Source organism: Chiloscyllium punctatum, chromosome 22 (assembly GCF_047496795.1).
Source record: "Chiloscyllium punctatum isolate Juve2018m chromosome 22, sChiPun1.3, whole genome shotgun sequence".
NCBI lineage: Eukaryota > Metazoa > Chordata > Chondrichthyes > Orectolobiformes > Hemiscylliidae > Chiloscyllium > Chiloscyllium punctatum.
Window position 1 is genome coordinate 60,053,482 of NC_092760.1, and position 144,179 is coordinate 60,197,660.

General features: G+C 41.8%; 1 protein-coding gene across 4 annotated transcripts; it reads right to left on the minus strand.

Annotated features, from left to right (window-relative positions):
- Window positions 1-11,407: 11,407 nt before the first annotated feature.
- On the minus strand, window positions 11,408-104,969 carry phrf1 (PHD and ring finger domains 1). Of its 4 annotated transcripts, none has more exons than XM_072592440.1 (19): window positions 104,858-104,969; window positions 87,333-87,417; window positions 83,794-83,914; window positions 81,621-81,776; window positions 78,782-78,990; window positions 78,314-78,397; window positions 75,089-75,210; window positions 67,507-67,598; window positions 59,087-59,268; window positions 55,143-55,281; window positions 51,630-51,763; window positions 51,356-51,543; window positions 50,669-50,800; window positions 36,417-36,574; window positions 32,381-35,809; window positions 29,550-29,707; window positions 22,597-22,923; window positions 17,330-17,458; window positions 11,408-11,997 (listed from the first exon to the last, which is right to left on the minus strand). In XM_072592440.1, the coding sequence occupies exons 3-19, from the start codon at window positions 83,897-83,899 to the stop codon at window positions 11,845-11,847; spliced, it is 5,898 nt and encodes a 1,965-aa protein (XP_072448541.1). In that variant the 5' UTR covers window positions 83,900-83,914; window positions 87,333-87,417; window positions 104,858-104,969; the 3' UTR covers window positions 11,408-11,844. The 4 variants fall into 4 exon arrangements, 3 of the variants coding, with proteins under 3 accessions (XP_072448541.1, XP_072448540.1, XP_072448539.1); XM_072592439.1 differs by having other exon boundaries at window positions 87,333-87,507; XR_011963737.1 differs by lacking the exon at window positions 87,333-87,417 and adding an exon at window positions 13,308-13,443 and having other exon boundaries at window positions 11,865-11,997.
- Between the last annotated feature and the right edge of the window lie 39,210 nt (window positions 104,970-144,179).

The following is a 144,179-nucleotide window of genomic DNA, read 5'->3' on the forward strand; positions in this document are numbered from 1 at the left end:
AGTATCCAATCTAAGGCCTGTCTGTTTTGCCATGTCGTTTTGGTAGTAGCATCCAATTGTTCTCCCAAGGCTATAGTATAATTGATAAATCTGTGCTGGTTGTAATAAATGTAATTAATCCATTCAGTATTCTTGCTAACACCCTATCACTTGGCTGTCCTATGCTATCAATCCGAATCATCGGATCAGGGACATACCGTCGCTTAGTTTGGCGCAAAGCTGACTGTGACATCGCATCAAGCTGCTCGTGTGGCAATATAACTACCTTGTGTAGGCCATTACACGGGCACAGCTGCCAATCCAGTCAGCAGGCAGCGTCGGGCGCAACCCCCTTTTATTACCACACAGCCACCAAGTATCTGCCAGTGGGATGTGTTGAGAATTTAAAACAGCCCCAAATGTGGTGTCCACCTTGAGCTCAATCATATTCCCACAAAGACCCTTAAAATAGCCTACTGGTGTGGAGCCATTTCGCTTAAAGCATTCAAAACTCAACCCTTCCCGTTTCCTGAAAGCAATCACAGGGAATGTGTAATTAGTCTTACTGATGGACCATAGGGTACTAAAGCCACATCATCGTTGGAGTTGCTGCCTGCCCACATCATCCTGCTGATAGAACGTAGAGGTCTGAAGTAGGAGGGACTAAAAGGGGCAATGGGATTGCCTGTAAGTTGATGGATCATCTAGGTTAACAGGTCAGCTAGAATGTTGCAGGCGCCATTGAGTACAGGTGATCGAGTTAGGAGGCATGGGAAAACATAGTATGAGGGGGTTGCCTTAGTTCACAAGAAACAATCCTGTCTAGCCATCATTATGACCGTACAGTTTGCCCATTGATACCAGTGATTGTCACGGGCATGTACCCATGTTAGGGCAGCGAGATCTGCACTTCTAATAGGTCTTTGCCTCCCAGTCTGAATGACCCTGGCATTATCAGTCCAGGTTTGCCAAATTAATGGTCTCCAAGTCTGAGCATGCAGGCCTGGCATCAGAGAAGGGGGGTATCAGGGGCATCCTGCATGTCTTCCCCATCCCCACTGCCAGGAGAACTATGCTTCACATCTCCATCACTATCATTTCTGGAATGATGAATATCCCCAAAACTTCACCCGTACCTTGTTCGGAACCCTGCTGAGGGGTACAAGCATCCTGTGTGGCCTGCCCGTGTTCAAGTTCCTCAGCCTCAGCTCCTCTTACCTCAGTGTTAGAGTTAGTTTGTGCTAGTGGGAGAGCTTTAGTACAATGATTAAGGTGGTACCACATGTGTCGTCCTTCCACTTGGATGGTGGTAGGTGATGCCTTAGTCACTACGAAAGGTCCCTCCTTCCTCAGCTCATTCCAGCGTCTTCGAAAAACCCGCATGTACACCCATTCCCCGGGTTTAGTAGGTCCTTCCTCGTTGACAGGTGTCGGTTCCCTTTGTGTTTCCTACAGGTGAATAGTCTCATGTATCATAGTTAGCTGCTGCATATATTGTTTAAGTTCTAAGCTTAACCACTCCAAGTTAGACCCTTCATATGGGCCTCTCTACCTGAGCACTGGCATAGGTCTGCCTGTGAGCATCTCATGCGGTGTTAGGTTGGTCATGTGATTAGTCTGCATGTGATAACTCATTAGCGCCAGTGGCAACGCATCAACCCAATAAGGTTGGTGCTTGCACAGATCTTGTTTAGTTTGGCTTTCAATTTCCCATTAAACCTTTCCACCATACCCTGTGACTGAGGATGATACACGCACTCAAACCTCTGTTTAATTCTCAAAGACTGCAGCACCAACTTAACTACTTTCTGAATGAAGGCAGACCCATTGTCTGAACTGATCTTTGATGGTATACCAAACCTTAGGATAAATTCATTCATCAGAAATTTCGCTACTGTCCCAACTCCTGGTTTCAACCTTATTTCCACCGGGCTATCTGATTTCACTCTCCCCAGATCTGCATCATGCTGTGACCACTAATGCATCCTTTCGCTCATTACCATATTGATCACCTTCCTCCACTGTCACTGGCATACTCCGCTAGGGTGTTACCTTGACTTTCTCCGGATTCCCTGTCAAATTGCAGCATGCTAGGATTTTAATATAGCTGGATTAGTGGTGCTGGAAGAGCACAGCAGTTCAGGCAGCATCCAAGGAGCAGCGAAATTGACGTTTCAGGCAAAAGTCCTTCATCAGGAATAAAAATAGCTGCCATCCCTGGATTCCCAAACCCCTGTCATAAGCATATGCCATTCCCTGACTGTTTCTACATGCCTGGCCATTGGTCCTAAGTCTTTAGATTGATATCCCTTATTTACCAGTAAGGGTTACATGTGGTGCGGTGCCTAATACACTGTACCACTTTTCCAGGAACGCATGTCTATTTGCAGGATCACTTCCTGCTCCCCTAATACTATTGCTTCACTTCTCAAATGTTGTGGAGTAGTGACTTCCTGCTGCCACTGCCTCTCTAAAACGTCATCCTGAGACTCATCAAATATCACTGTACAGTGCAGCTCAGACTTAGGTGGTCTTGCTTTAGTCAACATCGTCAATACTTAGACTCAGAGTCATAGAGATGTACAGCATGGAAAAAGACCCTTCGATCCAACCCATCTATGCCGACCAGATACCCCAACCCAATCTAGTCCCACCTACCAGCACCTAGTCCATATCACTCCAAACCCTTCCTATTCATATACCCATCCAAATGCCTCTTAAATGTTGCAATTGTACCAGCCTCCACTACTTCCTCTGGCAGCTCATTCCATACACGTACCACACTCTGCATGAAAAAGTTGCCCCTTAGGTCTCTTTTATATCTTTCCCCTCTCACCCTCTAGTTCTGGACTCCCCGACCCCAGGGAAAATACTTTGCCTATTTACCCTATCCATGCCCCTCAAAATTTCGTAAACCTCTATATGGTCACCCCTCAGCCTCTGACGCTCCAGGGAAAACATCCCCAGCCTGTCCAGCCTCTCCCTGTAGCTCAAATCCTCCAACCCTGGCAACATCCTTGTCAATCTTTTCTGAACCCTTTCAAATTTCACAACATCTTTCCGATAGGAAGGAGACCGGAATTGCATGCAATATTCCAACAGTGTCCTGTACAGCCGCAACATGACCTCCCAACTCCTGTACTCAATACTCTAACCAATAAAAGAAAACATACCAAATGCCTACTTCACTATCCTATCTACCTGCAATTCCACTTTCAAGGAGCTATGAACCTGCACTCCAAGGTCTCTTTGTTCAGCAACACTCCCTAGGACCTTACCATTAAGTGTATAATTCCTGATAAGATTTGCTTTCCCAAAATGCAGCACCTCGCATTTATCCGAATTAAACTCCATCTGCCACTTCTCAGCCCATTGGCCCATCTGGTCAAGATCCTGTTGTAATCTGAGGTAACCCTCTTTGCTGTCCACTACACCTCCAATTTTGGTGTCTTCTGCAAACTTACTAACTGTGCTCGCATCCAAATCATTTATGTAAATGACAAAAAGTACATGACCCAGCACCGATCCTTGTGGCACTCCACTGGTCACAGGCTTCCAGTCGGAAAAACTACCCTTCACCAACACCCTCTGTTTTCTACCTTTGAGCCAGTTCTGTATCCAAATGGCTAGCTCTCCCTGTATTCCATAAGATCTAACCTTGCTAATCAGTCTCCCGTGGGGAACCCCGTCAAACGCCTTACTGAAGTCCATATCGATCACATCTACTGCTCTGCCCCCATCAATCCTCTTTGTTACTTCTTCAAAAAACTCAATCAAGTTTGTGAGACTTGATTTCCCATGCACAAAGCCATGTTGACTATCCCTAATCAGTCCTTGCCTTTCCAAATACATGTACATCCTGTCCCTCAGGATTCCCTCCAACAACTTGCCCACCACAGAGGTCAGGCTCTCCGGTCGATAGTTCCCTGGCTTGTCTTTACTGCCCTTCTTAAACAGTGGCACCACATTAGCCAACCTCCAGTCTTCCGGCACCTCACCTGTGACTACCAATGATACAAATATCTCAGCAAGAGGCCCAGCAATCACTTCTCAAGCGTCCCAAAGAGTTCTTGGGCACACCTGATCAGGTCCTGGGGATTTATCCACTTTTATGCATTTCAAGACATTCAGCACTTCCTCGTCTGTAATATGGACATTTTTCAAGATGTCACCATCTATTTCCCTACATTCTATATCTTCCATGTCCTTCTCCACATTAAACAACTGATGCAAAATACTCATTTAGCATCTCCCCCATTTTCTGCGGCTCCACACAAAGGCCGCCTTGCTTATTCCTGATGAAGGGCTTTTGCCCGAAACGCCAATTTCAAAGCTACTTGGATGCTGCCTGAACTGCTGTGCTCTTCCACCACCACTAATCCAGAATTTGGTTTCCAGCATCTGCATTGTTTTTACCTCGTTGAGCTCTGAGGGGCCCTATTCTCTCCCTAGTTACCCTTTAGTCCTTAATGTATTTGTAAAAACCCTTTGAATTCTCCTTAATTCTATTTGCCAAAGCTATCTCATGTCCCCTTTTTGCCCTCCTGATTTCCCTCTTAAGTATACTCCTACTTCCTTTATACTCTTCTATATACTCTTTCTACTTATCTATACCTTACATATGCTTCTTTCTTTTTCTTAACCAAACTCTCAATTTCTTTTGTCATCCAGCATTCCCTATACCTACCAGCCTTCCTTTTCACCCCAACAGGAATATACTTTTTCCAGATTCTCGTTATCTCATTTCTGAAGGCTTCCCATTTTCCAGCCGTCCCTTTACCTGTGAACAATCTTCTCTAATCAGCTTTCGAAAGTTCTTGCCTAATACCATCAAAATTTTCTTTCTCCAATTTAGAACTTCAACTTTTAGATCTGGTATATCCTTTTCCATCTCTATTTTAAAACTAATAGAATTAGCTGGCCCCAAAGTGCTCCCCCACTGACACCTCAGTCACCTGCCCTGCCTTATTTCCCAAGAGTAGGTCAAGTTTTGCACCTTCTCTAGTAGGTACATCCACATACTGAATCAGAAAATTGTCTTGTCTGCACTTAAGAAATTCCTCTCCATCTAAATCTTTAACATTACGGCAGTCCCAGTCTATGTTTGGAAAGTTAAAATCCCCTACCATAACCACCATGTTATTCTTACAGATAGCTGAGATCTCCTTACAAGTTTGTTTCTCAATTTCCCTCTATTAGGGGGTCTATAATACAATCCAAATAAGGTGATCATCCCTTTCTTATTTCTCAGTTCCACTTCCCAAATCCCCCAAATGTCTTGAATATCACTTGCTATATCCCCTATCCAATAAACATTAACATATTTAACTTCTTGCATCACTAATTGTGTATTGGCCTTTCTATGACCAATCCCTGCTGTGTGCACTTCAATCTTACCTCTAACTGTAATAAAGCATCCCTACCTAACAAGTTAATTGGCGTCTCTTTAGACACTAATATTGGCAGAACTATCTCTCTACCTTCCATTTCTAATCTTACTGGAGCTGTAACTCGGTTAACTGTGATTTCCCTGAGAACCCTAAGTTTTAACAAATTTACTTGACATAGGAAGGTGACAGACATACTGTGGCTGTACACAAGTGAACATCTGCACTTTTAACCAAATAGTCAAGGGAAAGTCATTGGTGAAGCAGCTACTGTCGGCAGCAATTTCCTGGTACTCATACGATTGGCCTCCTACCATCACTTGGATCTTCCTTCGGGACTTCAGTTAGTAGAGGTTTATACCCAGATCCCAGACTTTAATACAACAACCTTTTCATTCCACATTTGGTCAAATGCTACCTTGATTCTCATCTCATTTTTGCACTTTCCTCTATTTTTGGACCAAGGCTGTAATGAGATCTAGATTGGAATGGACAGACTTACCTGGAATATTTTCCACTTTGTTAGATAGATGCAGCAGCGGACTTGGCTGGAATACAGATTGCCAGCATGACATCCAGGTGTAGAAATGTTCTTCTTTCCCTCAACAGGATAATTTTTATGAAATACCAAAAATGAAACAACATTTATATCATACAAGTGCTGATTGGTACAGGAGTTACTTTGCAGAACGCACAAATAACAGATGACTAATAGTTAGCTGCCTTCATATCCTTCCTGAAACGACATGGCCAGAATTGAACACAATGGTCTACCACTTTTTCCCTTTTCAAGCATTTATTTCAATCTCTTTGAAAACTACTATTAAATCTGATTCCATCATCCTTTCAGGCAGCACATTTCAAGATCATCATAACTTGTTAGAAAACAAAATTTCATCAGCCCAGTTTCTTTTCGTGGATAATTACCTTAAATTTGTGCACTCTGGTTATTAGTATTTTTGACAAAAGAAAATATGAGAAGACACCACAAATTATTTAAGCCTGGAATCTGTCCCCAGTCAATCACGGTCACGGGACTCAAAGCAATTCTGTCTTCAAATAGGAGGGTTTTGATTTCTTTGTGATGTCTTGTTATAAAATGTAGAGGCTTGAAACAGACTTAACAGTGATGCATTCTGCAGTCAAACAGCCAACCAAAAGTATCCAAGCGCAAACACCATAAAACAATTTGGATATGTATTGTAGCAATTATCAAGTAGTTAAAGAAAATAGTTTTTTCATTAAAAGACTTTCTTGACTGAAAAGCGTGAAAACAGCATTTTTACATTTAAGTTGATAAACATAAATACTCCCCAATCTGGTCCCTTATTGAAACATACAAAATTCTTAGGCGCTTTGACCATTTCCTCTTGAGTCTAGAACCAAAGAACACAATCTCAGATTAGGCAGTCATCCATTTAAAACAGAGACAAAAAAAAATTCATCTCTGAGATTAATTATGCTGTGAAATTTCCTTTAACACAGAAAGCTGCAGTGGCTGCATCATTAATTACGTTCAAGGCTGAGATAGGTTTTTACTCAGCAAGAGAATTTATAGTTATGGGGAAAAAGCAGGAAAATGAAGTTGAGGATTATCAGACCAGCTGTGATCTTATAGAATGGAGTGGCAGAGTTGAGCCAAATGGCTTACTTCTGCTCCTTATTCAATGATTATTCTCTAAAAAGATGGCATGGTCTTCCCAGTGTTCCTACTGAAATTTGGCCCTCAACCAACATCAAAATAGATTACAGTATCTGGTAACATCTCATTGTTACTTGTGTAAATTGGATGAGTTTCCTATATTACAAACATGACTATACTTCAAAAGTATTTGATTGCCAGTAAAACAGTTTGCAACATCCAGGGGTTGTAAAATGCATTATAGAAATGTGTTTGTTTCTAAAAGATATCAATGAACCAGTTGTGTTTCCCAATTCAACAGTTTCAATGAGATCAGCTTTTTATCCTTTGGATTAAACACGTCAGTCAACAAGGGATACTAGCTCATGGTGCATTCCCCAGCCATTATTACTTTCAAAATGATCTCACAATCATCTATAATTCCTGGCTGTTCAAAAACAAGTTATGCTTTTTAGAAAAGAAGTTCAGCTCCACCAGCAGAATATTTCAAACCATTCCTCTAATGTGTCACTGAAAAGCTGATGCAGCTTGGATGTGATTAAATGCTTGGATGTATCAAGTTGCATCACAACAGAAAGGGTTCTCCAATGACCTTCACTTAGTGCTGAAAATAGTGTGGCAAAACCTGGGACAGTACCTAGTCAGCACTCAAACTCAAAGAGAGGCAGTCGCAGACAAAATCCAGGCATTAAAATGGGAATTTGCTGCAATGCACTGCATGCACTGAAAGTCTCTAATTAACAATTTGGGAAATTCAAATGTCTACTTTGGACAAATTTTATTATGAATTAGAGGGCAAAAATTTAGCACTAGCAAGCTCTGTAATTATGTTTACTCAATGAATAGTGGATAAATTGAGGCGGGGGGGGGGGGGGCATGAATGGCTAGTAAATGGCTACATTCCATTGTAGGTTTTGAAACTCTAAAATATTTGAGGATAAAACAGGGACATCAGACAAAATTTGCTAACACTCATCAAGCATCTGGCTACCTGCACTAATGTCTCATCGTGCGACTCATTCTCACGAATCGCTCTTGTGAAGTGCCTTGGGATATCTTGTCTTAATGGCATGACCATAAATGCAAGTTTCTCTTTTTGTAAACCAATCTACATTACTCCAGTTCCACATTACCACCACTGCCTACAAGAAACTCAACTGCACTAAACTGTTATAAAGCAACAGATCAAGGTAGCTCACCACCAACTTCTCAGGGAAACCAGAAATAAGCAGTACAGACTGCCAGCCTTCTCAGCAATCTCTTCATCCAAAGACTGAACAGAATTTTTTAAAAAAACGATGGATCAGAATAGACACAAAGAATTGTGAACTATTTCTGGGTAAATAACTGTTAGAAACTGAAATCAACACTTTTGACATTTAACTCAAATCACTCCTTAATAAAGAATAAACTTAGTTCATGTTGAAAATTCTACTTAAAGTTTGTTTTCACACACAGTGACTAAATCCTAAACAGTTAGCGATGAATCTGTCAGGAAAATTATTTGAAGTAAAAATATTAAATTCCTCAATTGCGAATTCGCTACAGCATCCAAGTGGAAATAGGAAACCAAATTCCAAGACTGTTAAAATTGTTTGAAAAGTATTGGTATCTTGTTAAGGATAATTCGCTCAGAGCTGTTTAATCACATTATTATTGAAGTCCCTTGTTCCTAGTTGACTGCAATGTATTCTGCTAATGTGACACACTCAGGGACTGAAAGCTTGCTAAGAAAGGCCTTTTTAAAAAAGAATGCACATAAATAAACTCAAATGACCCAAAACCTCATCACTCCGTGTTGGTAAATCTGCAAACAGATACAACAGAACTTTCAGCTTCTGAAGGCAAGTCAATTAATGCGGTTATTTCTCATAGTTCATTTAGTCAACACCCAGGTTTAGGCATTGTGTTGCACCATCTCTAAAGTTTTTTAAAAAAACATTCCACTTATCAAAAACTATACACAGTAGATTCCAGAAATGAAAATAAAGATATTGCACAGCCTAAGCAGGGATCTTCTGCAGGGATTTGAATGCGATCAATTAGGCATAGGTAATAACTAATTTATTACTGTTGGCTAAGGCAAGCAATCAACCCAATGGTCTAGGATTACTTAATAGATCTCCACTGATTGTGGGATTGTTCCCAAATACATATGTCAAGTGACATTCTTCACCTAGACAATGTGTTGCTGAACCATTCAGTCACAACTGATTCTGATCCTGTCCTTACCCAGTGGTCAGGAACAGAATCTTGGACCAGTTTCTTGTTTTCCTGCCTGATCAGTGAGCACTAATCTCAAACACAGAAAGCACTGAGTTCAACTGTCTCTGGACAAGTCAGGAACACCCCCTGCAGTGTTAGGCATCAGGTACACAGTATTTTTTAATAGAGTTAAAAAGAATCTATCTTCAATGAAATGAGATAAAAATATATATTAAATAAATAAACAAAAAGAGAGCCTGATTAGATGTTTCTCTCCTTGAACTCTCCATCAGAAGATGGAACATTCATTCTCATTTCATTTGAATTTGAATGTGAATGTGAAAAGTTCAAAAATATAATGCATACTCAAAACAAGTTAACTTCCACGTTGTGTGCAGAGAAAGTGTTGTCAATGGCTCTGAAGCTTCAGTAATCAAATGATCACAAGGATAATTCAAAGTTTAGTCCCTTGTCTAGTTCCAGATAAATTCTCAAAGTTGGATTTTCTAAAGCAAAATATTGCTTTGATTTTATATCTCTTTAAAATAGTCTTTTGTTTAAGCAATATGAAAAAGGTTTGCAAATGTACTAATACAGTTAAACAGACTGATCCTGTTTGCTTTAAAAAGATGGAAAATTGTGAAAACAAAACTTCCACGAGGCAAATGTAAACATTCTGTGATGTGGACAATACAATCAATTGCCATTAATAAGGCAATGTCAAAGACAAAAATGAATGCCAGACAGAGGAGTGGAAATGGGCACAGAGTAGAATATTGAGGTAGTTAGTACAGAATCCCAAACCGAACCAGTCAAATAGCCAAGGTAGCGAGGACGCACAGAATTTAGATCTAGAATAACAATGAGTTTGAGCCTTAAGGATAAAATTGTTGTGTTAGGCTTGGAGAACCAGTGCATGTTGGCAGGAGCTAAACCAATTGGCATATTGGGAATAGGCAGGGAGGTGAAAGGAGTAGAATTCAGGACCAGTTGAAAGTTTATGGTAAATACTGTTGGCAAAACAAACAATTTCATTTGTTTTGTCAATTTGAAATACAAAATTGGCAATTTATTGATCAGTATTTTGAGAATAACCATGAATTTGAGCAATTATCAATGTGTACTGTATTTTTTTCTCTCCACTAACACTGCCAGAACTGATTATTTACAGAATTTTCTGGTTTTATTTCAGATTTGCATCATCTGTAGTACTTCGCTTTAGTTAAGTAATGCCCTTCAGGAAAGGGGAACTTATCATCCTATTCTTAACCAGAACCTACAGGCAAGTCCAGTCCCATACAATATGCATGACAAGCCACTTTGTTGCCAGGGCAATTAGGGTGGGGTCTAAATAATGACGGCATGCCGAGACAATAAAATAAATTGCTATATTCAGGTAACATGGTAAGGGTGGCAGAAATCTGGAAATTCTCTCTCCCAATAGACTGTGGAAATTGTGCAATAATTGGAGACTTCAGGATTGAGATTAATTCAGTGTTGTTGAATAAGGGCCTCAAGTGATATGAAGCAATGAAGTGTAAATGGAGTTGAAATCCAGGCCTGACATGATGACAGTACAGGTTCAAGGGGCTAAATACTCCTGCGTAACAGGCTCAAGGGGATCGATGATCTCCTCATGTTTTGGTGGAACAGGACCCAGTGAGTGAACAGCCTGCTCCTGCTCCCTCGTGACAAGCCTTATGACAATAATGTCCTTCACCCTCTCCTGTGTTTCAGACTTGAGGAGCTGAATAGTCTCCTATTGTTCTTACTGTTACCAAAATCTGAAGTCCCAGGACAATGTTCTAGTTTGCGAGAACCACAGATAGCTAAAAGACTGACCAATTCAATTAATCAGGTTAAGTATTTCAGCAAGAGGTTTCTATGCATTATTGTTGTAATCTTAGTTGGGTTGTTTAAGCACAAGGAAAACAGAAATAATAAACCCAACATACCATTTACAATGCATTTTATCATCACAAACCTATAATTATTCATATTGGGGAGAGGAAAAAAACACTCCATTTCTCTAACAAATGAATTATTTGAATATTATTTACAGCAATAAAAGATGCAAATATGGCTTTTAAATTATAACTTATGACAAGCAGTTCAGAGCGCTGATGATCTTTTGCAGATTTTGATAAGCCAAAATGTTATGATTTAACCAGAAACAAGTAACCTAAAAATAGACTGTTTGAAAAAAGTGGATAATGTTTTATAAACCCGAATTATTTAGACTTTTACCTTGTATCAGGCACAATCAGACTGACTAAACAGAGCTTCAAGTATTCAATTGATCTTAAGTAAAGGAACATTATGCTAAAGGCAAACAATGTCTATAAATCGGATTCATGGCAGGAAAGACAGTCACAGTGTGAAATTGTGTTCTATTGTACAAAGGAAAAGATAATGGGCAGGAAGGTTCCAGTTGAAGATCTTCTGGCCTCTTTTTTCTTTCTTTCTCCAGGCGCATTTATACATTGACTGACGATACCATGAAATATAAAGTGTCTTGGTGCTGCAGTCAACATTGCCCTGTTAGAATTGGTCTCGGAGTGTTCTCCACATTCACAGGAGAAACTGTACAATGAACCAAAGAGGGTATTGTCTTTGCAGGTTTCACACAATTCAGCTTGCTTCTGGCTTCACTTCTGTTTCTTTGCTGCTTTCTCCTTCTGCTCCTTTCTTGTATTTCCTGATGTGTTTGTATTTCTCCACATAACCTTTCACAAGGTTAGCAACTTTAACTGGATTAATTTCGCCACTTTTGCTGTGGCAGATCTGTAGCATAATATTATCAAAAAGACATACTTTGTGTTAAAACAGTCTTTCCATTTGGAACATGTACAAACCATGCTTTTTTCTGTTGCACTAGTTTGTCTTTATTTTGGGTGCATCGCCTTAGCTTGGTTGACAGCACTCTCAATTAAGAAACAAATTTGTGATTCAGGCCTCACTTCAGGGATTCAACCCATAATCTAGAATCATGCATACATACTTGTTTCATTGTATGGAATTAAATACTGCTGAAAAAGAACACATTTTGTCACAAGGTTTCCACTTTGCACCGACCAAGGCATCCACAAAAATACAAGTGTAAAGAGGAACAACATTTTATACCATATAAGAAAGTGCTGATCAGTTAGCTGGTCAACTCTGGTAGAGGTGTTGCCATTCTGAACATACCAGTTAGATGATAACTGGTAGTTAGTTAACTACTAAGCTTTGTTTCAATTTAAACCAGCCAAATTGACTGATTAGTTGAAGCATTGCCATGAACACCAAACCTGAAAATGGCTGCTATCTAGTTTGTTAGGTTGAAACTGGTGCTGCACGTTTACATGTTATTCCTGCCTGCAAAGAACAGAACTCTGTGAATTAGGCTATGTAGCTTCCATTACGCTTCCAAACCCCATTGACAATCAAAGCCGAATGCTTACAACATTTAGCATTGTTTTGCATGAAAAGTTGCAGCCTTATGCATGAAGTTGTATGTCACACATCAGGAGTTTGAGTGACATACAACAACAGGTAATTTGAGAAGGGCAAGTTTTGTGTTGCAAAACACCTTTGATGCCCCCTATTCCAACATCAGGCTTCCATGGTGAGCAAATGGTTCAGGCTCTATTTACAAGGTTGCTAGTAAAACCAATCTTTTGTGTAGGCTGTTACTTATAGTCCTGAAAAATGCCCAGTCTTATCCATGTTACCTTGGAAGGATATGATATCACAAAAATCTGAGCAGCAGATGCAGCTAGCTTTTGTATGCTACTCCTATGCAGTAGGAACAAGAGTGATTTTTGTCATTTATAGTAATTTGGCCATTAAGCCAAAAAGTCACTGCCAATCACACAAATGAGTAATGTGGTATACTTCATTGTTACATTATATATTTGTAGATCCCAAAGACCAGAAAATCATCTCAAACAGCATGTTCTTTCAGCTTTTTATAACACACAATGTACTGAGTGTGATTCAACAATTGGGTAATACGTGCGAAGAATTATGCTGGCCACCAATTTTAAATTACACTATACTGACAGTCAGGCTCACAGCTTGGTACACATGCAAATATTGGAAGCCATACGTACTAATACACAGGGTCCTGTTCTTTGTAGATTGGATGAATACATATACATATTGCATCTGTTTCAACGTAAAACAAGTGGCAGCCATTCTCTGGTTCATTCCTCAGGGCAATGCCTTGACCAATCAGAGTCAACCTGTCTGGTTTAAGTTTAAACAAAAATTCACAGTTAACTACCATTCACCATCCAATTGGTGCATTCTCCATGGCAATATTTCTACCAATCAGAATACACTTTCCAATTTATCAGCACTCTCTTCCCATACAGCATAAAATATTGTTCTCCTTTACACTGGTATCCTTGATAACATCCTGAGTACAACTTCACCAAAATGAGTCATTTTCAGCAATAATCTAGACTGTTGGTGCATTACCAAGGAACTGTTGTCTTTTGGATAGATTGTTAAAGCAAGATTGTCTGCTCCTGCTTATATTGAGTAAATGATCCTGTAGCAGTCAGTATTCCCTTGCTGCTGTTGACAAGATTTTACCTCACCTGATATCACACATTAACTGGCCATTCCCTGAATTTGCGGTTGAATGGGGCCTTGCTGTGTGTAAATTGCCTGTCAGGTCATCCTGCACAGCAACCATCATACTGGCTCAGAAGTAACTCATTGGTTGAACTTGATTGCACAAGTGGAATGAAGGACAAGAGTAGCAAGACTGGGGCACATAATTCATTAACTCACCATCCTAGCTCCTTTGAGAAAGTATTTGTGGGCACGTTTGAACTGTTGCAGCTTTTATACAATTGAGTATTCCCAAAATTGTGCCTTACTAACTTGATTGAGTTTTTTGAAGAGTTGACAAAGACTATCGAAGATGACAGATCGGTAGACATTATCTATATGAATTTCAGCAAGGTGTTCGACAAGGTTCCATATGATAGATTGGTTAGCAAGGTTAGATCATATGGGATCCAGGGAGAGCTAGCCAACTGGATACAAAATTGGCTTGAAGGTAAGGGACAGAGGGTTGTTTTTCAGACTGGAGGCCTGTGACCAGCGATGTACCGCAAGGATCAGTGCTGGGTCCACTGCTTTTTGTCAATTATAAATGATTTGGAGGTATGTTTGGCAAGTTTGCAAATGACACCAAAATTGGTGGTATAGTGGACAGTGAAGGTTATCTCAAGAGTACAAAAGGACCTTAATCAGATGGGCCAATGGTCGGACGAATGGCAGATGGAATTTAATTTAAGATAAATGTGAGGTGCTAAATTTTGGTAAGGCAAACTGGGGAGGACTGTTCATGGTAGGACCCTGGAGAATTTTGATGAACAAGGGGTGCAGGTACATAGTTTGTGAAGAAGGCATGTGACATGCATGCCTTCATTGTCAGTGCATTGAATATAAGAATTGGGATGTCATGTTGCAGCTATACAGGACATCGGTGAGGCCACTTTTAGTAAACTGCTTTCAGTCCTAGTATCCCTGCTATGGGAAAGATGTTGTTAAACTTGAAAGAGTTCAGAAAAGATTTACATGGATGTTGCTGGGATTGCAGAGTTTAACAGTCAATCCCTCTACACCTCCATCCGCCATGACCAGGGCCTCCAAGCCCACTGTTTCTTCCTCTCCAGACATCCTCACCAGTACCCTTCCACTGACACACTCAATCGTTTGGCTGAACTGGTCCTCACCCTTAACAATTTCTCCTTTGAATCCTGCCACTTCCTCCATATGAAAGGGGTAGCCATGGGCACCTTCATGGGCCCCAGCTATGCCTGTCTCTTCATCGGCTACATAGAACAGTCTATCTTCTGCAGTTATCACTCCCTACCTCTTCCTCCGCTACACTGATGATTGCATCGGCACAGCCTCATGCTCCTGCGAGAAGGTTGAGCTGTTCATCAACTTCATCAATACATTCCATCCTGACCTTAAATTCACCTGGACCATTTCTGACACCTCCCTTCCCTTCCTGGACCTCCCCATCTCCATCAATGACGACCGACTTAACGCTGACACTTTTTTTAAGTAACCCACCGACTCCCACAGATACCTGGATTACACCTCTTCCCACCCTACCTCCTGCAAAAATGCTATCCCAATTCCTCCACCTCCACTGTATCTGCTCCCAGGAGGACCAGTTCCACCACAGAACACACCAGATGTCCTCCTCCTTTAAAGACCGTCATTTCCCTTCTGACGTGGTTGAAGATGTCCTTCATCGCATCTCATCTACGTCCCGCACATCCACCCTCAAACCCCATCCCTCCAACCGCAACAAGGATAGAACCCCCCTGGTCCTCACCTTCCACCCCACCAAACTCTGCATAAACCGCATCATCCGCTGACATTTCTGCCACCTACAAATGGACCCCACCACCGGAGACATATTTCCCTCATCACCCCTGTCCGCTTTCCACAAAGACTGTTCCCACCGCAACTACCTGGTCAGGTCCATGCCCCTCAACAACCCACCCTCCCCTCCTGGCATGTTCCCCTGACACCACAGGAACTGCAAAACCTGCACCCAACTCTCCCCTCTCACGTCCATCCAAGGCCCCAAAGGAGCCTTCTACATCCAAAGTTTCACCTGCACATCCACAAATGTCATTTATTGCATCCGTTGGTCCCAATGCGGTCTCCTTTACATTGGGGAGACCGGAAGCATTCTCGCAGAGCGCTTTAAGGAAGATCTCCAGGACACCCACACCAATCAATCCCACTGTTCTATAGCCCAACATTTCAACGCCCCCTCCCACTCTGCCGAGGACATGGAGGTCCTGGGCCCCCTCCACCACCATTCCCTCACCACCCGACGCCTGCAGGAAGAACACCTCATCTTCCGCCTCGGAACACTTCAATCCCAGGGCATCTATGTGGACTTCACCAGTTTCCTCATTTCCCCTCCCTCCACCTTACCCCAGTTCCAACCTTCCAGCTCAGCACCATCCAGCCTTCCTTCCCACCTATCCGCTCCACCCTCCTCTCCGACCTATCACCTTCATCCCCACCTCTACCCACCTACTGCACTCTTAGCTACCTTCTCCCCAGCCCCGCCCCAGCCCCCCTCCCATTTATCTCCCTACCCCAGAGGCTCCCTGCTTCATTCCTGATGAAGGGCTATGGCCCAAAACATTGATTTTCCTGCTCCTCGGATGCTGCCTGACCTGCTGTGCTTTTCCAGCACCACTTTAATCTTGCAAAGTTTGAGCCAAAGGGAGAGGCTGAATAGGCTGGGGCTATTTTCCCTGGAGCATTGGAGGCTAAGGGGTGACCTTATAGAGGTTTATAAAATGTTCTCAAGCATGGATAGAGTTAATAGATAAGACCAAGGGTGGGGGAGTTGAAAACTGGAGGGAATAGCTTTAAGGTGCGAGGGGTAAGACTTAGAAGGGTCCCTGAGGGGCAACCTTTTCACGCAGAGGATAGTGCATGTATGGAACGAGCTGCCAGAGGAAGTGGTGGAGGCGGACACCATTACAACATTTACAAGGGTCCTGGATGGGTACATGAATAAGATGGTTTTAGAGAAATATGGGCCAACTGTTGCAAATGGACTAGATCAGTTTGGGATATGTGGTCAGCACAGACAAGTTGGACCAAAGGGTTTGTTTCAGTGTTGTATAACTCTACGACTCTGAGTGAATATGAAGTCACTAAGGAGAACATTTCTGAGTGAACCATCACTTTGATGGTAGGACTGCAGTCACATTAGGCCAGGTATGGGGCATATTTCCTTTCTTAAAGGATTTTAATAAATCAAAAAGGTTTGTGCATCAATGTGACAAGGTCATGGTTACTTCTACTGCCTCCAGCTTTTTATCTTCAAAATCTCAGGCTGCTGGTGGGATTTAAACTCTATTCTTCTAGATTATTAGCACTGCTATCAGATTAGACTGCATACTGAACAACCTCCACAGTTCATTTTCTTAACATCAATTAGATTTTTTTTCTTAAAAGTGGCTAGATTCAAGACTTAAAAGGCTATTTCCATTTAAACTTAGCCTTTCGATAGCATCTTGCTGCCACTTGGTTGCAAGGTTCTTTTTTAAAATTCACTCTATGTTCATACCTTTTGCACTGCTTTCCGTAGAATCTCTTTGTACTCTTCTTTGGTGATCTCTTTACTCTGGTAATAGGGTTTTAGTGCTAATTTGGCTTCTTCAACCGCCCTCTCTTGCACATGAAGTTTCTTTATATACTGAAATATAAAGGAACAAGTTCCATAACCATTTCCTTTTTAACTGACTTTAAAATTTCAGTATAGTCACTATGTAATGGAGCCTTAAGCGTAACTATTTACGGTCAATACAAGTCTCCTCCACTGTATTTGCTTCACTTACATGCATTAAAAACATCTTGCTATTCCCTTTTCCCTCATGCATTTTATTCAACTTCTCATTAAATTAATCTATGCTACCTGAATCAAGCCTTGTGGTACAGTTCCACACTTGTACAACTCTTTGGGTAAAGAATACTTTAATGAGTTGGTGACTGAGTCAGTAACACATGTACCTCTCACTCACAAAATTTCAGGCTCAGGTGCCACTCTAGGGTAAGAGCACAAAAATCACACAAACACCTCTATGCATTACTAAAGAACACTGCATTTAGAGTAGATTTTTCACATGAGATGCTGTAACAAGATCTTGTCTGCCTTTGGGTGAGCACAAAACAAGTTGGAGGGGTTGAATGTTTATCCCTTAATTAACATCATTAAAACAGATTACTTATACTGTGTACTTCTTGCATAATAACTATCACATTTAGAATAGATTAATTCCCTAAAATGTGGAAACAGGGCCTTCAGCCCAAACAGTCCACACCGACCCTCCGAAGAGTAACCCACGCAGATCCATTTCCCTCTGACTAATGCACCTAACCCTACGGGCAATTTAGCATGGCCAATTCACCTGACCTGCACATCTTTGGATGTGGGCAGAAATCGGAGCACCCGGAGGAAACCCACGCAGACACAGGGAGAATATGCAAATTCCACACAGACCGTTGCCCAAACCTGGGACCCTGGTGCTGTGAGGCAGCAGTGCTAACCCTTGAGCCACTGTGCAGCCCGTTCCTACATTAAAGTGATTAATTTCACTTCAAAAAGTACTTTATCACCTATAAACCATTTAGCAATGTCCAGTTGTTATGAAATGTGATATACAAAATGCAAGGCCTCCTTTCTTCATTTTATCTTGAAAAGTTATCAAAATGTTTGACTTTGCATCTCAATGTACTCAGAAATCTGTGTGTCAAACAGCCATTAATTACTGTTCCAAACAGATATCCAATGGGCTCAAAATATTACACTGTTTCTCTCTTCACAGATGATATCAGAACTGAGTTTCTCCAGGACTTAGTTTTTATTCAGAACTCCAACATTCGGGGACTCTGCTTTCAATTAATTATTAGAATTTACTTAACTTCTTTAAAAAACCGTGAAGTTTCTTCGATGAGTGTAAAACTGGGATCAGTTACATCATAATTTGATCAGAGCACTTCTGTCCCTGGAGATACCTCATGTGAAAGAGGTCAACATCTTTGAGATGGTGCAAAATAGATTCACTACAATGATGTTAGTGTCGAGAGATTTCAGTTATGTAGGCAGACTGTCCAGAATGGCTAAGGAAAATTTATAGAGATGTTCAAAACCATGAATATTGAGAAGCTCTCCAACAGAAGGTTCACTTCCACTGACTATAGAGAATTATGGATTTCAAGTGATTGGCAAAAGAACCAAGCAGCAATGATAGTAACATTTTGTTAGATGTTGAAATTGCTATAATTTGGACTGCATTGCCCGAGAATAGTGGAAGCAGTTTCAAAAGAAATACTCAAAAAGGAACTGGTTAAACATAGAACATAGAACAATACAGCACAGAACAGGCCCTTCGGCCCACGATGTTGTGCCGAACTTCTAACCTAGATTAAGCACCCATCCATGTACCTATCCAAATGCCGCTTAAAGGTCGCAGATATTTAAAAATTACACGAATATGGGAAACAAACAGCAAATGGTTAACCATATAATAATTTGGATAGTTGTTTCAAAGGGCCAACAGATGCTCAAAGAGTTGAATGGCTTCCTCTGTGCTGTGTTACTCTATAATAGGAAGGCCTCTGTGATGCAGTGTGGCATTTATCCAAGGGACTACAAGATCAATCACCAGCATCTGAATAATTAACAATTGCAGCAAAATGTTATTCACAAATTAAAAAGGAGGCTGTAGCCATCACATCTGGTTTAAATAAAGTGCAGTGATAGATAAGGAGAGCAAGCTTATTTTGATGATCAATCATTAGATAATTTGTTGACACTAGAGCTAAAGAAACGGAGCAGCTACTAAACAGTCTAGCGACCTTATGGCTAATCACTGTAAAATGAAGCAAAGATCGGTAGGCAAAACACTGATGTCACAGATCTCGCAGGTTAGCCCTATACAAAATCTGACAGCTGGAACTCCACATGTGAAACCTTTTTTTTAAAACACTGAGTTACAAACAATTCTAGTAACACCAAGGATGATTTGTCAAACTTATAACATTCTACTTATCAGGAAAAACTGAACAGGCTGGAGCCTTTTTCTCCAAAAGCGAAGAAGCTGAGGGATGACCTGATTGAGGATCTTATGAAAGTTTTTCAGTGTTTGATAGAGAAGACACTCCACTTGTGGGGATAGAAGAACTAGGGGCCATAAGAATAAGACCACTCATAAACCTAATGGGGAATTCAGGAGAAATGTCTTTCCCGAAACTGATTAGAATGTGGAACTACTTACAACAGGAAGTGGCACAAATGTACATGGGGGAAGTTAGACAAACACGAGGGGGAAAATGGAAGGATTTGCTAATGGGGTGAGAAGAAGAGGTGGGAAGGAATTTGCGTGGAGCACTTACCAGTTGGTCCCAATGGCTCATTTCTATATTGCTCATTCAAAGTAACTCTATGCAAGTTAAACTCAAATCGGTGACATACATTTCCTCTTTCCATAATAAGTACGGCTAGGCATGAAACAAAATATTACAGGAAAAGAGAGATCAAATAAAGAATTGCAGAAATAAATAGAGTATTTAGTTTGGGAGTTACTTATAGTGCTTCAATGAAAATCACACGGTGTATAGCACGGCAGAGATGCACTAATATCCTTGGTCACTGCTGGTCAGATGTTATGAGGCTGTCTACTCCATTAAGAAAGATGAACTGAACTAAAGCTACAAATCCACCTAATCACTGAATTTGGCCTTCAAGGGAATGACAACAGATCCAGATCAATTTCTCCCAATGCAGCTATGAATGGGAATTTCCTATCAAAGTCATTATCTGTCTCAGGTCACTCATATACCATTTTGAACAACCAATCCACTAGAGCAGCACTGACAATTACCTTCTAGCTCATGGGTTACTAAAAACTAACTTCAGAGTATAAATTCAAGATGATTGTCTAACGGTGTGCAATATTTATAAAGTGTTATGGAACATAGAGTCTCACCATCTCAGTGATTGGTGATTTCAATGAAGAGTAAATCTATGTTACACATACAAGTTGGAAGATATCAACTTTCTGTTGCACTGACCATGTCACATAGCAGTTGAGCAAAGACAAATGAATCATTGATGGATATGAAAGCTGCAAACCTAGTTATCCATAATGAGGTCTAACCTTATCAGCACTATTCCAAAACATATTATTCCACCAGAATAATGCCTGGAAACCAGAGACGGAGCTTTGGTTGTTAATGACATAAACATCTGTTATACATAGACTACTTGTCCCTTAAGACAGTTTGATTAATACCTGAATTAGCCAGAGATGAAACACAGGGTTCAGTTGGGATTGTGGCCTCATAAAACTTCAAGGGATAATTGGGCATCTAATATACCAGTTATGTCTTGGATAAGTCACTAGGCAAGGAGATAACCAAACCAGTGACACAACCAATTAAGGTCAGTAGTGAGATCCAATAATCATCATCAAAAGGCTTGATAGGAGCATTGGAAGCAGGTGACACATGGTAGTGGGTCTAAATAAGGGTTAGAATTGATGCAGGGTTGGTGGACTGAAAGGCCTGTCCTTGCGCTGTATCAAATTGCATTGTACATGCAAATAAGTTTAAAAGATGCACGGAGACAAATGCACAAGGCTAATTTTCAGGATTTATGGGGAATATTTCAAAATTGTTTTGGAATAGTAACTGAATTATTGCTGTTAACTTAATCTTGAGATAATAGTTTTAGGTACTTTTTCTTAAATGGAGAGGGGTTAGGTGTCAAGCAATGTCTAATTAGATTAGGTACTGGTTCCACTGGGTTTAACTTGACTATGAGGATTCCCTTACAGACAGGTTGTTTGAAAGATCATAGAATCTTTTGGCACAGGAGGCTATTCTCTACCTCTGCCAGCACTTTGAAACAAATAGTTGTTTCCCATTCTAGTCCCAACTAATTCCCATTCTAGTCCCACTGTAACACTCTTTCCCTACAGCCTTGCTTTTTTAAATCCTTCAAATATTTATCCAATTCATTTTTGGTTATTAATTAATATCCTCCTAGCATCCTTTCAGACATCTTCCAGGATCATAACAAATCTGACTTAAAAACTATTTTCTCATATTGCCTCTGGCTTTTTAACCAATTACCTTAGCATGTGTCTTTGGATTACAGACTCCCTCCATGCTAAAACGTTGTCTACTTCATTTATGATTTTTAACACATCCCTCAAATCTCCGCTTAATCTTCTCTGCTTGGATTTGATCAATCCCAGCCTTGTCTCTCTAAACAAATGAAGGCCTCATCCTGAAATCACTCTAATAAATATCATCTGCACCCTTATCAAAGCCTCAGCATTCCAAAATGCAATGTCAGAATTGACTAGCATTCTTCAGTTGGAACCTAACCATAATTTACTAACGGTTCAGTAAAACATTTTCGCTTCTGCACTCTATTCCTATATTAATAAAACCAAGGATACCAAACGCTTTTGTACAGTTTCTTCAACTCGTTCTGCTGCTTTCAAAGAATTGTAGATTCAACCCTCAGGGTGTTTCGGTTTCTGCACTCCCCTACTTTCCAATGCTAGTTATGTAAATAAGCATTCAGAGAGTCATAGAGTCATAAAAAAACTGGTTTTGAGAACTTCTGTTATATTAACCTAATACAGCAATGTTGCACTGGAATACACATGCATTATTGGCACAAGAAAAAGGACTACTTCCAGGGTAATGCTGTCATACCACAATGTCCTACAAATTACAAACAAGCAACATGTTTCAGCCTCTCTCTAGGAGACTCAGATGGATGCATACACAAGTACGGTGACCTTGTTCATATTCTCTTACATTCTCATTTTGAGCTTTGTCTTCAGAAGATTTGTTATCGGTATCCACATTTCCTTCTATTTGCGCCACTTGCGTTTCAGCAGCCAAATTCGAAATAACCGGAGTAGGAACAGGAGCAGGGGGAGGAATAGGAACAGGGGGAGGAGCAGCAGTTTGGTAAGTGGGTTGTGGGAGTAATGGAGGCACAGCTGTGGAGCCAATCAGAGGGATATTCCCTGGCGGCACAAGATATGGAACTGTAGGCTGGCTGACTGGTGCGTAGGGAGGTGGATGCAACGGTGGGAAAGGTGGCATGAAAGGTGGCGGCATGTTGACTTGGTTAAATGCCTGCAAGGGTAAAAGAAAAAGACTTAGAAATTCACAACAGTAAAACATTTGTACCAATTAGTGCTTAATTCAAACATACATGTCATAAAGCAGTTCATACCCAAAAACTGTTAGCCATGAATCAATATGCAGCACATTTGTCAGTCATAAAGTTTTGCAACCGACTCCAAAACTAGATATTTAAGAACAAAATCAAGGCAGTAACTCCCAGAGAACTGAGCGATGTCTGCACTGTCAGAGGGGCTATGCTGAGATTGCACAAAGCTATTGGAAGGTCAATACTTAGGGACTGCCACACACTCTCAGAGGAAGTCTGAGGGAGTGCTGCGGCCCGGAGGGAAAGTACTGAAGGAGTACTCTTCAGTGCTGCACTTCACTGGTAGTCCAGGTTAGCTGCTGAAGTCCTGACGTGGGATTTGAGTCTTTACTGTTCTGGCTCACATGCAAGAGTACTATTAAATAAAGCAAATTAATGCTGGACAGTTGATGTTGGTGTAATACAAGTAAAGCAATAAAACCATAAATTCATTTGAACTCTTAAATCCACTCCAACATTCAATAAAATCATCGCTGACCTGATGCCTGATTGCAGCCTTAATTCCACTTTTGTGCCTGCCACCATAACCCTCAACTCTCACATCATCAAAAATCTGGTTAATTTAGCCTTGAATATATTCAATGACCTAGCCTCAAGCATTCAGTGCAGAAGACAATTCTAAAGCCTAACAATTTTCTGATAGAAAAAAACCCCCTCATCTCGGAGTTAAATGGGAGACCCCTTGTTTTTAAGCCCTGGAACAATAATTCTAAGCCATTTCGGTGGTGTGTTTTTTGCACCAGCTTTAACTAGTTGGAGGTTCTAGCAGGTTGAAGTTTTGTGCAATTTCTTTTGCGCTTTACTAATCATCAGAAATTGAAAAATAAATAAATTCCATTATGTGGTGAATTTTGGGTATTTGGTAGTGAAGAATAACACGATTGGTGGCTGAGGTGCAAGAGACAATTTAATTTAAGCATCTAAGTATCAGAATCCAAGCACACACCAATCACTGATGGCCATCCAACCACTTTCTAAATATGTCAAACCTAAAATCAACACAATTCCATGTTGGCTGGACACAATCCAATGCATGCTATGAACGTCACTGTTAATGGGATGTGAGCATCACTGACAAAACCAGCATTAATTGCCAAATCCTAATTGTTCATGGATGATTCGAGAATTGGTAGCATGTAAGATAGCTGGAAACTGAAGGAGGATATCACCAGGCTGGTCAGGCAAAGCTTTGACAAGTGAAATTTAGTCTAGAAAAATGTGAGATAATACATTGAGGGAGGGCTAAAAAGGAAAGGGGTCATCTTATGAATGGTAGAATCTTGGACGTACTGAAAAGCAGAGGGGCCTTAATGTGTCCACAGATACCTAAAGATAGCATGGCAGGCAGATAAGGTGGTTAAAGATGTTATATGGGATACTTGCCTTCATTGGTCGAGGCATAGAATACAACAGCAAGGAGATTATATTGGAATTGTATAACATGCTGGCTAGGACATAATTGTATGAATGCACTGTATGCAGTTTTGATCAGCATACCACCATATTGAGATGTATAAGATTGAGGAGTATGGACAGGGTGGATACGAAGCAGTTGAAGGGTCTATAATTGAGGCGGTATAATTTTAAGCTGCAAGGGCTACATCTGCATTCCACTAAGTAGATATGGAAATCTTTAAACCTAAGGAAAAAGCATATAACTGCACAAATACTGAGTGGCAGATGAGGTGGTTACTCAGTTTTTCTTGTTGCTACCAACTCGATAGGCTGAAGGGTCTCTTCCATGTCGTATGACTTTATATGAAGAACAGCAGAGAATGCCTTAATGATTAACCATAAGAAAGAAATGAGAGTATGAGAAGCTAGTTAGAAATGTGAAAATGGATAACAAGATTTTCAACAGGCATCTAAAAAGGAAATGAGTAAGTAAAGTCAAGGTTATCCTATAGTGAGAATGGGGAGTTAATAGCACATAACAAAAGAAATAGCAGACAAAATTTAGAAAAAAAATTGCTTTTGTCTTCACATTACAGGATGCAAAAATACATTCTGATAATAGTTGTTAAGTCAGGAGGTAGAGAGGAACTTCGCGAAATTACATTTATTAGGAAAGCAGTATTAAGCTTTAATGGAGTTATAGGCTGGGGAGTAGCAAATATAACTCTTATATTCAAGGAGGCAGGGAGGTAAGAAGTAGGAAACTATAGGTCACTTAGATTAGATTAGATTAGATTAGATTACTTACAGTGTGGAAACAGGCCCTTCGGCCCAACAAGTCCACACCGCCCCGCCGAAGCGTAACCCACCCATACCCCTACATCTACATTTACCCCTTACCTAACACTATGGGCAATTTAGCATGGCCAATTCACCTGGCCTGCACATCTTCGGACTGTGGGAGGAAACCGGAGCACCCGGAGGAAACCCACGCAGACACGGGGAGAACGTGCAAACTCCACACAGTCAGTCGCCTGAGGTGGGAATTGAACCCGGGTCTCAGGCGCTGTGAGGCAGCAGTGCTAACCACTGTGCCACCGTGCTTGAAATATGTTGTGGAAAGCATCTTAGGACTATTTATTAAAGAGGTTAAGGCTGAGCACTTTCAAAAAAATAAACTAAACAGGAAATAAGAAGAAAAGCAGAGTTCAGCTACCGAAGCAATAAGGGGAAAGATGATGAAATATGAGGGAGGATAAGCTAGCAAGCAATATAAAAGGAGGATGCAATAGTTTTTAGATATTTAAAAGATAAGAAAGAGACAAGAGTGGACACTGGACAACTGGAAATTGAGGCTGGAATAGTAGTAATGAGGAACAAAGAAACAGCAGAGGAACTGAATGGGTGCTTTGCATCATGGAAGAAGACACCAGAGTCTATATTAGATTGGTGCTGGAAAAGCACAGCAGTTCAGGCAGCATCCAAGGAGCAGTAAAATCGACGTTTTGGGCAAAAGCCCTTCATCAGGAATACAGGCAGAGTGCCTGAAGGGTGGAGAGATAAATGAGAGGAGGGTGGGGGTGGGGAGAAAGTAGCATAGAGTACAATAGGTGAGTGGGGAAGGGGATGAAGGTTATAGGTCGGCCGGGGGGGGGGGGTGGAATGGATAGGTGGAAAAGATGATAGGCAGGTAGGACAAGTCATGGGGTCAGTGCTGAGCTGGAAGTTTGGAACTGGGGTGAGGTGAGGAAGGGGAAATGAAGAAACTGTTGAAGTCCACATTGATGCCCTGGGGTTGAAGTGTTCCGAGGCGGAAGATGAGGCGTTCTTCCTCCAGGTGTCTGATGGTGAGGGAGCGGCGAAGGAGGCCCAGGACCTCCATGTCCTCGGCAGAGTGGGAGGGGGAAGTTGAAATGTTGGGCCATAGGGCGGTGTGGTTGATTGGTGCGGGTGTCCCAGAGATGGTCCCTAAAGTGCTGTGCTAGGAGGCGTCCAGTCTCCCCAGTGTAGAGGAGACCGCATCGGGAGCAACGGATACAATAAATGATATTGATGAATGTGCAGGTAAAACGTTGATGAATGTGGAAGGCTCCTTTAGGGCCTTGGATGGAGGTGAGAGAGGAGGTGTCAGCGCAGGTTTTACAATTCTTGCGGTGGCAGGGGAAGGTGCCAGGAAGAGAGGGTGGGTTGTAGGGGGGCGTGGACCTGACCAGGTAGTCACGGAGGGAACGGTCTTTGCGGAAGGCAGAAAGGGGTGGGGCGGGAAATATATCCCTGGTGGTGGGGTCTTTTTGGAGGTGGCAGGAATGTCAGCGGATGATTTGGTTTATGCGAAGGTTGGTAGGGTGAAAGGTGAGCACCAGGGGCATTCTGTCCTTGTTACGGTTGGAGGGGTGGGGTCTGGGGGCGGAGGTGTGGGATGTGGGCGAGATGCATTGGAGGGCATCTTTAACCACGTGGGAAGGGAAATTGCGGTCTCTAAAGGAGGCCATCTGGCGTGTTCTGTGGTGAAACTGGTCTTCCTGGGAGCAGATATGGTGGAGGCAGAGGAATTGGGAATATGGGATGGCATTTTTGCAGGAGGTAGGGTGGGAAGAGGTGTAATCCAGGTAGCTGTGGCCCAACATTTCAACTCCCCCTCCCACTCTGCCGAGGACGTGGAGGTCCTGGGCCTCCTTCACCGCCGCTCCCTCACCACCAGATGCCTGGAGGAAGAACACCTCATCTTCCGCCTCGGAACACTTCAACCCCAGGGCATCAATGTGGACTTCAACAGTTTCCTCATTTCCCCTTCCCCCACCTCACCCCAGTTCCAAACTTCCAGCTCAGCACTGACCCCATGACTTGTCCTACCTGCCTATCTTCTTTTCCACTCCACCCTCCCCCGACCTATCACCTTCATCCCCTCCCCCACTCACCTATTGTACTCTATGCTACTTTCTCCCCACCCCCATCCTCCTCTCATTTATCTCTCCATCCTTCAGACACTCTGCCTGTATTCTTGATGAAGGGCTTTTGCCCGAAACGTCGATTTTACTGGTCCGCAGATGCTGCTTGAACTGCTGTGCTTTTCCAGCACCACTCTAATCTTTTCTCTGGTTTCCAGCATCTGCAGTCATTGTTTTTTATCTAGAAGACACCAGTAGCATGCATAACTTCAAGACAATCAGAGGGTAGAGGTGAGTGTCATGGCTATCACTGAAAAGACGATGCTGGGGAAGATGAAAGGCTGAAGATGGGATAAATCACCTGGGTGGGCCACACCCCAGGGTTTTGAAGGAAATAACTGAGGAGATTGTGGAGGCATTGGTCATCTTTCTGAAATCACCAGGAGTCAGGGAGGGTCATAGAGGAATGGAAAATAGCTAAAGTAATACCCCTGTTTAAGAAGGGAAGGAGGCAGAAGGCAAGAAATGATAAGCCTGTTAGCCTGACCTTGGTCATTGATACCATTTTAAAGTCCATTATTAAAGATAAAACTGCAGAGAACTTGGAAATGCGTAACAAAACAGGGCCGAGACAGCACTGCATGATCAAGAGGAGGGCATACCTGACAAATTTGTTCGAATTCTTTGAGGAAGTAACAAGCAAGTTAGACAAAGGAGAGCTAGTGGATGTGATCTATTTGTGTTTCCAGAAGGCCTCTGACAAGATGCCACACAGCATCTGTTAAAGAAGAGCCCATGATGTTAGGGGCAAGGCAGTGGCATGGATAGAGGATTGGCTGACTGGCAGAAGGCAGATAATGAGGATAAAGGGGTGTTTTTCAGAATGGCAGCAAGTGACTAGTGGAGTTCTGCAGAGTTAAACGTTGGGACCACAGGGCATTATTGTTAAGTTTACAAATGACACAAAACATAGCTAGAGGGACAAGTAGTGTTGAGGAGGCTGGGAGGTTGCAGAAGGACTTGGACAGGCTATAGGAGTGGACAAAAAAAATTGATATATGGATTACAGTGTGTGAAAGTGTGAGGTTATACAACTTGGTCGGAAGAATAGGGAAAGGTTTTGGAATTCTGAAGCACAAAAGGACTTGGAAGTCCGGAGTTCAGGATTCTATTAAGATTAACATGCAGGTTCAGTTGGCAGTTAGGAAAGCAAACACAATGTTAGCATTCATATGGGTTGAGTGGAGGGCGAATATCTGACAGATTTGAAGTATACTGTGGGAAAATGTGAAGTTCTTCACTTTGGCAGGAAAGCTAAGCAAAATATTACCTGAATGGAGAATTCTGAAGTGAGATGGGAATCTACACATTCTAATGCACGAATTTACAAGATGTTAGTATGCAAGGTTAATGGGGATAATATTCTTTATTATAAGAGGAACTGAGTATAAGTAAGGATGCTACATTATGTTTATGCAGGACACTGGTGAGACCATATATAGCATATATAGCACCTTGTCTTTGAAGGTGATGGAAGTGAGGTAACTGAATATTTTTCAGAAGAGGAAGTTAGGTTTTTGTTTGATGATGGAATCAAATGTTATTTCGGTTTTCAAAACACCAAAAATCAGCCATGACCTCACCGAATCGCAGATTAGGTTTGAGGGGCAGAATGGCTTTCATCTGCTCCCATTTGGAATGAAAATTTAGTGTCATTTCAGGCAGTACATTCCAAATCAGAACAACTGCGTAAAAAATTCTCATTGGCCTTCGGATTGTTTGCCAATTATCTTAAATAGGTATCCTTTGGTTGATGCTATATATCCAAGGGGAACCCACATGTGTCTTCTATGATTAGACTTTCTATGACAACCTCAGACGTAACCAAATTATTCATTCGAACGGAATGAAAAAAAAATCACCTGACTGGTATTGTTTAAAGTGGACTGGCAAAATTTCAATTCAACAGTCCTTCATTCCAACTATTACAGAATCAATAATGTATTTTTTCAAGCCAAGGCCTAGAGCCAAGAAGGTTGGATGGAGTTACAGTACAGATCAGCTACGATCTCGCTGAGTGGCAGAATAAGTTTGAGGGGCCAAATGGTTTCACTGACTCCTACACCTGGAATTCCTCACAGATGAGGACAATTCACCCAGAAAGGAATTAAAATGTTCCATTATAACCACTGGAGAAGCAGAAATATGCCCGGATCCTATATGCAAAACCGAGGGATGGCACTAACCTGAGGCGGAAATAGACCAGGAAAAATTGGTGGAGGGATCATAAAATTTGCTGCTGGAGGCTGAAACATCGGCACCTGATTTGGTGGTTGACTTGTTTCTGGAGCTTTCCACATGCTTTCTTTATTAAATCTGTGCACCCTATAGGAGAACGGTGTCCCTGTATGCAAAGACAGAAGACATTTTAAATCTTGCTATATCTCAGGTGAATATAATTTTCACAATGCTTAATCTATTAATACAACATAGATTCAAATAGCCACAGTGTGATCTTAACCTTTTACAGTTGCCCAAGAATTCCAAAGTTAGCATATTTTAATATCTTCAATAGGTGTTCATGCGGAGTAATAATATCTCATCAAGTTTAGGTCCTGGACGTTAAATTTTAATTTTCTGTGCATCCAGCATTGGCAATGTCTATCCAGGAAATGTGGTGGATCTTTTTAAACCACTTAGTGCTTCCACAAGTATGCCCCTTCTCCTAATCTCACCAACTAACAGAAGTAACTTCTATGTCTAATATGTTTGTTCCTCTTAACATCCTACAAGCTTCTATCAAATTAGTCTCTAAACTTCTAAGTTCCAGGGAATAGAATCTTGGAGTTGTGGAAGCACTTGGGAGGTCTGGCAGCATTTGTACAGGGAGAAGTGGTTTCAGTGACTTCAAAATTGATGATGATGTCCATATACCCAAACTCACACTGTATAGTGAACTGGCCACTGGATCATCAACTGCTAGAGATCAATGCCTCCATTATAAGGACACCTGCAGGTAAGATATGAAGACAGTGGACACCAAACAAACTAAGAGACATCCATCAACAGCCAGGTCCTACATCAATTACCTGGAATCAGTACCTCAATACAAAGTTATTGAATATTCAGATGGCACCAGATTAAGACAGGCAGAGGAACCAAATGATGTGAACCAAAGCGAGTGTGAATTGAATAAAATATTCAACTGAGCAAAACAGTGGGTATTGAACCTTTATTGTTAAGGAGGGCAAAACACCTCATATGGGATCAGAAAAAGAATGAACTACTCAAGTTTGTGAATCAAGATGAAAGAGACTCATCTGTCTCAGTAAATGTATGCAACTAGTTTATAACTGCAATTAATTAGACACTGATCAACAATCCACAGTGCATTTTGGAAATGGTATGTACTGCTGTCACTGTGCATTGGTGGGGTAGAAACTGAATGCTTAAAGTGATGGATTGAGTGTCAATCAAACAAACCACTTCACCTTGGATGGTGTCAGGCCTCTTCACAGTGTTGCTGGAGGTGCACTTATCCAGGCAAGTGAAGGGTATTTAATCATATTCCTGAAATGTGGCTCACAGACAGACAGGCTTTGGGGAGTCAGAGGTGAGTGCTTTTTGTTGCAGAATTTCCAGCTTCGGACCTGCACTTCTAGCGATAATATTTATGTGTCTGTCCAGTTAAGATTTCAACATTGGCAATACTAATGAAAGTCATGAGGAGATGGTCATTGCCTGACAGATATATGGTGTAAATGTTATTTGCCATTTATCAGCCTAAGCCTGAATATAATCCAAGTCTTGGTGCACGAGAGCACATATGACTTCAAGTTCTGAGGAGTCATGAACAGTAATAGACAGTCAATCATGAGTGAACATCTCCACTTCTAACGTTACAGAACACAGAAAAGTACAACACAGAACAGGCCCTTCAGCCCACTACGTTGTGCCGAAGATTATTCCTAATCAAAGATAAAATAACCTAACCTACGCACTTCCTCAATTCACTGCTGTCCATGTACATGTCCAGCACTCACTTAAATGTCCCTAATGATTCTGCTTCCATGCATTCACAACTCTGTGTAACAAACCTACCTCTGACGTCTCCTCTATACCTTCCTCCCAAAGTCTTAAAACTATGATCCCTTGTGCCAGTCAACCCTGCCCTGGGGGAAAGTCTCTGGCTATTGACTCTATTCATGCCTCTCATTACTTTGAATACCTCAATCAGGTGTTATGATGCAGGATAAGTTATTACTGAAGCAGCTTAAGATAAATGGACCTGGGATACTTCCCTGAGCAACTCCTGAAAAATGCACTAGGCTGTGATGATTTAACTCCAACGAGAACGACCACCTTCCTCTTTACTAGAGATTCTCTTGATGCCACATTCAATCAAATGTGATTTTGCTGTCAAGAAAATTCAATCTCTCACCTCTTGAACCTTGCTCTTTGTCAGAGTCCTTGCTGGTTCTTTGGAAGAGTTATCCAATTCATTCTAATCTCAGATTGTTTCCTCATAGCTATGCAAGGATTTCTTCTTCAAGTATTCATCTGATTCTCTTCAGGCCACACATTCAAGGTTATCAAAGTTTTATTTATTCTCCCTCCCCATCCCACAAATACCTTACATCAGTATCCTCAGTACAGCCTTTGGCTGAGCACTGAGTGGCAGACTGATTTTCAAGACAATCTGCACTTGCTAATTGCAGACGTCCAAAGATGTGGCCAATGTTGAGAGGTAACGATGCTGAACACTTGACATTCCAAAACCCTTTCAAATTCTGGGGAATTGTTTCTAAATGGCAACAACTTTCAACAACAAATTGGCAAAAACTGTTGAAAACATTTTGTCTAACAATACTGTACTAGTGAAAAATACCTCAAAGTAAACACTGAAATCCTTCCAAATAATGCATTTTCAGTTATCAGGGTTGTATTAACAATACATGTTATAATGTTTGACTAAACCTGGTGTGTCAGTGCAATACAACGAAAAAGGAGACAATCTATAATTTGTCTGCAACCAGAATTCAAAGGAAATAGTACAACTAAAAATAATTACACTCACTTGCAGGCCTCCCAGAGGAAGCCTCATCCTTCTCCTCTGTCTCCAGGTTCCAAGTAACTCTCTTGACAATGGGTTTGGTTTTCACTCCAGTGCTTTGGGAACCTGTTTCACTTGTGGTCTTCGCTTTCACAGGCTCTGCAGATTCCAGCAGTGAAATTTCCTTGTAGTCCTTACTGCTTTCTGTTTTCATCGATTCTGGCTTTCCCTCCAATGAGTCATTTTCAATCACATCACTCCGTGCTTCCTCTTGCTTATTTAAAATGTTTGAACCAAAGCTAACTGGCATAGTCTCATGATTTGGTTCATTGTTCTGGGAGCAGGAACCTGCTGCACTGTCTAAGTGTTCGTTTTTAACAAAATTTACTGTTTCATTAAATAGAGTGCTGGAGTTTTGTTGTTCCTCAATTGTACTCACATCTGCTGATTCTTCTGGGTTTTCTACGGATACCAGAGAATCTGTAGAGGTGGAATTCTCTGTTACAGGTAAAAGCGTATCGGGTTTAGCTGGCGAATGATCATTAGATGGTTCAGCTTCAGGTCTCAAGGCTGCTTCTTCATTTACTGACAAGAGTGGAATCTCTTCCTGTTTGCCAAGACATATTAATGGAATAGAAACCTCATCTGGAACAGCAGACTCTTGATAACAAGGACTTTTGACTCGGGGAAACTCAGACACAGTACTGGGACTTTTCATTATTGTGTCAGCCTGGCTTGTGCAAGAGCTAATAGTTTCCCAAATGTGGTCAACTCCAACAGAAACATCAGTAATAGTTTCTCCTAAGCTCTCACTTTTACAGCTGGAGTCCTTGTTTTGATCAAGAAGTTCTTTATGTTTTTCTTCTTCCTGTGTACTGTCAATGTACGGCGCTGGTTCCTCTTTAATGGCTACTGTGCAGGACGAGGTCTGAACAGCTGGTGTAAAGTTACTTTCCTGCAACCTTTGAGCCTCACAAGAAATAAACAATTCATTTGCTGAGTCTTCCCTCTCCAAAGGCTCATTATCTCTGCAAGTTGAAACTTTCTTCTGCAATTGATCCTTTTCACCAAATTTGATTTTTTCTTGAAAGACAGTTTGTTTTCTATCTACTTCTGGGAATTGACATTTTGACTGGGAGCACCTATCTCTCGATCTTGATCTACTCTGGTCTTTAGACCTGGAACGGGTTCTTGATCGAGGTCTTGGCTTTCTTCTTTCCCTGGATCTGGATCGAGTCTTTGATCTTCTCTTTTCCCTTGACCTGGTCGATTTTCTCTTCTCTCTGGAACTTGATCTTGTCCGTGATCTTTTCTTGTCTCGAGAGCTGGATCTAGACCACGATCGCCTTTCTCTGGAACTTGATCTCGACCAGGACCTCAGCTTCTCCCTAGATCTAGGCCATGCTTTTTTCTTATCTCTGGACCTTGACCATGATCTCGAGCGCCTTCTCTCCCTGGACCAAGAGGTTGAGCGTCTGCTTCGTCTATCGTATTGTTCCCGACTTTGCTCCCGTCGGTACAGCTTCCGCTTTCCTTTCTCACTGCTGCTCCAAGAGTGCCTGGAGGAGCCTTTGTGATCCCTTGATCCTGATATTCTCCTCCTTCTCTTGTGACTGTCTGTAGATGTAACAGAGGAGGAACTACCTGACCTCCTTTCTCGAGACCTTGATCTGGAACGTCTTCCTCTTTTCTCTTTGATCCTATCTTGTTTAGGCTTTCGCCTTCTAAATTTCTCGGAGCTGCTGGAGCGAGACCTTGACCGAGATTTTGATCTCCGTCGTTCCCTTGAACGGGACCTTAACTTCTTCCGTTCTTTTGATCTTGACTTTGACCTGTATACTTTGTGTTCTTCAGAGACCGAGCTCTTACATTTGTGTTGGCTGTGGGAACGTGATCTTGATCGTGATCTCGAATGAGCCTTTGATTTGGAGTGGACCTTTTTATTCACTGTTTTTCTTAGTTCATTTTCTGATGAAGTATCTGCATCAGTTCGCACACAAGCGGGAACGATCGTGGTGACAACTTGTAAAGCACCGTCTTCAGAGCATACCGAAGAATTAATGCCATCACTGTCTGTAGTTATAGTCTGTTTTTCAGACTGTTTGTCATTAGATGTTGAAAAGTTGCAATATGCTTGTTTCGTGCGTTCATTGTCCCACTTTCTCATGTCAGATTCTATGTCCAATTTTATATCTTTGTCCTCAATGTTAGCCTGAGGTTCACTAATAACTTCTGCTCCAGAGGTCAAAGAAGGTGCAGTAAAAGACTTACAGCTATCAGGACTGTCAGCTGGATTCCCTGACGTTAGAGCTTCAGTTTTGATTTTATAAGGCTCTGTTTGCTGTGTGCAAGATAGCTGTGTGGTATTGGTATTAAAATAAAGGCTTAATGTATTAGTCGTGTGTTCATTTCCTTCAGAAATATCATTATTTCTGGGCACTGGGGATTCGCCTCCAGATCTTGACTCATTCCGATCAGGAGTGGAATTTGATGAAGATGGATCAGAACCAGTAGGTTCAAATGGATCATATATCTCATCTATTTCTTTTTTTATGTTGCGTTTCAATCGAGAAGTATTTTTGCCGCTTTTGCTAAAATGCTGAACTTCATCATCTGTGGGTTCAAATGGGTCGTAGGCATCCAATTTCGGCAGACTAGTCAAATGACCAGTACTACTTGTCACTTTTGTACAACCCTGACCAGATGAGCTAGAAACCAAGTCCCGAGCTTGGTGTTTTTCTTGGAAAGTACTGGAGCAGCCAGTCGAACCTGTAATGGTGGAAGATTGATGTCTTTGTTGGACAGGTCTTTCAATATTCTTTCCGCTATTGCCCAATTCCATAGGTTTTGTAGCCTGGCTATTCTGTTCATTACCTGTAAGTCTGTTAATACAGGCTCGAGGTACTCCATTGCTTTGTTTGTTACCAGTTTGAAAGCTTAAACTACCAGTTTGGTTCTTGATCTTTGGTATCCTAGGAAATTCTGATATATCAAGTCTCTTAACAGGTGATTTGGGTGCAACTCTGTTCAGTGTGCCTATATTGTTTTTAAAAAGCAAATTGGAGGCGCTATTCAACCATTTGAAAGGTGTAAAGCCACTGGTACTCTTTTGACTGTCCCCAACACTTTTACTAAATGCTCCTGTCCTTTGTGTATTGAACAAAGAAACAGATTCACCTGGCGCAGGACCAACTGATATTTCAGGCATTGGAGTAAATGTTCCCGAAAAGGCAGGTCTTAGATTGCTGGATGCTGTTTGTTGCCTTGGCTTGGACGTTAAGCCAGATGTGGACGGCAACGTACCCAAGACATGTTTTGCAGTATTAGTTGCAGTTTCCTGATCCTCTTTCAAGGCGCTTACAGAGATCCCTGAGATGCAAGAACTTGTTGACGAACATCTATTAGATGTCTCACCAGTTTTGCTGTTACTTGATGTTGATTCTGCAGGTTGCCCTAATGTAACAGCAGAAAGGAAATTCTACAATTAATACATTACACAACACACATTTATAAAATGTATTGCCCAGAAGTTAGTTTAAGAAAAAAAATGTCAAGACCTTGAGTGCAGAATAACAGTTCAACATGATAACACAACATACTTAAGGAACTTCAGTTACATGGAGAGATTGGATAAACTGGAGCTCTTTTCCATAAAGCAGCACACTTAAGAGGAGATTTAGTTGAGGTGTCCAAGGCAATGAGGGCGCATGACAGAACAAGCAGGGAAACTGGGAATGTAGGCGAACGGGAGACAGACTAACATGGACTTTTCTGATCCATCTAGAAACTGATAGAGAAAGCAAGCATGAACTTATCAAGATGGTTGAAACAATGCAATAGGATCTGAACAAATAGGCTGATGGCCAAACAGATTTTTCTGATAACATGAAAGAAATGAAATTTAGTGAGTGATGTATGGAGATTATTTTGGGAAGCAAGGGAAAGCAATAAATCAGAGAACTACTATGGACTATAAAGATCATGAAAGCAAATATGCTGACCAGAATTCTACTATAAATTGGTGTCTAAAAATAACTAGATGCACCGTCTTGGATAATACCTCGATCTTTAGGCTTTAGGCTTCCATCCCTATTGATTACAACATCAGAACTGTCCATCAGTAAGACATTCTGTCCTGCTAGGATACTTCCCAATACATCGGGTACAGGCGGAGCTTCTGGTATGCCCTCCTGGGCAACAACTGGAAGTCTTCCATTCCTGTCACAAGGAAAAGATTCAATCTCTGTTTAAACATTCTCTGCCATTGAAGTAAGTCATTTCCAAACAAGTGACTGTAAGACTAATAGCAAAGTAAAAACTGAAGAACTGTGGATGCTGTAAGTCAGAAACAAAAATAGAAGCTGCCGGAAAATCTCAGCAGGTCTGGCAGCATCTGTGAAGACAAATCAGAGTTAATATTTCGGGTCTGATGACCTTTCCTCCAGAAAATGTCGGTTTAAATGCAGAAGATAGGGTAGGGGAGGAGATAAGGAGCAAATGACACGTAGGGATAGATCCTAAAGAGACAGAAGTCAGTCAGAGACAAAACAGTGGGTAACGATCTGGCTGGGAGAGGGCAGTACTGCGGCTCAGTGGTTAGCACTGCTGCCACACAGCATCAGGGACCTACATTTGATTCCAGCTGACTGTCTGTAGAGTTTGCACATTATCCCCCAGTCTGCGTGGGTTTCCTCCAGGCGCTCCTCCCAGTTTCCTCCCATAATCCAAAGATGTGCAGGTTAGGTGAATTGGCCATGTTAAATTGTGCATAGTGCTCTGGGATATGTGGGTTAGGTGTATTAATCAGGGATAAATGTAGAGTAATAGGGCAGGGGAATGGGTCGAGAGTGTGGTGCTGGAAAAACACAGCAGGTCAGGCTGCATCCAAGAGGCAGGAGAATCGACATTTCGGGCATAAACCCTTCATCAGGAAAGGGGAATGGGTCTGGGTGGGTTACTCTTCGGAGGGTCGATGTGGACTTGTTGGGCCAAATGGTCTGTTTCCACACTGTAGGGATTCCAGGGAAAGTGAATAGCTGTTAATGGAAACTGTTAGTGACTAACAATGCGACAGAAATATTGGGAGAAAGAAACTGAGTCTTTACAGGAAGCAGGGTGCAAGGTTGTATTGTCCAGATAGCTCTGGGAGTTGGTGGGTTTCTGGTGGATATACCACAATTTTTTTTGCGGCAGAACATGGATGCATTCCGCAAACCGGTCACCCAATCTACACTTTGTTTCCCAAATGTAGGTGAGACCACATTGTGAGTAGCGAATGTATTAGACTAGATTGCGTGACGTGCAGGTAGAGTGCATGCTTGGGGGGGAGTGACGGTGTTAGACAGTGAAGTGTCCGACTGTTGGCGTTTCTGTGTGTGCACACGGGCACTCACATGTGCATAAAAAGTGGACCAGGTTGCCCTGGAGGGAACTGTCCCTGCAAAAAGGCAAACAAGGGATGCTTTATTGTGGGGAGCCAACTGTAGTGGATTTAGCAGACAAACTGACCAGTTATCTGGACTATTTATCCTCGCACTCTGCTTTCTGCAAAGATTCCATTCCATTCCATTCTTCCTGTTCCTCTGTCTGCATTGCATATGTTTTGTTGAGGTTGCCTCCAAAACGTCCACCTCCTTCCTCAAGCGATGATTCCCCAGCACCTTTGTTGATAGGGCCCTCGATCAAGTCCGACCCATCTTCTACACTTCTGCCTTCACCCCCTCTCTTCCCTCTCACAATAGGTTCCCCATGTCCTTACCTACCATCCCACTAGTATCCACGTCAGAAGATCATCAGACATCATTCCTGCCACGTCCAGTGACATGCCATCACTAGACAAATATTTTCCTCCCTTGTCTGGCCCACTTTCCATTGGGACCATTCCCTCTGGGACGCTCTGGTCTACTCTTCCTTTACTCCCAACATTCCCTGCCACAGCCCCACGGCACCTTCCCGTGCAACCGCCAAGGGTGTAACGCCTGCCCATTTACCTCCTTCCTCTTCAGCATCCATGGGCTCAAATATACCTTCCAGGTGAAGCAGCACATTACTGCATTTCATACAATCTAGCCTAATGCATTCGCTGCTCACAAAGTGGTCTACTTTACCCTGGGGAAACGAAACATGGACTGGCCATAGAACATTTGTGTTCTGCCCACAAAAAAGACCCTGAGCTTCCAGTTGCCTGCCACTTTAACACACCATCCTGTTCCCTGGCCAAAATCTTGTCTCAGGCTTGCTGCAGTGCTCCAGCGAAGCTCAGTGCAAGCTGAAATAACAACACCTCCTTTTCCACTTGGAGACCCTGCAACGTTCTGGACTCGATATCAAGTTTAATGATTTTAGGGCCTGAACTCTCCCATGCCCTAGCTCCCAACCGCATATACCACGTGCTGTTATCACATAATGTGCCATTACACACCACTTATTGTTAGCCACCAACAGTCTCTATTAACAGCTATTCATTCTCCCAGCCATGTCGTTATCCACTGCCTTGTCTGTCCAACTGATCTTCTCTCTCTTCAGACTCTATCCCCACCTATTGGTTACTCCTTACCCCTCCTCCCACCCTATCTTCTGCATATAAACTGACATTTTCCTAGCTACAATTGGCTCTGAGGAAGGGTCACCAGACCCAAAACGTTAACTCTGATTTCTCTTCACAGAAGCATCTTCTATTTTTGTAAACAGAAAATAGACATTGTTCTAATTTGAGCTTTCAAATTGTTGGAGAATTCATAGGACATTACACATGTTCTAGAAGAAGATAGGACTACAAATTTACTCTCCACATACACAAATAGTGAAAACTGGAAATATTTTTAACAGGGAATTCTTTTCTCAATGAATTTGACCATGTGTAAACTGCCAAAGGGACCAAGGTGTTGGGTTTAAACACGACTATAATGATCAAGTTTAATGGGTCCTAAACTCAGCAGTTCAAGTCTACAGGCCACAATATGAATCAACACGGTACACCATAAACCTATTAGATCATCATGGATTGAGAACAAACAATTTCTAACTGGAACTATGAAAGCTACGATGGAGCACATCAGGAGAAAGTAGAAGCAAAGTATGCTGGAAATATTGAATAAAAATTAAGTTCAGTCAAAACTCAGCAAGTCAAGCAGCATCTGTGGTGAAAGGAACAGAATTAATGTTTCAAGCTGAATACAACTGACACTTGAAAGGAAACAAATCAAAGGGTGTTGGGGAAAGAGCAAGGGAATGGGACCAATTAAATGGCTCTTTCAAAGTAGACAGACAATTTCCTATTCTGCAACATTCTACAATATAAAAATTAAGAGTGTCTTTGCTGCGATCCACTGCCAGTGATAAGTCGCCACACCAGGAGCCAAGAGTCAACATTCAGCCTTGAATTTAAATATACAGCTATGAGATTGTTAAAATGAGATATGAGTGGACAAACAGTGAATTGGTCGAGGAGAAAAGTTATTTCCAGCTATACTGACTGAGCATTTTGTTTCAGTATATGCAAGGGAGATATACTGCAGAAAAGGTAAACCCTAAATTGGCTAAAAGCAGAATAAGTATTATAACAAATAACAGGTCGTGTGTTAAAGAATGGCATCATAATTATTACTGAAACAGGGCTTAAAAAGGACAGGAATGGCAGTTCAAGATTTCTGGTTGTAAAGTTGTCAAAAGGATGGAGGAGGAGGATACAAGATTGAGGGGTGGTGAGAAGTGGTCGCATTATTGGCTCTATAAAAAAAGCAATGAGAGCTGTGGGGAATGTTATGCTAGAAACAACGTGAACTAAAAACATGACTTGAACTGAGGAACAAGAAGAGGGCCAATCACACTGCTGTGGCTGTAGTATGGAACCTCCAACAGTTAGAGGGGCAAAGAGGGAGCAAATATGCATGCAAAGAAATAAAAAGGCAGTACAGTGAGGATTTCAACTAATTAGGATAAACTACAAACTGCAAAATTTACAGCTATGCAATATTCTTAAAACTTATTTGGGATAACAGTTTTGTAGTTAGAAAATGAAGTTTATTTTATTCATTCATGGAATGTGGGCACCACTGGTAACGTCAGCACTTATTGGCCATCCCTACAATCCATTTGCTATAGGTAGACCAACAATGCTGTTGAAAAGAGATTTCCAAGATTTTGATCCAGCAACATTGAAGGAATGACTACATATGTCCGAGTCTGGATCATCAGTGACATGGAGGTGGTGGTGTTACCATGTCTCTGCTACTCTTGTTTGTTTAGATGGTAGTGATCACAGGTTTGGAAGTTAAGAAGCCTCAGTGTGTTCCTGCAGTGCACCTTGCAGACAGTACACACTGCTGCTATTCAGTGCGTTGTGGAGGGAGTGAGTTCTTAGAAATGCAGTGCCAATCAAGCGGTCCCCTTTGTCCTAGATGGTGTCACGCTTCTGAAGTGTAGCTGGAGCTACACTCATTCAGGCAAGTGGCAAGTATCCCACCAAAATCGTGATTTGTGCCTTGTAGATACTGGTCAGGCTTTGGGGAGTCAAGAGGTGACTTACTCACTGCAAGATTCCTAGCCCTGATTTGCTCTGGTAGACAGAGTACTTACTAGCTAGTCCAGTTCAGTTTTCAGTCAATGGCGAGATCAGAGAGATTTAGTATTTTAATCATTGCAACCATAATTTAATTTGGGGTTGTTACGGAAAAGAATGGACAAATTTGGAGTGAACGTTTAACTCAGGGTAAGGTCATTTTTACCAGGCTGAGAAGTGATATGGCAAAAGTGGACTTAAAACAACAAATAAATTTAAGTATTAGAGCAGTAGGAGGAACTGTTCTATGTGGAAAGAGACAGGATTCACAACAACCATGCTCTCACAAAGAAAAAGGAACTGGTTCGAGAATCCAGATTTCTCTGGATATCATAAGTGCAAAAATAGGAAGTACGTTGGATGCTTAGAGCTCAATTCCATTAAAAGCTATGGGGAGTAGAGAAAGTGCAGGAATGAAATTCAAAAGGAAATTAGGAAATCAAACAGAGTGCATGAATTAATAATGCATCAGTAAATAAATCAAAGAGGATAACTAAGTAAGAGGTAAATCATGTGTATGGAGATGGAAGGTGTGGACATGGTTGTTAAATTAATACTTTGAGCCTGTTTTCACACAAGGAAGGGACAAAAGATGACTGCAGTTAAGTGGAAGTGTGCAATACTAGGTGAAATAAAGAGTGCAGAAGAAAACCTTGAAGTGTTTACATCACTTTTGAAAATTGATTAATCATCAGATCCAGGTGAAATGTAACCCAGTCCACTAATGCACACAAGGGACAACAGTGCTCTCAACAATCAACAGAGCTATCAAGCAGCATCTGCTCAGCTATAAACTGCTCAGTGATGCCCAGTTTGGGTTCTGCCAGGGCCACTCAGCTCCTGACTTCATTGCAGCCTTGGTTCAACCATGAACAAAAGAGTTGAATTCTACAGGTCTGGTCAGAGAGACAGCCCTTGATATCACGGCTGCATTCGACTGAGTGTGGCATTAAGGAGCCCTAGGAAAACTGAAATCAATGGGTATTGGAGACAAATTCTCTGGTGGTTGGAGCCATACCTGACACAGAGGAAGATGGTCGTGGTTGCTCAAGGTCAGTCATCTCAGCTCCAGGACATCTCTGCAGCAGTGCCTCAGGGTTGTGTCCCAGGCCCAACCATCTTCAGCTGCTCCAGCAATGACCTTCCCTCCATCATAAGGTCATAAGTGAGAATGTTTGCTCTTGAATGTACGATGCTCAGCATCATTCATGACTCCTCAGATACTGAAGCAGTCCATGTTTGAATGCAGCAAGATCTGGACAATATCCAGGTTTGAGCTGACAAGTGGCAAGTAACATTCACGCCATTAAATGCCAGGTAATGACTATCATCAATAAGTGGCGATCTAACCACTGCCTCTTGCAATTCAATGTTATTACCATCACTGAAACCCCCACTATCAACATCTGGGGGTTATCAGTGACCATAAACTCAATTGGACTCACTATATAAACACAGTGGCTGCAAGAGTAGGTCAGAGGTTAGGAATATTGCGGCGGGTAACTCACCTCATGAATTCCCAAAGCCTGTCCATCATCTACAAAGTCAAAATCAAGATTGTGGTGGAATACTCCCCACTTGCCTGGATGAATGCAGCTCCAACAACACTTATGAAGCTTGATACCATCCAGAACAAAGCAGCCAGTTTGAATGGCACTACATCTACAAGCATGCACTCCCTCGATCACCAACACTTATTAGTAGCGGTTGTACTATCTACAAGGTCCACTATAGCAATTCACTAAAGATCCTCAGACAGCATCTTCCAAACCCACTACCACTCTGATCGAGAAGTGCAAGGGCAGCAGATATAATGGGAACACCACCACCTTCAAGTTCCCCTCCAATCCACTCACCATCCTGACTTGGGAATATGTCGCTGATCCTTCACTGTCACTGGGTCAGAATCCTGGAATTCCCTCCCGAATGGCATTGTGGGTCAACCCAAAGCAGTTGGACTGCAGCAGTTCAAGGGGGCAGCTCACCACCAACTTCTCAAGGGCAACTAATGATGAGCAATGAATGCTGGCCAGCAGTGATGGCCACAACCCCACAGATTTTTTTTTAAAAGGGAGAAAATAGCATCCTTTTGCAATCCTTTTTGGCTGAAAGCATGTTGTCATAATACGGTTTCAAAGTCAGCCTAACCCCAGAAGTGCACAAATCATTGGACAAAAGTCCTAAAAGATGGCAAAAACTATTATTTAGATAGGCACAGATTAACTAAGGACAGTCAGCATAAATTTGTAAAGGTGAGACCTTGTGACTAATTACTTTATTTCCAAGGAAATAACTAAAAGGGTCAGTAAGGGTGGTATATTTGATGATGCCAACATAAATGTTAGGGAGACTTTTGTCAAGGACCAAAATAGCCCGCTCAGTGCTATAGTGGGCACACAGAGAGGGGAGCTGGAAGGAGTGGGAACCCGGAAGTCGTCAACAAAGCCTTCTGGGAAGGTAAGAGGTTCGAGTGGAGAAGGAACCCGAGACACTACATGTGTAGTGTCTCCCACCCTCCCTCCTCCTCCAACCGAAAGAAAAAGGACTCAGTCGGCTGAACAGGTAAGCTACTTAGTGTTCTTGTTTTGGAAACTAAGTGTAGAGTTATGGCAGCACAGGCAGTGGAATATTCCTCCTGCAGGATGTTTGAGGTAGGGGTAACCACCGATGCTCCTGCCGACTTCACCTGCAGGAAGTGCAGCCAGCTCCAGCTCCTCACAGACCGCGTTAGGGAACTGGAGCTGGAGTTGGATGAACTGAGGATTAGTCGAGAGGCTGAGAGGGTGATAGAAGCTACAGGGACATAGTTACACCAGAGAACAGAGGTAGCTGGGTAACAGTTAGATTTGGGAAGGGAAGGAAGCAGGCAGTGCAGGGATCCCCTGTGGTCGTTCCCCTCAACAATAAGTATACCGCTTTGGATACTGTTGAGGGGGATGCCCTAGCAGGGGTAAGCTGCAGTGACCGGGTCTCTGGCACGAGGTCCGGCTCTGAGGCCCAGAAGGGAAAGGGGGAGAGGTGGAGAGCACTAGTTATAGGAGAGTCTATAGTTAGACGGATAGACAGGCGGTTCTGTGGACATGGGCGAGGCTCTCGGATGGTTTGTTGCCTCCCGGGTGCCAGGGTCCGAGACGTCTCGGACCGTGTCTTCAGAATCCTTAAGGGGGAGGGTGTGCAGCCAGAAGTCGTGGTGCACATTGGCACCAACAACATAGGTAGGAAGAGGGGTGGGGAGGTCATTCAGGAGCTCAGGGAGTTAGGCTGGAAGCTAAAAGCTAGGACGGACAGAGTCGTCATCTCTGGGTTGTTGCTGGTGCCACGTGACAGTGAGGCAAGGAATAGGGAAAGACTGCAGTTGAACATGTGGCTGCAAGGATGGTGTAGGAGGGAGGGCTTCAAGTATTTGGACAATTGGACTGCATTCTGGGGAAGCTGGGACCCGTACAAGCAGGTGGGGCTGCACCTGAACCAGAAGGGCACCAATATCCTGGAAGGTAGGTTTACTAGCACTCTTCAGGGGGGTTTAAACTCATTTGGCAGGGGGATGGGATCCGGACTTGTAGTCCAGCAAGTAGGTTAGCTGTTTTTCAGGATGTCTAAGAATGTAGGGAGGCTGTGGAGAAGGTAGCACTGACAGGGAATACTTGCGGACACAGAGATGGGCTCAAGTGTGTATACTTCAACGCAAGGAGTATCAGAAATAAGGTGTGTGAACTTAAGGCTTGGATCGGTACTTGGGACTACGATGTTGTGGCCATCACGGAAATGTGGATAGAAGAGGGACAGGAATGGTTGACGGAGATTCCTGGTTACAGATGTTTCAGTAAGATTAGGGGCGGTGGTAAAAAAGGAGGGGGGGGTGGCGTTGCTAATTAGAAATGGTATAACGGCTGCAGAAAGGCAGTTCGAGGGGGATCTGCCTCTGGAGGTAGTATGGGCTGAAGTCAGAAATAGGAAAGGTGCAGTCACCTTGTTGGGTGTTTACTGTAGGCCCCCCAATAGCAGCAGAGATGTGGAGAAACAGATTGGGAAACAGATTTTGGAAAGGTGCAGAAGCCACAGGGTAGTAGTCATGGGCGATTTCAACTTCCCAAATATTGATTGGAAGCTCTTTAGATCAAGTAGATTGGACGGGGCGGTGTTTGTGCAGTGTGTCCAGGAAGCTTTTCTAACGCAGTATGTAGATTGTCCGACCAGAGGGGAGGCCACATTGGATTTGGTACTTGGTAACAAACCGGGACAAGTGATAGGCTTGTTAGTGGGTGAGCATTTAGGTGATGGTGACCACAATTCTGTGACTTTCACCTTGGTTATGGAGAAAGATAGGTGCGTGCAACAGGGTAGGTTTTACAATTGGGGGAAGGGTAAATACGATGCTGCAAGACAGGATTTGAGAAGCATAAATTGGGAGCACAGGCTGTCAGGGAAGGATGTCGTTGAAATGTGGAACTTTTTCAAGGAACAGATACGATGTGTCCTTGATATGTAAGTACCTGTCAGGCAGGAAAGAGATGGTCGTGTGAGGGAACCTTGGTTGACGAGGGAGGTTGAATGTCTTGTAAGGAGGAAGAAGGAGGCTTACATAAGGTTGGCAATGATCTTTTCGTCTTCACTATCAATGGGGGTGGTGCCAGGGGACTGGAGAGTGGTGAATGTTGTGCCCTGTTCAAAAAAGGGAATAGGGATAACCCCGGGAATTACAGGCCAGTTAGTCTTACTTCGGTGGTAGGCAAAGTAATGGAAAGGGTACTGAGGGATAGGATTTATGAGTATCTGGAAAGACACTGCTTGATTAGGGACAGCCAGCACGGATTTGTGAGGGGTAGGTCTTGCCTTACAAGTCTTATTGAATTCTTTGAGGAGGTGACCAAGCATGTGGATGAGGGTAGAGCAGTGGATGTAGTTTACATGGATTTTAGTAAGGCATTTGATAAGGTTCCCCATGGCAGGCTTATGCGGAAAGTCAGGAGGCATGGGATAGTGGGAAGTTTGGCCAGTTGGATAGAGAACTGGCTAACCAGTCGAAGTCAGAGAGCGGTGGTAGATGGTAAGTATTCAGCCTGGAGCCCAGTTACAAGTGGAGTTCCGCAGGGATCAGTTCTGGGTCCTCTGCTGTTTGTAATTTTTATTAATGACTTGGAAGAGGGAGTCGAAGGGTGGGTCAGTAAATTTGCAGACGAAGATTTGGTGAAGTTGTGGATAGTGAGGAGGGCTGTTGTCGGCTGCAAAGGGACTTAGATATGATGCAGAGCTGGGCTGAGGAGTGGCAGATGGAGTTCAACCCTGCCAAGTGTGAGGTTGTCCATTTTGGAAGGACAAATAAGAATGCGGAATACAGGGTTAACAGTAGGGTTCTTAGTAAGGTGGAGGAGCAAAGGGATCTTGGGGTCTATGTTCGTAGCTCTTTGAAAGTTGCCACTCAGGTGGATAGAGCTTGTAAGGAGGCCTATGGTGTATTAGTGTTCATTAGCAGAGGGATTGAATTCAAGAGTCGTGAGGTGATGTTGCAGCTGTATAGGACCTTGGTAAGGCCACATTTGGAGTACTGTGTGCAGTTCTGGTCACCTCATTTTAGGAAAGATGTGGAAGCTTTGGAGAGGGTGCAGAGGAGATTTACCAGGATGTTGCTTGGAATGTAGAATAGGCCGTACGAGGATAGGTTGAGAGTGCTAGACCTTTTCTCATTGGAACGGCAAAGGATGAGGGGCGACTTAATAGAGGTTTATAAGATGATCAGGGGAATAGATAGAGTAGACAGTCAGAGACTTTTTCCCCAGGGACAACAGAGTGTTACAAGGGGACATAAATTTAAGGTGAAGGGTGGAAGGTAGAGGGGGGGATGTCAGGGGTAGGGGCATGGAATGCACTGCCTGTGGGAGTGGCAGAGTCAGAATCATTGGTGACCTTTAAGTGGCAATTGGATAGGTACATGGATAGGTGCTTAAGCTAGGACAAATGTTCGGCACAACATGGTGGGCCGAAGGGCCTGTTCTGTGCTGTATTGTTCTAATCTGAAGATTAAAGATTATAAATGAAAAGTTAGTGGAATCCAGGAGAAAGTGGCACGTTAGATCAAAAATTGGCTCAGTGGCAGGAAGCAAAAGGTTGCAATTGATGGCATTTTTAAACTATTAGTTTTGTGGGATCATTGCTGGGTCTCTTACCATTCATTGTACAGCAAACGTTTTATTACCTGCACCCACAGAACCAGAAGTCAATCGAGAGACCCATAGAATCAATGTAAAGAAACACATTAATATACACCTTACTGTTTTCTTTACTTACAGCGTAAAGCACTTAAATAATAATGCAACTTTGTCTTAAATAAAACTTAACAGCAGACAACCTTTTCACTAGCACCCTCAAACTGGCGACTCAGACATTGTGGCGATAGCAAAAGTACAATAAACTTCCGTATTTCAGCTATATAACTTTTGCCAATTTATCGACAGTGCTGTTTCAAACAACATCTGCTGTACATATTATATACCCCTTTGTTTTGGTATAAATGTAAGGGGCAAGATTAAAAGGGTTGCAGATGGTGGATGTGGGGTGGATAATGAGGAGGAAAGCTTTAGTCTCCAAGAAGATATCAATAGATTGATGAGATAGGCAAAAAATGGCAATCTGGAGGTAACACATTTAAGGTGGTCAAGGCAAGGGAATAAGCAATAAATGATTGGATACGGCAAATCTAAAGGAAAAAGGGAACTCTGGGGTTTGTTTCTGTGGAACCCTGAAGTTATCTTCAGAACCAAGAGAAAGTTGGTCAAGAAGACATCGGGTAAACTTCTTTCACTGACCAAGATTTAGAATGAGAGATCAGAAATGAGATGAGAGATACTGGAACGATATAAAACTTCAGCTGCAGCTAAAGAACTGTTCACAGTACTGATCACACATTACAGGGCAGGTGTGATCATGTCATGGAGAGTACAGAAGAGATTTACAAGGATATTGCCAGGAATGGAAAATTTTAGCTGTGAGGAAAGATTTGATAAGACTGGTGTTCACTAAGGCGGCAAAAGGGAGAATGAATTGAGATGTATACAATTATGAGGGTGCCGTGATGTGGTTCCAAAAGAGAGGAATTATAACACAGCTTAATCTCCAAGATGCACAAAACATTGGAAAAACAGCACAAAGAGAGAAAAAAATATATTCTGATTAACAGAGAGGTCATAAGAGTCAAAGCAATTGAAGAATTCAACAGAGTTGAAGAGGAACTTTTTTCATCCAGAACGTAGCAATTGTCCAGAACAGTCTGTCTCAAAGTTAGAGCTAGAAATCCTCATCACATTATTTTTAAAAATAAATATTTTTATTGAAAAAAGGATTTTAGTTCTTTTTACAAAATTACAAAACCAATACAAAATAGTATGACAACTTTATAATATAATAGCAATAGTAGAAAACAAACTACTACTCTACTCAACAGACTACAGAAACACAAAGAAACCCTATAAAAACTACAGTTCAATTAATAACCAAGGAGAAAGAAGAAAAAATAAATAAAAAGATGAAATAAAATTAAACCAAGTTATAACAAGGTAACTTAAATGATATTCAATTAAATTACTGCACTCAACGCAATCTCAGCACAGCTCCCCACTACTGGGAGCAATAGTAAGTAGACCCATACTTGTTTGGGATTTTTCCTTCCAAGGGCCCCCAGACTGACAGACACAGTCCTCACGGCTAAACAAAGGCCCTGAACAATATAGCCGATATATCTACATCAATATCATACAAAAAGTGCCACCATGTTCTGTAAAACAGTTCCATTTTCTGGTGCACCATAATCGTAATGAAGTTCAGAGGTATGTGTTCCATGACTATCCTACACCAACTTGAGAGTTTTGGGGGATTCTCCGACATACGGCTCATTAGAATGTTCTTCCTCGTGCAAAAAGAAAGAATATTAAACAATTTCTTCTCATGCGCATCCAGGGATAGAAGATTTGGGAGACCCAAAAGGAGGGATACTGGATCCAATCTAACCACAGTTCTCAAAACCTTTACTAAAGCACTCGCTATGTCATCCCAATACCTGCCGGTCTTGTGACATGACCACAAGCAGTGAGTAAGAGTACCAACCTCTACTTTACACTTGGGACACTCCTGTCTTGAAGTTCACAAGTCGTTCTGGTGCCAGGTGAGCCCTATGGAATACCTTCAGTTGAATAGCCTGGGTCCTATTATAAATAGAGATCTTCCTAACATTTTCCCAGATATCCTCCCACATCTCTGAGGAGATTTCCACCCCTAATTCTTGAGTCCAGGTTTGATATAGCCTTTCAATGTCCTTCGAAACATTACTACCTAACAAATGATAGAGTGCACTAACAGAGAGGGTGCCCATAGACCGGAGCACTCTCTTCTCCATGTCCGATTTGTAAGGATTAACCATCAATGTAGTCCTTTTTTTGCACGGTTTCTAACCTGGAAGTAATGAAAGAGATCCTTCCTAGGCAGCTTGAACTTCTGACTCAACTGTTCGAAGGACATCATGACCTCCTCGTCAAATAAGATCTCCCAAACAGGAGATTCCTCTGGACTCCCAGAGCTTAAAGCCAGAGTCCATTGAACGCAGCTGGAATCCTGACATTCCCACTATGGGAGTGAAAGGACTCATTACATTTTTTAAAAGTTTGGATATGTACTTAAGGAGCCATAACATACAGGACTATGGGTCAAGAGCTGATAATGGCATAAAAGATAATTATTTTAGAAATAGTCTCCGCTGTGTCCTAAATCTTTCTGTGTTAATATGTAAGATGTTTAAAGATCACAGTGAAGCAACCTGATGAAATAAATCCAAGGAAAATTATGTAGGAACACCAAAGACCATAAGCCAGTGACTCATTGAACATAAATGTGAGGTGGACGGTGGGAGAATTTTCAATGGAAGTCATCCAGGCAATCATACTTAATATGGGTAACCATATTGGCTTAACATGTGTCAGGAGAGATCTTGGAATCATGTGAGATAAAATTATTAATCCATAAAATAAAAGCGAATCATGATGCCTAAGCTTTTTCTTTTTATCAAAGAACACTTAACAGTTCAAAATACAAGAATGTTAAATTTCAAACAACTGCAACAATTTATATCAGAGGAAAATAGGGTGCTGAATGGTTGGATAAGTCAACTCTGATTAGCTGAAGCATTGCTATATGAAAATAACAACAGCCAGAAGAATATGCTGCTTATTTCTTAATAAGCAGAGAACAGATCTTACTCAACCAGCCCACATATGCAAATCCCAAAACAAAGCGTCTGCTTACATATGATTCTGCATCTGAACTGTTCTGAGTGAGCTAATAGTCACATAAACAATTTAAGGTATTCATTCAAGCTCACAACATGGTTCAGTTGCTGAAAGTGACGTAAAATCATATGCAAGGACATGTTCTCTACAAGGAACTACAACATGTTCAACTCCTGTGCCAATTCTAAATTACTGGAAGCATGGGGAACTTGCAGTTCTATGTAGCTTTCGCCATGCAAGTCCTTCAACCAGAGTAGATTCGCCAATCAATTAGCATTCTTTTTCAGCAATATTCAAAACAGTATTTAGAAACAGCAAACACTGAGTTTACAAAGAAAGATGGTGCTAAACAAAACTATGCAATTGTAAGTTGTCTAATCTTAATGGGGAGGATAGGATAGGACTTTTAACATTTCTATTATGTTAAAGGGCTTACCAAACAACAAGTCACAGTAACAATCCACCAATGGACTTTCCTACCTTGAGATTTTTACAGAGATTGGTCGGGCTACAGGCCGATGAGATTGTAGAGCTGAGCGGGAAAGAATTCTTCTTTTGTTGCTAACAAGTGACCTGGGGCTTGATGTTTCCATGTCCAAAGGTCCAGGAGCACTGAAAAATAACATTTATTTCTAAATCAGTTTTCTCAAGAAGCTTAAGTTATTAGTAATTTTACATTTCAAATGACAGCCAACTAATTATTCATCCCATAAATCTAACAAGTCCTGAGGAGCTTTACAGCAAAGTATACAGCACAGAAATACATAACAAATAGACAGTTTGGCCTATTCATCATTCAATATCATCCTGGCTGACTCTGTAGCACAATTTCTCTTTCTGCCTGCTCCCCATATTGCTAAATTTCCAGACAGACCAACATTTGGTCTATTTCAGTTTTAACTACACTCAACAAAGGAAAGTCCATGATCTTCTGCAGTAGGCTATCCAGCATTAACACAATCCTACAAAATCCACCTCCTTATGTACAGGTCCTTTAAGGTCTCATCTCTATCCTGTTTTTCACCTCTTCTGTCTTGTGGCCTTTTCAACAGTCTCAAACTTTTCGTGGCTATGATCTTGAATACGCCCCCCCGAGGTCTGAGCCTAGAATTTGTAACCAAACCTCTGAGAAATACATTAGAAGAATCACATCAATAGAAAACTAACCTTTCAAATGGGTCCAGGTCATTTGGATCACCATATACAGATAATGAGGCTGCTCCAATATCTGTTCGCATAGACTTCAGGGATGGTTCCAGTGGCCTGTACACAGAGGGAACTGAAATGCCATTTACAGGCTTTCCAAGGCCAAGATTCTTTGCAATGCGTGACCGTGCTGTGAAACTTAGTTTAATCTATTTAAGAACACAAAAGTGTTACCCAGATATTTGATTGCAAATTGAGAAATACAGTACAGAACAACAATAAATGAGGTTCTCACCGCCTTCTTCTTTCCCTTCCTTCTTTTCACTTTTCTCCTCCGTTTCCTTGCAGGTTTTCCAATGACCTTAGTTCCAGATGCCAGACTGGTTTTGCCAGAAAGTTTCTTTGTTCCAGCTTTTTTCCTCTTTTTACCTGGAAAGGCCACAGTAAGGTCACATCATAAGTCAACACCTTCAAACTCTGAATGATTGCTGCATACAGAAACATACAGTCTTAACACCAAATGTCATTCTGTGACCAGAAATGCAGTCAGGCCCATTTAAAATACTCTTATTCATACTCACCATGTGCTCTCTATAACCACCAAGAGCACCCCCATGTCCTGATCCCAATCCATATGTTATAAGGAAAAAGTAAAAGAATCTTTGCTTCACTGGTTAGAACAACAGTAAGAGAAGGCCTCCATGAAATATCTAATAGAGTAACATGATATACTTGTAAATAATAGCCTGATTAATGGCAAACAAGTCACAGAAAATGCAGAAAAGTAAATTATGCAAGAAAGAAACGTTTGGAACAATTTATAAATGGACTGGCTCAATAATTCCAAGCCCTTTTTAAATAGTTCAACATTGACTGGGACTCTCAGCTGTAGTATTCAGCTGAATAAGCCTTGGTAATTTGGTGCAGCACATCTGATTTATGGTATCTTCTTCATCTAGTAGTCCCTCAAAATGAAGAGGATACTTGGCACAGAGTATAGCTGATGACAAGAACCTAGGCGAGGCTGGTACAATTGCAAAAGTTAACAGGCATTTGGATGGGTATATGAATAGGAAGGGTTTGGAGGGATATGGGCCGGGTGCTGGCAGGTGGGACTAGATTGGGTTGGAATATCTGGTCAGCATGGACGGGTTGGACCGAAGGGTCTGTTTCCATGCTGTACATCTCTATGACTCTATGATTGACAGAGTATACTTTAGAAAAGGAACCTAGGCAAAGGGATTTCTTAAGGAAGTATGGCGAAACTGGAGGGCCCTCTAATACAATGTTGGAAGTATTATTGGTACGACAAATGAGCTGAGGATGTGGACTGACATGTGAAATTGTAATGTTGTTGCCCTCACATGGATGAGGGAGAGGCAAGAATGGCAATTCAACATTCCGGCGTACTGGATCTTCAGGTGGGAGGGTGTAAAAGAGATGGTGGTGTTGTATTTGTTATTCAAGGAGTCAATTGCTGCAGTAAGGAGGGACAATATCTTGAAATATCTACCTCCTCTTGAAAAGAAGAACCAGAAGTAACATCACCCACTTTAAGAAACCAAGACCTATAAATAGAGGGGCGGGACATACCGCCAGCGCTTCACTGGAGATTCTCACTGATAATGTTACCTAGCATGGTGACGAAAAGCCTGAAAACAAACCTTCAAGCTCAGTGAGCTAACGTATATACTTATCAACCTAAGCAACAAATCTTCTCAAAAATCGCTAAGATATGACAAGTAAATCTGCGGATGACATGAAGATTGGCCAGGTGGTTGACAGTGAGGAAGATGACCTTAGGATACAAATGGATTAGTCAGATGAGTAGATCAGCGGCAGATAAATATAACCCTAAGTGTGAGGTGATGGATTTTGGAACAGGCAAGAAGGCAAGGAAGTACTTAATGAATGGCAGGAAACCTTGAGGAACAGAGGGATCTTGAGGTGCTAGGCCACAGATCCCTGACAGCAGAAGAGGTTAAAACGATGGTTAAGGCGGTATACAAGACAATTGCCTTTGTCATAATAGACACAGATTATAAGAGCAGGAATGGTATGTTAGAGATGTATGGGAGTTTACTTAACTTAAAGTACAGTACTGTGAGGAATTCTGGATTCCGTACCAAAGGAAGGATATGATTGTACCAGAGGGGCAGTAGAGGAGATTCACCAGGGTGTTGCCGGGGATGCAGCATCTTAGCTACAAAGAGAGGTTGGATAAGTTCGGGTTGGTTTTTTTTGAAGCAGAGAAGATTGGGGATCCTGATTGAGGAGCAGGAGTAGAGTAGACAGAAACCAGTTGTTCTCCTTAGTTGAACAGTCAATACCTAGAGGGTACACTTTTAAGGTGAAAGGTGTGAAGTTTAGATGGGACTTAAGGAAAACCTTATTCAACCAGAGGATACTAGTGGTCTGGATACACTAACTGGGAGGATAGTTGAGGCAAGAAATCTCACAACCTTTAAAAGATACTTGGCTGAGCACTTGAAGTGTGCTAAAATTGAAGTATGCACACCTAGTGCTGGAAAGTAGGACTCTCAGAATCACAGAGTCATACAGCAGTTAAACAGATCCTTCAGGAACAATTCCAAGCTAATCATGTTCCCATGGGCTGCATTTGGCCCATATCCCCAAATCTTTCCTATTGATGTACTTATCCAAATGTCTTTTAAATGTTGTAGCTGTATGTGTCCACCACTTTCTCTGGCAATTCATTCCACATATGAACCACTCGGTTGAAAAAGGTTGCCCCCAACTCCCCCCCCCCCACCATTGTCCTTTTTAAATCTTTTTCCTATAATCTTAAAAAATATGCCCCCTAGTTTTGAACTCCCACACGTTAAGGAACAGATCCTGGCTAATCACTTTATCTATTCTCTCTATCATTTTATAAACCTCTACAAGGTCACCCCTTAATCTCCATGCTCCAGTGAATAGGTCACAACTTATTATAACTCAAACCCTCCATTCCCAGCATCATCTTGGCGAATGATTTCTGAGTCCTTTCTCATTTAATAATATCCTTCCTATAGCAGAGCAACATGGAGCAACAGTACTCCAGGGCTTGTGTAAATTTAGTGTATTTTTGCTGGTACAGACTCAATGGACTTTAGGGCCTCTTCTGAACTGTATGGTTCCATGATTCTTTAGTTGGGTTATATACTAGTAGCCTGTTTCTGTGCTTTTCAGTACTAGTACTTGTACTGATACAACATTGAAACAAACTACAAGTATACAACGCAACTCTCTTCTTCCTATTAGCTCTCCAAACAAAGACCACCCCCTTTTCCCACCTAAAATGGTTCTCCTTGTACATGAACTGCTACTTATATTTAGAGCGTGGCAAAATTATTGCTTGCTTACTTTGTATTAGTACTAGTACAAAGTAAGCAAGTAATAATTTTGCCATGCTCCCAGTATACATAACAGTAAATGTACAAGGAAAACCATTTTTGCTGGGAAAAAGGGACGGTCTTTGATTAGAGAACTAATAGGAAAGAGAGATGAGCAATGATGTGAAAGTTAATGGGAAAACAAGAAAGGTTTTAATGAGAGTTGATAAGAAAGGAAAAAGGGCTTTGATCAGAGTAATGAGGAGAGGATAGGCTATGACACTAGAAAAATCAGGAGGGAAGTAAGGAGATTAGTGGCAGATTTTAAATTGGCTTTAATGGGGACATTAATGGAAAAGAAGCAAGTGTTTTGATAGGACAGTCAATGGTAGGAGGAAGATGGCAATATTTAGGTATAGGAGCATTAGTTTTTACACCTGTTTTTTCAAATGTTTGAACCTAGTCACAATTACCTGATCTTTTCCTACGTTTCTTTGTGCTTTGAGCTCTTGGAGCGAGAGGCCGATGATACACAGCTGTATTTAAGCCTGCAACAACTGCTTCAATAGTTTCATCTAGTAGGCTTGCATTCATCAGATACGGTGGTACATGCTGTAGATAAAAACCAGCATGAGTTACATAACAAGCCTACGAACATATTTAAAGTCTCTTTTACTGCATTCTGGTAATTGCAAATCAAGTTTCTCATTTTGTTTTAAACAAAAAGAGAAATAACTGGAAAAATTCATCAGATCTGGCAGCATCTGTGGAGAGAAAGCAGAATTAACATTTTGGATACAGTGAACCTTCTTCAGAACCTTTCTCCGCCAATTTCTGTTTTTGTTATAGATCACCAGCTCTTTAGCTTTTTTTTCCCTCTGCTTCTTTATGTTTGGCATGATACAAAATTGAAAAGTATGTTGTTCGAAAAGCACAGCAGGTCAGGCAGCATCCAAAAAGCAGGACAATTGACATTTCGGGCATAAGCCCTTCATCAGGAATTTGGGGGGTGTTGGAGAAGGGGGCTGAGAGATAAATAGGAGGGTGGGGGGGGGGGGGGGGGGTGGAAGGTAGCTAGGAATGTGATAGGTAGATGCAGATGGGGAGGGTGATGGTGATAGATCAGTGGGGAGGGTGGAGCTGATAGGTGGGAAGGAAGATGGACAGATAAGACAGTTCAAGAGGATGGTGCCAAGTTGGAGAATTGGATCTGGGGAGGTCCCTCCAACCACACTGCATCAATGTCGGCTTCGCCAGCTTCCTCATCTCCCCTTCCTCCTCACCTCATCCCAGATCCAACCCTCCAACTCGGCACCGCCATCTTGAACTGTCCTACTTGTCCATCCTCCTTCCCAACTATCAGCTCCACCCTCCGCACTGATCTATCACTATTACCCTCCCCATCTGCATCTACCTATCGCATTCCCAGCTACCTTTATGTCGCAGCTCCCCCCCCAGCACATTCCTGATGAAGGGCTTATGCCTGAAATGTCAATTTTTCTGTTCCTCAGATGCTGCCTGACCTGCTGTGCTTTTCCAGCTCCACACTTTTCAACTCTGATTTTTCCAGCATCTGCAGTCCTCACTTTTTCTCATGATACAAAATTGATTTAAAAATGAATCTTTGTTATAATAACCATGATCCCAGACAAATATTGTAATCCCAATGGTTTTACGTTTTAAAAAAGTGGTAAGAACCATGTAGTCCTTCCAATAATCCACTTCCAAACATGCTCAGGCAGCAGTGTCAACAGGATGATCGATCTTGGCCTCCTACTGAGGTCACTAACATCACAGGTGCTAATCCTGAGCCAATTTAATCCATACCATGTAATAACAAGAAATAGTTGAATGCATTAACCACAGTAAACGCTGAGGTCAGACAATATCCTGGCTGTTGTATGGAATGTGCTCCAGAACTAACCATGCCCTGGCCATGTTGTTCCATTACAGCTATAACATTGACATGCACCCAACAATGTGGAAAATTGCCCAGGTTCACAATAAGTAGGATAAATTCAATCTTATTGATTTCCATTAGTCTACTCTCAATCAACAAAGTACTGAAAGCTGTCATCAACAATGTCAATAAATGTCACACACACCAAAGACTTTTGCACTGATGCTTAGTTTGGGTTCCACCAGAGCAATGTGGCTCCAGATCTAACTACAGCTTTGGTGCAAACATAGTCAAAACAGCTGAACTACAGAGGCAAGGCAAGACCAACTACCCAAGACCTCAAGGTAACATTTGGCCAAATGTGGCATTCAGGCCCCTACGAAAATGAGCCAATGAGTATTGGGGAAAACTCTCTACCAAACATCATACCTGGTAGAAAGGAAAATGGTTCTGCTTGCTTGAGGCCAAGCAAGTATTCCTCAGATTAGTACATCAGGCTTAACCATTGTCAGCTGCCTCATCAATGACTTTCCCTCTACCATAAAAGGTGGGGATGATTGCTGATGAGCGGAGGATGTTCAGTACATGGTTCCTCAGATGTGAAAGTGTACATCCATTTACAGTAAGACCCGGACAGCATTCAGGCTGGGATTGATAAGCGGCAAGTAGAATTCAAACCACTTAAGTGTCAGGGAATGACCATCTCCAACAGAGAGTCAACTCCATCCACCCAACACCACCAAACTGATATGCAACAGTGGGGAGTTAGTGAGAGTTGGAATATCAAGTCTGCTAAATGGCTTCCCAGCATTGACACATTAATATACCATGTGGTATCTGTGTCAATACTGAAATGGGGCACAATCACATGATTAGTGTCTGAAGTGCCTTGTTCAGTGTGGTCTCAGTACTTGTTCACAAGTGGATTAGGTTCAGTGGGGAAATTACCTATGTAATGAGACTGTCATATTAGAAGAAAATTCCTGAGCACTGAGCTGGCCAATTAGTCAGTGAAATCACAATTATTAATGCTAGCAGAGAGGTAAAGAACCAGGCATCACACTTGTGAGTAGCTCCTGGTACAAAACACATACATAATTGTTTAACAAGGGTAGGATCATGAGTAGGGATGGGTGATGGATGTCACTGCAAAGAACACATTTCAGCATTACTCACAAATAGAAGTCACTGACACAGACAAAACCAAGGACCGCTGCGTGAATCACTGCACTTAGTCAACTGAATCTAAACATGAAGGAGATAAACTGAAAACTCACTGCAATGCTAAGATGAGATTTTTGGGGCACCTAAAATTCTAAGAACTGCCACTAAATCAAATAATTTATGAACATGACCAAAGAGATTACAACTACAAAGCCATAAATTAGTTTAAAAAGGCACCAATTACAAGAATCTCATTTTACAGTAGCAGTTGCAGTGAAACAATCAGTGCTCACTCATCATTATTCGTACAAAACTGACAACAACTTCAGGAATCCACATCAGGCAAAATAATGTAGAAAGCTAGAATTTTCTTTTAATTCTTTTAATGGAATGAGGGCATCGCTGGCCAGATCAGCATTTACTGCCTATCTCTAATTGCCAAGAGGGTAGATAAGAGTCAACCACATTGCTATGTGTCTGGAGTCACATGTAAGTCAGACCAGCTTCCTGCAGGACATCAAGGAATTTGCTGTTTATGATTCTGTGCTTTTTCATAGGTCATGCAGTTGAAGTCGCCAGACTGCAACTGATTAGAAATTAGAAAGCTGACAAGAGATTTCCCATTAATGTTGCAATATTATTAATAACATTTAAAATTTACACTTTATTAAAGAAGTGAAGCTGATTTTCTTAAAGATTGCAAATCATAACTATTGATAAAGAACATAAGTGACTCTTGATTAGTGTAATGTCAACCATTTCTATTTTGATTAAAAAAGTCCAATTTTTAATAAAGTTTGATTTTTCAGTTTCTAATATGAATGATCCAATCTTGAGTTCACTCTATACAATTTAATTAAAAATAAAAATCAATACATTTTACTTCACAATTTGCTGTCTGTGAGAGCATATTTCAAAGTGTCTAGCTATTTATCGTACTTGAAGGTATTCATACTGCTGTGTATTTAGACAATCTCCTCAACTTGGTGCAAGATTCAAACATTGGGAAGGGTGAAAGACACCACAAAGATTACTAGATCTCCATAAGCATCTTACTTGGACATCCAAAGAAGTGCCTTGCTTTATCTCTAACCACAAAAATACACCTATTTCAAAAAAATCCATCATTCCTCTAATATATCAGGACAAGAATTTCTAGATTACAGGACAGTTAATATATTCTTGAGGCAAATACTTCTCAACAGTGGCATAAGCCTGCAGGAGCTCAGATATGAACATATCCTAAGGTATATTTGAAACATCATTGCATAATGTCCACTGTGCTGTCTTGACTTTGTTTTGTACAGATATAGTTGTGAATCACACGGCTTTATGTTCAGAAATTCAGCATACCTCAATTTGATGAGCACGGGTAATCCTGTTCCGGTTTACATTTTCCCGTACACGTTCACTTTGGCGAGTCCTTGCAATAGCACGAGTTCTTCTAGCAGAGGGACGTAACCGGGAAGTAGTGGGTTCTTGTGCTGCATCAGCAACGAGGAAGGCAACTTCTTCTTCATCAATCTCCTCAACCACTACAAACAGAGGCAAATGAGATCAGTTATTATTCTTATAACATCTTTTTTGACTACCTTTGCCCATTTGCTAGCTTCAGTACAAACTAAGAAAGAATCCAACTTGCTGCTTCCATAACACAGTGCAATTAGCTGCTGACCTGAAAGGACCATTCCATTGCAAATATAATCTGGGTAAAAAGGTCCAAGAGTAATGATCAGTCGGTTGGGCACCAAGTCAACAGCAACATATATATATTTGGCACCTTAAATTTAGTGAAAGGTCTTAGGTCTTCTAATTGAGAATAGAACATTACAACTAAAATATAAAGTAAGCTGTGCAACAGGTGACCTGTGCATTAGACTGGATTAGATTAGATTAGATTAGATTCACTACAGTGTGGAAACAGGCCCTTCAGTCCAACAAGTCCACACCGACCCTCTGAAGAGTAACCCACCCCCCTCTGACTAATGCACCTAACACTATAAACAATTTAGCATGGCCAATTCACCTAACCTGCACATCTTTGGACTGTGGGAGGAAACCGGAGCACCCAAAGGAAACCCACGCAGACACAGGGAGACTGTGCAAACTCCACAAAGCCAGTCGCCCAAGGCTGGAATCAAACCTGGGACCCTGGCACTGTGAGGCAGCAGTACTAATCACTGTGCCACCGTGCTGGCCACTGAAGAGACACATTAAAGCAAATACAGGCATGTAGAACTGGAAGATTTCCCCTTAAAGAGTGAACCTCTCAACAGCTATACAGGAGAAAAACTGAGACTGGAAGAGCAACAAGCAGGAAAATGAGTGATTTCACTTATCCCAGGCCTGGAGATGCAGAAGTAATTTGGCTGGATGGGGTATGGGAAGATTTCACTGAGAAAATGAAAGCAAGTGAGGAGGAAGTGAATGAGAGCCAGGCAACCAGGAAGTGGAGGATGGATGGGGTGTCATGGTGCAGTCAGGGAAGTTGGAAGGGGTAAGCAGTTGTAGCAAACCCTGGGATGACAAGATGTGAGGAGTGTGGAGTCTGTAAAGGATGGAGGGCAAGGTGTAAGTGAGTGGACGTGAGACAATTGGGCTCGAGGTTGTGGTTGTATAGTGGAGCTACAGGTTCAGGGGTTGCTGCATGATAGAAAAAAGAACTGTACAATACAGGAATGAGCCCTTCGGTCCACGGTGTTGTGCCGAACACGACACCAAATAAAACTAATCCCTTCTGCCTGCCGTTGGTCCATATCACTCCATTCATAGTGTCATAGGTATGTACAGCACAGAAACAAACACTTCGTCCAACTTGTCCATGCCAACCAGATATCCCAACCCAATCTAGTCCCACCTGCCAGCACCCGGCCCATATCCCTCAAAACCCTTCCTATTCATATACCCATCCAGATGCCTTTTATATGATGCAATTGTACCAGCCTCCACCACTTCCTCTGGCAGCTTATTCCATACACGTACCACCCTCTGCGTGAAAAAGTTGCCCCCTTAGGTCTCTTTTATATCTTTCCTCTCTCACCCTAAACCTAAGCCCTCTGGTTCTTGACTCCCCGACCCCAGGGAAAAGACTTTGTCTATTTACCCTATCCATGCCCCTCATGATTTTGAAAACCTCTATAAGGTCACCCCTCAGCCTCCAACACGCCAGGGAAAACAGCCCCAGCCTGGTCAGCCTCTCCCTATAGCTCAAATCCTCCAACCCTGGCAACATCCTTGTAAATCTTTTCTGAACCCTTTCAAGTCTCACAACATCTCTGCCTTAGGAAGGAGACCAGAACTGCACGCAATATTCCAACAGTGGCCTAACCAATGTCCTGTACAGCCACAACATGACCTCCCAACTCCTGTACTCAATACTCTGACCAACAAAAGAAAGCATACCAAATCTTAACTTAATAAGACAGGATCTAACCAAAGTGGACCAGGAGAGTTACTGGTAGAGTTACATGAGAACAATGGGAGCAATTCTAAAAGGAAACAGTAAGAGTGCAGGCCCAATATTTTCCTGCAAAGATAAAGGAGGAGCAAACATGTCCTGGAACCCTGGATGTTGAAGACAGTTCAGGACTGAACAAAGGAACATACGTGAGCCTTATGGTGGATATCAAGGGCTGAAAGCAGCAGAAGCCCCACAGCAGTATTGAAAATGCAGAGGGATACTTAGAAAATAAATTAGGGGAGCAAAGACAGGCATGGCAAAAAACACGAGTGGGTAAAATACAGTAACAGATATTTCAAAAGCATTTTTAAAAGTAGTTTAGAGGCAAGAGGATAACCACACAGAAAATAGACAAGATGGTGATATGTGTGGAGCCAGAACACACATGCAAGGTTTCAAATGATTACTTTTATCTGTATGCAACATAAAGACAAACAATATAGGTACAATACCAGGGAGGGTGACTGTGATAAAAATAAATAATTTAGTATTAGAAGAGATAAATTCCTAGGCACAAATGAGATGCATGCTAGGCTATGGTGGGATGCAACAGAGAAGATTGCAAGGGCCTTGAAATTAATTTTCCAGTCATCTCTGGACAAAAGAGAGGTACCAGATGATTGAAGATAGTTAATGTAGTACCATTATTCTAGAAGGGCAGTTGGGGTAAACAAGGGAACTATAAGCCAGGGAGTCTAACATCATTGGTAGGGAAACTTTGGGAAAAAACTAACGGACAAAACTTATCTTCACTCGGAGAGACAGGGATCGAACATGGTGACTCAACATAGCTTTGTTAGGGGGAAAATAGCGTTTCACAAATTTGATTACATGTAATCTACATGGACTTCAGTGAGACTTCAGACAAGGTCTCACGTCGGTGACTGATCAAGGTGTGAGCACTTGAGATCCAAGACAATTTGACAAATTGTTTCCAAAACTGGTTCAGTGGCAGGTACAGAGGGCGACATTTAAAGGTACTTTTTGCGACTGGAAACAGGTGTCCAGTGGCACCTGAAGAAGGGCTCATGCCCGAAACGTCGATTCTCCTGCTCCTTGGATGCTGCCTGACCTGCTGCGCTTTTCCAGCAACACATTTCAGCTCCAGTGGCATTCCACAGAGTTCCAGGCTGTTTCAATTTTTGCTATGTACAGGTTCTCAAATTAAGGAAAAATGAGTGATATAATAAATAGTGAGGAAGAAAGCTTTAGACTACAGAAAGATGTTGACAGCCTATCAGGTGGCCGAACTGTGACAGATGGAAGTTTAAAAGTGTGGAGAAACGAATTTTGGTTGGACCGACAATGTAAAAGAATAAATTATGAATGGTAGGACACTGCCTATACAGAGGAACTTCAATCATCCAAATATCAATTATCCAAATTTCGGATTATCCAAAGAAGATCAAGGTCCTGATCGAAACATTACATTAAAGAGGTTAAAAATCACAACACCAGGTTATAGTCCAAGAGGTTTAATTGGAAGCACACAAGCTTTCGAAGCACTGCTCCTTCATCAGGTGACAACCATCTGATGAAGGAGCAGTGCTCAGAAAGGTGGTACACCCCAGTCTAACACCAGTATCTCCATATCATGGCATACATTAAAGAGGTGTTTCCAACAGTGACCACGTCTTTTGTTTACAAAGATTAAAAATGAACTCAGCTTACTGAAATGCTGCCGAGAACAGTCCTGGACATCGATGGGAGCCCAAGCACCATCTCCAAATGACTGACCACGCGCCCTCTCTCTCTCTCTCTCCTGACACTTTCCCAGTAGTTCTCCACTGGGGTGTACCCTAAATCCCCCTACCTCAGATAATCTCGCCAACATTGTCCTGTACAGAGCAAAGGTGGAACTTCTCAAAACGTTGCAGTTAAAAGTGGTGTGGATGGTGTGTGTGTGGTGTGGTAGTGTGCGTGAGTGTGGCGTGCATTTATGTGTGCGCGCTCGCGGGACATGTGCACGTGTGCTACTTTGAGACTCACCCCCCAAAGGCGGCAGCAGTCTTGTTGTTGGTATCCAGTCCAGCTGCCCTGAGGCGGGGGGAATGGATAGTGGGGTTGATGGTGGACACAGACCCAGGTAAGCAGTGAGCCAAGAGGGGGCGGGGGTGCTGATTGAGGAGGGGGGGGGCGGAGAGAGAGAGAGAGAGAAGAGCCTTCAGCCCGAGACAGAGTGGGAGCAAGGCAGGCAGAATGAGGAAAAAGGAAACTTCAGAAAATTCCAAGCCCAAGAGGAGAGATATTGAATCAATTAACCAAATAATGAATTATCCAAACAAAATGCTGCCCGCCCTTCTCACTCGGATAATTGAGGTTCCTCTGAATTGAGGATCAGTGGGACCTTGGTGTACATATCCACAGATACTTGAAGGAAACATGACATGTGGATTGGGTGATTAAGACAGCATATAAGATACATGTCTTTATTGAGTGAGATATAGCATATAAGAGCAAGGAGATTATGATGGAGCTGTATAGGATGTTGCTTCGGCTATAGCTGGAGTATCCTATGTAGTGCTGGTTACAACATTATAAGAAGGATGTAACTGCGATAGAAAGGGTGCAGTGGAGATTTGCCAGCATGTTGCCAGTTACGAAATGAGACTAAACAAGCTAGGGTTGTTTTCCTTAGAGCAGAGAAGGTTGAGAGGTGAGCTGATTAAGGTCTACAAAATAATGAAGAGCATAGACCTAAGGAGTGGGACAAAAGGTTTTTGAGGAGTTAAGGAGAATTTCTTTCCCCCAACAATGAAGAATTTGAAAGAGTGGCAGAGGTAGGAACCATCAAAACATTTTAGTAGTATTTAGATGAGCACTGGATTTGCCATACTATAGAAGACTCCACAGGTCAAATGCTGAGAAATGGGATATGTAGATAAATGCTTGATGGCCCATCATATCCATGCTGGTCAAAAAGCCACTTATCATTATGTAATACTCTATGTTACTATGTCACTTCCAGGCAGTTCATTCCAGACCTGAACCACTGTAATAAAAGTCATTTTCACATGTTACATGTTCTCTATTTTCAAACCACTTTAAATCTGTGACTCCTCATTCTCAATACTTTTACAAGCCAGAACAGATTCTCGAAATCTACTCTAAGCAGACCTCTCATGATTTTGTAAACTTCTATCAGATCTCCTCATGGCCTTCTCTTCTCCAAAGTGAACCGTCCCAATTTTTTCAAGCTCAATCTTCACAAGTGAAGTTGCCCATCCTTGGAATCATGCTGGGAAATCTCTTCTGCATTCTTTCCAATGAACTAACATCCTTCATACAATGTCCAGCTGAGGCTAAGCAAGCGTTTTGTACAAGTTAAACATAATCTCCTTGGTTTTGTACTTCATGCCCAGATAAATAAAATTTGCTTTAGTAAACGATGTCTCAATCTGCCCTGCCATCTTCAGAGGACTGTGCACATTTACACCCAGGTTCCTCAACCCTTGCGACCCCCTTAGAATTGTACTTAGTATTTTATATTGTCTGGCCATGTTCTTCCTACCAAAGTGCATCACCTCACACTTCTCTGAACTGAACCTTACCTGTCACCTACAGCCCACTCCAACTTGTCCTTTTGGAGTCCTACACTGCTATCCTCAAAATCTACAATGTTTCCAAATCTCCAGTAGCAGAATTTGAAACTATCTCCTGCACATCAAGATCCAGATCATTAATATGTATCAGGATAAGCAAGGGTCCCAACACCAATCCATGGGGAACTACACCACCGATCTTCCTCCTTCTAGTTTGAAAAATATCTATTGATGACAATTCTCCATTCCCTGTTACTCAGTCAATTTTGCATCCACTGTACTACTTATTCCACAAGAATAAGTTATATGGCACGACATCAAACACCTTTTTAAAATCCATGTAAACCGCAATACCAGCATTAGCCACATTTGCCTTTTCCATTACCCCTTCAAAACAAAACTCCAGCAATTAAGTCAACACAATTTCTCCTGTAGAAATAAAAGCTGGCTTGCGCTTAACAGCCCACGTTTCCTCACATGACTGAATTTAAACTTACTGGTCTGAAATTGCTGGGCATTTCTTTACTCCTTTGCTGAACAAGAGTACATGATTATATTTCTCTAACCTTCTGACATCTCCAGATTTAAATGAAGACTGAATGCTTATATCTAGTACCCTCGCAATTTCCACTCACTTACTTCAATATCATTGGAGGAATCTCATCAATCGAGAACTCTGGCTTGAGTAGCATCTACTTTGTTGTAAAGTCAAATAGAAAGTATTCATTTAGTACCTCAGCCATGCTTCTTCCCACCATATGCAATCCATCTGGTTTAATTCCTAATCAGTCCTGCTCCTCTTTTTGCCAGTCTTTACAATTTGTATACTAATAAAAGGTATTGGGATTCCCTTTTATATTTGCCACTCATCTTTTTTCAATCTATATTTGTTTACATTTGTAAATACATTTAAAAACCTGTGTGTATGACAGATGAAGCTTGCATTCCCCGGAGTATGGAAGATTTAAAAATCATTTAATTCATTTGGGATCTGATAGAATTTTTCAAACTCATGTTGGTTTGGATTGAGTAGATGGGGAAAAGATCAGACTTTAGATTAGACTGGACTCCCTGTGTGGAAACCGGCCACCCGGCCCAACCAGTCCACACCGACCCTCCGAAGAGCAACCCACCCAGACCCATTTCCCTCTGAATAATGCACCCAACAAAAAATTTAAAAACTGTTCCCACTTGTACAAGAGTACAGAACCAGAGGGCAGATTTAAGATGATATGCAAAAGAAGCAAATGTGATTTGAAATAAAAAAAACTTTTCATACATGCGTCATTTGGGGCTGGAATGCACTGCCTGGAAGTGCAGTGACAGCAGGTTCAATCGAGGCATTCAAGAGCATGTTGAAAGATTATTTTTTTTTAAATTGTGCAAGGACATGGGGAATATACAGGAGAATGGCATAATGCAAGTCTGAACACACATTTAGAGAATTGGTGTAAACATGATGGGCCAAATGGCTCCCTTCTGTGCAATAACACTTCCATGATTTTACCAGTTGTTTTAATAGGCTAGATTTGATAATAGTAGATAGACAGGTGTTGGGAAATTAGAATAAGGATATAATCTTAAATTACACTGACAACCAATTTAGATTGTCAGGCAGGATTGCAATGTGGTGTACTTGCAAGTACTGGAAGTTATATATATTTAAATAGATGGCCTTGTTCTTTGCAGACCAAAAGAACATGCACATACACTGGCACCTGTTTCAATTCAACAAAATAAGTGACAGTACTTTTGCTCATTTCTCAGGGCAATGTCCTGAGAGTCAACCAAATAGCTTAAAATTTAAATAAAAAGTCTGGCTTTAAACTGTTAATCATCATTAATTGATGCATTCTCCATGGCATGTCTCTAACAATCAGTGCCCCACTTGCCCGCCAATCATCACCCCCCATCTAACCCAGTATAAAGATTGATTTTCTACTTGAAATGGTTCTCTTGTAAACTTCCCTGATGAGTGCAAGACAAAAAACTTTGACAGAATGCGTCACAATCATAAAATAACAGCCAGGCCATTTTATCGTGAACAGGGATCACTCCTTCATCCAAACAGTAATGGGAATATACAAGTAATCCTATAGGAAGCAGTTCAGGTTGGAGACACCAAACATTTCATGACCAAGAGTGATAAAGGGAGACAAGGTATTGATCAGCCATGACTGAATAGTGCAATAAGACCAATGGTTGAATGTCTTTTCCACACTGGGGCAAATAGATTAAATCTTCAGATGATCGCTGCTGACACCAGTCGTATAAACACTCTATAAATATAGACTTATATACGGCTCAGGAATTGCCGACACAATGCCTTCCACTTCTATCCTCAACTTTAAACAGTTCATCCCATAGACCTGCCAGCTGCTGGCAGCCTAACTAACTGTCCTGGTAGCGTGAAATTTTGCTGCCAGAAAGTGATAGTGCTCACCCCTTCAACAGCTCACGTGTCAGGATCTGCCACCTCTAGCCTCCTCTGCAACTACCTGCCCATCCTTAAAAGTCTGTGACCACTGAATTCCACTGACAACCATTCATTACAGCTTCTACTGACCACCGACCTACTCTCTTTCTCAGTTACGAGTCTGCTGCCAATAAAATGATGAGGCCTAAATTCCCAGACTCTTAGGTTGCCAGTCTAGCATTATAACCAATCAAATCCTATATTCTCGAAACACATCACAACTCAGCAAACAAGTTTAAAATATTTAAAGACACATCTTCACCTAAATATAAATCGCTTATATCAAATTATTTACCAGCTGTAGGATTGTTAGCAGCACACTCTGGGCAAAACCATTCTTCTACTGGAACAGTATTAAGGGCAGGGGTAAGACAGTCCAAGTGGTATCTAAAAAAAGGAAACAATTTGAATCATCAAAAAATATTATGAATAAAAAAGTTAAAATAAAGCATGCAAAATTTTAACGAAGTAAAATTGAACCATCCAATGCTTGCCAGCAAACCTGTAGTTGCAAATATGGAGCTAAGAGATGCTGCTTCCTTCAACTTGAAAGAACTGTTATTATATACATCACTGGGGATGCCAAAAGAAATGCAGAATTGGATCTACATTGATTCATAGAATCCTTATAGTGTGAAAGCAGATCATTCAGCCTATCGAGTCCACACCAACCCTCCAAACAACATCCCAACCCAGAAACCCTACATTTCCCATAGCTAATCCACCGGACCTGCACATCCTGGACATTATAGGCAATTTAGCATGGCCAATCACCTAACCTGCACATCTTTGGACTGCGGGAGGAAACCGGAGCACCTGGACAAAAGCCACATAGACACGGGAGAATGTACAAACTCCACACAGACAGTCTTCCAAGGGTGGAAGCAAACCAGAGTTCCTGATGCGCTGAGACAGCAGTGTTAACTACTGAGCAACTGTGCCACCCCTTTGAAGTTATGTCTCTAAACAATAAAAGGGCCATTTTGCTCACCCAATCCATTCCCTTTAATCAACTCTCCACTTAGAGCACCATCAGTTTAATCTCCTCGGAGAAGCCGAGAGTAAATTTGAACTGTGTCCTGTGGAAAGTGTGCTGTAATGTATAATTGTGCCATGAGACTGACAGTTGGTTAAGAAATGGTTATTTCTACAAGTTTCCTCAGAGACATTTTGTTGCTTTTTGTTTATTACAATTAGGTCTTAAAATTTGAATTTGCATTGTGCAATTTCTTAGATCAGTCACCGGGAATTCAAATTTGTATTATCAGACTCAACAGAGATAACAACTTCTATATTCACTCCACTAACTTGCCAACATTCTTTTGAAATTTTCGCTGTTCTTTTTACAGTTTACAATGCTTCTAAGTTTTTCATTGTCTGAAGACTTTCATTGCATGATTCCTGTATACAAGACCTAGATCATTAATACACGTCAGGAAAAGGGTCCCAAAACCAACTCTGCCAACAGTGTGAGATGAAATTAGACTGCTTGCAACTCTGGTTTCACATTTGAACCCATAATTAGCTTTTGATCTCTCTTTTGGACTTTCACTTTTTCACCTTCCAAACATCACCCACTTCACCCCTCTCTGGCTCAGCTTAGATATTGCTGAAAACCTCATGCAATCTTTGTTACACCTAAACTCCAATACATTCACATCCTTCCTATCGGGTTGCATCAAGAACACAATATACCAGCTGAAGTTGAACAAGTGTCTTGTAGACGTTTATCATAACCTCTCGGGCGGCATGGTGGCACAGTGGTTAGCACTGATGCCTCACAGCACCAGAGACCCAGGTTCATTTCCCACCTCAGGCGACTGACTGTGTGGAGTTTGCACGTTCTCCCCGTGTCTGCGTGGGTTTCCTCCGGGTGCTCCGGTTTCCTCCCACAATCCAAAGATGTGCAGGTCAGGTGAATTGGCCATGCTAAATTACCGTAATGTTAGGTTAGGGGTATGAGTGGGTTGCGCTTCGGCGGGGCGGTGTGGACTTGTTGGGCCGAAGGGCCTGTTTCCACACTGTAAGTAATCTAATCGAATCTAATCTAAAAAAAAACACCCTGCTTTTATACTCAGTGCCTTTATTGATAAAGATCGGCATACTGCATGCTTTATTAACTGTTCTCTCCACCTGTCCTGCCATCTTCAAGAACCTATACACATATATGCCCAGTTTCCTCTGCTCCTGCACTCCCTTTAGAATTGTCTCCTTTATTGTATATTACCTGACTATGTTCTTCCTATGAAAATTCATCACATCACACTTCTCTACCTTGGATTTTATCTGCCATCTATCCACCAACCTGTCTATGTATTTTGAAGTTCTACACTGTCCCCCTCAGTTTAGAATGATACGTTATTAGCTGAAAACCTTGTAATTGCCCTCTGCACATCAAAATCTACCTCATTGACTTATATCAGGAAAAGCAAGGGTTCTAGTACTGATCCCTAGGAAACTTTCCTCCAGCCTAAAGAATATCTATTCACCATTACTCTCTTCTTCCTGTCACTCAGCTAATTTTGTACTCACTTTATTACTGTCCTTTTTATTCCAAGTGCTATAAATTCTCTCGCAAGTCGATTGTGCAGCAATCTATTGAACACCTTCTGAAAGTCCATGTACATCACATCAATAACATTATCCTCACCAACGTTTTCTCCAAACTCTCTGAAAACACTCACAAGTTATTTAAATATGATGTATCCTACAGAAAACATACTGGCTCTTCCTAATCAATGGTGTGGAGTTAAAGAGGATCGCTAAAATTATTAAGCAGGAGCACAAATTTATCTTTGGGGAATTTATGGATATATTCGATTCTGAGTAGATTTTAGTTGATTTACATCAATTTTTGTTGCCCATAAAGTCAAAATATAGTCGACTTGTCAGTTGAATTGGTATCAGATCACTAATCTCCTGGCCTCATTTTGGCCATGGTTCAAACATGGATAAAAGCTGAACTTCAGAGGTGAAATGAGAGTGACTGCCTTTAACATTAAAGCTGCATTTGAACAAGTATGATATCAGTACATCTTAGCAAAAGTGGAGTCAATGAAATTAGAGGAAAGTGCACTGCTGACTGGGATCATACCTGGCATGAAGAAAGATGTTTGGGGCTATTGGAGGTCAGTTACCTCAGCTCCTGGACATCGCTGATGGAATTTCTCAGAGTAGCAACCTACCCCAATCATCTTTTGCTATTTACCAATAACTTTGCCCCTTTCACCTTTTTTTCTTAAAATGGGCTACTAACTCTATCCCTAATAACTGTTTCTAGAAGCTTCCACAACAGTGAAGTTAAATTGATTGATAATTGTTGATGTTTTTTTGTACAAGTTCATAATATTTTCAACTCTCCAGTATTCTGGCACCTGCAAGAGTCTAGGGAAGACTGAAAAACTGTGTGAAACACTACCCTTGCAATTTTCTAGTCACGCTTTCTTCAGCATTCTTGGATTCTTTCCATTTGGTTCCAGTGACTTGTCAACTTTAAGTACCAACAGTCTATCTAAAAACTTATATATTCTGAATCCTTCTACTAATAGTTTCCTCTTCCATGACCTGTACAAAATCTCTCTCTGTAAAGACAGGCGCAAAGCATTCATTCAATACTTCATCTATGCTGTTTGCCTTCGTGTATAAAAACGTCCTCTGGTCTGTAATTTAAAAAAAAACATTCATGGCATGTGGGCACCACTGACTGGGATGGCTTTTATTGCCCATCCCTTGTGTGCTCGAGGTGGCGATGAGCTAACTTCTTGAATTGCTGCTGTCCATACGCTGAAGGTCCCCCCCACTGTGCTATTAGGGAGGGAGTTCCAGGAAATTGCCCCAGTGACATCGAAGCAATATATTCCCAAGTCAGGATGGTGAGTGACTTGGAGGAAAATGTAGTAGCTGACGGTGTTCTCATGCATCTCCTACCTTTGCCCTTCTGGAAGGTAGCAATCATGGGTTTAGAAGGTGTTTTGGTAAATTTCTGCAGTCCATCTTGTAGATGGCATGGATTGTTGCTACTGATCCTCAACATGGAGGGAGTGAAAATTAGTGGATGTGTGCCAATCAAGTTGGCTTTCTGCTGGATAGTGTCAGGTTTCTTGCGTGTTCTTGAAGCTACAGTCTTCAAGCAGCTGGGGAGTACTCCATCACATTCCAGACTTGTACTTTATAGATGGTGGCTTTGTCAGGTGGTTTTGATTTGCCGGTGGAGGCAGCCCAGGATGTGCATGTCCTTGGTGGAGCAGGAGGGGGAGCTGAGGTGGTCGGCCACAAGAGGCCTCACCAATATTCTGTACAAACTCAATACAGCTTTCCAACACCTACACCCAAAAAGCTGAGGAATGAAGGCAAACATGCTACATGCCTTTTTAAGCATCCTGTTGACATGTGATGCAGACTTTAAAGAATTATGTACCTGAAACCCTAGGCTCCTCTGGTCTAGAACACTACCCAAAGGCACATTAGCCACCCTCCAGTCATGAGACACTCCCCACTTCTGATCTTATGAAAGAGGCAAAGTTATTTAAAATAGCATAAAATGGTTGGGCTTAGATCACTACCCAGAGGAATTCCCTCAGCTTCCAATTATCTTTCTTCATGCCAGGTATGATCCCAGTCAACAGTGCACTTTCTCCTAATTTCACTGACTCCAGTTTTGCTAAGATGTACTGATATCATACTTGTTCAAATGCAACTTTAATGTTAAAGGCAGTCACTCTCATCTCAGCTCTGAAATTCAGCTCTTTGGTGGGAATCTCCTATAGGCCCCCAAAAGGTTACCTCACTGAAGCACAAAGTACATATCAGGAAATAACGGAGGTGTGTCCGAAGTGCACTACCATTGTCACGGGTGATTGTAACCAGCATATAGACAGGATAAATCAGATGGAGAAGATTAAGAAGGAAGATAATTTTGTTCAGTGCATCAGGAATTACTTCTTCGAGTAGTAGTCTACCAGAATATTTTAGATCGAATAATGTGTAATGAGGTAGGATTAATAAGCGAGGATGCTGCAATCATCTCAAAAGATAACAGGGAAGATCCTGTGACAATCTGCATCACAAGGGACAAATATGAGTAATCTACACTAACTGAACTGAAAAGTAGATTACAATTGATAAACAATAGCAATAAAGGCAGATCTGTCACCAAGACCTGATGCCTGTATTCAGGTGTTTTAAAGGAAGTGATTGCAGAGATAACATAGGCCTTAGCCAAAATATTGCAGAATCCATCAGATTCTGGGAGGGTTTCAGCAGATTAGAAAACTGCCATTGTGACACCCCTATTCAAGAAGGGAGGAAGACAGAACATCGGAAGTAATGGGCCAGTTACACTATCATCTGTCATTGGGAAAATGTGAGAGTCCATTATTAAGGAAGGAATAGCAGAACATTAAGAAAAACCTAATACCTGTATAACCCAACAGATCCAACATGATTTTGTGAAACAGAAATCATGTTTGACAAACTTTCACAAGTTCTCCAATAATATAAGTAGACTAGATAAAAGGGAAATCAGTGGATGCAGAATATTAGAATTATGAGGAGGAATTTGCTAAGATGCCATATGAAAGGTTATCGTACAAGATAGGGGCTCTCAGCATTGCCAGTAACATATTAGCATGGATTAAGAATTGATTAAGACACAGAAAAGAAAGTGTTGGGATTAATGGATCTTTTACAATGTATTGGGATTAATGGATCTTTTACAATGTAATTTGTAGAGTGCCACAGGAATCAATCCTAAAAAATCAATTATTTTGCTCTTTCATTAAAGACAGAGAGGGGCAGAGTGCAACACATCCAAACTTGCTATCATAACGGAAATGTGGGGGGAGGGCATGTTGTGATGAAGACACAGGAATTTGCAAGGGGCTAAGAACAGGTTGAAAGAGTGGACAAAAACCTGCCAAATGGAGTTCAATGTAGTGAAGTACAAGGTCAATTAAATGGTGACAACACACTGGGACTCAGGTATTCCTGTGCATGAAACACAAAAGAAAAGCAAGCATGCAGGTAATTAAGGTGGCAAATTGAATTTTGTTCCTACATGCTAAGTGAATGGAATTTAAAAATAGGGAAATTTTTCAGGGTTTTGATGATGCCATATCTGGAGTACTATATAAAATTTTGGTTCCTGAATGTAGGAAAGAATATGAGGCAGTTCAAAAAAGCTTCACTAGGCTGAAACCTGAGATAAAGGGGGTGACTTATCAAGAATGGCTAAACAAGTTAGACCCTTATTCTTTAGGGTTCTGAAGGATGATGATCAATTTTATTGAAACATACAAAATGTTGAGGAGTTGAGAGAGTTGAATTTAAGAAGTTGCTTTCATCACTGGCAGAATCTTGAACTACACGACATAGTTACACCATAAGGGAACATGCAGTTAAAACTGAAGGAATTTTTTCTCAGACTGTAGTGAATGTCAGGAATTCTCTACCTCACAGAACTGTGACAGTTAGTTCACTGGAAGTATTTAAAGAGCGGGTGGCTAGCTTTTTGATATGTTGAGGAGTTGAGGGATGTAAGGAGTTTGCATGAAAGAGGAGGTAAGGTTTGGAGCAGATCAGGCATGTTCTACATATGGTGGGCAAGCTTCACTGCATGGTTATCCTACTTCTGCTCCCGTTTCTTATGTTCTTGTGTGAACAAGTCATGGTGATACTGTCGTCGCATACTGTAGTCAGTAAGGCAACGTTGTTGCCTCAATAAATCCAGATTTGCTACATTCTGACCCACCAGTTTACAAGAAACCTGATAATGATTTATATTTATACTTATAAGGAAAGTGGTAATTAAATTGTCTGCAGATATGCAGGTTTACTTTTATCTATGCCCTTTAATTGAGCTTCAGTGTTCAGTTGCTTGATGGGAATTAGAATTTACCAGAGTCTAGATTAGAGTGGTGCTGGAAAAGCACAGCTTTTGCCCAAAACATCGATTTTCCTGTTCCTCGGATGCTGCCTGACCTGCTGTGCTTTTCCAGCACCACTCTAATCTAGACTCTGGTTTCCAGCATCTGCAGTCTTTGTTTTTACCCTTTTTACTTACCAGACAGAGACAGTTAGCTGATAAGGATTCAGTTACAAACTTCCTTTGTCCTGGCCCCATAGGTCCCTCAGTTGACATCCAGTAGACATCTTCCAAAGCCAAGTGATAACACCATCTGTATGGTGCCTTCATTCATTAATCTCTCAGTATCTGTCTCCAATTGAATGACTTGATTTGACAGTTTTGCCATGGTGAAACTGATTAGAATTTATTATTAAAACTGTGGTCATCAATGAACAAGAACAGCCATCTGAATAAGGAGATGTAATGGAGCATGCAGATTCTCATATAGCTGGACTTGGACAGGAGGTTAAGAGAGGGAGCATTAATTCATTGAAGTCTAATCAGTCATGAACACCATCAACCCAAGTTGACAACAATAGATGTGAATTCTCAGAAAGATATCTGGCAAGTTCACCAAACCGTTGCTGTTATGCTTGTGCATCATCATCAATTTGTCACATAATAGTTATCACTGTATGCTTAATACTCTGAACATCAGCAACTTTGAACACAATTATTTTGAGGAGGAACCTGTAAACTTCGAGGAACAAGAGCCCATCCTCTAACATAACAACTGGCTAAAGCTGTGTTGCAACAAATTCTGTCCGAAGATATTGTAAAGGTCAAACAGCAGAGAAATGGAAGGGAAGTAGTGCCCCAGGATTGACAGCCGCAGAAATTTGGCCCAATACAGTTCTAATGTTTGGATATGATGATGATCAGTCAGTAGACCATCACTGTAACAAAGGTAATTTGAATTGCTACTGTTTCCAAATATAGTTTTAAGTTATCATCATGTCTAGCTGTTACATACCCCGAATCACAACCATCACAGAGGAGAAGGCTATCTTCACGGTCACTTCGTCCACACACCTCACAGTTTGTTACGTCCTCTTCCTCCTCTTCATTGTCTTTATTTGGGTTCTGCACTGGAACCTTCAAAGAGAATGAGAGTTCTTAGGAATGAATCTCTGATTGTCTAAAGATCCTGTTTTTTCCTACCCCCTCAAGTGTGACTCAATAGTGCAAAACATGTGACACCAAACTGTGCAATTGGGAAAGAGCTATGGCATGATCCCCAACTGTATTAGTGGACCTATTCTCAATGTATGGCACAATTGACAGTAACACCGCTAGGAAGTGCACTAGATTCACTTAGATCATAAGAAATAGGTACTTATGTAAGTAAATAAGTAAATTGTTCGACCCCTAGTACTTGCACTGCCTTTCAATGGGATCATGGTTGATCCAACATTCCTCATGTCAACCTTCATGATCTTTCCCCACAACTCTTGATTTCCCTACGGGTCAAGAATCTATCAATTACAACCTTAAGTATATACAAGGACTCTGTCCCCACAAGTCTCTGTGGCAAGGAGGTCCAAAGACTCAAGACACACAACCCTCAAAGAAGAAATTCCTCCTCATCTCAGAATAAATTGGCACTCCTGTTTTTCAGACAGTGCCCTCTGGTCCTAGATTGCCCTATAAGGGGAAACATCCTCACAACATTTATCTTGTCAAGACCCTGAAGGATTCCACGGGTTTCAATAAGATCACCTCTCATTCTTCTAAACACCAGTGAGTAGAGCCCAAACTTGTTCAGCCTTTGCTCATATGACAATCCTTCCATACCAAGTTTCATCCAAGTGAATGTTCTCTAAAGTGTCTCCAATGAAATTCTATCTTACCTTAAATAAGGAGACCAAAACTGCTCTCAGTACTCCAGACACCTTGTACAGTTGCAATAAGACCTCCCTATTCTCATATTCCAACCTCTTTGAAATAAGGGCCTACGTTCCATTAGCCTTCCTGATTACTTGTTGCAGCTTTCTACTAGCTTTCTATGTTTCATGCACAAATACTCCCAAGTCCCTTTGTTTTGGTCCTTATTGCAGCTTTTCTCTACTGAAATAACATTGTTCTTTTGTTCTTCCTTCAAAACTGAACTTCACATTTTCCCACGTTGTACTCCAGTTGCCAACTTTTTGCCCACTTATTTAAGCTAGACATCTCTGTAAACTGTTTGTATCGCTCTCACAAGTTTCCTTCCAACAACTTGTGTTATCTGCAAATTTAGCTACAGTACATTCACTTCCTTTCTCCAAGTCATTAATCTATATCGTAACCAGTTGCAGTACTGATTCCTGCAGAAGCTCAGAGGTCATAGGTTGACAATCTGAAATAGAGCTCTTCACCCCCACTCCCTGCTTCCTGCCTATGAGCCAATGCTCTAACCATGTCAATGTACTGCACCTCCAACATATTGGGCTCTAATCTTATGATTTTATCTTTGAAGCACCATGTCAAACACCTCCATACACAAGTCATCAAATGGATCTTCTTTACCCACTCTTCTTGTGACTTCCTTGAAAAACTCTAATACATTAGACAAGAGTTCAATGTTATGCTATGCTAACTGGTTGATTAGATTATGATTTATTCTGCTGTCACTTCCTTAATAAGTGATTCCAATATTCTTCCAACAATAGATATTATCAGTTTTTTCGTCTTCTCTTTTTGAATAGGGGTGTCACGTTTGCAGTTTTCCAATCCTTAGGTGTTTCTCCACAATCCAAGGATTTTTTGGAAAATGACAACCACTGCATCCAAATTCTCTGTAACTATTTCTTTTAGGATCCTTGGATGTAAACCATCAGGGCAAGGGACATATCGGCCTTTCCCCCGTTTAGTTTGGTCAAATAGTATTTCTTTAATGAGGGCACTTAATTCCTCCCCTACATTCTTCAGTATTAATGGAATGTTTGAAATATCGTACACTGTAAAGACCGATGTAAAATAAATGTTTAACTCCCCACCATATCCTTGTTACCCAAAACTGTCCCCCAGACTTGCACAATATTAGCTAGTATTAGCTATATCTAGATATCCGTTTATTCCTAGTGAATCAGTGTCATCTATGATGCCCTCAAGGCATTCACTGCCCCGGATCACACACAAGGATCTGACATTTGGGCCAAGTATCAGAGATTCCTACAAACTCACCCACCCACAATCATATCAACTTGACCTCTAGCAAGAGGAAAAAGTAAGCATCTTCTCAGTTTCATACAAATACACTTATACAGTTATTTCTCCTATAACGCAGTAGTTGCATTCCAGTAAAACCTCGCTTAATAGAAATAATGGGACCTATGGGAAAAGGGGAGATAAGGACAGACCAGCAAAAAATATCACTCATGATCGCTCAGAAATCACCCAGAAGTCTAACACAAAGTATAGCACTGTCTGAATCGAAGGCTGAAATTGTACTTATTAATGAAACAAAGTAAATTTAACAAAAATGTAAGAAAGCTGCTCTCTGTACAATGCCTCTCACAGAAAGCTACTCTGTCAGCAGCTGACATCAGCGCATGTACTGAATGGCACAGGGACTTTGGTGCAGACATCACGCATGCGCAGAACACCGTAGAGACATCGGCACATGCACAGAATGGCACCAAGATCGGTATTGACGTTGTGAATGCACAGACACCAGCGCATATGCAGAACAGCAAGAACATGGTCATATGCGCAGAATGGTGTAGAGAGTCTGGCACACACATCTGCACGTGGGCGGAACGAAATGCGCAAACTGCTCCCCAATTGAATCGCGCTATTTTTCTTTATTCATTCGTGGGATGAGGGTATCGTTAGCCAAGCAGCATTTTTGTCCATCCCTAATTGCCCAGTGGGTAGTTAAGAGTCAATCACTCTGCTGTGGATCTGGAGTCACATGTAGGCCAGTCCACCTCACGAAAGCAGTTTCCTTCCCTCAAGGACATTAGTGAACCAGATGGGTTTTTCCAATAATCAACAACGGATTAATAGCCATCATTAGACTCCTAATTCCAGATATTTATTGAATTCAAATTCCACCATCTGCCAGGCAGGATTCAAACCCAGGTCGTTTTATTGCCAACAAAGGTAAGCGTTTCCTGGTTCCTCATTGGCGTTATAGCCAAACTGCGCTGCTGAAACCCACGTTATCCCAGAACTATCTGTACCGCCCTGATAAACAGTTTTCATTGTAACTCACCTTCTTTATGACTGTTCCTCCAAAATGTGTACGAACACAGATGTGTTTAAAGATGATTCGATCAACAGGACACGAATTGGCATTCTGTATGAAAAATAATATTTTATAAACCATCGATACAATTCTTTTTCCTTTATAGAGCTGCAGGTTAACCAATTTGCTTTAAATGTTATGACTGAACTAAAAGATGGTGATCACTGCATGACAGTGGTCTTCATAGGACCCCCTCAATTTCTGGCAGCATGGGGATGATGAAGTAAAGAAGATAGAATTTGCATTTTCGAGACTTCCTTCAGGACATCTGAGCATCCACGAAGTGTTTTACAACCAATTAAGGACAGTAATTTAAGTCAATTTTAATGTGCAATCACTGGAAAAATGTTTAATTTATTTTACTATATAGAATACACCATCAACATAATAGCTTCAACAGTTCAAAGAGTATAATATCTGGTTCACAGCACTCACCTTTGCCCATTCAAGGATGCAATCAAGGCAAAAGTAATGTGCACAGCTTTCTGGAGTTCCAATAGCCTGATCTCGGAAAGTATTCAGACAGATTGGGCAGTTTTCACCCTCCTCATCAGAACTGGTTCCCCATTTCTGTTCGGAACTCGTTTTCTCTGTGTCATCTGCTCCAACAGCTGCGTCCTCCTCCTCATCATCGATTTCATTGTCTTAAGACAAAAAATTTTTTAAAACAAGCCATGTCATTTACATTTATCAACCTCCGACTGCAAACCTGAATTACCATAAATACTTGTGTAAAGGTCAGATTTTGAAGATGGTTTTTTAAAGCCGAAATTAGGAAGTCGACTAATAACAGGCACAAGTTTTGAGGAGCTGAAATTCATGCTGCACTTTTTAACGACATTAACTTTTGAATGTATAGTGAACAAAGTGCACGAAATACCGAGAGACTTAGTACCGGTCTGAATAAATGAATGAATCAAAACTTGCTGTAGTATATTAAGAGTGGTAAGTAGAGTTATGAATGAATGAAGGAATAGAGATGTAATATAGTAAACAAAGAACAATGAGCAGAGTTACTGGCCTGAATGAATTAAAACATGCTGTAGCAAACCAAGTGCGATAAGTAGAGTTATGAATGAATGAATAGAGATGCAATATAGTAAACAAGGAATGACGAAGAGTGTTACCGGTATGAAAGAATGAATGCAATTTCATGTGATAACATAGTGTTGACTTACACACGAGGTATATGGAAAATTCAAGATTCTTTGGCCAAAAAATTAGGAGTTGACTTATACATGAGATTGACCTATACATAAGTATATATGGTATAACACTGCATAACGGTGAAATCAAATTTACAATATAAATTTATTTGGCAGCTTTAATGTGGTAAACATGCTAAGAAGCTGCACAAGAGCATTATCAAAACAAATATTAAATTACTGCAGATGTTGGAAATCTGAAATACAAGCAAAGATTGCTGGAAAAAATACACAGCAAATTTGACAACATCTGTGCAGAGACAAAGTTAACATTTCAAGTAAATGACCCTTCATTCTGTCCTTTGTTGCTCTGACACGCTGCTGACTGATCTGCAGAGTATTTACAACATTTTCTGTTTTTATTATCAGTACAACTCTGAAACAGGGTCACTTAAGGGAACATTGGGGAAAGCGAGCAAAACCTTAGGAGAGAGATTTAAAGAAACATTTTAATACAAGTGAATTAGTTTGAAAGTCAGAGGGATTTAGGAAAGGAATTTCATAGTTTAGGTCCTAAGTGGTTGCAGACATGAATATCCATGGTGGAGCAATGAAAATCAGGGAGGTGCAATAGGCTAAAATTAGAAAAACGTGAAGTTCTTGGAGGTTGTCGGACAGCAGCAGGTATTAATAGAAGTGGGGAGAGAAGACAAGCCATAGAGGAATTCAAATACAAGGATGAAGTTTTAAAGTTGAGACGTTGCCAAGCACCAATGTAGATCAGCAAATAGCAGGATTGGATTTATGGCACTTGCCACAACTTTGAATACAGGTCAGCAGAACTTTGGGAATATCTTGTAATCAACCTGCTCAGGGCTGTTATTACACACCTCTAGAGCAGATTGGACTTGAATTTGGGCATCCTGGCTCGGAGGTTGGTACACTACCACTGCACTAAAAGAACCTTTGGCAGAGTTTTAGATGAACTCCAGTTTGTTGATGGTGAATTTGGAGATTGATATTGAGGCCTAATTGAGAATAAAAACACAAATGAGGGTTTCACAGGCAGAAAGGATCAGCAACATAAGCAAATTATAGAGTGATATTATTGCTCCTTGCATTCCAGTGTACAGCAGAAAAAGACATCTTTAAGAATCGTCCACATTGGAAACAGCAGAAACAGATTAGTAATCCATTAACACAGTAGAAGTTTAAAAGTGATGATTTAGTGTAAAGATTCTATTTTGAACAAAGTCTCAAGAAACTGCAACAATACCCCCAAGAGCAGAGAAGACCAAGTGCAGTAAATTGACATTTTAGGATTGCAAATAGTTTCAAAAGACTGCACAAGGAAAGGCAGTTGCCTCCACTTTGTTAAATAAGAAATTTGACAATATGTTATTTTGTGCTGATTCTTCTTACTTTCAGTATATTTGGGCAAGGTGCAAAGTGGTGATTAAAACATGTTATTGTAACAAATAAAGTCGCTATGACAAAATATTCTGAAATCCAAATAGTTAATTGCTTTCAAATTTTTAGCCATTCTAAACATCATTGTCTTAATTAACACAATACCAGGTCACTAACTGGCACAATATTACTCAGACCTCAACTTTCAATTACTCCATTGGCGTTGTACTCCACTTGAAGGACCCTGGTCTATGCTGAATTGACTATTTGCAGCTTGGGTACAAATGGCTTACGAACCTCCAAGAATTCCACAATCACTATGCAGTGGCCCACACCAGAACAGAGCATACAAATCTGCTCACTCCTGAACAGGCAAGGGAAGATCAGGCTCACTTGTGCTGGTCTGGCTCACTGTGCAGGTTTACAGGCAGCAATGGCCATTTAGTTGAGACACCAAAGGAAAGCAGTAGCAGTGACACCTGATCTTTAGCTTTCAGGGTGGAAGGAATGAGGTGGAGGGAGAAAATCCTTTCAAACTCAGATTTGAGACATACTTTTTCATGTATATTTTATGAAAGCAGTAACTTACCTGAATAATGCTTGGTCCTATAAATTTCAAATCTTTGGAAGATTAACAGTTCTAACTAGATCAATTATGAAGTAATAAGTAATGAATTTGACTGAGTCAACTCTTACAAGATGGTGAACCAGTACTATACCTTCCTCTGCCTCATCTTCATCCTCATCATCTTCATCACCTTCATCACCTTCATCATCATCATCGACCCCTTCTCCATCTTCTTCATCCTCTTCATCTTCATCATCTTCTTCATCTGTACCACCCTCATCTAGATCATCTGCACTGCTAGATTCCTCTGACAAAAGAATAAATTCAGAGTTTTAGAAACAAACCAAGGTTAGACTTCTGCTCCAGGTATAATAGGTAATGTCCCGGTATGGACCTGTCATTGGCTAACAGACAGAAAATAGAATTGTAATAAACATGTTGGCAGGCTTTAATTGGTTAAGTACCACAAGGCCTTGGCCTCCAGCTGTTAAGGATAAGTGGTTTGGAGGTGGGGACCAAATATAATAATTTCAAATTTGCAGATGATACATAGCTAAATAGGAATGAGAGTTGTAAGGAAGATAAAGCAGCTTCAGGAGGATTTGGACAAGCTTAGGGAAATGGGCAAGAACATGGTAGATTGAAAATAATGTGGAAAACTGAGGGGTTATCCACATTGGTCGGAAAAACAGATATGCAGAGAACTTTTCAATTGGTAGGAAGCTGGAAAAGGCAGATGAACAAAGGGACTACGGTGGCCTTGTTTATAATTCCTAGAGGTTAATATGCCCATACAGCAAGCTATTAGGAAGGCTAACTGAATGTTAGCCTTTAATCACAAGGGTATTTGAAGCCAGGGTTACTGAAGACTTGCCTCAATTACACAGCAGCTTTGTTCGACTACACCTGGAATAGTGTGCACAATTTTGGTCTCCTTATCTCAGGAGAGATATTGTCACAGAGGCACATTAGACTGTTCCCAGATTGTGGAATCATGCCATGAAACTATGATCTTTTTGAAGAATGGAACAAGTTTAAGTGCCTTGAAGATCGATGCTGCTTCAGTTTCATGTGCTCCCCTGCCTGCTCCCCGTACCCCATAACTCCCTTATAAATCAAAAACCTAACTCAACCCTGAAATGTAATCAATTATCCAGCCCCCATAGTTCTCTGGGGAAGAGAATTTCAAAATTAACAATCCTCAGAGAAGAAGTTCCACCTCATTCCCATCTTAAACAAGCCGTTAGATCGAGATTGCCAAAATGCAACCAATCAAGCCCCCTGAGAATCTAATGCTTCAATAAGATTGGCTCTCATTCTTTCAAACTTAAAAGAGAATAGGCCATCATGCTCAACCTCTATTCATCTCAGGAATCAACATGGTGAGCTTCCTGTAGACTGTTGCTAATGCAGGTATATTCCTCCTTAAACAATGAGATCATAACTGTATGTAGTATTCTAGATGAAGTCTCATTAGTGGCAGCAAGACTTCACTACTTATGTGATGAGGGCACCACGGGCAATGCCAGCATTAATTGCCTATCTCTAATTGCCAGAGGTCAGTTATGAGCCAACCATTTTGCTACGAGTCTGGAGTTACATTCAGGCTAGACCAGGTAAGGATGGCAGTTTCCTTCCATGAATGAACCAGATGGGTGTTTCCAACAATTGACAATGGTTTCATTGTTATCATTAGACTCTTAATTCCAGATTTCAATTTGAATTCAATTCAATTCCACTATCTGCCATGGCCGGATTTGAACCCAAACCCCGTGTCCCAGGATTAATGATCCAGCAACAATATCACTTAGCCATCGCATCCTCAAATACTCCACTCAATTTACCAACATTCTTATTGCTTGCCAAATACTTGATATATCTGCATACTATTGTTTGACACAAGTTTACCAATTAGAAAATTGACAGTTCCATCCTATTTATGTTGATCCAATGTTTACCTACATTGAAACCTTAGAGTCATAACCTAGGAATGAGCACTTCCCAGAGAGACAAGAATATTGAAAAGCACATTTTGAGTAAATAATTTGCTATTTAACATATATAGAATATTATTAAATATTCAATTCATCATATGCCTGTCAGGACCACTAATGTCAGCACATTTTTGAGAGCAGAATATCATTTAGTGCTCCCTTTCCAGAACATTATTCTGCTACTGATATTGATTGCCTTTGATATACATACAGTCTTTTTCAAACAAGCACACCTGATCCTCAGTTCTAAATGAGAGCAGTTTTACCCTATCTGCACATCCACCATGATCATACTATATTCACTTTGCCCAACCAAGTACTGAACATTACCTCCATCACTGAAAATGGCTACGACTTCTCGTTTTCCTCTTGCTTTTCCCAATGCTGCATTCACATTAATCAGTTCATCTTGGCTATCGTCATCCATAATGTACATTCAGAAATTGAATATCTGCAAGAAAAATGATTCAATTAACTAAAACCCAAGAGGCAACATCATCAAAGAGATCAACTAAATTTACAGGTCACCAAGACTGCCATTGGTGTCATAGGAACACAATGATATAGCACGAAGGAGGCCAGTTGGCCCATCATGCTTGTGTTAATTGTTTGGTAGAGTTAACCACATTGTATTTTCCATAATATTTTCCTTTTCAAATACTTTTCCCATTTCATTTTGAAAGGTATTATCTGAATGCGTTTCCATCAGTCTTTTAGGTAGTGCATTCTAGCTCACTGAATGAAAGAAAATCTTATGTCTCCTCTGACTCTCTTAACAATTACTTTAAATTTGTGTCCATAGTTACTAACCATTCTGACAGTGGAAATAATTTCTCCATATTTACTGTCAAAACCATGCAAAGGTCCATTAAATTCTTACCTTCCCAATCTCAACATTAGTCTCCCAGGTAGAAATAATAGTACATTTTCTCTAAGGCTCTAACATCCTTTATAATGTTTGATGTGCAGAAATGCTCACAATGCTTCAGCTACAGTCTAATCAAAGAGTTTCTAAAAGCCAAAAAGGTCTGAAAATATTTTGACAAATTAAAGCACATTTTGTGATTTGAAGAGAAATGCTAATGTTTCTTGGCAATTTCAAACTGGTGGAATGGTTAGACTTCAAATGAGCAGATGCACTAGTTTTAGTTTTGTTTACCTATAACCATCAACACAACACACAAACGCATTTGTATAAAGCCAAACTAATCTCAACATTTCAATATTCAACGCAGTTAGTGCACATAATACATATGCGCAGGACGTCCATACTAACAATAGAATATGACCTTACTAAATGAAGTACGTGTGAAGTGAAGGTCTATGGCAGCACTTTGTGAACTATTTTCCAATGCAACCCCATTCTAACTCAATCCCACTTTCCCCAGTGTAATTCGAGATGGACAAAGGCTGGCCTTGCCAGTGATACTCACATCCATGGATAAAGTAAAAACATTTGAAAATGAATGTGACCCCAGACATGAGCAAAAGCAAAACAGCAATAAAGCAATCTAGGAACAAATATTAATGTTAGCATATTATGGATGAACATAAAGTAATACATTACATGAATATGAAAATCTGTCAAGTGTTTCATAAAAAATTATTTTATATAATCTAGTAGGTTTCAATCAAATTCTCCATATTCTATGTTGACAGAAGACTCACTGAAGCTTTTCTCCTGCTCCCTCACAAACTCTCATGCTAATCAGTTCCTCTGTCCCCACCCCTCACACACATGCCTCCCTTCCCAACTCACCTCTCCCTTCACATACTCACTCCCTCTTTCTGTACTCAGTGCCTTGCACTCACACTGCTCTCTCTCCACATTCAATCCCTCTCATACTCACTCATTGACCTCTCTCCATATTCACTCCCTCATTCAACTCATTCACACCATCCTGATCCATTTTGCTCATGCTCAACCTCCCATCGATCTCGGCCCCCACTCATGCTTTCCCACCCCAATACTCACTCAAGCCACCCATCACATTCACTCACTCACCCTCTTTCCACCTCCACCCTCCTCACTTTCTAGATTTCTCCAACTTGCTTGGATTCCTGGGAGGGGTAAAGGACCAAAAATGATGACAGATAATGAGAAACATTTTATAAATATGACTTGAATCCTAAAACTTCACAAAACATGAACTGATGTGGGAGAAAAGTTATGACAAGACCCTAAACCCAGAATGCGGAGCCCAGCCCTTAGCCACTTGCACTAACGAAAGGTTTTAAACATTTGAAATCCACGCCTACCCTAACATAGAGAAAAATATAAGCTACCAGACAGTACATCATCACTCCTTCATCTAAATACACTTGCCAATTTTAATGTAGACACTATTGCCAGCACAAAATGATAACAGCATTGAGCATACGAAAAGCAAAGCAGAATCCACTGGAACAGAAAATCCAGACAGGATAAACTCGACCCCAGTTTCTGCTCTACACAAACAGGAGGCTGGAAGAACACAACAAGCCAGGCAGCATCAGGAGGTGGAGGTGCTGTCTGGCTTGCTGTGTTCTTCCAACCTCAGGTTTGTCTACTTTGGATTTCAGCATTTGCAGGTTTTTTTTGTCTCAGTCTCTGCTCTTGGTCACAGTGGCCACCCCCCAGCTCCCTGCTTTCTGCCTGGCCTCAGTCCAGTACTCAGCCGCCAAACCCCACTTGGCCTTCTTTCGACTCCCGTCATCAGCAGTGACTTCAGCAATGGAGACACCACCAAAAGGAGCTCTGCGGGCTGACCGTGTGAATAACAGCTGCTAAAGGTGTGGTCTCTGCTGCTTCCAGTCATAGACAGTCAGATTGATAGCAGATTCAACAAACAAGAACCAAGTGAAAGCTTCCCTTGAATAGAGAAAAATATTCAAAATGCAAAATTCTGCCAAGCAGCAGTAATGTATCACCTTTGTAAGATGACCTCACACCCAAGATTAAAGAATAGAAGCTTGAAAGAGAAAGACTACCATGCTAATTAGGCATTCCAAGATCATATGGAAATAAAGTCTCACAAAACTCATGCAGTTCCTATTTATACATTCAAGTTTCCTCATCTACAGTTGTAATACACTAATGCAGTAAAACATTTGACTTAGCAAAACAGGGCTCAGTGAAATGTAGACACACTGTGACTCAGGGCAGTGTCCTTGGCCAAACCTTCTTCAGCTGCTCAAAGGCCTTTCCTCGATCACAAAGTCAGATGGGAGAATGCTTACTGATGATTGCGAATTGTTAAGTTTCATCCACAATTCTTCAAATACTGAAGCAATCTCTATCCAAATACAGCCAGATCTGGACAACATCCACATTTGGGTTGATGAATAGCAAGTAATATTGGTGCTAGATAATTCCAGGCAATAACTATTTTCAAACAGAACACAATCTAACCTCCATTGTCACTGAACAGCATCACCGCTGAATTCCCCATCAACAACATCCTGAGGTTTCACTGACCAGAGGGGTGGCATTATTCTAAACAAAACAGCTCACACAATTGGCATACCTTCCACCAACTTAAATGTTCACTCCTTTCCTAGTGCTAGTGACAGCAGCATGTACCATCTAAAGGTACATTGCAGCAATTTGATGCAGCTCCTCTGATAGCATCTTCAAAACCTATGCCCTGTAGGACTTGTGATGCAGTGAGTAACATCTGTATGAGCTAGAAGCTCCAGCTTCAAGTCGCACTCCAGGACCAGATGGCCATTGAAATGTGTTCATCACATTGTTTAAAATGTTGATCAACCTATAATCCTTCCAAAACACCCATGGCAGAGTTTGAGAGTTTTCAACTGCAATACAACAGCATCCCCACATTAAAAGACGCCATGCACAGGTTCCTGCCAAGGGCAGGTGTATTACTGACCTTGAGGGACAAGGAGATGTTAGCGAAGACAAGAACGAAGAAAATGTGATGACCCCATGCCTCCAGTACCCAGAAGGTCACAAGCCTGTGAATGAGTCACAACAACCTGCATTTACATTCAAGGTAAGGGAGGTAAGGAGACAGCATGGTGTAGGGTGACCACGGTATTGAGAGACTAGGGGAAAGAAGAGATTGAGGTTCAAAACGATGAACTACTATGCACTTGAAAAAAATTGTGTTTTCAACATAACCCACAATTCTAACAGATATGATGGATTTAATCAAGAAAATAAACTGAGAACAAGTCAGCAAATTAGATATGCAACTCTATGTTTTTATTTATAAGTTATGAAACAGAAAAGAAATACAATTCAGACTGTATAATCTGTTTTGTTATATAGTTTTGGATCAATTGTGCTAACATACATTAAATCCCACAGAATCTGCCAAAAAGTAGACAGTCAATTCCCTGATGACTTCAAAATAAATCCATTTCATTTTTTAATGTTTTCAGATACATACAGCAAATCCATACATCACACACTCCAGGTACCTTAAACATGCTTGTGTCAAAGGTGCAAAGCTCAGATATAGAACGTTATGCTATCATTTAACCTATATGGAATAAAATTCCTACATTTGGAAATATTTACATTTTTTGAATGGAATAGAATCACTTCTACTACTTAAAAAACTAATGTTAAAATAAATTAAATTAAAGCACTACAAACAAAATCAAGATTACTTTCCGAGGAGAGATCTGCATACTTTCACACGTAATGTGACTTGTTTGTTCCCACAAAGAGTTTGGAAGAGATAAACTGAGAAAGTTTATTGCTACTAGGTGCAGGATGGCTCATTAGTTGCAGTTAACTTTAACTGCCTGCTGAAATGCAAAGAAAAAATGAGGTATGAAAGTAAGCTGGCCAAAAATATAAAGGAGGATAGTAAAAGCTTTTTTAGGTATGTGAAAGGCAAAAAAATGGTTAAGACCAAAACTGGGCCCTTGAAGACAAAGGTGAATATATTACGGGGAACAAAGAAATGGCAGAAGAGTTGAATTGGTACTTCAGATCTGTGTTCACTGGGGAAGACACAAGCAATCTCCCAGAGGTAATAGTGGCTGAAGGACCTGAACTGATGGGAATTTATATTTGCCAGGAAATAGTGTTGGAGAGACTGTTAGGTCTGAAGGTTGATAAGTCCCCGGGACCTGATGGTCTACATCCCAGGGTACTGAAGGAGGTGGCTGTAGAAATCGTGGATGCATTGGTGATCATTTTCCAATGTTCTATAGATTCAGGATCAGTTCCTGCGGATTGGAGGGTGGCTAATGTTGTCCCACTTTTTAAGAAAGGAGGGAAAGAGAAAGCAGGGAATTATAGACCAGTTAGTCTGACCTCAGTGGTGGGAAAGATGCTGGAGTTAAATATAAAGGATGAAATTACGACACATCACGATAGCAGTAACAGAATAGGTCAGAGTCAGCATGGATTTATGAAGGGGAAATCATGCTTGACTGATCTTCTGGAATTTTTTGACTATGTAACTCTGAAGATGGACAAAGGAGATCCAGTGGATATAGTGTACCTGGACTTTCAGAAAGCCTTTAATAAAGTCCCACATAGGAGGTTAGTGAGCAAAATTAGGGCGCATGGTATTGGGGGCAAAATACTGACTTGGATTGAAAACCGGTTGGCTGACAGGAAACAAAGAGTAGTGATAAACGGCTCCCTTCCGGAATGGCAGGCAGTGACCAGTGGGGTACCGCAGGGATCAATGCTAGGACTGCAGCTTTTTACAATATACATTAATGATATAGATTATGGTATTAAAAGTAATATTAGCAAATTTGTTGATGATACCAAGCTGGGTGGCAGGGTGAAATGTGAGGAGGATGTTAGGAGATTACAGTGTGACCTGGACAGGCTAGGTGAGTGGACAGATGCATGGCAGATGCAGTTTAATGTGGATAAATATGTGGTTATCCACTTTGGTGGCAAGAACAGGAAGGCCGATTACTACCTAAATGGAGTCAAGTTAGATAAAGGGGCCGTACAACGAGATCTAGGTGTTCTTGTACATCAGTCAATGAAAGCAAGCATGCAGGTACAGCAGGTAGTGAAGAAAGCTAATAGCATGCTGGCCGTCGTAACAAGAGGAATTGAGTATAGAAGCAAAGAGGTTCTTCTGCAGTTGTACAGGGCCCTGGTGAGACCGCACCTGGAATATTGTGCGCAGTTTTGGTCTCCAAATTTGAGGAAAGACATTCTGGCTATTGAGGGAGTGCAGCGTAGGTTCACGAGGTCAATTCCCAGAATGGCGGGACTTTCTTACGTTGAAAGATTGGAGTGACTGGGCTTGTATACCCTTGAGTTTAGAAGGCTGAGAGGGGATCGGATTGAGATGTATAAGATTATTAAAGGACTGAACACTCTGGAGGCAGGAAACATGTTTCTGCTGATGGGTGAGTCCCGAACCAGAGGACACAGTTTAATAGTAAGGGGTAGGCCATTTAGAACGGAGTTGAGGAGAAACTTCTTCACCCAGAGAGTGGTGAGTGTGTGGAATGCTCTGCCCCAGAAGGCTGTGGAGGCCAAGTCTCTGGATACTTTCAAGGAAGAGTTGGATAGAGCTCTTAAGGATAGTGGAATCAAGGGTTATTGGGCAAAGGCAGGAACAGGATACTGATTGAGGATGATCAGCCATGATCATAATGAATGGTGGTGCTGGCTTGAAGGGCAGAATGGCCTACTCCTGCCTTATTGTCTATTGTTTATTGAAATGGTGCAGGAAGCCACTCAGTTCAAGGGCAAGTAAGGATGGGGGACAAATGGTGGCCTTGCCATTAACATCCAGATCAAATGAAAGAATTCCTAGTATGTTTGAAATGCTATTGTCCTCCACCTCGAAGACAGACACAAAATTCAACTCCTCTGCCATTTCCTAATTCACCACTTTTATTTTCCCAGCCTCATCCTTAAAGGGGCACAGGTTCGTTTTAGCCTCTCTCTCCCTTTTTTATACATTTAAAGAAGCGCTTGCTGTTTGCCTTGATATGAATTGCAAGTTAACCGCCCAAATAATTTTCTCCCAAACAGTTCATTTGAAGCACATCCCACATGAACAGCTCCTTTCTATCCCTTACAGGTACTTCTGCTATAACGTAATAGTTGCATTCCTCTGTAATCCCGCACTATAGAAAATCTCGCTGTACAAGATTGTTATAGAAAATTGCTATACCCATTCAGTAAAAAGTTTGCATTATCCAAACAGCATCTACAATTCATCAAGCAGGTCATAACCTTTCCAGAATCTGAGGATTCTTGGAAGATTACTACTTGTGTAACTACTATCTCTGTAACTAATGTTTTTAATACCCTAGGATGCATTTCATCGGAACCAGTGGACTTATCAGTCTTTGGCCCCGTGAATTTCCTGAATACTTTTTCTCTAGTGGCCCTTTTGGTTCCTTGATTATTTAGTATTTTGTGTTAACGAGACTCTCATTATACTGGAACTACCTGTACTGGTGCTAGTGTTTCACCAACTGAAACCCATTCCACACCAATCTTTGAGCCATGTTTTTAACTTCTTGACTTTATTTATCCTTTGCCATGGACTTGGACACAAGGAACAAAATGTAATATTTCCAATTTTACAAAACTAAGCAGAAATGTTTAAAAGTATGAATGCGTGAAGATGTAAACATTTTCATACAGATTTGTACAGGTTTAGTGATTGGACAAGATCATTGATTGAATGTAATGTGGAAAATGTAAGGTTATCCAGTTTGACAGAAAGGACAGATGTGCAGAGTATTTGTAACTGGTAAGAGGTTGGAACATGTAGACGTGCAAAGGGACTTGGGTGTCCTTGTCGATAAGTTGCTGAAGATTAATTTTCAGCAAGCTCTGAGGAAGGTTGATGAATGTTAGTCTTCCTTCCTTCTCTCTATCCTGCTTGTTACTTCCTCAAAGAACTCTAATAAATTGACCAGGCTTGACTTCTCCTCCATGAAACCATTGCCTCTGTTTCATTATATTACATATTTCTAAATACTGTGCTATTATGTTCTTTTTCATCGACTATTGACATTTTCCTAACAATAAATGTTAAACTAACTGGCCTGGAGTTACCTTTTTATTTTGTTTCCTTTCCCTTCTAAATAAAGGTATTAGATTGGCAGTTTTCCAATCCTCCAGCACTTTCCAGAATCGGAAGATTACTACTTGTGTAACTATTATCTCTGTAACTAATGTTTTTAATATCCTAGGATGCATTTCATCGGAACCAGTGGACTTATCAGTCTTTGGCCCCGTGAATTTCCTGAATACTTTTTCTCTAGTGGCCCTTTTGGTTTCTTGTTTATTTAGTATTTTTGAAATGGTATTATTTTCTTCTACCATGAAGACAGACACAAAGCATTTATTCAACCCCTCTACCATTTCCTTGACTGAGATTGTTAATACTTTTAATTCAATGTGCAAAAAGCAGCAGTGGATTAAGAATCCATATCAGCTTTTAAAAGGGAAATGGATAAATACTTCAAAAAGTAAAATAAAATGAAATTTACAAGAATAAATGGGTATTTCTTTCACATTACAGATACAGTATGCTGTTCCTCTATGCTGTAAAATTCCTAAATTCTACAAATAAATCTCTTGGAGCAAAAGCAATAACACCTTACAAAAACATTCTTTGAATCAATTGATGAACTTAAAATACGTAGTCATTATATTCAATCTGACTACTGGCACAGGTATTTCAACAATCAATAATGACAAGCATGTAAATCAATCAAAATGTACTTCACAAGATAACATCTTGGAACAGTGTATGAAGAATGTTAAAATATAAAGTGGTAAATGTGGCTTGCTTGAAAGGAACAGGTTCCCTCAGATCTCTGATTGCCAAAGACATTTCATAAGATAGCAAAGTCGAAGTCCAGGAGATTAAAGGGAGATTGAAAGCATGCGCATAAAATTAATTGAATATTAGAGTAGGGGTGAGCAGTTGTTTTTCAGACAGAAGGGAAGTAGAACTCTATAGGTCAAAATTATTATTGCATTTTTTATGTATATTAATGATCTGAATTTGATTATCTAGGGCATCATTTCAAGGTTTGCCAATGACATGAAATCCAGAAATACAGTTTACAGTCAGAGAATGGTATTATACTTCAGGAAGACACAGACAGATTGATGGAGATGATGGGGCAGAAGTTTTAATTTGCTGATGATTCAGATAGGTAGAAAATTAAGTTGTGAAAAGGTTACAGGAGTGAGCTAATATCTGGCAAATCAATAACTTATGAAAACATAGAATAGTCCATTTTGTCGGAAGAATTAAAAAAAGCATTTTACGTAAATGGTGAGCAAATGCAGAACTCAAATGCAGAGGGATCAGAGTATCCTAATGCATGGATCACAAATTAGCTTTCAACGAAGCAAATAATTAAGAAATCTAATAGAATCTTATAACTTATTACAAGGGAAACTGAATACAAAAGTAAGGAGATTATTCTTCAGTTATATAGAACATTCATCAGACCGCAGAGTATTGGCCTCCTTATTTAAGGAGGAATGTCAACGTGTTAGGAGCAGTCCAGAGAAAGTTTATGCATGAATTAATACATGGAATAGATTGGGTGTTTTATGAGAAAAGGTTGGACAGATTCCACTTGCCCACTGGAGTTTCGAAGATTAAAATGCAACTTACTTGAAATCTAAGATCTTGGGGAGGGTAAATGTGGAAAAAATGTTTCTTCATGTAGGAGACTTTGAAACTAGGTATCACCATTTAAAATGAGAGGTCACCCATTTAAGCAAAGATAAGGAGAATTCCCCCCCAAGATGACCAGGAGTTTTTGAATGTTGGTATAAATAAGGAGAATTGTCCTCTAGAAGAGTCAGCAACCAGAGGACAGAGACTTAGGGTGACAAGATCAAGGGTATGAGAACAATTGATTTCAAAGTGCATTATAACTGACTCCCTCCGCTTGCCTCCCTAACTTCCCATCCTCGCAAATATTACTCACCCACAACATTCAGAGTGACACAAGCACACAAGCCAATTGAAATCCATGCTGCACCTCACTTCCCACTCATGGTGACATGTTTAATCCACATACTGCTTGCCTTCTATCTCAGTGTCTTATAACCACACACTCTTTAGATCAAGGAATGGAAAACACAGAAAGTCATCAAGTTCCTAGCGAACAATCCTGTCGAATGACAGTCAGTTTTGAATTGCCATGGCAAAAACGGTCAGTACAAGCCAGGATCCCTGAGCAGCTAATCTCCACCAATGCAGCCTGTACAAACCCTTTCTGCACTTTGTCGACATTACCAAGAACTGACCCCTAAGTGTCAGGCAAATCAGCTGGTGTTAATGAATGATTAAAAAAAAGAGGCAAGTTGAAGATTTTCTTTTACGTAGGGACTTAAAATGATCTGTAGTGCACTGCCTGAAAAGATGGTGGAATTAAATTTAAAAGTTAATTTTTGAAAGGGCATTAAATAAGTACTTGCAGGGAAAAACATACATGTTTATTGGGAAAGAGCAGAAGCAATGGGCTAATTGGTTAGCTCGCTCAAAGTGCTGAAACAAACAATTCTTCTATGCTGTAAGATTCTACAATTCTAAGCTCTCCAGTTGTGAGGGAAATGCCTAGACATAGGGTTAGGTCTATGGCAACAAACTGTTAAAGAGTAATTTTGGATCAACAATATGAATACCAGGATTATAGAAGGCAAATGAGATTGACCGTGGAGCTTTTCATGTAATTGTTCCACTGTGCGAGCAAGATTAGATTGGCTGAGATATTAAAGGTTATGGGAGGCTGTTGAGCAGGGTTGGGGGGGGGGCGGTGAAGAGGTGGCATTAGTGCAATTAAACTGGGTCGAATAATATTAAAAATAGGGACCTACAGCAGTACAGTGGGATATTAAAAGTTATGGGAAATTAGTGGAAAAGTAAGATTTTGAAGTTGTGAATCAAATTTCTTTTGTTTCAAGTTTGGCAGATAATAGAACCTTCACAATAAAATGCATTGTCTATTAAAAACATTGCCTTCCAAATGCTGAAGTGTGTTCACTTGAAACTCTGATCTCTGAGGGAGATGGTCCTGGGTTAAAACACAAGTAATCTGCGATAATGTTTCAGTGCAGAACTGAGAGTGCTACACTGCCGCGATTAGTCAACAACTCCTTTATCATTGTACCATGTGACTATCAGAATGAGATGAACCTTGGATGCCTTTTCATTCAGCAATTCCTGTTTCGGAGAAATATTTATACTGTATCCCTTGGAATGCATCGGGGGACAGCAATAAATAATTTCAGAGGAGGAAAAATTTCTGAAGGACCTGTCAGTAGTAGACACTATAGGAAGCAATACAGTTGGATCATGGGGCAGCAAAGCAAAATAAACTGATTGAATGACAGGGACCTCATTACTAAGTCAAAATGTTTTACATACAAACCTCACTCAAAAGTATCAGTCTACGTAAATAAAACTATCACTTGAAATACAATATTACTGGAGTCACACTGAGCAAAGTCTACCCTCCAACGGGAGATGTGTCAATATCCTGTTCAACATTCACCCCTCAATTAAGACAGTCATTATTTTAATTATTTATCTTATTGCTTGTGGGATCATGCTGTGCATAGATTAGTTGGAAGATGAGGGAAAGACCCTAGTTGAGTCAGAATCATCCAGCACTAAATATGATGCATGTCTAAAATGTGAAGTCTCCAGAAAGAACATCAATATATTTAAGACATTAACATTTGCACTGATATAGTACTTCATAACATTATCAAAAATTATCAGCAATAGCTTGAATTAACATTGTGGCCTTGCTCTCAACAAAAATCAAGGTGCTTTGGGGAGTAATGAAACAAAAATGGCCACTCTAACAAAGGAGGTATTGAGAAGAGGGAATCAGAGTTCTTAGGAGGATCTTCAAGAAAGAAAGAGATTGAAAGAACATCAGACTACTTCACACAATGAATTAGTTCTTGGCTTATCAAACTGGAATACACACCCATTCTCTACAATCTCATTGCATAAGACAATACTGCCATCCTTGGGATATCCTTCCTTTAAAAAAAAGGAACCAACGGTGGCACAGTGGTTAGCACTGCTGCCTCACAGCGCCAGAGACCTGGGTTCAATTCCCAACTCAGCCGACTGACTGTGTGGAGTTTGTACATTCTCCCGGTGTCTGCGTGGGTTTCCTCCCACAGTCCAAAGATGTGCACATCAGGTAAATTGGCCATGCTAAATTGCCCATAGTGTTAGGTAAAGGGGTAAATGCACGGGAATGGGTGGGTTACGCTTCGGCGGGTCGGTGTGGACTTGTTGGGCTGAAGGGCCTGTTTCCACACTGTAAGCAATCTAAACTATAGACAGTACTGTAGATAAAATTTCAAAGCTCTACAGCAGCAAGGTATCTTTACTCTTGTATTCAAATCCCACTGCAATTAAGGAGAATGTACCATTTTCACCACACACCCCCCCCCTTACTGCTTACTACATGGACATGCTACCTTTTGGTGACTCATGAACAAGGATACCCAGGTCCCTTTGGACAGGCAGGAGTTTAATTTAGATAAATGGGAGGTGCTGCATTTTGAAAAGGCAAACCAGGGCAGAACCTAGACACTTAACTGTAAGGTTCTTGGATGTGTTGCTGAACAAAAAGACAATGGAGTGAAGGCTCATACTTCCTTGGAAGGTCGACAGAATAATGAGGAAGACGTATGAAGGTGTATGGTATGCTTGCCTTTATTGGTCAATACATTACATATAGGAGTTGGGAGGTCATGTTGCCACTATACAGGATATTGGTTAGGCCACATTTGGACTACTGTGTTCAGATCTAGTCTCCTTGCTATAGGAAGGATCTTGTAAAACTTGAAAGGGTTCAAAAAATATTTACAAGGATGTTGCCAGGGATGGAGGGTTTGAGCTATAGGGAGAGGCTGAATAGCCTGGGGCTATTTTCCCTGGAACATTGGAGGAGTGACCTCACGGAGGTTTATAAAATCATGAGTGTCATAGATAGGGTAAATAGCCAAGGTCTTTCCCCTGGGGTGGTAGATTCCAAAACTAGAGGACATAACTTTAAGGTGAGAAGGGAATGATTTAAAGTTGACCTAAACTTTATCATGCAGAGGGTGGTGCATGTATGGAATGAGGTGCCTGGGGAAGTGGTGGAGACTGGTACAATTATAACATTCAAAAACATCTGAATGGTAAATGAATACGAAGGGTTGAGGGGGATATGGACTAAATGCTGGCAAATTGGTCAAGATTCATTTAGGATATCTGGTCAGCATGGATGAGTTAGACCGAAAGGTCTGTTTTCATACTGTACAGCTGTATGACTCTATGAAGTGCACTATCGAACCATTCACTGTTTAAGAAGTATTCTGTCTTTTTGTTTTTCTTTTCCCCAAAGTGAATAACTTCACATTTACTCATATTACTTTTCATTGGCCATGTTCTAGTCTATTCGCTTAGCCTCTAAGGTGTCCTGAAGCCTCCTTGAATTCTCCTCACAACTTGCATTTCCACCCAGTATGGTATCATCAGTAAACTTGGAAATATTACAATTTGTTCTCACATCTAAATTACCTGCAACTCTGTGGACTCAGAACTAGAAATAACACAATGACAGTGCTGGCAACACTGTGTCATCCTTTCTGGTCCAACCCCAAGAGCTCTAACTTTATTTACAATACTCCTGTGGGACCTTAACAGAAGCTTCGAAAATCAAAACACACCACATCCACTGGTTTTACTTACAAGAAATAACCTCAATAAACTTCAACAACATTGTCAAACTGATTTTCCTTTCATAAATCCATGACGAATCTGCTCAATTTTATCAAATGTTTCTAAATGTCCAGTTACCAAACACATCATAATAGATACTATAATTTTCCCAATCATTACATGAAACTAACAGATCCATAGTTCTCAATTTTGCCTCTTCTTCCCTTCTTAAACAATGGGACTACATTTGCTACTTTCCAATGAGCCAGAGCTTTTCCAAAAATGATCGAATTTTGAAAACTACCCACCAATGCAAACAATACCTCTCTAGCAGCTTCCTTCCACAGTCTGGAAAGGTATTCATCTGGACCAGGGGATTTATTATCCTTCAATCCACTTAATCTTTTAAGTAATTCTTGCTTACTAACGCTAATTTTAGCTCCCCAGTTTCACAAGACCCTTGGTCACCCAATGTTTCTGGGAGAATTTCTGCATCATCTTCCAATGAAGACAAGCACCAAGTAAGTGTATAGTTTTTCCACTATAAATTCTCCTGTCCTAGCTGATCTTTTTTCATACATTGAAAACTTTTTGCAATCTTCTTTAATGTTCCTTGGTAATTTGCATTCATATTACCTTTTTCCTTTTCCAAATCAGTTTCTTGGCCCTCCTTTGCTGAGTTCTAATTTCCTTCCTGAACTTCAGGCTCACCACTGTTTTCTGGCACCCTTATAAGCCAGCTCGTTTGATCTAATGGAATATTTAACTATTTTTGTTAACCAGAGGATTTACCTTTGGGTGACTGTGCCTTAGAGAAACTAAGAGAGACTGTGGAGTTTTCTTTAGATGTGTACTTAAGTTTCTTTTTTAGTGTATTTTCCTATCACATCTTCAAAATCCCTTCGCTGGCATTACTGAGGCACAGTATTAGACATGCCATCTTTCGAATGGGATGTTAAACCAAGATCCATACGTCCTCTCCAGGGAAATGTAAGAGATTCTACAGAACTATTAAGAGCGAGCTGGGAAGCTCTCCTTCTATATTGGTCAACACCTAACTCTCATACAGAGAAACAGTGACATGGGGTAAAATTGCTAAGCTATAATCCAGAAGCCCAGATGAATGAGACAAAGGTCCAAATCACACCATGGCAGCTGGTTTAAATTCAGTTAATAACTCTAGAATTGAACATTTATCTCTGACAACTATTATCAATTAATGTAAAAAGTCATCTGGTTCACTAATGTCCTTTAGAGAAGGCGATCTGCCAACCTTACCTAGTCTGGCCTACATATGACTCCAGAAGCACAGCAATGTAGTTGATTCTTAACTGCCATTTAAAATGGTCCAGCAAGTCACTTGACTCAAGGATATCAGGGATGGGCAAAAAAATGCTGGTATTTCCAGTGACACCCATATCCCATCAAAGAATAAAAAAACAGCGAGCAGATCTTTTGATAATTTATTTAAGATGTTCTTCACAGGACCTTGTTCATAAATAGACTGCCACATTATAATAAGAAGGCTTAGAGATAGCACACATTGTTCCACTGTCAGATAGTTGTAGAGAGAACTAATGTACAAGATTGATGAAACAAGCAAGATAAAGGAAAGCCTTTCTTTCTCCATTAACCCTCATAAAGACAACACAGGGTGAAACAAGCCTCAGATGGGACATAAATGTAGACCAGTTGAGCCCTAATGGCTTTTTCTGTGCTGCCTATGTAACATCACCCAAGGTATTCTTACCTACCAAGGACTGATTTCTGTCAGTTGTCAAAAACTTCAACTGATCTCACTCCCTTGGCTGATTTTGCCTGGAGTTTCCATTGGTATTTTTTTAAAGAAAGGGACCCCAAATAGACCAGCACAGTGGCTCAGTAGTTAGCACTTCTGCTTCATACCACCAGGGACCTGGGTTCGATTCCAGCCTCTGTCTGTGCAACTGTCTGAGCGGAGTTCACACATTCTCCCTGTATCTGCATGGGTTTCCTCTGGGTGCTCTGGTTTCCTCCCACAGTCCAAAGATATGCAGGTTAGGTGGACAGGCCATGCTAAATTGCCCATAGTGTCCAGGGATGTGCAGATTAAGTGAGTTAGTCGTGGGTAATGCATGGTTACAGGGATAGTGTCTATATGGAACACTCTTCAGAGGGCCAGTATGAACTCAATGGGCCGAATGGCCTGCTTCAATACTCTAGGGATTCCACGATTCTATATAGATTCTTCATAGATCCCACAAACATATATATTACAGAGGCTTTACGTTTATATTTTATGGCAATCCCCACCTATATGAAGACAGCCAACTAATGTATGAGTCAATTTGGCTCACGTTCATACCTCTCTGAAGAGTATCCAGTCAGTCCAAGTCCACACTGCTACCCCCGAAAGTCACTCATAGTCCCCATTTCTACTGCCCTCATAGGCAGCTTGTTTCAGTTCATTACCACTCACTGTGTTCTTGGCCCTGTTGCACTCCTTTCCCAAATCTTAAATCTATGAACCCTAGTTCTTGTACAGTTGGCTAATGGGATCAACTTATCCTTGCTAACTCATCTAAATCTGTCATAATATTCTATACCTCTTACACATGGAGAGCAGTGTGAGAAGGACAAATGGTGGGAAGTAAAAACTGGTGGCAGAGAGCCTTTCAACCTGTTTCCACCTTTCAGAAGCCAAGTGTGGCCTCCCAGGAAAATAGGTAGGTATTTGGTAGGTGTTCCTTCCATGTGTCTTTTGATTGGTCAAGTAGTTTAAATCAAGAGACACTATTACAACTGAGAGAGTACAGTTAGGAAATTCACTTCGAAAATATTTAACATCCAAAATAATTAATTAAATAGAATAGTGATGTCTGGGTATGCGACGTGCTGCAGCTGTAGGATGTGGGAGCTGGTGGACGCCAGTACGATCTACGGCGATCACATCTGCAGCAAGTGTTGGCTGCTCGAGGAACTTTGACTCAGAGTTGATGAGCTGGAGTCCAGGCTGCAGACCCTGCAACACATCAGGGAGGAGGAGAGTTACCTGGACACTCTGTTTCAGGTGGCAGTCACACCCCTTACATTAATTACATCAAACTTGGGCCATAGTCAGGAACAGATGGTGTGACTGCAAATGAAGCAGGTATGGAGATCCAGCATTTATTTTGGAGGAGCCACAGCCACAGCTAAAGCCCTTGTCCAATGGTTATGGAGCTCTTGCTCCCAATATGGTCAAGGCATAGACTGCAGGTAGGAGGAGTACAGTACCCATTGTACAGCATGCCTTTCAAGTAGGTGGAGACAGGAGAAACATTCATAATAGGTGGGGGAATAGATACTGCTCTCTGCAGCAAAGACAGAGAGTCTAAAATGCCATATTATCTACCAGGTGCCAATGGTCAGGGCATATCTTATGTGCTGGACAGGAACTTTGGAGTGAGAAGGGAAGGATCCACCTGGTATGGTCCACATGCACACCAATGACATAGGTAGTACTAGGAAAGAGATTTGGTTGAGGGATTACAAGCAGTTCAGGGCCAAATTAAAAAGCAGACCCACAAAAGTAATAACCTCCAGATTACTATTTGAGGCACATGAGGTGTAGGATAAATAAGATTAGTGAGGTAAACAAATGGCTCAAAGACTGGCATGGGAGAAATGAGTTCCAATTCATGTGGCACTAGGGAAAGAGTACTCTTCTGATGGGACAGGCTTAATGTGAATCATGCTGGGACCGATCTTTTGGCACAGTGTATAGTTACTTTAATCAACCTGTTCTGACATGCAATGACATACATCCAGTACGGGTGGGGAATGAACCCAAACTTTTTAAATCATTGGAAGGGGCACTATCACTGCATCACAGGACTCTGTTGGGGAAACGTGGAACGAGGGTTACAGACAGTGCTTTAAGCTAATTAGTACGAGGAGTTCAATTGTAGGAAAATTTGAAAAAAATCAAAAAGAAATGAGACAGTAGGGGTGCAGGGCAGTTAAGAGGCCAATGATAATCAAAGTGTGACAAGAAGGCCCAAACAAAATAAGCAGAAATTAGAACAGGGAAGCAATAACACAGCACAATGACAATGCAACAGAAATAAATGAACATGACTTGACAGTTACCACAGAGGTAGTGTTGTAGGCTGACCAAGACTGGGAACTCAATATTCAAGGATATTAGAGTTTTGGAAGAATTACTGTAAAGGAAAAGGAAGTGGGGTAGCTTTGTTAATAAAAGGTTGTTAATAGTGTGGTGGTGGCATAGTGCAATGGGTTGCGATGTATAATTAGCTTGGTGGAAATAAGAAATAGCAAGGGAAAGAAGTCTGAGTGAGAGTTGTTTATAGCCCCTCAAAGGATTGTCTCACTGTAAGAAAACATATAAAATGGGAAATAATGGAGGCATGTAAGAAAGGTACAATTGTCATGGGTGATTTTAATCAGCGTACTGTCTGGGTGAATCAGGTTGACATGTGTAATGCAGAAAATGAATTTATAGAGTGCATCAGAGATTGTTTCTTGAGAGAAAATGTTGCATCGCATACTTGGGAACAGGCCATCTTAGATCCAATAATGTATGATTAATAAGAGATCTCTTATAAAAGTATCCTCTAAGGTGTAGCAATCAGAACATGCAGAATTTCAAATTCAGTTTTACAGAGAGCAACTTGGGTCTCAGTGTCCTGAACTTAAATAAGGGCAATTGGAGACGCAAGAAAAAAAGCATTGTCTACTACAGGCTCAGCAAATAGACTAAAGGAAGGTCAATGGATGAGCAGTGGCAGACGTTTAAGCAGATATTTCATCACATCTATCAAAACATTACTGCAGTCATAAAGAACCCAATGAAAAAAAAACACCCATGGCTAACAAAGATGGTCAAAGAGAGGATCTAATCAAAAGTAAGCCAAGCAAAGTGGTGAAAACCAGTGGGAGGTCAGAGGGTTGTAAATCCTTTAGGAATCTGAAGCAGATCACTATACAGATAATAAAGGGAGAAAAATTTATTCTGAAAATAAATTGACAAGAAATATTAAAACAAACAGCAACAGTTCCTACAGATATATTTTTAAAAAGTAGCTGAAGTAAATCTGAGTCCCTTGCAGGATGTGATTGGGGAATCCATAACAGGGAACACAGAGATGGCAGATTTAAACCAAAGTTTTGCATCATTCTTCACAATGGAGCACACTATAAACATCCCAAAGATAGCAGTTACACAAGGTGCTAATGAGAGGAAGGGTCTTGTTATAAAGCCTCTACAACAAGAGACAAAGTATTTTATAAACTAATGCGACTCAAGGCAGAAAAGTTGCCAGAACCTGATAGCCTTCATTCAAGGGTTTTATTGGAAGTGGTTGCAGAGATAGAGGTGGCAGTGATCAAAATAGTCCAGAACTCAGTGGATTGGAGGTTCTATGAAGGTTCCAATGGATTGGAAAACCAATATGACTCCCTTGTTCAAGAAAGGAGAATCATAGAATCCCTAGAATTCCCACAGTATGGAAGCAGACCATCCAGTCCATCAAGTCCACACCAAGCCTCCAAACAACATCCCACTCAGACCCACCCCATCTCCGTAACTCCACATTTCCAATGACTAACCCACCTAACCTACACATCCCTGGACACTATCTGCAATTTAGCATGGCCAATACCCTAACCTGCGCAACTTTTGACTGTGGGAGATAACCAGAGCACCCAGAGGAAAATCATACAGACACTGGGAGAAAGCGCAAATTCCACAGCAAATCAGGCAGCATCCGAGGAGCAGGAGGGTAGAATCAAATCCTGCCCCCAGCACTGTGAGGCAGCAGTGCTAACCACTGAGCTACCATACCACACGGAGGGAGACAGAAAGCTACAAACTATGGCCTAGTTGGCCTGACATCTGCCATTGAGAAAGTGCTCGAGTCCACTGAGGAAGAAATAGCTGAACATTTAGAAAAGCTTAACACATTCAGAGTCCACATGGTTTTATGAAAAGGAAATTACATTTGACAAATTTGTTTGAGCTCTTTGAGGATCTAATGCAGCTGGATTTTCAGAAGTCATTTGATAAGTTGGGTTAGGACACTATCAGTGTGGATTGAGAAAACACTGAAAACAGATGGATTAATGGGTTTTTTTCGGGTTGGAAAGATGTAACAACTGGAGTACTACAAAGATCAGACCTAGAGCCTCAATTATTTATTATCTATGTAAAAGACTTGGAGGAATAAACCGGGTGAACAAGGTGTAATGTATCCAAAATTTCTAACAACATAAAAATGTTGCCATGAGGACATAAGAAATCGGCAATGGTACAGAAATAAGGTGAGTGGACAATAACTTGGCAGACGGTTTTTAGAAAAATGTGACGTCATGAATCAAAAGACAAATTAATCTTTAAATAAAGTGAGACTCCAAAAAGTGGAGCCCATAAGGATCTGGATGACTTTGGGCATGAAACACAAAAGGTTGGCATGCAGGTGCAACAACTAATTAAGGTGGTAAATGGAATTTTTGGTCTTTACTGCTGGTGTTTGGAATTTAATTGGAAAGTCGCAGAGAATTTTGGTGAGGCCTCACTTGGAGTACAAAATGTGTGGCACTAGAAAAGCACAGCAAATCAGGCAGCATCCGAGGAGCAGGAGAATTGATGTTTCAGGCAAAAACCCTTCATCAGGAAGGGCTTAGGCCCAAAACGTCAATTCTCCTGCTCCTCCGATGCTGCCTGATTTGCTGTGCTTTTCTAGTGCCACACTTTTCAAATCTGATCTCCAGCATCTGCAGTTCTCACTTTCTCCTCCTCGCTGGGAGTACTACATACAGTTTTGATCACCATTATTAAGAGAAGATTGGCATTGCAAGCAGTTCAAGAATTTCAATGGACTAATTCTTGGGGTGAAGGGGTTAATTTATCAAACATAAATAGCCAGACTGATTGGGCCTTTATCCGAGGATTATTCATTAAAGAACAGGTAGACAGACTTTTGAAATAGCAGACAAGTGAGGGCTAGGGGGTTGAATGGCCTACTCTTTTTAAAATGCTGTGTCCAAATCTTCCTCGGTCTCCTTTGTTGCAAGAACAACACCAGCTTCACTAACCTAAAATTGTACCTGATGTCCCCGTAACCGATCTGGAAGATCTCCTGCACCCTCTCAAGGACTTTAGCAACCTTCCTTGAGTAAAGATTGACACAATATTCTAGTTGTGACCTAACCAGAACTTTATAAAGTTTCAGCACATTCTCCCCCTCCCCCTGCTCTCTTGCACCCCAAGCCCTGAGATAACCCCTTTATACAGAAAGCCTACGTATAAACATTTGAGACAGACAAGCCAAATGTGTATGCCAGTCGGAGGAAAACAGGGGCACCATGCCTTGCGACTGCAGCTGTAGACGTCCGCAGAAACTGAGTGAGAGGGAGGCCTGTTTATTTTGGTGTGAGGTGACAGGCCTGGGGTTTGAGTTCCTGCAGTATCCCGTTCATAACGCCTGCAGCTCGGCCTCCACCAAGGACTCCCTTCACCCAGCCGCCTCCTTACCGCACTCCCCCACCACCCGTCCTCCCCAGCTCATCCTGTGGGCTCTGCCACTCGGCTCCAAGGCTTGTTTCCCACCCGCTGGAAGTGACCGCGGCCTGTGGATTACTCTGTCACGGAGGCGGGTTAGGCCTCAAGCTGTGCCGTGCTAAAGCAGCGGACTAGTCGGACTCTGACCTTGCTCCTTCCTCCCTCACCCCGACCTAGTGACCATCCGACTCACCTCGCTCCGTTCTGGGTCCCTGGGGTGGAAGTTCCAGGGGCGCTCGCTGCCTGTCACTCAGTCGCCACACAGGCCCCACTCAGCGAACGCAGCGCCTCGGCGCTACACCGAGAGCGGCCGACGGAAACAGCCGAGCGACGCCGGGGCTGCACGGAGCGGCCGACGGAAACAGCCGAGCGACGCCGGGGCTGCACGGAGCGGCCGACGGAAACAGCCGAGCGACGCCGGGGCTGCACGGAGCGGCCGACGGAAACAGCCGAGCGACGCCGGGGCTGCACGGAGCGGCCGACGGAAACAGCCGAGCGACGCCGGGGCTGCACGGAGCCGCCGACGGAAGCAGCCGAGCGACGCCGGGGCTGCACGGAGCCGCCGACGGAAACAGCCGAGCGACGCCGGGTCTGCACGGAGCCGCCGACGGAAACAGCCGAGCGACGCCGGAGCGGTCGAGCCGCTTCGTTGTGGTGTTACGTGTGTTCGCTGAGCCTCGGCGGCAGAATCACTATCGTCACAGCGCAAAAGGAGGCCATGTGGCCCATCGTGTCTATACTGGCTCGGTGAATGAGCAAGTCACTTTATGACCAGCCTCCTCCCCATATTGAAGGCTCCGCCACAGAATAGTACGTTGAAGACGTTAAACACTCCTCGCGTGAAACATTTTTGTTCACATCTCGCTTTTGCTTCTTTTACTTTAAATATTTATTTGTCAGTCTCTTCATGGCTGGGAACATTGATCCCATCTACTCTGCTCAGACCTCTCATGATCATGAATGTTTGGATCAAGTCCCCTCTGCTTTCTTCAGGGCAGCCTTTTTCAAATTATTTTCTTAACTAACTTCATCAACCATTCTTACGGAACTTTTCTGTGTTCTCTTCGTTCCCTCCACATCTTTCCCACACAGTTGTCTGAAAAAAAAAGTGTTAGTCAACTTGATTTTATGCTTGGTGCAGAGTTTTTTGCAGCATTGTCGGCAACCTTGTAGAGTCATAAAGGTGTACAGAAGGAGATTCTTCAGTCCATCTCGTCCATGCCGATCAAATATCCTAAATTATTTATTAAAAGTCCCATTTACCAGCATTTGACCCATATCACTCGAAACGCTTGCTATTCATATACACACGCAGACGCCTTTTAAATGTAATTGTACCAGCCTCCTCCACTTCCTCTGGCAGCTCATTCCATACAGGCACAACCCTCAGTGCGAAAAAGCTGCCACTTAGATCACTTTTAAATCTTTCCCTTCTCATTTTAAGCCTATGCCCTATACTTTTGGACACCCCTGCCCTGGGGAAAAAACCTTGACTATTCACATGCCCCTCACAATTTTATAAATTTCTATAAGGTCACCACTCAGCCTCTAACGTTTCAAGGAAAATAGCTCCAGCCAATTCAGCCTCTCCCTATTGCTCAAACTCTCCAACCCTAGAAACATCCTTGTAAATCTTTCTTGAACCCTTTCAAGTTTCACAACATCTTTCCTATAGCAGGGAGACCAGAGTTGAACACAGTATTTGAACACAGTATTCCAATAGTGGAGTAACAAATGTCCTGTATAGCCGCAACATGACTTACCAAGTTCTATATTCAATGTCCTGACCAATAAAGGCTTCTTCACTACCCTGTCTACCTACACTCTGCTTTCAAGGAACTATGAACCTGCACACCAAGTTGTCTTTGTTCGGCAACACTCTTGTCTGCTATGGGTTTCTGCCTGTACCACCCTTTAAGGTAGTCAGTGCCAAATGCCCACAATCCTTGGGATGAAAAGAATTCTGAACAAAATCCCCCCAAACCTCCTGGCCCTGACCATAAACTGTGCCCACTGGTAAATGGCCCCGCTATGAAGGAAAAACATTTCATGCTATTCACACTGTCAACGTCCCTTCAGAACTTTGTACACAACAATCAAATCCCTCCTCAGCTGAATTGGTTCTAAGGAAAATAATTCCAGCCTTTCTAGTCATCACAGCTGATTTGCTGCAGCCCAGGCAACATTCAAGTGAATCTTTCTGCACCTTTTCCAGTGTAATCACACCCTTCTGATAGTGTGGATACCAGAATTGCACAGTACTCCACACTTACATGCAGTTCCATCATAACTTCCTTCTCGTATTCAATGCCATCACTAGTAAAGACATCTGCCTTCTTAACCACCTTATCCATCTGTTCTGTTGCTTTCAAGGATCTATGGACATGCAACAATGTCTCTCTGATCCTCTGTACTTGCTAGGGTCCGACCATGAAACTTGTGCCCTCTTGCCAGTCCTCACAAAATGCATCGCCTCACACTTTTTATGATTGAATTCCATTTGCCACAGTCCAGCTGATCTGCATTGTATTGTTATCTAAAGCTTTTTTCTTCGCTATTAATCATAGAGCCAATTTTCACATCATCTGCAAATTTACTGATTGTACACCCTACTTTAATGTCTCGGTCATTAATGTACACAATAAACAGCAAAAGACTCAACACCAAATCCTGTGATATGCCATTGGACAAGGGCTTCCAGTGAAAAAGACACCCTTCAACCATTATCCTCTGCTTTCTACCACTAAGAACATTTTGATTAATTGCCCTGGATCCTATGGACTCTTAACCTTTTAACCAATCTTTCATGTGAGACCTTCTCAAAAGCCTTACTGAAATACATTTGACAACATCAACTGTACTACATTCAACTACAGACCTGGTCACCTTGGCAAAAAATCCAGTCACATTTGTTAAACATGATCTCCCCCTTACAAAGTTCTGCTAACTTTGATTAATCCTTGCCTCTCCAAGTGGAGATCAATTCTGATCCACACAAGTGTCCAATAAGTTTCTTTGTAGTGAGCATGGTGAACCTTTTCTGAACCACATCTACAAGCATCCACTGTCTTGATCACTGATGCTCAGTAGCAGCATTTTGTACTATTTTATACAGTGCCCTGCAGAAATTCACCAAGGATCCTTAACAGCACCTTCCAAACCTATGACCACATCCATCTGAATGGACAAGAGTAGTAGACACATGGGAACACCTGCATGTTCCCCCCCCCCAAGCCACTCACCATCCTGACATGAAAATATGTCACTGTTCCTTCACTGTCACTGGGTCTAAATGCTGGAAATTTCTCCCAACAGGCAATGTGAGTCTACCAACAGCACATGGACTGCAGGAGTTTCAGAAGGCAGATCACCACCACCTTCTCAAGGGCAAATAGGGAGGGGCAATAAAAGCTGGTCAGCCAGCGATGCAAATGTTCCACAGGTGATTTTATAAAAGCTGTTTCAAATACGAATATACTTCTTACATAAATAAGGACAGCAAAACAGTACATTGGACACATATAGAGTCATAGAGATGTACAGCATGGAAATAGACCCTTCAGTCCAACCCGTCCATGCCGACCAGATATCCCAACCCAATCTAGTCCCACCTGCCAGCACCCGGCCCATATCCCTCCAAACCCTTCCTATTCATATGCCCATCCAAATGCCTCTTAAATGTTGCAATTGTACCAGCCTCCACCACGTCCTCTGGCAGCTCATTCCATACATGTACCACCTTTTGCGTGAAAAAGTTGACCCTTAGGTCTCTTTTATATCTTTCCCCTCTCACCCCAAACCATTGCCCTCTAGTTCTGGATTCCCTGACCCCAAGGAAAAGACTTTGCATAATTAAGACCATAAGACATAGGAGTGGAAGTAAGGCCATTCGGCCCATCGAGTCCACTCCGCCATTCAATCATGGCTGATGCGCATTTCAGCTCCACTTACCAGCGTTCTCCCCGTAGCCCTTAATTCCTCTAGACAACAAGAATCTATCAATCTCGGCCTTGAAGACATTTAGCGTCCCGGCTTCCACTGCACTCCGTGGCAATGAATTCCACAGGCCCACCACTCTCTGGCTGAAGAAATGTGGGCGGCACGGTGGCACAGTGGTTAGCACTGCTGCCTCACAGCGCCTGAGACCCGGGTTCAATTCCCGCCTCAGGCGACTGACTGTGTGGAGTTTGCACGTTCTCCCCGTGTCTGCGTGGGTTTCCTCCGGGTGCTCCGGTTTCCTCCCACAGTCCAAAGATGTGCAGGCCAGGTGAATTGGCCATGCTAAATTGCCCATAGTGTTAGGTAAGGGGTAAATGTAGATGTAGGGGTATGGGTGGGTTATGCTTCGGCGGGGCGGTGTGGACTTGTTGGGCTGAAGGGCCTGTTTTCACACTGTAAGTAATCTAATCTAATCTAATCTAATCTACATGTGCACATAGACAAAATGTATCCGCATTTCTGTTCTGAAATGACCCCCTCTAATTCTAAGGCTGTGTCCACGGGTCCTAGTCTCCTCGTCTAACTGAAACAATTTCCTAGCATCCACCTTTTCCAAGCCATGTATTATTTTGTACGTCTCTATTAAGTCTCCCCTTAATCTTCTAAACTCCAACGAATACAATCCCAGTATCCTCAGCCATTCCTCATATGCTAGACCTGTCATTCCAGGGATCATCCGTGTGAATCTCCGCTGGACACGTTCCAGTGCCAGTATGTCCTTCCTGAGGTGTGGGGACCAAAACTGGACACAGTACTCCAAATGGGGCCTAACCAGAGCTTTATAAAGTCTTAGTAGTACATCTCTGCTTTTATATTCCAACCCTCTTGAGATAAGAGACAACATTGCATTCGCTTTCTTAATCACAGACTCAACCTGCATGTTTACCTTTAGAGAATCTTCGACTAGCACTCCCAGATCCCTTTGTGCTTTGGCTTTATTAATTTTCTCACCATTTAGAAAGTAGTCCATGCTTTTATTCTTTTTGCCAAAGTGCAAGACCTCGCACTTGCTCACGTTAAATTCCATCAGCCATTTCCTGGACCACTCTCCCAACCTGTCTAGATCATCCATTATCCTATCCATGCCCCTCATAATTTTGTAAACGTCTATAAGGTCACCCCTCAGCCTCCGACGTTCCAGGGAAAACAGCCCCAGCCTGTTCAGCCTCTCCCTATAGCTCAGATCCTCCAACCCTGGCAACATCCTTGTCAATCTTTTCTGAACCCTTTCAAGTTTCACAACATCTTTCCGATAGGAAGGAGACCAGAACTGCACACAATGTTCCAACAGTGGCCTAACCAATGTCCTGTACAGCCGCAGCATGACCTCCCAACTCCTGTACTCAATACTCTAACCAATAAAGGAAAGCATACCAAACGCCTTCTGCACTATCCTATCTACCTGCGACTCCACTTTCAAGGAGCTATGAAGCTGCACTTCAAGGTCTCTTTGTTCAGCAACACTCCCTAGGACCTTACCATTAAGTGTATAATTCCTGCTAAGATTTGCTTTCCCAAAATGCAGCACCTCGCATTTATCTGAATTAAACTCCATCTGCCACTTCTCAGCCCATTGGCCCATCTGGTCCAGATCCTGTTGTAATCTGAGGTAACCCTCTTCGCTGTCCACTACACCTCCAATTTTGGTGTCACCTGCAAACTTACTAACTATACCTCTTATGTCCGCATCCAAATCATTTATGTAAATGACAAAAAGTAGAGGGCCCAGCACTGATCCTTGTGACACTGGCCTCCAGTCACAGGCCTCCAGTCTGAAAAACAACCCTCCACCACCACCCTCTGTCTTCTACCTTTGAGCCAGTTCTGTATTCAAATGGCTAGTTCTCCCTGTATTCCATGAAATCTAACCTTGCCAATCAGTCTCCCATGGGGAACCTTGTCAAATGCCTTACTGAAGTCCATATTGATCACATCTACTGCTCTGCCCTCATCAATCTTCTTTGTTACTTCTTCAAAAAACTCAATCAAGTTTGTGAGACATGATTTCCCACTCACAAAGCCATGTTGACTATCCCGAATCAGTCCTTGCCTTTCCAAGTACATGTACATCCTGTCCCTCCGGATTCCCTCCTGCAATTTGCCCACTACCGAGGTCAGGCTCATCGGTCTATAGTTCCCTGGCTTGTCATTATCACCCTTCTTAATCAGTGGCACCACGTTTGCCAACCTCCAGTCTTCCGGCACCTCACCTGTGACTATCGATAATACAAATATCTCAGCAAGAGGCCCAGCAATCACTTCTCAAGCTTCCCACAGAGTTCTGGGGTACACCTGATCAGGTCCTATCTATTCAGCCTTATGGCTTTGTCCCTCCCCTTACCTGCAATCCTGTACATCGCTGAGATTGCAGTGTTTTTCAATTATGGTTTCTTTCTCAGCCCCTATTTTAATTGCTGTACCATTGATGGCTGTGCTTTCCATTGATGAAACCCGAAGACTGATTTCAGGGATTCCCCCTCTAAACCTCTACTTCTCTCTTTTTCTTACACTCCTTAAAATCTTCCTCTTAGACTAAGCTTTCAGTCACATCCTAAAGTCTCATAATGGGATTTGGGGTCAAAATATGCACCATAATTCATCCCTGAACTGCCTTGGGACATTTCATTACATGAGTTAAAGGATGCTATTGTTGTTACTCTCTTGTGATCCATGGCTCAGTTGGTTGCACTGCAGCCTAAATCAAGGTCTCCAGCTCGAAGTTCTCCAGGGTTTGAAGAAATAAAATCCAGGCTGACTTCAATGCCAAACTGAGGGAGTGCTGCATTGTTGGAGATGCTATCTTTCAGATGAGACGCTAAACCAAGGCTTTATCAGCCTGCTTAAGTGGATGTAAAATATCCCATGGTTCTACTTTGAGAAATAGTAAATGTTTATTCCACTGTTTTTTTAAGCTCTGAATCAACATCACAAAACACAATTTATCTAGTCACTTAACATTGTTGTTTGTGGGAGCCAACTAAGCATACATTAGCTACTGCATTTCCTACACTATAACAGTGACTACCATTCAAAAAAAGAACTTCATTGGCTGTTGACACTTTGAAACGCCCAGTGTTTGTGGAAATGCAAGTCTTCTTAAGAACATAAGAACTATGAGCAGGAGTAGACAATTCAGCCCCTCAAGCTTGCTCTTCCATTTAAGACAATTGTGGCAGATCTCATCTTGGCTTCAACTCCACTTTCTGCTCACTCTCCATAATTCTTCAACCCATTGTTAATATAAAAATCTGCTTTTCTCTTCACAAGTGAGTTCCACAGATTCACGACTCTTTCAGAGAAGAAATTTCTCCTCATCTCTGTTTCAAATCTGCCAGCCCTTATCCTAAAACCATGACCTCTCATTTCTAGATCGGTCACATGAGGAAACAGCCTCTCTATGTATACTTTGTCAATACCCTTTAACTTCTTATATTCCCCAATTAGATCTCTTCTCATTGTTCTAAACTCCAGAGAGTATGGACCTAAACTGCTCAATCTCTCGTCATAAGAAAAATCTCTTATTCTGGAATCAATCTAGTAAACTTTGTCTGAACTGCCTCCAATGCAACCACACCCCTCCTCAGGTAAGCGGGCCAAAATAGTTTGCAATACTCCAAGTGCAGTTTCCTTGTGCAATTGCAGCAACATCTCCTTTACCTTTGTACTATGTTTCTTTCACAATAAATGTCCAAATTCCATTTGCCTTCTTTATTATGTGCCAGTTTTCTGCATCGAAGCACTGTAAAGTTTCTCTTCATTTTGAGAGTAAGTTGCCTTTCTATGTGTCAGAACAAAATGGATAAATGTCATCTGTCAAATTTTGTCCCTTTCACCTAACCTATCCACATCCATATTTTCTTATTTCTTCATGGCAAATTTCTTTCCCTCGTATTTAAACCTGCATCTTTAATTTGGCTGCTCCTGTATATAAGTCACTAATATAGATTGTTACTGGTTGAGGCCCAAGGACTGAACCACTTAGCATCCCACTAGTTATATCTCATTATTGTGAGTTCTGAAAAATTGCAGATAAGATTCAACTGATGTCACCTTTCCGATTTCTGTTGTTGTACAAACGATACAATGACAGGAGGTGTTTGGAACTAGTGGAATCGTTCTTATAGAGAAGCAGCATGAGAAGGAATGTCTGAACAGCCTCCTGTCTTGTAGCCATGATATGATTCAATAACTCATTCCAGCATGTTCCCTCAAACTTGGCGATGTCTAAAATTGGAAATGAGGTTTTTTTTCTGCTTATAACACAATCTCATTCTTAAAACCAAAAGAGAAAATGCTGGAAAATCTCAACAGGTCTGGCAGCATCTGTAAGGAGAGAAAAGAGCAATTGTTTCGTGTCTAACTGACCCGCAGTAATTTGCTTTTATCCTCATTCTTAAAACTTCATTTATGTATAATTTCCACCAGAACAGTTTGCCAAAATTTTTAATCCTTTGTTTAAATCACCATTTTCCCCTGAAATTTATCATTTGCTCTTCTAAGTAAACAAGAAATGCTATCAAGAATCACAAAATACCCTTCCTGGTTAGTCTGGTTCCTGTCCTGTTAAATAATCAAAAATTATTATCGATCTCCAAGTACTTTTATTTACTCAGAGATTTGATAATCCAGTCATTTTATAACATTTAAACATGTTTTTATTTGTGTTAGAACTAAATGGTTTCTTTTACTTCTTGTGATACCTAAGACCCTCAAGTGCATTGGGCCGTGACATCATGGATAACATGTCTGACTTCAGATCAGAAGATTGTAGGTTCGAGCCCTACCTGCCTTGTGTGTGAGCGGCATAATGGCTCAGTGGTTAGCATTGCTGCCTCACAATGCCAGGAGCCTGAGTTTGATTCCTGTCTCAGATGACTGTCTGTGTGGAGTTTGCACATTCTCCCTGTGTCTGCATGGGTTTCCTCCGGGTGCTCCGGTTTCCTCCCACAGTCCAGAAATGTGCAGGTTAGGTGATTTGGCCATACTAAATTGCCCATAGTGTTAGGTGAAGGGGTAAATGTAGGGGAACGGGTTTAGGTGGATTACTCTTTGGAGGGTCGGTGTGGACATGTTGGGCTGAAGGGCCCGTTTCCACACTGTAGGGAATCTAATCTAAATGCCTTCAAATCCAACAGTGTCTTGATTTTAAAATCCTCATTGCTTGTTTTCAAATCCTTCCACCACTATACCCTTCCTTAGCCAATGTCCTCCAGCCTCATATCCCTCCAAAATGTATCCTTGCATATGGCAGCTGGTCCCAGGAATTGTGGTTCTGCTGCTAGTTTGGTGAGGGAGTGGTTGAAAGTTTGGAAAAAGAGGCATTAATTTAAGGAGAATTCTAGTTAAAGAGAGCAAGATCCTGTGTTGATTCATCAACACTGAGGAACAAGTGAGACCCAGTAAGTTTGGCTATTCTGTTTCCCCTACTTTAGATGCAGATTTGGAGACTTACATCTACCCAGACTGCACAGTTTCTAAAGGGTGAGAGGTCGAGTGTGGGTTTGTATAATGGGTTAGGCATTTTCTTTAACTTTTGATATGTGGGGGCTCAGCTAGCTGAGATATACTGACTGTGGAGCTTTTGGAACCATTGTTCCAGATACGGCTTACATCACAGGTGTCACATGAATTAGCAGTTTACCTTCCTTACCAAGTGTTAGCAAGTAGGAATTTCTGCATTTTGTGAGATACTTTTGGAAGCAGAATTCTAATTTTAAAATCTATGATCAGTTCGATATCAACCTTGACCTTTAAGAATTTGCCTCTTTATTTACAAGACAGTGGGGTTGGTATATCTGGTGCACCCTAGGTACTATAGTATTATGACTCCTTCAGTAAAACTGTTTCTGATGAAAAGATAAAGACTTAAAGGGTGATTTGATCAAAATTTTGAGACTCATCAACACAGAGGAACATATTGTTCAGCGCATTAAGTATGGGAGTTAGGAATATTCATGTTGCAGCTGTACAGGACATTGGTGAGGCCACTTTGGAACACTGCTTTCAATTCTGGTCTCCATGCTATAGGAAAGATGTTGTGAAACTTGAAATGGTTCAGAAAAGATTTACAAGGATGTTGCAATGGTTGGAGGTTTTGAGCTACAGGGAGAAGCTGAATTGACTGGGGCTATTTTCTCTGGAACATCGGACTGTGGTGATCTTATAGAAGTTTATAAAATCATGGGGGGCAAGGATAGGGTGAATAGTCAAAGTCTTTTCCCAGGGTAGGGGATTCTAAACATAGAGGGCATAGGTTTAAGGCGAGAGGAGAAAGCTATAAAAGGGATCTAAGTAGCAACTTTTTATGCAGGAGTTGGTATGTGTATGAAATGAGTGACCAGAAGAGGTCATGGCAACTTGTAAAATAACAACATTTGAAAGGCATCTAGATAGGTATATGAATAGGAAGCGTTTAGAGGGATATGGGCTAAATGCTCGCAAGTGGGACTAAGTTAATTTAGAATATCTGGTCAGCATGGATGAATTAGACCGAGGGATCTGTTTCCGTGCTGTACATTTCTATGATTCTATGATTGTAAGTGAGACCCATTGATAGATTTGTAGAATCAAAGAATGCAATTGCACTGAAGGAGGTGCAGTGGAGACTCACCAGGATGTTGCCTGGGATGGAGCATTTCAGCTATGATGAGAGGCTGGCTACATTGGTTTCCTTTGGAGCAGAGATGGTTGAGAGGGGAACCTGATAGAGGTGTATAAGATTATGAGGAGCATGGACAAAGTGAATAGAAAGCAGCTGTTCACTTCATCAAAGGGTCAATAACAAGGGGGCATAATATTAAAGTCATAGAGATGAACAGCATAGAAATAGACCCTTCGGTCCAACTCGGCCATGCCGACCAGATATCCCAACCCAATCTAGTCCCACCTGCCAGCAACCGGCCCATATCCCTCCAAAACTTTCCTGTTCATACACCCATCCAGATGCCTTTTAAATGTTGCAATTGTACTAGCCTTCACCACATCCTCTGGCAGCTCATTCCATACACGTACCATCCTCTGAGTGAAAACATTGCCCCTTAGGTCTCTTTTGTATCTTTCCCCTCTTACCCTAAACCTATGCCCTCTAGTTCTGGACTCCCCCAGTGCAGGGAAATGACTTTGTCTATTTATCCTATCCATGCCCCTCATGATTTTATAAACCTCTATAAGGTCACCTCCCCCAGCCTCCAACGCTCCAGGGAAAACAGCCCCAGCTATTCAACATCTCCCTATAGCTCAAATCCTCCAACCCTGGCAACATCCTTGTCAATCTTTTCTGAACCCTTTCAAGTTTCACAACATCTTTCCGATAGGAAGGAGACCAGAATTGCACACAATATTCTAACAGTGGCCGAATCAATGTCCTGTACAGCCGCAACATGACCTCCCAACTCCTGTACTCAATACTCTGACCAATAAAGGAAAGCATACCAAACGCCTTTTTAAACTATTGTATCTACCAACTCCACTTTCAAGGAGTTATGAACCTGCACTCCAAGGTCTCTTTGTTCAGCAATACTCCCTAGGACTTTACCATTAAATATATAAGTCTTGCTAAGATTTGCTTTCTCAAAATGCAGCACCTCACATTTATTTAAATTAAACTCCATCTGCCACTTCTCAGCCCATTGGCCCATCTGATCATGATCCCATTGTAATCTGAGATAACCTTATTCACTCTCCACTACACCTCCAATTTTGGTGTCATCAACAAACGTACTAACTAGACCTCTTATGCTCACATCCAAATCATTTATATAAATGATGAAAAGTGGTGGACCCAGCACCGATCCTTGTGGCACTCCACTGGTCACAGGCCTCCAGTCTGAAAAACAACCCTCCATCACCACTCTTTGTCTTCTACCTTTGAGCCAGTTCTGTATCCAAATGGCTAGTTCTCCCTGTGTTCCATGAGATCTAGCCTTGTTCACCAGTCTTCCATGGAGAACCTTGTCGAACGCCTTACTGAAGTCCATATAGATCACATCTACTGCTCTGCCCCCATCAATCCTCTTTGTTAATTCTTCAAAAAACTCAATCAAGTTTGTTAGACATGATTTCCCACACACAAAGCCATGTTGACTATCCCTAATCAGACCTTACCTTTCCAAATACATGTACATCCTATCCCTCAGAATTCCCTCCAAAAACTTACCCACCACCGAGGTCAGGCTCACCGGTCTGTAGTTCCCTGGCTTGTCCTTACCACCTTTCTTAAACAGTGGCACCACGTTACCCAATCGTACAGTGAAAGGCAGGAAGTTTAGAGGGAACTTGAAATTTTTTTTCACACCTTTCATATGGATCTGGAATGTACTGCCCAGAAGGGTAGTTGAGAAACTTCACAAACTTTAAAAACTACTTGAATGTGCACTTAACTATGGGCCTGGAGTGAGAAAGTGGGAGTAGTGTAGGTAGCAGTGGTACACATTTGAAGGCCTGCAGGGCCTCTTCTGTACTGTATGATTCTAGGACTGAGGGTTGTAGTCTAAAAATTCATGTCAGACTATTCAAGAGGGAAATTAGGAATCCTTTATGGTCAATGAATGGTACAAGTTTGGAACTTGCTTCCCTACTTCCCACTCCTCCTACTCTGGAAAACACAGTCCAAAAACCTTCGTAATGTCCCCATCTCCACTAAACTTATCTTCACATGCTCCCCCTCATTTAAAACTTCCTTCTCTTGGTCCTCTTATTTTAGCTGGTTTCTCCCTGTGAAAAGTTTTGAAGTAGTTTAATATATTAAAGGCATTAACTTAGTGCAATTGTTTCTAACCAAATGCCAAAAACATAATGCTTTCTGCAGAAACATGTCTATATCCGCATTATGGAATAATGAGGACAGGAACTGATTAGCAAAGAAAGTAATCTTGTTTTCCCGAACGGTATATTTTCTGTGAACCACACAAGATAATCAACTAATATCCACAAGGGGTCACTCATTATCTTCAACCGTCCTTTGCACACCGTAGATTCCACAAACATAAAGACCACAATATTGTATTTCTTATCAATGAATGAGAAAGACACTTTCAAATCTTGATAGAATCACAGTAGTGGATGGATGGAGTTAAGATGCAGATAGGCCATGATTTGACTGATCTGGACAGAATGGACTCAAGGGCTGAACGGCCGCCTCATTATTCTTTCCTATGTTTCTCAGTATAAATAATTGATACTTGCGGAAAATCTTGCATATATTTTAATTCATTCTCACAAAACTCTGGTCGCAGGGAAATTTTTCTGCTAATGAGTGGCTGCTAGCCGAGTGATTGTTTCAGTCCGGAACTATTTTGAACTCAGCAACATGTTTCAAATGTCTCAAGTCATTGAGCTATTCTCCGCATTCCTCTGTATGATGTTGGGAAAAAAAAACACTGAAATATATTTCTGCACAATCCTGAACTTTCTGTGATTAACTTTGTGTCTCTTTTAAGGCTCCTAATTTCCTGGTGTTTTGCATTTTTGTTATCAGTGACCGCTCTCTCTAGCTATCGCTGATTTAACAACCAGCGAGGAGCGTTATCACAATCATTAATCTCGAAAGCAAGTTGCAGAGCTAAACAATTTACTGTGCTAAATTCCTCAATATTCCCACACGGCAGGACTCGGTGACAGCTCCCAGTCAGCAGTCCCTGAACACTACCAGCGCCACCCTGTCTTCAAACAAATTGCAAATTATTTGTCAACGTTGAAGAAAAACAAACAACAACGGGCTGAAAATAATCCATTTATAGATAATTCCCTGTCAGTGCTGTTAATATTCTGTATTTAATTATCACACAGACAACTTCAAAATCTTGTTAAAGTGGTGATAACTCTGGCAACGTCATAACCAGACCGACGTTTAGCTGATTCAGATCGGCTGTTACATTGAACAGAATTTAACGAGGAATATGGGTTCCGACAGCGGAATCAGAAGTGGGCACTACTGCCAATTGAATGTCAGGAACCAGCGTACATGTAATTGTATTTAAACAGTTGAGGGGTCAGTCAGTGGGCTCAGGGAACATGTGATGGGGTGTGGATGGCTGTGGGAATTCATTGGTGAATCCCAGCACGAGGTGACGAACAGCGGTTGTTGGTATATAATAAGGCTCCTGAATGTACAGGCTCTGAATCACGTTTTCGTTCTATTCAGTACTTCATTCAACTCCTTGCTTCAACTCTTCATTACTCTCGCTCTCAGTTAGGACTAAGGGTGGGACAGCGAGGTGAGATTTTTTTGTGAAACTTTGCTTTCAGTTTTGAAACTATTATCAGCATGTGAGCACTGCTGACAACCCCTAACGTTTATTGTCCATTGTCCTCACCGTGTTTGGCTGTGTATTTTCATCTTGAATCACTGATGGTAGGTTTGTGTAACCGAGTGACTTGCTGGGCCATTTTAGAGGGCAAGGATTAACCAAGTTGGTGTGATTCTAAATGTCATGATTTGGAGATGCTGGTGTTGGACTGGGGTGTACAAAGTTAAAAATTACACAACACCAGGTTATAATCGGACAGGTTTAATTGGAAGCAATAGCTTTCAGAGCGCTGCTCCTTTATCAGGTGGTTGTGGATGAAGGAGCAGCGCTCTGAAAGCTAGTGATTCCAAATAAATCTGTTGTGGACTATTACCTGGTGTTGTGTGATTTTTAACTTTGATTCTAAATGGATAGTGACAACAGATATCCTTCCGGAAAGGGCATTGATTAACCAGATAGGTTTAAGTGACAATCTGGCAGTTTCACCATCATTTTTACTGAGGCCAGATTTTTATTTCTCTCTATTAATTCAAGATTATTAAAATGGAATTAGAACTCTGGGATGAATTTTTATCACAAACTGATTTAAGCAACAATTGCAGGGCAATTCATTGGGAGCTTTTGCCTATGAGCTCTAGTGAGTTATCTCACATAGTTCTCTGCTGCTCACCTCTGCACTACACTTCTGTGGCACCACTGTCACGTTATCTTGCGTTCACCAGTGACAAAATGCTTGCCAATGCCAGTATGTTCTATTAATTGCCCCTATGTCAAGTGCTGCCAGCTTGTCCTGAAGTAGTTACCCAGGTCAGTGCAGTCTCCACAGTCTGAAGGAACACACAGCAATGTCTCAAACAAGCTAATGACCTTATGAATGTCATATGGTAAGTGCCAACATCTTCTCTCTGCTACTTCACACCCCTTCCATCTCTGCTATTGCATCCATCTCCAAGGTTACCACACTCAACATTGTACGTAGCATCTTCCCTCAACGGCATTCACCTACCCCATCCTCTCAAACAATTATTCCTTCCCATGCAACTGCACAATGTGTAAAACTTGCTCCTTCACTATCTCCCACTCACGGTCCAAGACTACAAACATACCTGAGCTGAAAAATGTGTTGCTGGAAAAGCGCAACAGGTCAGGCAGCATCCAAGGAGCAGGAGAATCGACATTTCGGGCATAAGCCCTTCTTCAGGAATTCTCCTGCTCCTTGGATGCTGCCTGACCTGCTGCACTTTTCCAGCAACACATATTTCAGCTCTGATCTGCAGCATCTGCAGTCCTCACTTTCTCCTACAAATATACCTTCCAGGTGAAGCAAATCAATCTAGTCTGCTTTATTTGCTGCTCACATACAGTTTCTTCTATGTTAGCAAGACCAAGCACAGGCTGGGTGAATGTTTTGCAGCACACTTTCATTCTGTTGTTGAGAATGACCTAAACCTTCTGATTGCTTTCCATTTCAATATACCATCTTGCTAACTTTGCTTTCTGCTGGAGGCCTGTTGCAGGGTTCCAGAGATGCTGCAGGAACAGCACCTCATTTTCTACTTCAGCACATTAAAGCCTTTGGACCTCAATGTTGAATTCAACAACTTCAGACCATGAACTCTGTCTTCTATTATGATTACCCCACTCCCCTACCACCCACCATCCCCTTCCTATTACACTCTCTCTTATTCACATGAGTTTGCTCTCAGTAGAGCTGACCTCTTTTATTAACCCCTACCATTAAGACCAACTCTTCACCTCTACCACTCTTCTACTAGTGTTAGTATTTCCATTGCCTTTTGCTATGCTCACCCTAGAGTCTGTTCCTCTTGCTCCTCCTCCCACTTCTTTCTGCAGCATAAAACCCATCACTTTCCCAGTGCCCTTCAGTTCCAAAGAATTGGACATGAAATGTTCTATCCTTTTATGTCTCCACAAATACTACCAGAACTGCTGAGTTTCTGCAGCACTTTCTGTTTTAATTGCAGATTTCCAGCATCTGTGTAGATTGTTTTAATTACTTGAAGTGTTCCATGGCAATATGACCAGACCTATCCTTCATTATACCCAGCACAGATAGACTCTCAGCATGTAGTGACACTCGATGTCTTAGGACAGAGGATCTGCACACAGCTTGATGCGGCCATACATGACGGCCATCAAGGTAAAGCAACATTGGCAACATCTCCCCTCCCAAGGCTTTAACAAGTCAGTCCAACTTTGGAAGTCAATCCAACTTTGACTTCCAGATAAAGTCGAAAATGGATCAGGTGACTTGTGCTACACAGGATCAGAGAATGGGCCAGACCTTTGTTACAATCAGCAATACTGACCCTCTTTATACTTGATGACTACATTTCAAGTATATGATTTGCATCCTAATCAGCTGCTGGAATCTAGATTTGTACCTAATTCACACTAATAGCACATTACTTTTTTCCCTTTGCTGACTGTGAAGGTCTGACTTTGGCAAGAATCAGTCTGACCATGTCTTTGGTAAGTGAAGATTGCTTAGGCATCCAATAGGAAACTTGAATAATCATCTGCTCAAGATTATACAGTATTTCCCCAGCAGAGTCAGAAGGGTTAGGTTCACGACCCACTATGAGCAGCACCTTTCACTCTGGGAACAGCCCATCTAGGCACAAGTATTCTGAAGCTGAAAACTATGATGGAGACAATAGGAACCTCCCGAGCTATCAGTCCCTGATAACTTTTTTTTTAGATTACTTACAGTGTGGAAACAGGCCCTTCGGCCCAACAAGTCCACACCGCCCCGCCGAAGCGCAACCCACCCATACCCCTACATCTACCCCTTACCTAATACTACGGGCAATTTAGCATGGCCAATTCACCTGACCTGCACATCTTTGGAGTGTGGGAGGAAACTGGAGCACCCGGAGGAAACCCACGCAGACACGGGGAGAATGTGCAAACTCCACACAGAGAATCGCCTGAGGCGGGAATTGAACCCGGGTCTCTGGCGCTGTGAGGCAGCAGTGCTAACCACTGCCCACTATAACTGTCTTATAAAGTCTTGTTACTGGACAGGAAGATGTTCAGATGCTAGAATCTGCACTGAGAACAACAAATGCTGAAGACCATAGCAGGTCAGAAAGCATCATTACAGGGAGAGCAAGGTAATGTTGGAGTCTAGATGACTCTTCAACAGAGCTGCTCTGATAAAGAGTCGTCTAGACTGAAAACGTGGAGACGCCAGTGTTGGGCTGGGGTGTACAAAATTAAAAATCACACAACACCAGGTTATAGTCTGACAGGTTTAATTGGAAGCACAAGCTTTTGGAGCACTGCTACTTCATCAGGTGATTGTGGAGAATAAGATTGTAAGACACAGAATGTATAGCAAAAGTTTACAGTGTGATGTAACTGAAATTATATATTGAAAAAGACCTGGATTGTTTGTTAATTCTCTCATCTTTTAGAATGACCATGTTGATTGCAGTTCTTTCATATGTAAATTGCAAAACTTTATAAAAAAAGTTTCATTCTCAAGTGAACTTTAACAATTGGTGTCATGTCGGGTTAGATAATTTATTGAAAACGTTAGCTCCCCTGTGTGAGGCTGTCCGTGCCACAATGGTCAGACTGATTCTAATCTAAAAAAATAGATTTACAGAATCTTACAGGGATTCATGCAGTTTTTTAGCAAAGTATAATGTAATTCTGCAAGTGCAAATTCACCCCACAAACTTATATGTGTATGTGTGCATGTGGGTGTGTACGTGTGTGGGGGGGGGGGGGGGGGCGGTGGTTATGAGTGTCTATGAGAGAGTGTAACTTTTTTAAAAGTTTTGTGATTTACATATGAAAGAAGTGAAACTAACATGGTCATTCTAACAGATGAGAGAGTTAACAAACAATCAAGGCATTTTTTCAATGTATAATTTCAGTTACACCACACTGTAAACTTTTGTTATAAATTCTGTGTCTTACAATTGTGTACACCACAACCACCTGATGAAGGAGCAGTGCTCTGAAAGCTAGTGCTTCCAATTAAACCTGTTGGACTATAACCTGGTGTCGTATGATTTTTAACTGAGTAATGAACAGTTTTTGTCTAGTGTGGCGTCATTCACTGTAAGTTAGATGTTTCATTGTATAAAAAGCCGAGTGTAAAGGGGTAGTTGTGTAATGCGTATTTTATGTATTCTTTGGAATATGTCTTTTTAAAAGCTACGTTATCAAATTGTAAACACACTCTCAGGGACCATGATCTGTTGGAGATTATTGCTAAATTCAATATCAGCCCTGGTTCAGTGAATACCCCATTCAATATGGAATTGAAACATTGTAGGGTCAAGTACAACTTCAGCACATAATCTATACTAATACCACGCTGCCTACAGAGTGCTGCACTGTCGGCAGTTCAATCTTTTAGGAGAAATGTTGAGTTTCTCAGGCAGATATAAAATAATCTATTTTTAAAAGAACAGGAAAATTCTGCCCAGTGATCTGGACAATGTTTCTCCATCAATCAATACCTGAAAACTGATAATTTAGTAATTTATTTAAATCCTGTTTGTGGGACCTTAAGTACAAATTGGTTGCCCAATTTCCTATTTTACAACATTGCCTACACTTCAAAATTAAACAATTCACTGAAAAGGTTTTTGGGTATTCTGCATATGTGAAAGGGGAATATGTAAATGCAGTTTATTGTTTCCTGTACTTGCAAACTACAGGGTAGATTCCAGTTGAGAGGCAGAATCACTCAATAGTAAAATAATGTGTGATATCCAAAGTAGGAAGCCTCCATAAATGACAATTTCTGTAGTTACTATATTAGAGGCATCAATACTTGCACTGATATGGCATTCTCCAAATGCCTCAGGAACAATTTTAATTTACATTGTGAATGTAAAATTTAATATTAAAAAATTCCAAGGCACTTCAAATGTCACCCAAACAAAGAAGAAATTAGATTGGGTGACAATATGGGATCTTAGCAAGCTGTTAAAGTAGGACAGAGATGTCACTCTGAAAGCATAAGTGTGACACAAAGGATCGGTTGCATTCAAGTGAATGTTGGCAGCATGCCCAGTTCAAGGCTGTGAAGAATCCACAGAGTTTAGGTCACCAGAACCCTGGAACCGGGTTACTCTCTAACCCTGCATTTGGGACCAAAGTTTGATTCCATAGCTGTCACATTACATTTATATAGAGCCTTTCATGACCTCAAGGCATCACTAAATATGTCATAGCCAAAAAGGATGTGGTCCATTGACATGCTTGCAGCTTTTATTTGTAGGTTAGGAAAAACAAGCTGTGTACTTTTAAAAAGATCATCAGATGGAGTTACACGGAAGCCGTTGTACTATTAATCCAGGAGTGACCATCCGGTATCAAAACAGAAACAAGAAGCAGGAGGCTGAGCCTTCTGTATAAGAATACATGGTGACCTAGAGAAACCACAAGTGTTGGAGCAGAGCTCACTGACTCACCCACAACATTAACCCTTGATCACACATTCAAATTTCATTATGAATAGTAAAACGACTTGAAAATACAATGTAACTCATTGTTTAAACCAAAGGTGGAAACAGATCATTAGCAGCAGTGAGGAAAACCTAATGCATTTCAATAAGGAACCAAAAGGGGTTCAGGATTATGAAAGAATTAAACACGAATATTTGATATTCTGAAGATACTAACCGAGGCTCATGCCTCTGAGTCAGAAGGTTGAAAGTTCTGCCTCTGAGTCATGAGGTTGAAAGTTCACGTCGGAGTCGACTTTTACAAGCTCTAGTTTGACATTTTTATTGAAGTGACGAGGAAGTGCTGCAGTGTTTGATAGTAATGAGGGAGTGTTTCACCTGCAGATCTACTCTCTCTTTGAAGACATGTTAAACCAAGGCCCTATTTACCCTGTCACACAGACCTTCAAGCATCGCCTTCTGTTCAAAGACAACCATGGGAATTGTCCTCAATGCCCTGGATAGTGCATATCTCAAATGAAAATCACAGAAACATGGACAGTGGAACTAGAATGGGCCATTCAGCCCTTTGAACCTGCTTGCCATTCAATACCACCATGGCTGATCATCCAATGCAGTAGCCTGTACCCATTTGCTCCCCATACCCTTTGATTCCTTTAGCCCTCAGAACTATATCTAACTCATTCTTGAAAACATTCAATGTTTTGGCTGTAACTGCTTTCTGTGGCAGGAAATTCATCAGGCTCACCATCCTCTGACTGAAGAAATTTCTGCTCATCTCAGTCTTAAATCCCGTCATCATTAAACTGTGACCCCTGATTCTGCACTCCGGGGTCATCAGAACACTCTTCCGGAATTTAGAAACAAAAACAGAAATTGCTGGAAAAAATCTCAACAGGTCTGGCAGCATCCGTGGAGAGAAGTCAGAGTTAATGTTTCAGATCCAGTGACCTTTCTTCCGAAGTTTTCCTGAATTTACGCTTTCTAGTCATGTTAGAATTTGATAGGTTTCTATGAGATTCCCCTTTATCCTTCTAATGACTACAATACTAACTGATCCAGTCTGCCCTCATACATCAGTCCTGTCTTCCCAGGGAATCAGTTTGGTGGGAGTCCCTCCAAAGCCAGAATGTCCTTCTTCAGATAGCCAACAGAGCTATCCGTTCATTACTCTCTGCGGGACCTCACTGGGTGCACATTGGCTGTTGACAGTCCTACAGTAAAGCAGTAGCTGCGGTTCAAAAAGGACTTCATTGGCTGTGAAAAGCGGTGGGGTGGCCTAAGGTTGTGAAAGGTGCTATACAAATGTAAGTTTCAACGGTCTTATGCTGTTAGTTTTATCGTGGAAAATGAAAGACTGACTGTGAGTGACTGAGCCCAGTAGCAATCATGTTATACTGCTCTTTGAAAAATAGCGGGAGAGGGGCTGTGGTGAAAGAGAGAGTAATTTCTGCTTTATGAATGTTCAAGAGGAGCGGTTCACGGGGAATGAGTTGCTCCTGGGATCCTCCCGTGCACTAGTTGTACATATTAGGTGATGTAGAGTGAACTAGACTCCGCTCTCACCCGCTGATGGCCCCGCCACATTGCCTGCTGTTGTGTAATCCGAGGTTTACGTGCAGCTTGTCACTGCACTGGCACTGGGTCAGTTGATAAAACACTCCCCCAGCAATGCAGCGGGCGGAAGGCAGGACCAATGATACTGCCACCCCCCAGAGTCCAGCAATGGAGCAAGGAGAGGTGGCTTTTTATTTTGCCCTTCTCTCCTTCCCTGTGGATCCCGCAGGAGATTCCCGGACCAGACCTCCGAGTATGGAGAGAGAGAGAGAGAGATAGAGAGAAGCCTCGGGCACTCATTCACCGCTTCCTCGGGAGCCAGCGGCAGAACAGAGCGCTTTCTACACCTCAAGCAGCAAGTATCGCGTCTCCATCCCGCCTGGTCTCTCACCCCACACCACCCCACCCCCGCACCCCGAGATAGCTTTGGATACACCACAGGGAACTCTATCACACTCTCCATCTTCCTATATCCCCTCTCTCTCCTTTTCCCTCGCCATCCTTTCTTCCTATCTAACCTTCTCTGGGTTTTAGATCCACGTTCTGTCACATCCCCCCCTCCCCAAACCGCGACTCTTCCCCCCCCCCCATCACACAACCCTCAACTCCTCCAGGTGCTCCACCCTCTCCATGCGTCCCCACTACCTCTACTCCTCAGCCTTCCCCAAAACACCCTCTCCCTCCCCAGCCTTCCCCTCAAAACTCCACCCTGCCAACTCCTTCCCCTTCACTCTCCTCACTTTACTCACCCCACCCTTTGTCCCCCTTCTCTAACCCCCAACTCTTTGTCCTCTTTCATCCTGCCCTCCCCCAGCCTTAGCCTTTGTTTCACTTTCTGTCCAGATGAGGGTGTGTGGTTGACCCACAGTGATGTGTGCCTGAGATGGTGTTTGGGATCTATTCAACTGTTGTCAGTCACAGGGGGACTAGGGAACAGCCTTGAGGCAGAAGCAAAATGAGAGTGAAACTCAGAAAGAGAACAAAACAAAACGAGGGAGAGAAATAAAGAGACAGAGAATCCAGAACAAATGAGGCAAAGGGACACAGATGGACAGACTGAGGGGATGCCGTTAACACAGAGAAAGGGGGATAGAATGAGTTGGAATCGGAATGGGAGAGTGTGTTGTGGGGTGGGAGGGCTTGTAGTAGTAAAATTGGGAAAGAGGAACAGAGAAATAGAGAGAAACCAGGTGAGGGAGATAGAAGATCAAGAAATGGAGGAGAATGTAGTGGAGGAAAGGAGTGTAACAAAGAAAGAAGGAAAGTCAGAAAGACAAGGAAGCGAGAAGGAGAGAAGCAAAATGAGGGAAATAAATAACTGAAGGGGAAGTGAGTGAGGACAGAAACCGGGAGCAATGTGGTTTTGAAAATGAGGAGGAATAAGAAATGGATGAAAAGAAGAGAAAGTGTGGAAATGGTAGGCAGTTGGGGGGGGGGAGGAGAGTGAGTGTGTGACTAGGAAAGAGAGAGGGAGCTGGGAGGGAGGAGGCTGAGGAAGAGGAGGGACATGGGATGAAGTTGCAAAGGGAAAGAAATAATGTGAAAATGCATGGCCGGAGGCAGAGCAAGAGCCTGTTCAGAGTGAGAAGGAGTGGGTCGGGGCCCGTGAGTTGGTAGATAGGGACTGCTCAGTGTTGGGCCCCGGACTGCAGACTCACTTGCTCCATGGGTAGGTGAGCCACTGACTCATGCACATTGTGCTTTCTTTGACCCACTGTGCGTGTGACAGCGGCTAACTTGCTTTTAGGACAACAGCAATTGGGATATTCAAGAAGGAGGCATCGAGAGCAGCAAAATCAGCCTATATTTATAAAGAACCTGTAAAACATCCCAAGGCACATCGTATGAGCTACAACAAATAAAATTTGACAACCAGCCACAAGAGATATTGGGTCAGATGTCTAATAGTTTGATCATAGAGTGTTTGGTTTTAAGAGGTGTGTTGAAGGAGGAGATACAGAAGAAGTTTAGGGAGGGAGTGTGGAGCTGGTGTCCAGGCAGCTGAAGACAGGGCCATTGATAGTGGAGTGATTGAAATTGGGGTGTGCGAGAAACTATACTTAGAGGAACACAGAGGATAGTAAAAAACTGGAGAATGAGCAGGAGTATGTTGGAATTTTCCAAGGCAGCAACACCAATGGTTGAAGAGATGACTGCAGAAAAATACAAACATATTGTACATTTGCAGAAACTGTGAAATACAAATACAGGCAAGAGTCAGGATTCCCAACTGGATGTGGGAGTTTTGGTTGTTCCTGTGGAATTGCCATCATTGGATCCAGAAATCCCAAGGGATTCAGCCATAGGTTCTGTAAACATTGAATAATAAACTGATACCTGTGTTTCACCTTTCAGAGGAAGCTTGAAAACCTAACAATGTTCTCAAAACTTTCAGAAATAATTTGCATTTTTATGTTCACATGTGTGACTGTCTGTGTTTGCATCTGTATGTGTGGTTATATCTGTGTTGCTTTTTGAACCTCTGGGCATGTCTATGTGTATTACTGCGTGCAGGTAGAGTGTGTGCTTGTTTGTATATAAGGCTGCATGTCAACATAGCTACTGGACCTGGATTTATAAGGTATAACTAAAAGTTTGCAAATGACGTGAAACACAGGTGTAGTAAACTACAAGGATTGCAGTAACAGAATTCAGGAGGACAAAGATAGCCCAGTGAAATGAGTAGACAAATGACAGGTGCAGTTTAACACAGATGTGTGAAGTGACATTTTGGAAGAAGGATAAGAGGAGGTAACTTTAAAACAGAGAGACTGGGAGCTGTATGCATACACATTTGAAAATGACAGGGCAAATTGAGAAGATTTCAAAAGCACATAGAACTTTGTCTTTATGAATATAGAAATAGAGTTCAGAAGCTAGGAAATTACATTAAACCTTTATAAACCACTGATTGGACTCACCTGGAGCATAGTGACTATGTTTTATATAGTTAAAAATCACACAACACAAGCTTATTTTCCAACAGGTTTATTTGGAAGTACTAGCTTTTGGAGCACTGCTTCTTCATCAGGTAGCTGTGGTGCAGGATCATAAGACACAGAATTTACAGCAAAAGATCACAGTGTCATGCATGCAACTGCATAATATTAATGAACCAAAACCTGCAACCCATTCTAAAGGATGAAAAACCTAACAGCAACCTAGGTTTGTTCAATATATCATAGCAGAGCTGATAGCCTGGATGATGGTAATGGTAGAGTGAGGGGTATAGCAGACAATGAGGTCATACCTCATGCTGGAATACAATTTAGCTGGTGCTGTTAGCCTACAGTATCTTGTGGATGCTAAGTTTTGCATTGCCGGATATGTTTGAAGTCTGTCTGACTTAGCACAGTGATAGTGTCATACAGCATACTGGATGGTATAGTCAGCGTGAAGATGGGACTTCATCTCCACAAGGAATGTGCGACAGACACTCTTACTAATACTGTCATGGACAGATGCATCTGTGGAAGACGATTAATGAGAGTGAGGTGAAATATATTTTTCCCTTTTTTTGGTTCCTTCAATACTTGCTGCTTGGTCTTTTAGAACTCGCCCAGCTTGGTTAGTAGTGGGCCTGCCAGACATTGAAGTCTCTCATTCAGAGCATGTTCTGCGCACTTGCCACCCTCACTGTTTCCACCAAATGCTGCTCAATACGGAGGATATGTTGGATTAATCACTTGAAAGGGGATGATATGTGGTAGTCGCAGGAGGTTTGCTTGCCTATGTTTGACCTGATGCCTTGAGACATCATGGTGTCCAAAATCAATGTTGAGTATTCCAAAGGCAGCTCCTTCCCTTGGATCACTGTTCTATGGATGGAACAGGGCATTTGAATCAAATTCCACCATCTGCCATGGTGTGATTCAAACCTGGGCCCCCTGAACATTACCTGGATTACCTCCCTTGTGGACCATAAGTTTATAATATTCAATAATTTATCCAATAGGGGCCTCACAAGAAACCCTTTTGCAGAGTGACAAGAATGTGGAATTTACTACCACAGCATATGATTGAGGTCTGTAGTTTAGATATGTTTTATTGGAAATTTGATAATGACAAGAGGGTGAAAGGGTTAGAAGGATATGCTGATGGAGTAACTATGAAGTCTTGTGTGGAGCAGAACTTCACATGGATCAGGTTGAATGTAATCTGTTTCCATTCTGTTAACTCTGATGCATTTGTAAGTCTGTATCTTCGGCTACTGTTGGATGCCTCCTTCAGACTGGTCAACATGTTTCAGGGCTATGTTCAATTGGGGATTTCAGTACCATTACTGATTGCATTCTCTGCTGTCAGCTGACTGGAGAATGCACATGTTGGTTAAGCTTCTGGTAAATAACCAAAAGAGCTTTCCTCTGATGCAACAGGAGTTCTTCCTCGAGTGGGTTATTCAAGACCAAGTTGTGACATGCATTTGTGCAGGCCAGATGGTTTATCTATCTTCTAAAACTTGTTGTGAGGGTCTGGATGATACCATTGTGAAACGTAGGTCTGCTATGGTTGGATAAAGCAATTGTTTCCAGGCTTCTATTCCCTCAGCCAAATCTGCCGACAGCAATAACCGTTTTGCTATCAAAGGCAATACAGAAACAGAATAGGATAGAGGGAATGAATGGCACGTCTTGCTCCTATGTTTTGAGAATCCTTGTCCATTTTCTTTATTACCATCTTCCTTGCGACCTTATCCCCATCCTCCTCAGCTTCCAAACATAGGCCAGGAATTTAGGATTACCTTTGCCACCAAGGTTAGTTACCTTGCTCGAACTGTTTTTTTTAAACTAATGTTCAGGATGTTGAATTACTGTTGTAAGACTCTTAAACTCTCTAAACGTCTTCACTTAGTAGTGTAGGCATCAACGGCATGATAGAAACTTTGAATACAATTTCCATTTTATGATAACCCTTTATCAACTCACCAAGGAAAACCACACGCTCACAACACCAAGTGTCCAGTAGATCCTGTGTATAAAAGTTTGTTACCAAATGTTTAGGGCTTTGGTTAGCTCAATGGCTGGATGGCTGGCTTGTGCTGCAGAGTAACACCAACACCCTGGTTTCAAATCCCTCACTGACTGCTGTTACCATAGAGATCCTGTCTTCTCAACCTCAAGTGTGATGATCCTCAGGTCAAATTCGCCATCAGTTGTCTCTCTCTGATAAGCAGCAATGTGCTAACTTTAATATTACTTTACCAGGTGGTCATTCAGCCAACAATTCTCTATAGCTTTTCTGTCACTGACTGTGTCAAACTTCTTAGCTGAGGTAGTGATGATTTGTTGCGTATAGTTTATATCTCCTTCTGACCCCAGTCCCTTGGCATATCACAGCAGCAGGTGGCTCCAGGTGCATGCTAGCAATAGATATGATTTCTATTATTTAGGGCAGAAGAAAGCCATTCACACATACCCAAGAGGTTATTATTGTCTCAATGATATGTCTATCACGTGTGCAAGTCCCTCTGTTTTGGAAAGGTCAAATATGTCCTCCAAAGATGGTGTGTTCAGTGAGAATATTTCTCCCTTCATTGCTAACAGGTTTGATACAATAAACTACTGTGCTGTGGAATTAAAAGTCATGTTGACTACATGATGAAGGAGCCTCAATTAGTTATGTGGTGAATGGGAATTTGAGTCGCAACATGGTAGTTTGAGAATTCCAGTTGTTTAAAAACCCTGGAAACAAGAAGCTGCTCTTGATAAAGACATTCATTAATATGTCAGATTGTCATAAAAATCCAACTTGGTCATCAATGTCCTTCAGCAAAGGAAATCTGCCATCCTTACCAGATCTGAGCCTAAGACAAGGCTGAAGCATTTGCAAACTTATATAGCCAGAGAAGTGCTCTTGTGGCATGATGGTAATGTCCCTGCTTCTGAGCCAGAAGGTCCAGATTCAAGTTCCATCCCGCTTCAAAGTTATGTAATTACTTAGTGGAAAAGGTTGATTAAAAATGTCTATTTAGCCAAAAGTGATGAGTGGCAACTCATCTCCAAGGACCCCATCAAAGATGGCAGCCATCAATTCATTTGCTTCACTGCATATGACTCTAATAGTTGTAGTCACTGGATACTGCAAAGGCCATTGGCTTTGACAATATCAGAAACAGTACTGAAGACTTGTTGCTCTAAAACTAGGCACAACCCCTAGCCTGTTCCAATAGAGAAACAACACAAGCAATGAGGAAAATAGTACACATATGTCTTGTCCACAAAACCCAGGACAAAGCCAATTCAGCCACTTACTGCCTAATGAGTCTGCTCTCAGTCATCAGCAAAATCATGGAAGTTCTCATCAACAGTATTATCAAGAAGTACTTACATAATAAGAATCTGCTCACTGACACTCTTGGGCTCCACAATTTCCACTCACCTCCTGACTTCATTGCAGCTTTGGTCCAAACCCACACAAAATAACTAAACCCAAGATGAAGTAAGGGTGACTGCCTTTGACATCAAGGCAGCATTTGACTGAATATCAAATCAAACAGCCCTGGCAAATCTGGAGTCAATGAGATTCTGAGGAAACTTCTGCTGGTTGGAGTCACACTTGGAGCAACAGAAAATGGTTGTGGTTGTTGGAGGTCAGTCATTTCAGTCACAGGATGTCTCTGGAGGAATTTGTCATACCACAGGCTCAAACCACTTCAGCTGCTTCAATGACCTTCCTTTCATCATCGATGTTTGCTGATAATTGCACAATGTTCAGCACCATTCACAGCTCCTCAGAGACTGAAGCATTCAATGTTCAAATGCAACAAGACCTGGACAACATTCAGCCTTTGTTTGATAGGTGCTGTCAAGATTTGGGATTAGTGGTGCTGGAAGAGCACAGCAGTTCAGGCAGCATCCAAGAAGCAGCAAAAGCGACGTTTCGGGCAAAAGCCCTTCATGAGGAATAAAGTCAGAGAGCTTGAAGCGTGGAGAGATAAGCTAGAGGAGGGTGGAGGTGGGGAGAAAGTAGCATGGAGTACAATAGGTGAGTGGAGGAGGGGATGAAGGTGATAGCACCACACAAGCGCCAGGTATGGATCACCTTGAACAATTAAGAATTCAAACATTGCCCTTGACATTCAATAGCATTACCATCGCTAAACCCACCACAATCAACACCCTTGGGCTTACCATTGACCAGAAACTGTTCCAGCCAAATAAATCATGTCTCTAAGAAGCTTACAATTCACTTATGAATAACTTGCATCTTGACTGATCACAGCCTGTCCACCATCTACAAAGCACAAATCAGTGTGATGGAATAATCCAAATTTACCTGGATGAGTGCAGCTCCAAAACCACTCAAGAACCTTGATACCTTCCAGGACAAAACAACCCCAACCACCAACTTCAACATTCAATCCCTCCACCACCGACACACAGTTGCCAGAAATACCCACGTCCATGAATGAGTTAAGGAAAAGTAACTACAGATCCACAACCGCTGCTTTGAAGTAGGCGAGAAACAGTCGTAACAGTTGTACTAAATCACTACCTTAGGCAGCCCAGAAACTAGCAATGACTACTGACCTGGCCATCAATGTTACCATCTCCAGAATTCAGCAAAGAAGATAAATAGGCACATTGCAATGAATTTTCTGTGGGTGTCAGGAACCTAACTTCAGGACTGTACTCACATTCAGAGGCCATGCTTGACATCCAGGGTTCCCTGGCACAAGGGGGTACAAGGTGGGCTCCTGATGGTCTGCTTCCACATTCACTGGCCAACTGAGGAGTGTGAGAGACAAGTGGCCCAGTAAGAGGACTGGCTGTCATTCAACTGGACAGGTGGGTGTTTTCAGAAGCCTGCTAAAAAAGGCTTACGATTATAAAGATTCAGAGTAAAAGAAAATATCAACTAGGCAGAAGTATGTACTGCAGACGCTGGAGATTAGAGTCAAGATTAGAGTGGTGCAGGAAAAGCTCAGCAGGTCAGGCGGCATCGGAGGAGCAGGAAAATTGACGATTCGGGCAAAAGCTGTTCATCAGGCTGCTGCTCGGATGCTGCCTGACCTGCTGTGCCTTTCCTGCACCACTCTCATCTTGAGAGTAAAGGAGAATCCCCATTCCAGGATCATTTTGGCCACAATTAATACTTTTCAATCCATATGGCTTATTCAGTGGACCAGTTGGAAGACAATCCTGACCCTCTGGCCTGCTGCCAAGAGTTGAGAGTGTGTGGCTGGAAAGGCACAGCAGGTCAGGCAGCATCCGAGGAGCAGGAAAATCGACGTTTCGGGCTGGAGCCTTTCATCAGGAATGAGGCTGGGAGCCTGGGGGGTGGAGAGATAAATGGGAGGGGGAGTAGGGCTGGGGAGAAGGTAGATGAGAGTTCTTCACGGCAGAGGAGAGGACTTGGGGAGTACAGTGAGAGAGGGACTCACTGAGATCTTTGTAGAGAGGAGGAGATCTTCTTCCAGGTAGGCAACCTTGGAAGAAGTTTCGCAGTAAGGTTGGAATCAACTAGGATACAGTGAGGTCTGCAGATGCTGGAGATCACAGTTGAGAGTGTGTTGCTGGAAAAGCACAGCAGGTCAGGCAGCCTCCGAGGAGCAGGAGAGTCGACATTTCAGGCTGCAAAGAGGCAGCCACCAAGTTGCTAGCAGCCTCTGGACTCAGCGTGGGAGTCTATGTGCTGCTGGGTAAAGACCAGCAGGCTCTGAAAGTGAAGCAATAATTGATCTGATTGGCTGCCTGTCTCCCTACAGTAAGCTAGACGATTCCCATGCCAGCCATCCTTAGGAATCTTGCCTGGAGGAACTATCTGATTTCCACACTTCTGAGCCTGCCCCTTTGTCCATGCCAAAATTAAATCTCTTCTGTTGAGCTTCTGTTTGTCACATTGTTGCTGAGCCAAGCCTCACTGCAGGGTGCCCTGCCTCAGCAAACAGATTTAACAGAAGGGGTAAAGGGGAAGAAAACCAAAGTGGTATGTTCTATGAAGACTACAAAAAGGCTGAAGTAAAGAAGTGAGGTTTGAATTGATTTGCAGTCGGTGCGTAGGGTAGGTTCCCATTGTTACAAAAGATATAAATGGGACAACACATCCAGCATTCACACACTTCCAGTGAAATGTGTAAAGCAGAACAATTCTGCCCCAGGTTCCAAGCTACTTCACCTGTATCACTATGTCAATAGCTCACTGAGTTGGAAACATTCACTTACAGGAAGTTTGTATACTTGATGTATCTGGACACTAAGTGCGCTGGAAAATAGTTTCATCCATTGCAGTGTAAATTAATCTTTATTGATATGATGATTCTTAATTACTAATAAACAACTTTTATTGCCCAGAAGTGTAACCTTTATGAGTGTGGAGTTTCATTCCTTCAGATTTTAATTATTGGAGAATTAAAAATAAAACAAAATTGTGTTTTTTCTGTCTTTTTTTATCTCTTTCTTTCAATACTATAATCTTTGTTTTTGTTCTACTTTGTATTTCATTTTCTAAATATCATTTAATATTAAATTAAATAGTTTAATTTGTGTTTGCTGATTTAGATTGTGTATCTGTGAGGATTCTTCAATAGTTGAAAAGACATGTTGTTGTATTCCTAATTCATACAGGTTACAGATTGGTATAACCAGCAATGGTTGGATTTGTGCAAGTCAGCTGCAAAAGCACCTGAAACGTCAGTGGATAGATATAAGGCTGCAGAACTGAGAGTAGAACTTGTTTATTGGTCATTACCAAATCCGGGCCATTGTTTCAAGTATGATATCAAGACCTCGAACACAGTACAGAGTAGAGTTAATAAAATAATTCCAATGTCGACGGACTTCAACTTTGTGAAGAGGTTGATGGAGCTGGAATTGTTCTTCTTCCAGCAGAGCAAGTCAAGAGGAGATATAGTACAGGTGTTCAAAATAACAAAGGATTTTGAGTGAAAAGGAGATAGTTTCTGGTGGCAGGAGGGTCAGTAGCCAGAGGATACAGATTTCAGACAATTAGCAAAAGATCCTGGGGGCAATAAGGTAATTATTTTGCACAGGGGGTTGTGATAAACTAGAATGCACTGCCTTCAAGGACAGTGGAAGTACATTCAATTATAACTTGTGAAGGGCACTTGAATAAATGCTCGAAAGGAAAATAATATAGTGCAGTGGAGAAAATGTAGGGCAAGTGGGACTAATTGGACTGCTTTCTTTCTGAACTGGCACACACAAAATGGGAAAAGTATCTTCCTTCATTGTTGGGTTACGCCAGAAAAATAAAGGTAAGAATCTTACGTTGCAATGCTGGGTGTGAGAAATAAACTGAAGAATATTGATGATGTCACTGGAAGCCTTAAGTATAATTACAAGAACAGAAACTTGGCTGCAAGCTCAGGGCAGAAATGAAAAATAAACGAGGTAAAAACAATGACTGCAGATGCTGGAAACCAGATGCTGGAAAGCCCTGATGAAGGGCTTTTGCCCGAAACATTGATTTTCCTGCTCCTTGGATGCTGCCTGAACTGCTGTGCTTTTCCAGCACTACTCTAATCCATGAAAAATAAACATTTTGGATCGGATATAGGACGGACAGAATAAGAGAGGAGGTATACCAACATTGAAGTAGGCAGTGCCTGCTGTGGATAAATTGCTGATCATAAAGACATTGAGACAGTTAAAATGGGTGGAGATCAGAACAAAGAGGCTTGCATTTAATTTTCACAGCCATTTGATATCTCAAAGCACTTTCCAGCCAAAAAAGTATTTTGGAAGTCCAGTCACCATCCCAATGTAAGAAATACTGGCCAATTTATGTACAGCAATCTCTCATAAACATCAATGTGATAGCAACCAGACAATCTGTGTTAGCGGTGCAGTGTCAAATACTGGCTCTACCTGGCTTTCGAAATGTGCCATGGAACCTTTTACATTCGTGTGATAGAGCAGACAGGATTTCTATCTAGTGTCTCACCCAGAAGTGACACCTCTGACAGTGAATGTTGTGGTTCAGCCCTGAAGTGGGATTTGAACCTGGAGCCGAGGGAATGCAGGCCTAATTTGTGTAATCTAGCTCTCCCTTGTAAACCAGCCCTTCAGTGAGATGAACAGCAGTAACAAAATGTAAGAGATTTAGGACAGAGATTGGAAGGCCTTCTAATAATATCCATATGAATAATCAAAAAAACATGGGCATTATTTGCATAGTGCCTAATATAGTTTCATTTCAGGTGGTTTACGCTGCAGAAACTGGGTTAATCTTGAGACCTGCTATACTATTTTTTTTCCATGGAAAGTAGAAAGTCCTGCTAAGGCCAGTATTTGATGGCCATCCCTAATTGAGAGCAGTTGAGGGCCAATCATATGTAACTCCGGACCACAAGCAATGCAGTCCAGACCAGCTATGGATAGCAGGTTTCCATCTCCAAAGCAGGTTTCCATCAGTGAATCTGATAAGCTTTTACAGTAGTCGATAATATTTTCATTGTCACCATTACTGAGTCTAACTTTGGATGCTAGATATTTTTATCAATTGAATATAAATTTAACAACTGCTATGGTGGTATTTGAACCCATGTGCCCACCATATTGATCTTGGCCTCTGAGTTATCAATATCAGTGATATTACCATTACATCAGCACCTCCATGTTTGAAGGTTTTCATAGTTCTTTTGTACAATGTTAAAATTTGATTTTACTAACTACATAGAATCTACAGATCAGAAAGAGGCCATTCAACCAAACAAGCCTATGGCAATATTTATGCTTCACATAAGCCTCTTCCCACCCCTCTTTATCTCATTCTGTCAGTATATTCTATTATTCCTTTCTCTCCCATATGTTTAACCAGTTTCTCCTTAAATATAACCTTATTATTTGTCTTAACCTCTCCTTGTGAAAATGAGTTCCATATTCTCATCAGTATTTTTGTAAAGAGGTTTCTTTTGAATTCCCTACTGGATTTTTGAACTTCCGGATTCCCACAAGTGTATATCTTCTAAACATTAATCTTATCATTCCCCTTCATCACTTCAAAGGACTTTCTAAATTTACCCCTTAGTGTTTTCTATGGAGAAGTCAGAACAATTAGGAAAGATTGACCAGACAGTGTGGGAGATGGAGGGTGGTCTTAAAGATACTAAATCCCCAGCCTATTTAATCTTTCTTCATTGTTATAACCCCTCAGTTTGATGTGATCTGGGTGATTTAGTTTCTTTCTGACTAGGGCTTTAAGGAAGGAAGTTCAAAGAGTTTGACCCAGTCACAATGAGAAATGGGAGTATAGTTTCAAGTGTGTGACTTAGAGAGGAACTTGTAGGTGATGGCGTTCCCATCTTGTAGTGGGAAATCTTTTAAGGCAATGTTGAATGAGTGTTGGTGAATTACTAAGTTTGGTACCCATGGGGGTGGCCTCAACCGGGATCTTGGGTTCATGTCACAATACAGGTGACCCCACTGCACTATGCACACACATAGACAGACGGAGACACAGACAGACAGACACACACACACACACACAGACACTCCTACAGACACACACTCACGCAGACCCTCCCACACACACCCTCTCACAGACCTATACCCCATTACACTCACACTCACATGCATACACACACTCTCTCATAGACCACCCCCCACCCCCCACACACACACAAATACAGACACACCCAAATGCGCACATGCAGATATAAGTTCGTGGGGTGATTTTGTACTTGCAGAATTACATTTTACTTTGCTCAAAAACTGCATGAATCCATGTAAGATTCTGTAAATCTGTTTTTTAAGATGAGAATCAGTCTGACCATTGTGGCACAGACAGCCTCACACAGGGAAGCTAACACCTTCAATGCATTATCAGGACCGACATGTCATCAATTTTAAAGTTCACTTGAGAATGTAACTTTTAAAAAAAGCATTGTGATTTACATATGAAAGAACTGAAACCAACATGGTCTTTCTAAAAGATGAGAGACTTAACCAACAATCCAGGTCTTTTTCAATATATAATTTCAGTTACATCACACTGTAAACTTTTGCTATAAATTCTGTGTCTTACGATCTTATTCTCCACAACCACCTGATGAAGGAACAATGCTCCGAAAGCTAGTGCTTCCAAATAAACCTGTTGGACTATAACCTGGTGTTGTGTGATTTTTTTAACACAATCAAGTTTGTGAGACACAAAACCATGCTAGATATTATTAATCAGTCCTTGCCTCCCTAACTTTCAGAATCACCTTCAACAACTTACCCACCACTGATGTCAGACTATAGTTCTCAGGCTTCTCCGAACAGTCTTTCTTAAAGAAAGGCACAACATTTGCCACCCTCTAGTCCTTTGGCATCTCATCCATGTTTATAGTTAATACCAATATCTGTGCTAGGGGGTGCTGCAGTTTCTCCCTGAACTGCTCACAATGTCCTGGGATATACTTGATCATTAAAATTATGTGTATCACCCCTGCCAGTGCTGTAGGTCTAGTCTCTCACTGGACCACTTTCCCACCAGAATATTAAACCTTCTGTCTCAACACTTTTACTTGCAATGCCATAGTCTCTGGGGCCTGGGGCCAAGAAATGGAAAAAGGGATTAGTGTCGTCAGATCTTTGTTGACTGGTGTGGACATGATAGGCTGAATTTCTGTGGTCTACTTGGTTGTTCTTCAAAGCTATTGGCAACCCTGGCAAAGCCAATGTTGATTTGCCTACCCCAAATTACCCTTTAAAAGGTGTTGGTGGGCCATCTTCCTGAACACTGCGGTCTATGTTGTGTAGATGTTCCAGTGCTGATAGGGAGATATTCTTTCTATAGAGAGTTTGCCATGCTGGTGTGGGAACTAGTGTTAAGTGTAGGCTTAGATTGGAAAAGGCATTGAAGAAAGGAGACTCTCTGGACTCGCCTGCAGGATGCAAAACACATGCTCTGAACTATCTCAGGGAACTTCCCTCTCTGCTCTTCCATACACCACAAAGGCATTCTCTCTAATGGCTGCTGCTGCACACTTCCCCCTTGCTCACCCTTATCCATCTCTCAGTTACGTGCTGGCCTAACATCCTGCCTTCCCTAGTGGGAATCCCCAATGATGAGCCCTCTAAGGGCAGGTGTTCCCCTTTTCATTGAGGGGAATGGAGAATGCTACAATGGTGGATTAGGTTCATTGGGATTCCTGATGAAGGGCTTATGCCCAAAACATCGATTCTTCTGCTCCTCAGATGCTGCCTGACCTGCTGTGCTTTTCCAGCACCACACTCTCGATTAAGTTCATTAGGTGCCAGGTCACATGTTGGTACTGTGGCCTTGTGGAAGTGGTTTTCCATATTTATTGTTCAATGTGTATGTTTGCAGCCCCTGTATAGCTTTTTAAAGTGGCTGCTCTTAAATGTTTGGTACACTTCAACCCCATGCTCCTAATCAATGGTCTGCCATTGTGCAATGGGAATAAAGGCAGGTCACAGGTCTTGCTCATGGGCCTACTCCTGGGTTTATCCAAGTAGCCATTCAAACACCAGGCAGCAGGTGGTGGGGGGGGGGGTATTAGTTTTCCCCTCCTCCACAGTTACCAGGCAGTCCATTGGGAAGAAGCACGTGGTGTCCACTAGCACAATAGAGGCCTTTAGAAACTGGTGGGCACAGCCTAATCACTCCAGAGATTGCAATTTTGATAAGTTTACATTCTTTAGAATGTCTGCCGTGCAGAAGGAGGCTATTCGGCCCATAAAGTCTGCACTGACTCACTAAAGAGCCCATCCAGACCCATAAACCCACATTTGCCATGCCTAACCAACCTAGCCTGTACATCCCTCGATACTATGGGGCAATTTAGCTTGGCCAATCCACCTAACCTGCATATTCTGGACAGTTGAAGCACTCGGCAGGAACCACGCATACATAGGGAGAACATGCAACCTGCACACAATCACCCAAGGCTGGAATTGAACCCAGGTCGTGCGTGCCGTGAGGCAGTAGTGCTAACCACTGAGCCACCATGCTGCCCCAAGTTTCCATTGATCATTAGATTTTGTTACAGTGGCTGCCTGACCTATTTTAAGTTTGCTTTTAAAGTAGCAGACAGAAAGGAAAACATCTGAACCTAAAATCTGCCCACCCTGTTCAACCCTTCATGGTTGTTAAAGCAAAGGAAGCCTTTTTTACCCTGAGAGTCTTTGCCAGCATCCCATCACCAAACACTTGCATCAGCACAAGAATGTTCTGAGTGCCCTCGGGAGTGTTTACTGTACACTTCCTGTCAGCTGCATTGCAAAAGTGACCCTTGTAACAGAGCCAGGCTCAGTAGGAACCTGAACAACAATTGAGAAAATAGGAGTTTTTATTGAGAAAATCAGTGTACAGAGAGAGGTCAAGCAGGATGTTCCTTCATGGAAACAAATCTAAATATAACTCTCTGGTGACCAACTCTTTACACTGGTTTCTAAACATCCTGCAGATAGATATTTAAAGAGCATACTTTAAAAAAAAACATTATTCCACTAAAGAATTTAGTAAAGGAGCATAAAATCAAAAGGAGGTTTGGTGAGTAAGGACTGCTTCCAGTAGCAGGAGGGTCAGTAACCAGAAGACATTGATTCAAAATAATTGGTGAGAGACGATGAGAAGCATTGTTTACACTCAGCATGTGGTGATCTGGAATGCACTGCAAGACAGGGCGGTGGAAGCTGAAGGAACAGTAACTTTCAAAAGGGAGTTGAACGCTTGAAAAAGATAAATATTTACTGTGCAATTAGGCAAGAGCAAGTGGGACTGAGACTAACTGGACGGCTCCTTTGAAGGGCTGACACAGATCGGATGGGCTAAATGGCCTCCCATGTTGTAACATTCCAAGTCCTGACTCTCGGAAATAGTGACGTCTATGAAGGACATTGTAAGCATTTTTACTTGTCAAAACAAGTCTTTGTTTGCTGTCCTGCGAATAATTCAGGAAAGCTTTGTTGTTTACACAAGGATGGTTTTCTTTCTTGAGCAGGTACAGGAATGTCTAATGTTGTGCTGGGCCTAAATGTGCGAGAACCACTCCATCAGACAAGGAGCAAAGGTTCCCCAGGGCTGCAGAGACTAATTAAAGTAAATAGAGAAAGAAACATTTACTTAAATAATTTGTAAAATCAAATGGAATGAGCAACAAATCTTGTACTTACATAATGCCTTTAACATGATGAAACATCCCAAAGATATGACCAGAAACCAGACAAATTGTAACACGTTTAGGATATTAAGATAGATAATCAAGTTTGGTCAAAGAGATGTTTCTTAAAGTCTGGCTTAAAACAAGGAAAGAGACTTGAGAGGTTTAGAGAGGGAATTCCAGAACATAGGGCCAAGGTAGCTGAAGGAATCGTGACCAATTAAGATCAGAAATGTTCAAGAGGTCAGAATTAGGGGACAGCGATCCTAGAAGATTGTGGGGCTTATCAAGGGTACAGGTACACGGAGAGGAAAGCTATAAAATTATTTGAAAATAAGTGTGAGAATTTTAAAATTGAAGTGTTGGACTGGGAGCAGTCAGCAAATGCTGACAATGACAGGTGAACAGAAATCAAGTGAATTAGGATGTGTTCCAAAAAGTTTGTGTTTAGAAGGATGGGACTGTCCAGGAGTGCTTTGGAATAGTTGGGTCTGTAGGTATTGGAGGCATAATTGAGAGATTCAGTGGCAGAGACTGTGGTGGATTTGGGCAATCCTATAGACACAGGGTTTAGCAGTCTGGGTAAAAGAGAGAGTATGGTGAAAGATATGCAGTTTGGAGTCAGTAACCCATTTCACCATGATTGGGGTTGGGGGGTGGGGGGTGGAATTTAATCCAATAGGAAGAGTACATCATTTGTGGCAAGGATAGTAACCATAAACTCACAACTTTACATCATTTTAAACAATTGGAAGGTTCAAGAACCACAGTGAATGAGTAGCTCACAAAATAAACAGAGAACCGAACAACAGAGAGGCAAAGGGTGCAGCTTGGAGCCCTGACCTCTGCTGAGTCGTTCAATTCTATGGCAAAGCATTGACTGGGACAAAACTATGTGTTCTGCACAGATCTCTTGCTGAATTTGTGGACATGTACATGTGCCGTACAGTTTCTCTCTTGATGTTGCCTCTCCACAGGGATAAAGGAAACAGGGACCTCAACAGATCCAACCCAGAAGAGAGGTCACAGATTTTCCAACATGCATCTGTGGCTCAGCCAAAATGAACAGCATCAAATCACAGGCACCACCCAGGACAGGACTGTTCATCCTCTGCCCAGCTCTGAGGGAACATTCCTTGTTTCCCATCTCCCAGATAGAAGAAGGAATGGGCATGATAGGAAGGCAAACTTGTCCATCCCAGTAAAATACAATGGTCAGGTTTAAAAGAAAACAAAATAATATTAAGGATTGATGATGAAACAAGCAAAAGAAACAACCCAGGTGTCAGTGCATAACACCTGTCTCTGATACAGAAGATGTGGGTGCAAGTCCCATGCCAACATTGAGCACAAAATCCAATCTGATACACCGGAACAGTAGTGAGGGAGCGCTGCACTGTCAGAGGGTCAGTACTGAGGGAGCGCTGCACTGTCAGAGGGTCAGTACTGAGGGAGCGCTGCACTGTCAGAGGGTCAGTACTGAGGGAGCGCCACACTGTCAGAGGGTTAGTACTGAGGGAGTGCTGCACTGTCAGAGGGTCAGTACTGAGTGAGCGCTGCACTGTGAAAGGGTCAATACTGAGGGAGCGCTGCACTGTCAGAGGGTCAGTACTGAGGGAGCGCTGCACTGTCAGAGGGTCAGTACTGAGGGAGTGCTGCACTGTCAGAGAGTCAGTACTGAGGGAGTGCTGCACTGTCAGAGGGTCAGTACTGAGGGAGCGCCGCACTGTCAGAGGGTCAGTACTGAGGGAGCGCTGCACTGGCAGAGGGTCAGTACTGAGGGAGTGCTGCACTGTCAGAGAGTCAGTACTGAGGGAGTGCTGCACTGACAGAGGGTCAGTACTGAGGGAGCGCCGCACTGTCAGAGGGTCAGTACTGAGGGAGTGCTGCACTGTCAAAGGGTCAGTACTGAGGGAGCGCTGCACTGTCAGAGAGTGATCAGTACTGAGGGTGTGCTGCACTGACAGAGGGTCAGTACTGAGGGAGCGCTGCACTGTCAAAGGGTCAGTATTGAGGGAGTGCTGCACTAGCAGAGGGTCAGTACTGAGGGAGTGCTGCACTAGCAGAGGGTCAGTACTGAGGGAGTGCTGCACTGACAGAGGGTCAGTACTGAGGGAGTGCTGCACAGTCAGAGAGTGATCAGTACTGAGGGTGTGCTGCACGTCTTGAGATGCTGGCCCCAACTGC

Bases quoted from the DNA above. Each gene is read 5' to 3' on its own strand.
- phrf1 (XM_072592438.1), bottom strand. From the start codon at position 83,899: ATGTACATTATGGATGACGATAGCCAAGATGAACTGATTAATGTGAAT. The intron at 17,459-22,596 runs GTAAGAGAATAT...TTTATATTTCAG, and splicing joins ACAAAGCTCAAAATGAGAAT to TATATAAAGAAACTTCATGT. The intron at 11,998-17,329 runs GTATGAACATAG...ATTATGCTACAG, and splicing joins TACGGAAAGCAGTGCAAAAG to ATCTGCCACAGCAAAAGTGG.